Raw genomic sequence first — 144,179 nt, 5'->3', positions numbered from 1 at the left:
AGACAGTCCGTTGCCAAATCCAGTATTTGGCTTATCACAGTATCACTTCGAGTGTACGCGTAAAACCGATTCCCACTGGCCTTCACGGCACCATGACGTCAGGGTGTATTCACACTTTCTGGTCAAGTCAATTCAGGTCATGTTATCCCATCTCACGTGGCTACCCTCAACGGTTTTCAGTCTATAACAAATAACGATGTAGCTAATATTAATTACGGAATCCATGACCTAACAGAAGTACGAAAAAAACAAGGTATGGAGGATGAGAGCATGGCTATGTATCGAGACGAAATGAGGTTGAGGATCACAAGATCAACAATGGATGATGACAAAAGCCGTCAAAACTTTGTTCCTGAGAAACCTTGACGGTGTCGTAACGTAACATTACGGTCGTTGTGAATTCCTCCATTTAAAATGTGTTGTGGAATATTTTGACACGTCATGAGTTGACAGCGAGTATGAATATTAGCCTGTACAAATGCCATTTGATTACCTGATTAGTTACGCCTGGAACAACGTTCCTGTCCAGTTATGTTGGTCACAGTACCCTTACGTAGTACCGATCATACACCCTACGCAGCGATCATAAACTAAAACAAATACAGCAGTGCAGTCAACAATGTGCGATTGGGTGAGCGAGAGTCGAGTGTTGGAGTCCTTGAGCGGAAGTCAGGTGTGCGAGAGACTAGAGGTGGTTGTTCAGTAACGAGGCCGATTAGTGGTGGAATATAAGCGTAACGGTACACAGTATTTGATTTCTGTTGAGTGTTTATAAACGTTGGTTTCCAAAAGGCTGTTTCAATTAATAAAATCCAGTATTTGAGGAAGGACATGCTACCATTGAGTAGTTTTCCTTATATTACACAATAACAGAAGGGCACAACAATGAGTTTCATGAAAAGGAGATATTACTTATTATGCTACATTAATTAAATATAACTTCATCTTCAGTATATGCAAATAATTAAGTTCAGTACGAAACTGGGGGGAGGTTATAAACAATAGAGCACACAATGTATTTTCTCACACAGCATTTCATATTTATTCAGTCGTCTTCTGCAGAAATAGCGTGTTTAACTTGAGAAGTATTTGTATTTGTATTTCTTTATTCGTCCTGTAAATCGTGTTGAGGTACATATTTTGCACAAACGATGTAGGACAAGTCAAGTTGGTACAGTATATACAACATCATACACATTTTTATTTTGAAAAGATAAATAATTAAAAATTATTCAATACATGTTGAATATTGATGAAAAAATTAATATAATGAAATACAATGAATATTTGAGCAGTTACACTAAACTTTACTGGTACTCTAAAAACTCGGAAACAGAATAGAAGCAGTGGTCAAGCAAGTACTTTTTCAGTTTCACTTTAAACTTTTGTAAATTTTGCGTCTGTTTCAAACAGGATGGCACGTGATTGTACAGCATTATGCCAGTATGATAAACTGCTTTCTTACAAATGTTTGCACTTACTGTATTGACATGTAAATAATGCTTCTGCCTAGAATCATGAGGGTAGAAATCACGGGTATACCTGAAGTTATTTCCATCTTTTAAAATACTTCCTTTTCTGAAATTTGTTATTTCATGCATATACGAGGGGTGTTTGAAAAGTCCATGCAAAAATAAAAACTACTTGCATGTTTGGGATAAATCTTTTTTATTTCTCGACATAGTGTCCTTTTAGACTTATACACTTCGTCCAACACTGTTCTAATTTGTTGAACCCTTCAAAATAATATGAATTCTCCAAGTATGCAAAATAGCTATTAATTGCTGCTATCACCTCCTCATTTGAAGAAAATCTTTGTCCCGTCAGCCATTTCTTCAAATTGGGGAACAAATAGTAGTCCGAGGGAGCCAAGTCTGGAGAATAGGGGGGATGTGAAAAGAGTTGGAATCCTATTTCCATTAATTTTGCGACCACAACTGCTGAGGTGTGTGCTGGTGCATTGTCATGATGGAAATGGACTTTTTTGCGGTCCAATCGCTGACTTTTTCTTGCATCTCGGTTTTCAAACTGTTCATTAACGATGAATAACATGCACCTGTAATAGTTTTACCCTTTTCCAGATAGTCGATGAGGACTATCCCTTGCGAATCCCAGAAGGCAGTCGCCATAACCTTTCCAGCAGAAGGAATGGTCTTCGCTGTTTTTGGTGCAGATTCTCCACCAGTAACCCATTTTTTAGATTGTTGTTTGGTCTCAGGAGTATAGTAATGTATCCATGTTTCATCCACAGTGACGAAACGACGCTTGAAGTCCTGCAGATTCTTCATGAACAGTTGCAAACAATCCTTGCAACACTTCACACGATTCCGTTTTTGGTCAAGCGTGAGCAAGTGCAGAACCCAGCTTGCGGATAGCTTTCTCATCTGAAAATTTTTATGCAAAATATTATTCACCCATACATTCGAGATGCCCAAAGGACTAGCAATCTCACGCACGTTAACTGTTCTGTCATCCATCACCATATCAAGGATTTTATCAATGATTTCTGAAGTCATAACCTCCATAGGCCTTCCAGAACGTTCAGCATCACTTGTGCCCATATGGCCACTCTGAAAATTTTGAAACCACTTATAAACTGTTCTGGTCGAAGATACAGAGTCACCGTAATGTTTATCAAGCTTCTCTTTAGTGTCCTGAGGCGTTTTGTCTTTCATAAATTAATGTTTAATCACCACACGAAATTCTTTTTCGTCAATTTTTTGGCGATCACTCGACTTCCTTGATTTACACGAATGCCAAACACAAAGAAATAGTCCAACAGGGCTGAACAGTGATCTCTATACTAAGGAGTATGGAGATCACTGGGGCTGGAACTTGAAGTGCATTCTTTCCAAAGATGCTACTAACTAAACATGACCTCGATACGCGCCAGTGGTGCCATCTCTCGGACTTTGCATGGAATTTTCAAACGCCCTTTGTATAAACAAAGAAGGGGCAGTATACTGAGATTTTTAAATATTGGTCTACAGGAGTCTCTGTACTTAGCATGCTATATTATTCTAACAATCTTTTTCTGTAGCCTAAATGTTTTGTTTGTACCTATGGACTTCCCTCAAAAGATAATGCCACACATCAACAGTGACTGAAAACTGCCATGGTACATTGTGATCGCTGATGCACAGCTTGTATTTTGTGAGGGGATTCTTACTGCATATGTAAGTTTGTTTAACTTTTTATTTACATGATTAAGGTGTGTCTCCCATTTTAGGTTTAGCTGAATATGTATACCTAAAAATTTTGTGTTGCTCACAGATGAAACAGTATTTCCATCAATTTTAAAAATAGGTCTTTCAGAATGTAGTTTCTGTGAATTGTGGAAATTCACTGTTACTGTTTTTTCATTATGTATTATTGGCTTCTTTGTTCTGAACCATTGTGTTAAATTTTGTATTAAACCTGTAACTGTTTTTTGTAGGCTTTCCTCAACACATGATTTGATTAGGATATGTGTGTCATCTGCAAAAAGTACTGTTGTCCCTTTAGTTATTTTTTCTGACAAATCATTAAGATAAAGAATTAAAATAATTGGCCAAGGACTGACCCTTGAGGAACTTCATACGTAATGTTTTTTACATTACTGTAAAAATTACAATTTTTGTTTTTTTAATGTCTTTGTACTTTATTTGAGTGATCTGACTGTCTATTGTCAGTAGCAAGGATATCTGCAATGGATAGAAGGAAATCACCAGCAGTAAAGTATCTGAGTGTCAGTAGTAGCTGGTTTGTTGGTGGAACCGAGTCATTTGTGAAAGAAAGGAAAGATTTACATGAAACAAACTGTGTGACAGTTAAAAAGAAATTCACAAACATAGCTTGCCAGCCACACCTTCCACATGTTACAGTTACGTGGATGCAATAATAAAGATTTCTGTTAGCTAAATGACAAAAACCAATGCTCTAATAACACATAAGCAACTATTATTTTATAATACATTTGGATGTGCTTCTGTGGATAATCTAGTAACTGAGAAACACAACAGCTGTATTCTACAGCTGAGGAAGAAACATCTTTTTTCTTAAAAAGAACAGACTTTACTGTTCATTTAACTGTGTAAAACATACGTTGAGTAAGCATGAATATTTTACATATTTATGGAAATAATGTTTTGTGGGAGACAATTATGTTGCTCTGGAGCATTAGTGGGCCTGTGGTCATAATATTTGCACTAAAAATGGAAAGTTTTTATCCCAGTGGGAGATTATAATGTACAATATTTTCTGCTATGGATGTAATGTGGCTAAATGAAAACATGACATTAGTGTTTTATCAAATTTTTTGTTACATGAAAAATTATACAGAAAAAGGTGTTAATACAAATAGTGTCCAGGACTGGTAAGATTTTTCGATTTTACAAGGTCTATTTGGGCACTGTCTGCTAAGTAAAATGAAGTAGTTCTTCTTAATACTGCACCAATTTGTAACACATGCCAGATAAACAAGACTATCATTGCATTAATTATCATTTTTATGCACCAGTTTATATAAATAACATGACAGCATATCATTCATGAAGTACTGATATCAAATGCATATTATTATAGGTAAACAGTATACGTTGGGAAATACAAAGATAGTCTCACTTGTCAGTTATATATTACAGTTTCTCACTTACAAAACTTTAAAGATGAAGTACAGCTTCCTTCAACAAACGAAATCTACATATAAATTCGGGATTATTGTACTCTTCAAAATAACTGGGTGACATCTATCTTCTTGTTTTTCATTCTAAGAAACAATTTCTTCAAAATCTTGTCATTACTATCATCTCATAACTATTGTTACCATAATTCAAACTTATTCTCCAGATATACTCGCTAACCTGGCCTGAAATCAATATTTAACACAAGTTTAAACTCCAGTTTTGTATTATTCCAGGTTGGTTTCCAACACCTCTCAGAGAATAGAACTTAACTGGCTATTAAGTGGAGTATGTGCAGTGGCTCTCTTGGTGTAAACCAGTAGGTTAGATCCTAACCTCTTTGGAACTAAATCTGGGTTTCACATACTTGCTGGGTTTCCACAGACATGTATGTCCCCATCACCACTTGTCTAAGTCAACTTACATGACGAAAGACCCTGCTTGTACACTGACATGCCGACTTACATGTGAGCTACGAAAGTTAAAATGCATTTAAATTTCGTGCACAATGCCACTTTCCACGAGCTTCAGCAACTGATGTTAGATGGATCTGCTCTCATTCTTTTCAGGATTGTTTAACAGCACAGATCTTTTCTGTTGTTTATGTTTGTGAAAAAGAAGTGTAGTGCCATGTTGGCGATTGCTGCACAAACAAGTTCTCCACATACACCACCATTACTCTACCATGCAAACATAGGGCTTACACTCGTCTCGTGTGAGACGTTCCCTGCGGTGGTCCACCGGGGGCTGAACCGCACAATAACCCTGGGTTCGGTGTGGGGCGGCGGAGGGGTGAAGTGGACTGCGGTAGTCGTCATGGGGTTGTGGACCACTGCGGCTGCGGCGAGGACGGAGCCTCTCTGTCGTTTCTAGATCCCTGGATAACATACAAGTGTAGTGCCAAAACAATGAGCTTAACCTTCAACTATGTAAACATATACTTTGTAAAACGGCAGGATATTCATAAATAGTGTGGTAGGAATATCATTACAGTATAGCTCCGACACAACAGCTGTTATGCGTTAGTGCGGAGGAGTTAAATGGTAGAGTAATGTGTGTATGGAGCAGTGTTGTGTTGTGTAAGAACTGAATTACAGCTGCCAATGTAGTTCTACTTGGCCTACAAACAATTCGTAAACTCAACATCGATTCCTTGGCCATGAACTTGGTCTACAGAGAGCGAATGCGACTGCCTGGAGAATTTGTCGATGCTGTTACACTGCAAAGATCCACGCAAGACTAGCCATACTTCTTATGTGCCTGTGGAACTATGTCACACATATCCATCCTCCAAAGGCTTCACATTGTGGCACATCACTTTGTTATGAGTCTCAGGACCTGGATCACAGCTTTCATGTCGTATTCCTCACCGATGGCAAAAACCACCTCCATACACTGTCATGCCGACTTACATGTGAGCTACGAAAGTTAAAACGCATTTAACTTTATTGCACAATGCCACTTTCCATGAGCTTCAGCAACTGCTGACGGTATGACAGTGTATGGAAAAGTATGCAGACATTGGAAGATTGGTAAACTGAAAGTATACGATCATTTCTCTGAACAGGGTCAGGCCTGTGTAGATTTTTCAAGAGGTATCATCATCCATACCCAACGGAGGCATCAAAACCTTCCTGAACCAGATGCCCAGCTGCTAGCACCAATACTGGCACAGTACCCCGTAGACCATACACCGACATGGACAACCCACTCTGGACACTGTTTTCACTTCCCTGCCCAATTCCACATTACTGACACTCTGCTTCCACCAAGGGGGCTGATACAGCATCCGAGATGACAGCTGCTGTGAACCAGTTCAGAGGAAATAACTATTCGCAAAGTGTGTGTATGGTGCAGTGTCGTGTGGTGTACAGCTGAGTTGTTGCTGTAGTGTTAGGTTCCACACCAGCCACCAGAGGTGCTCTGTTTTCACATACAACAAGTAAATCATGACTGTCCAAGACTTCTGTGCCCAGTCACCTGGAGCGCTGGTTTTTATTCATGTCTGTGCCTTCTCCATGCACAGTGTTTTGTTCCTGTGTTTTTGTGTTCCATATTTTTATCTTTTATGTTCTGTACTGTCACTCTGGGGTCCAAATTAATTAACCTCCTGCTTTTATTGAATAAAAAGTTTTATGTTAAGCATATTCCTTTGGCGTTGGATTAATCAATATTCTTAAGTTGATCAATTCACTCCCTGATCTTGATAGTAGCATTCAGTAACTCCTAATTATAACTTATTTCTAATTGAGTAACACAGCATCGTTTGAAGTGATGACATGGAATAAAAAGTTTATTATTTTGTACATCCTCAGCAACTATAGTTGTATATATCGAAATAGTGAGCAACCAGTTGCATAAAACAAATTTAATTTCTTAACTGGTTTTGGGAGCTTAGTGCCCTACTTCAGAGGATTATACTTATTACTATTTGCAAGTGTCAACAATAAGATACATACAGCACAATGCTCTGCTAAAAATTCAAGAGCTCTTATATTTTTAGGACCAGGTGTTTTTCTGTATGCATCTTATTGTTGACACTAACACATAATGCAATAGTTATAACCTTTTGAGGAAGGGCTCTAAGCGTCTGGAGCTGGTTAAGAAGTTAAATTTCTTTTATGCATCTGGTTCCTGATTATTTCAATATATGGATTGAAAAGTATTCTAGCTGAGAATGTGAGCTTGCTGAGATTCATATTACTGCAGAAAAGTCAAGACAGTAAAGGTACTTTTTATTTCAGCACAATGATGATAATTTTTTGCTTTAGTCATTGAATACAAATATTATGGTGAAATGGAAATTTATTTGTGGCTTTAGAGGTTTAAAGCTATGCTCATTAAAATCCTAAGTATGTGTAACAGTATTCGAACTGGTGCTGTCGCCGAGTAATGACTATTCTGTGTAATAGTACTAAATTTGGTTACAAAATTAAGCACCATATTAGCATGAAATTTGGTTAACATATCAGTAAAACAAACATATACTTACAGCATCTGGGCCTATGAGAACTTTACTGACTCCAAAAATAAAAACAAAACATGATTTTCTATGAATTTTCGGAATTGCAGCTGGATCATGTTGACTTCTTGCCACAATATTTCGGTTGGCTACCATCCAGCCATCTTCAGGCAAGTTCCACCACTTTTACTGGTACAGTACTTAATTTGACGTACAATCTTTGACTATTGTGAAGAACCATCATTCTTCAATGATTTTGCCAATATATATATATTGGCAAAATCATTGAAGAATGATGGTTCTTCACAATAGTCAAAGATTGTACGTCAAATTAAGTACTGTACCAGTAAAAGTGGTGGAACTTGCCTGAAGATGGCTGGATGGTAGCCAACCGAAATATTGTGGCAAGAAGTCAACATGATCCAGCTGCAATTCCGAAAATTCATAGAAAATCATGTTTTGTTTTTATTTTTGGAGTCAGTAAAGTTCTCATAGGCCCAGATGCTGTAAGTATATGTTTGTTTTACTGATATGTTAACCAAATTTCATGCTAATATGGTGCTTAATTTTGTAACCAAATTTAGTACTATTACACAGAATAGTCATTACTCGTGCTCTGTTTTCACATACAACAAGTAAATCATGACTGTCCAAGACTTCTGTGCCCAGTCACCTGGAGCGCTGGTTTTTATTCATGTCTGTGCCTTCTCCATGCACAGTGTTTTGTTCCTGTGTTTTTGTGTTCCATATTTTTATCTTTTATGTTCTGTACTGTCACTCTGGGGTCCAAATTAATTAACCTCCTGCTTTTATTGAATAAAAAGTTTTATGTTAAGCATATTCCTTTGGCGTTGGATTAATCAATATTCTTAAGTTGATCAATTCACTCCCTGATCTTGATAGTAGCATTCAGTAACTCCTAATTATAACTTATTTCTAATTGAGTAACACAGCATCGTTTGAAGTGATGACATGGAATAAAAAGTTTATTATATATATATATATATATATATATATATATATATATATATATATATACCGGTGACCTCTCAGATTCTTGACTAACTCGAAAAATAAAAACAAAGCAGAACTGTTGAGACCACAGAGGCTTTGAAGCCAGCGCCACCACACTGGATGCCCTAGAATGTTAGCCGACTACAGCTTATGACTGCTTCTTGGTCTTAATTTCTGTCATGTACACATAACAGCTGTATTCAGCAGCTTATGCTACAGTGCTTTTGTGAACAGTACTGTGTCAGCAAGACATTTTCAGACTTCTTATTGTCTTAAATGCATATTTGATTCAGTAATCCAAAGCATTTAGCCTTGTTAATGTAACTGAGATTTTTGTTATATATCTCAAATAAACAAGAAAAGAAGTATGTGTATGGCTTGTGACAAAGGCTGCGTTCATAATCCATCATTTTTCTTCATATGGTCTGATGAAACTCGTGTTTGTTCTATGTCCTTTTCCTGAAAATACTGAGAACATATTTTTCCACTTTCGTCGGATTTGTCATTCCTTCTCACGGTAATCACTCAGGGAACTGTCAGAGTTAGAAGGGTAAGGAATCTACAGTCAAGTGACAGAAATAAAATCAGTCCATGGAAGTAACCAGAGCAACCAAAATTCTACTGCTACATCTATAATATGCAAACTAGTGTGAAGTTCATGGTAAAGGGTACATCCCACTGTACCAGTTGTTAGAGCTTTTCCAAATTCCATTCACATATGAAGTGGGTGAAAAATGACTGTTTAAATGCCTCTGGGCATGATGTAATTAATCTAATCTTATCTTTATGAACCCCATGTGAGTGATATGTAGAGGGTTGTAGTATGTTACTAGAGTCATTATTTGAAGCCAGTTATTGAGACTTTGTTCATAGACTCCTCAGGGTAGTTTCTGTCTATCTTCAAGAGTCTGTAAGTTCAGTTCTTCCGACATCTCAAGTCAAACAAACCTATGACCATATGTGCTGCGCTTCCTTTATACACTCCTGGAAATTGAAATAAGAACACCGTGAATTCATTGTCCCAGGAAGGGGAAACTTTATTGACACATTCCTGGGGTCAGATACATCACATGATCACACTGACAGAACCACAGGCACATAGACACAGGCAACAGAGCATGCACAATGTCGACACTAGTACAGTGTATATCCACCTTTCGCAGCAATGCAGGCTGCTATTCTCCCATGGAGACGATCGTAGAGATGCTGGATGTAGTCCTGTGGAACGGCTTGCCATGCCATTTCCACCTGGCGCCTCGGTTGGACCAGCGTTCGTGCTGGACGTGCAGACCGCGTGAGACGACGCTTCATCCAGTCCCAAACATGCTCAATGGGGGACAGATCCGGAGATCTTGCTGGCCAGGGTAGTTGACTTACACCTTCTAGAGCACGTTGGGTGGCACGGGATACATGCGGACGTGCATTGTCCTGTTGGAACAGCAAGTTCCCTTGCCGGTCTAGGAATGGTAGAACGATGGGTTCGATGACGGTTTGGATGTACCGTGCACTATTCAGTGTCCCCTCGACGATCACCAGTGGTGTACGGCCAGTGTAGGAGATCGCTCCCCACACCATGATGCCGGGTGTTGGCCCTGTGTGCCTCGGTCGTATGCAGTCCTGATTGTGGCGCTCACCTGCACGGCGCCAAACACGCATACGACCATCATTGGCACCAAGGCAGAAGCGACTCTCATCGCTGAAGACGACACGTCTCCATTCGTCCCTCCATTCACGCCTGTCGCGACACCACTGGAGGCGGGCTGCACGATGTTGAGGCGTGAGCGGAAGACGGCCTAACGGTGTGCGGGACCGTAGCCCAGCTTCATGGAGACGGTTGAAAATGGTCTTCGCCGATACCCCAGGAGCAACAGTGTCCCTAATTTGCTGGGAAGTGGCGGTGCGGTCCCCTACGGCACTGCGTAGGATCCTACGGTCTTGGCGTGCATCCGTGCGTCGCTGCGGTCCGGTCCCAGGTCGACGGGCACGTGCACCTTCCGCCGACCACTGGCGACAACATCGATGTACTGTGGAGACCTCACGCCCCACGTGTTGAGCAATTCGGCGGTACGTCCACCCGGCCTCCCGCATGCCCACTATACGCCCTCGCTCAAAGTCCGTCAACTGCACATACGGTTCACGTCCACGCTGTCGCGGCATGCTACCAGTGTTAAAGACTGCGAAGGAGCTCCGTATGCCACGGCAAACTGGCTGACACTGACGGCGGCGGTGCACAAATGCTGCGCAGCTAGCGCCATTCGACGGCCAACACCGCGGTTCCTGGTGTGTCCGCTGTGCCGTGCGTGTGATCATTGCTTGTACAGCCCTCTCGCAGTGTCTGGAGCAAGTATGGTGGGTCTGACACACCGGTGTCAATGTGTTCTTTTTTCCATTTCCAGGAGTGTATCTTCAGAAAGCCCTGCCAGTCGTATCTGGTATGGGTCCCACACACTTAAGCAGTCTTCTAGGCTGGGTCGCATGAGTGATTTGTAAGCAATCATTTTTTAAGACTGATTGCATTTCCTTTGTATTCTGCCAATAAACTGAAGTCTGCTACCTGCTTTACATGTCCCAACTACGTGATAAGTATTTTTTTGAGTTTACAGATCCCAACTGTGGCTCAGTAACATTATGCTCATAGTTTACTATATACAACAGGACAATCAACGTCAGGATGAGTGTTCAACAGAGCTGAGCCATTAAGTCAACCCTCCTTCATTGTCGACCTCATCCATGTCTTTGTACGCCAAAATGTTGGTTTCTACCGCAGCAATCCAGGTAGAAGAGCAAATATTTTGTAGAGCATGTGCAAAGTAGTATAGTCATATCTAGGACAAACAGAAAACGCTTGCATAAAAGAATCGCGGTCATTAAGGGCATTTATGTTCGTTTGCTTGTATTGCAGAACATCTCCCATTAGTCTCTTTAAAATCACAAAGCAGTAGAATTTCGCGCCTTTTCTTGAACAAATGCCAGACAGAATAACATATCGAGAAGACTAGAATGGCCGCGACTTTTCTCGTAGATATGTGTTAGCTATCTTTGTGCTTGACAGAAACGTATAAAATATGATGACACGGACATGCGTGCTACATAGGAAAGTACAACTACTCGATAACTCGATTACGTCAAGTGGACTGGCGGAAGAAACGAACGAATAGCGTGCGGGCTGACCGGGTAGGAGGGCGGGGCACGGGTGGCAATGCAGGCGGTCGGCAACGAGGGGGTGCCATAAAACTGTTTCTGATGCTTCGCGGAAATGTGTTCCAAATCGTTGAATTTTGAACAGTGGCGATTGCAGGTTGCTCAGGAATCACTAGATGAAACCAACAACAACACAGAATAACTGAAACTGATAATAATAGGTGACGAAACATGAGCTGACACATAAGACGTAGAAACTAAAGCTCTGTCATCCTAGTGGAAGCATCCAAGATCGCCGAGATTGGAAAAAAGATCCATAAGCGCGGTCAGATGTCAAGGCTATGCTCACAATGGTCTTCAGCATAGTGCACCTCGAGTTCCTGCCCCATGGTGAAACGTACAATAACCTCTAACATCGTTTGCGCGAAGCAATCCGAGAAAGTCCTGATTTGTCACAGAGCAGTTCATGGTTTTTACACCAAGCTCATGCACTTTTTCAGACTTCGTTGCCTGTTCATGACCTTTTGGCCAAAAACAGTTTCCTGGCCTCCATACTCACTCCATGTGACTGTATTGTCCCAAAAACAAAGAAAACATTGAAGGGCAGATTTTTACACGCATAGATGAGATTAAAAAATGCATCGCTGACAGAGCTACGGTAAAAGCGCTGCAATAATTATACAATATGTAATGGGGAATATTTTGAAGACGTTGACATTGATTTAGACTAACACATAAACCCAGCATTAGATCCAGAATTTACCGAAATTATCCCATTGTTTCCATTAATATTGTCCATGATGCCATCAACGCTAGGACCCTGACAATATATTTAGAAGAAATTTTTTTCACCCTAGTTCGACGATATAAAAGAGCTTTCCTCCGTGGTCTCTTAAATTTCTTTCTTGTCAAGGACTTACATTGTAGTTGAGTTGGACCATTTTTCTTTAACAAACACCATCTTCTGTTACTTACAGATGTGTCCCAGATAAATCCCATTTCACTCATTGTCTTGTGTAAAACATCTTTCTGTTAAGAAAAATGGATGTTTTCTTTCATAGCAGTAAGTAATTTACGTAATGTTGACACTGTTTTTTGATTCATGTAAAAGTCCTCCATCGTTTGTCAAAAACGTATATTACATCGTGTTTCCTCCCAAAATTCTTAGTGCTCTTTTTTGCCGACTCCAGTAAACCATATGGTTATTTTCTCGTTTATCCTATTGTGGTAAGGCTAACTTGTATACAAAGTGATTGGGACTACCAATGTTAGCTAACAATTCTTTTTGTATCAAGTTTTTAATATAAGCTTAATGACGTTAGAGACGGCTGAACACTCTTTACTCTGCAGCTGTCTCTTCTTTGTACTGTGCAGCTTTTCTTGTGATGTACTATGCTTATGCATCGCTCCAAATAACAAAATATATCACTTAATATAAGAACAGAACTGACTCACACTGGTAGCCAAAACAACATTAACAGAATCGACGTAAATCACCATACGCTGCACTGCAGAGAACAGGCAACTGATTCTTGGTGTGCCCATGGGACAGTTTCAGGATACTTCCAGGAAAGGCTGCCTCCCCCATGAAAAGCATGAAAAGCGCCGCTCGCTCATGGGTTTACAGCCACACTACCGGGTGAGTTTTTCCACCGTGTACAAACTGTATGGATTGATCAATGAGATGATATGAAACAAAAAAGAGACCATTTATTTAATCATACTTTGTTACAGAGACTGCAGTCTAGCTGCATTACCATGCAGTGACAGTTACAGAATGCGTGGTTGCCTCCTAGAGCAGTGGTCGTCAAACTTTTTTGGTCAAGGGACAAAACTAACAATATGATGTGGCACCTTGGACCGCAGATTTCCAGGTGTTTTTATTAACTGGCAAACCAAGTAAATGGTGTGTTTCGAACCTCAAATAGACTAGCTATAGTAAAGAAGCAAGAAGTTTACCACTGACTTTCTAGCGCTTATCGTTAAAATCGATACCATTCGGACCAGTATGTGTAGAATGTTCTCTGTTTCAGATTGTTGCCACCCTCAATAACCTGTAAATTGTAACACTGTAATTGCCCGACGAAATGTTGCCGCGTTGTCTTTGTGAACAGCTGGTTAATAACAGCAAGTGGACTGCTGTCTACGTTTTGAAAGTCATTTTTCTTCAACTCACTTGACTGAACTACAACAGCCTTAATTTTATTTTATGCTAGATGAGGTACCTGGCATTGGCTAGATTTGTATTTATTCCAATCTTATGTTATTCTGTCTCTTCCTTCCCTCACTCTCTGTCGTCCATTTCGACTTTCCCCTCACTCACCATCTCTTCACCCTTTTATCTGCCCATTTCGCACTCTCCCTGTATGTGTCCATGTCCTCCTCCGCCTTCTCCCTCCACATTACCATCCCCCACCCCAATAAGATGTTGCCTTTGCTTACCCCACAATATTTCTTAACAGATTGAAAATAATATGTGTATCAGTGTGGTTGAAATCGATCCAGGGTTTAGGAGGAGAAGTGGAGGATAAACACACACACGTTTTTAAGAGCTTCTTTTAACAAATATGTAACGCATACGACCGTCTCTATAACCCAGATAGCACAGTAAGCCGGTTTCAAACTTGTTTCCAGATGTAAAGTTCAAGTATATAAGCTTAATCAAAGCTGTTAGTTGGATTCAAGCTTGAAACAAACATCAAAGTTGGCAGAGTTCAAGCTATATTTCAAGCTTGACTTATCAAGTTTGGCTCCAGCTGTCTCTACACATGTGGAATACAGCCTGGTATTTACAGCTTGTTTTAAGCGACATAATTATTAATCTGAATTTATTGAACCTAATTAATTAAATAAATATCAGAATGGAAATGGTGTGAGAAAAAAATTATCAAGACATGTATGTTTAAATTTTTCTATTTTCAAAGTGTTTAAAATTGTTTTATTTTAAAATTTAATTATTCTGAAGCCCCTCCAGCCCCAGCACACAGACCAGAGCAGGATCAAATATCACTGACTTCTGCCGGTATAATGATCCTGTAACAGGTAAAAGAAAATGTTAGCCATACCTAAACATAAAAAATGTAAAAAGTTGAAACTGATCAACCTAAATATAATTTATGCCCCAGATTAGCAAAATAACTTCAAACTCACTGATGTAGTAAGAATCATTAACTAGTGTAAATGTCACTGAGTAACCAGCTGCTTCTGGTGACTTCATTCCAAAGAGTTTAAAAGTAATTTGAAATAACTTTTTGCTTGAAATTTTTAAAGTAAAGATGACATTTGGGTAATTTTGCGATGACTTCATGAAGAAGCCACACATCACTATTTCTAACAGTTTCAGGGCCATTTAATTTATAAAGAAACTACTGTTTAGAAAAATGTAGACGTTTTATTCTATCCACAATTATTTTTTGGTGAGTAAACCTGAATCAAAATGAAATAAAAGATGAAATCGAAATGAATTTAAGAAATTACCAGTTCAGTGGAACTGAAATGTAAAAGAACAAAATAAAGGCGAGATTTTACAAAGTTAAAATAACATTAAGTTTTAATTTATTGGTGCCACGTACTAGAGAGCTAATTTAAAATGACCTCTTTTTGCTGAACAACTTGTAATACGTATTCTTAGCTGGTAATCCATTTCACTTTCATCCAGGCTCAATTTTTCTATGTAAAAGAATATGATATTTCTTTACGTTACGTAATAATATTTAACATTTGTAATATTAGCATACCACTAGAGAAAAATGCACCAACGTACCTGTAATACAGTAATATCCTCTTCAGACCCAGTGTAGCAGTAAGGCAGGAGACGCCACACACTTACCGAACTATTTTCCAGTATAAAACAAACTCCACAACAGTCAACAATCATTAACGCGCGTCACAAAGGTAAAATGGCCGTAAACCTAGCAAAGTCAGTGCAAGGCTTATAAACGCTTGTGGTGCTTCCTGTGGACGTCTATGGAAGCTATGCTGCGTGCGCATCTGCGGTACAGCCTTCCAGGGAAATTACAATTTATTTCAAGATTGGGAAAATTATTTTAATTCAAGCTACATTTTTACAGCTTGATGTAAACTGTGTAACAGGTTGATTTTTCAATCTTGAATTTTCAACTGAATCTAAACTCAATATCCACCTTGAAATAAGCTGTGTAATGGGTTGATTTTTCAATCTTGAATTTTCAACTGAACCTAAACTCAATATCCACCTTGAAATAAGCTTGAGTGCTAGCTGGGAATGCATATTCATGAATCCAACGCACTTTCATTTAAGATTGATACAACAGCAGATTATTGGTACGAGGCACAAGCACCCATTTGTTGTCAGCACTAGAAACAAACTAGAAAACATTTCCATTATTAGCTAAGTCCCCTCCCGCCGCAACGACAAATCTATCTGCCCCTGTACTAAGTGACACCTGTAAAGGTGATAGAACAACTTTAGCGCTCCTACTTGCAATTCTTCCAGTATATTTTGCATTTGGCAAAGGAGACAGGTACAGCTGACAGCTGCAAACCATTTATTCTTTACTGGATTTGGATATATATCATTTACCGTTCTTCAGAAACTGTAAACATTAGCACCTGTTAAAATTAAATAGTACTTTCGGAAACAAACCACTCGCAACTGTTGGATGTATGTGACTCCTTCGCCAAATAACATCACTGTGCAGTTGCTGACAACAATAAGCCATGTTTATGACACTGAAATTCTGCAATACAGGGAAAAAGATTTTTAAATATCCGTCCGCCGGTTTGACAACTATTAGATTATAAGGGATATATTCGTAGGAGACATGTGAGTAATTGTGTCACGTTGTCAACAATTACATTTTAAGTCAGTCTTCACAGGAGTCGAGTGTTGAGACCGACTGGAATAATTGTTGTGGTAGCATGAGTCAATGATGACATGTGCCATTCACAGACTTTCACAGAATGACTGTCACCATGTTTACGAGTGTTGAAAACTGCGTAAAATGCTGCTGATCATATTTCAATAAACTGGAAAAAAGCATACAGTCCATCTGACTAATTCATTCCAGTTTAATTATCTCTGTGAAAAATAAAATTCACATGACTTGCATAATCTTACAATATTAATGTAGATAGGCCGGAGAATATGAAGGGAGAAGGGAAGGAAGGGAATCATTAGTAATTCTGAGCCACTACCAAAAACAAATCTGGGATCAGTGGATCTTGTTCCTGAAATTTATTTTAAAGTATTAAAATATTATATTACATTATTCAAATGGCCACAAAAACTTTATTATAATTGCATTAAGCTCACACTGTCAAAAAATGTAGAAATAAATAAGAAATTTAAAAAATAAGAAAAGGACAGATGCACCGCACATGCAACAGGCTATATAAGAAAGCTACAGGTCTCTTATTGAATCTGGTTTTTATTCATTATAATTGCAAAACAAACGAAAATACAACTATATAATTTTTCATTAATGTGACTTGTGATGTTGAACTTTTTTGACTATGTCGTCTACATCTGCGTCGTTTGGGCTGCATGCAATCCTTATTGCGTCTTCTAAATGACTGGACAACCGATTACGATATTTATCTTTCAAGTCTTCGTTTTTGAAAATGACGCTTCAGAAAGGTAAGTTGAAGGAAATAGTGTTAAATTAACTGGGCGCAGTCTCGTAAATTTTTATAATCGTTAGGCACACATTTCCAAAATTCAGTGTACTGTTGTGTTTCATGATGTTCTATAAACAGAGCTTTAAGCTGTGTGTCATGCTGAAGTTCAATTATTTCATTTAGCAAATTAGTTTTAAGAAATCCAAATTGGCAGAATAATTTGAGATCATCATGTGCAATATGCCAAGGGTTATCTACGAGAATGAAACAGCTTCGAATATTTCTAACATCATAGGGTTAAGATATACTGTGCTTGATGTTAGGGACATATGTGTTAAAGGCATTCTTGAAGCGGCTGTCATGCTACTACCAACATTAAAACTCACAGTTATTTTATATACCATTTTCCAGATAGTGATGCCGATCAGTTTGTAGAGTATTTAGATAAACTTATTCACTGTACAGAAAAATATACCAAACACAAGACAGTAATTCTAGGAGATTTAAATTTTGATGTAAGGCAAAAACACACAAAAATATTAATTTGCTTAACATGCTAACATCCCATAATCTCGTCTGTGCAAATTATAGTCCCACAAGACAACTTTCTTGTCTCGACAATTTTATCACGAATATACATAAAGATTATTTTGAATTGGGACTCCTTAATGTTGACCATCTGACAGATCACAAAGGTATATGGGTAAAACTAACAATTAATGAAACAATGGGGGATTGTGAACCAACCTAGTATGTCAGGTTATTAAATGATAAAAGCATAAATAGCTTCAGGGATAAGCTGAAGGTACTAAACTGGAATAATATAATATATGCTTCCAACAATGTTGAGGCAGCTTGTAGCAGGTTTGTTAGTACTCTATCTGAAATTTTCAATACTTCCTGTCCAATGGTTACCAAATGAAACAAAACTATGGCAAGAAAGCATGGTAGAACTACTCCACATAGGTGGTTCACACCATATTTACAGAAGCTAAGATTAATGGTTTTCATATGCTATGATAGGGTAAAAAATGGTAGTGTTGACAATGCAACGTATGTTAGCCTCAAGAGACACTATAGATCACAAATCAGATTAGCAAAATGTAGAGCAAATGATATCGTCATTAAAAATTCCAATAATAAGTGTAAGGCTGCGTGGAGGGTCATTAAAGCAGAATCAGGTACAGGTAGTCATAGTGTAAAGGTTACAACTGATGTTGATGTCACCCCAGATGAATTTAACCTCTTTTTTTTATCAATGCAGCAAACCCTAATCCCTCATCTCCTCATAAGAAGAGTTCAAAATCAAATTCACAATCTACTTATATAAACCAGTTTTTACAAAACTTTGCTGATACTGTGCCAAGCTGTAATTGGGGACATGTGGAAATAAGTGATGTAATTAAATCAATGGCAAAGTTAAGTGACCCCAGATCAGAAGATATTTGTGGCCTCTCAAATTTTGTGATTAAAAAAAATAATCGACTTGATACCATTCCCTCTCTGCACACTCATAAACTGGATATTTGACAGTGGTATTTTTCCAGACTTTCTAAAGAAGACAGTAGTAATCCCATTACACAAAAAGGGTGATAAAAACTGCATTAATAATTATCGTCCAATTTCTCTGATACCTATTTTTTCAAAAATAATCGAATATTGTATACAAAAGCAAATTAACATGCATTTGTCAAAAAACAATGTACTGACTAAGTCTCAGTATGGTTTTAGTGCCCAGTTATCAACAATTAATGCTGTTGAAAATGTTGTTTCTATTGTGGAATCTTTTGAATCCAAATTATCTGCTGAAGCCACACTAGTGGACTTTAGCAAAGCACTTGATTCTGTAAACCATGCAATACTGCTGGAAAAACTATGGTGTTATGGCATTGTGGATCTGGAACTCTCCCTCATTAAATCATATCTCAATAACAGAAAGCAAACTGTAAGCTACAACGGTCAAAAGTCACAGTTACTGAATGTCACTAGAGGTGTACCCCAAGGATCAGTGCTTGGGCCATTAATGTTTATAATATTTACAAATGACCTACCCAGCAATATGCCATGCAAATATGTGCTTTAAGCAGATGACACAACTTTCATCAATTCAGGGAAGGACATAAATAAACTGAAGGAACAAAGTAAAGATTTTCTCAGATTATCCAATATGTGATTTGAAGCCAATGAGTTAGCTATTAACTATGAAAAGACTGTAAATATATCCTTCAGCTTATCCAATGCTGATATTGAGTACACTTCTACCAAACGTCTTGGCATATACTTAGATACGAAACTAACCTGGCAGTCACATAGACAACATATCTCGAAAGCTTTCACAAGTTATCTATCTACTGAAAAAATTACGCACCTCTGCTTCTGAAAGCTTGCTGATTAATTCCTATTATGCATTCTTTCATTGCCATATTAGCTATGGTATTCTTCTATGGGGTAATTCTCCATGGTCCAGGAAAATTTTTATTTGGCTGAAGAAAGCCATCAGGAGCATCTCTGGGATTACCAAAAATAACATATCATGTAGGTCATACTTCAAAGAATTACAGATAATGACAGTCCCTTCTCTTTTTATATACAGCTGCCTTTTGTACATAAAAGAAAACTTTAACAGTTACAACCTTAGGCAGTCCGTTCATTATCATAACACTCGTCAAACATTTAAGATAGACATACCAACAACTCGACTCAAGAAAACATGAGACAGTTATGAATACATGGGAATAAGGCTTTTCAACACATTACCTGTGCAGGCATATTGTGTCTCTCTTAATACGTTTAAAAGTAAGACTAAAAAATGGCTGAAAGACAAAGCTTTTTACAGTGTTAAAGAATTTTAAAACTCTTCAAAAATAGACCTGACGAACGAAACAACTTGCAACTCTGTTTGTACCTCTTCCTAAGCTTTTATTGTCTCTGTAGTTCTACATTTAACTGTTAAACATGTGGAGAAATCCTTATGTATGAAATGTATTCTTTTATTATGCACATTCTTTAAAATGCACACTTTAGTTATGTGGGATATCTTTATGTATCAAATGTACTCCTTTATTATATATGTTCTTTTAAAATGTATACTTTAGCTTTGTGTGATGCCTCACAATAGTTATATTTCTTAATATGTAAATTGCACATTACTCATGACGACATCGATTGCATGTAAATGCTTAAAGATGGATAAATAAATAAAAATCTGGTTTTTGTTTCTTCCAAATAGGTCTCCAAATATTCTTTCGTGTTTTGGTAAATAGTTTCGGTGATAGTTAAGCCTGTTCGGAGCGTAGCAACAGTTGGAATATTAGACAGATCTTTTACTTTGAGTTCATTTATATATAATTGCAGTTTGGCTTCAAATGCAAATATTTTGTTAGTCATTTGCCCAGTTATCTTGTTTGGTCCTTGTAATTCAAAGGTAACTGTGTTGAATTTTTGTGTAATATCGGTCAAAAAAAGCTGTAAGTATCCACCATTCATCATTATCAAGTTCAGGATAATTTTTGCCTCTTTGTTGTAAGAATAAAATATTTTCTGATTTCAAATTGACAAACTGTTCCAACACTTTTCCTTTGCATAGCTATCTGACAGCAGTATGTAGGAGATCATCACTGTAACAAAGTTGCAATTCCTGCAGAAGTTCTTTAAATTTTCGGCGATTAAGTTCATGGGCACGAATGAAATTTATAACGGTTATTACCGTTTGCATAACATTCTTCACTTTGCTATTTGAAATTTGACATGTCAAACTTTCTTGATGCGGTAAGCAGTGAATGGATAGTAAATTTGGCAAATTCCATTCCTTCTTAATCAGTGCTACCAAACCATTGTTGACGCCCATCATTGACGGATAACCATCTGTACATACTGATATTAATTTGCTCATAGATAAGTCATTTTTTTTACAAATTCTTTAATTGCATTCACAAAATCACATCCTTTTGTGTGACCTTTCATGGTTATAATTGCTAAATAATCTTCCTTTATTACCCCATCATTTGTGCAGTAACACACAAATAATGGAAACTGAGCCATCGAAGCAAAATCTGTACTGGAATCACATGCAAGACTGAAGGATTTGCATAGCTTGACTTTATTAATTACTGCCTCAAACATATATTTTGAAATATATCTTCTATACGACATATACAGGTAGATTCTGAAAGTGTGAGCTTATTTAGTTTAGCTGATGTTTATTTACTGTTGCATCAGTCAAAGCTTTCATATATTTTGCCAGAATATTGCATACTTGGTATGATGCTCTTGTGACAGCCTCACTTTGCCCAACTGCTGCTAACCGAACGTTTTGTTGATGATGAATTGTAGATTTTAGATTAGCAGTTTTTTTCCTTTCTTTCATTTGAATTCAAAGGAAAAGCAACTGTAAATGAGTTGTACTTACTTGTTTAGTGGCAAAATAAATTGTATCTCTTCAGTCCCACAATCGTATCCCTGGATATTAAACAAGTGGCAGTACCTTCTTTGTGTAGACTTATAAAGCAAAACACTTCTTCCCATATATCTTGGAAACTTTTTTTCTCTTCACATATTTTCCTGTTAGTCACTGTTCTTGAGGGACACCAGACATTATTTATTCCATTAATAATTATATCTCCCCCTCCCCAATGAACCATGGACCTTGCCATTGGTAGGGAGGCTTGCGTGCCTTAGTGATACAGATAGACATACCGTAGGTGCAACCACAATGGAGGGGTATCTGTTGAGAGGACAGATAAATGTGTGGTTCCTGAAGAGGGGCAGCAGCCTTTTCAGAAGTTGCAGGGGCAACAATCTAGATGATTGACTGATCTGGCCTTGTAACCAAAATAGCCTTGCTGTGCTGGTACTGATAATGGTTGAAAGCAAGAGGAAACTACAACCGTAATTTTTCCCGAGGGCATACAGCTTTACTGTATGATTAAATGATGATGGCGCCCTCTTGGGTAAAATATTCCAGAGGTAAAATAGTCCCCCATTCGGATCTGTGGGCAGGGACTACTCAAGAGGACATAGTTATCAGGAAAAAGAAAACTGGCGTTCTACAGAATGGAGCGTGGAATGTCAGATCCCTTAATCAGGCAGGTAGGTTAGAAAATTTAAAAAGAGAAATGGATAGGTTAAAGTTAGATATAGTGGGAATTAGTGAAGTTCAGTGGTAGGAGGAGCAAACTTTTGGTCAGGTGAATACAGGGTTATACATAAAAAATCAAATAGGGATAATGCAGGAGTAGGTTTAATAATGAATAAAAAAAATAGGAGTGCGGTAAGCTACTACAAACAGCATAGTCAATGCATTATTGTGGACAAGATAGACATGGAGCCCGTGCCTACTACAGTAGTACAAGTTTATATGCCAACTAGCTCTGCAGATGATGAAGAAATTGATTAAATGTATGATGGGATAAAAGAAATTATTCAGATAGTGAAGGGAGACGAAAACCTAATAGTCATGGGCGACTGGAATTCAATAGTAGGAAAAGGGAGAGAAGGAAGCGTAGTAGCTGAATATGGATTGGGGTTAAGAAATGAAAGAGGATGCTGGCTGGCAGAATTTTGCACAGAGCATAACTTACCTTATTTACTCGAATCTAAGCCGCAATTTTTTCCGGATTTTGTAATCCAAAAAAACCGCCTGTGGCTTAGAATCGAGTGCAAAGCAAGCAGAAGTTCTGAAAAATGTTGGTAGGTGCCGCCATAACTAACTTCTGCCGTCGAATATATGTAGCGCTACACAGGCATGCTTTGCAGGCACAAAGATAAATACTGGCGCCAAAACCTCTGCGTCAGTAAGTAAATTAAAAAGAAAAAAAGTGGAAGACGAGCTTTCTTCCCCGCCCTGAGTTTCGACCAATGCAATTTGCATACATTATCCAACGAAGTAAATACAAATTCCGTATTTTTTATCTTCGAATTTAGCAGCATTTCAATGTACTACGAAAATCCGACTGGCAAGACTGGGATGTTTCTCAATATGGCCAACTCTATGTTCTGAATTTTTTCCTACATGTTAGAAGAGATTGTTGCTAAAAGAAACTTTTATGAATTGTGAATCACATGCAGTATTCTCTTGACCATAAAAGTAATATGAATATAAACATTTTGCCATGTATTGTTTCGTGTTTGTTGCTATCTCATTTAAATCCTGTCTGCCTAATAAAATACGAAACTAGAGTGAGACAAGAGCAAACGCCGAAGAATATAAATATCATGTCACGTTTATATTCGTATTATTCTTATGCCTAATAGTGATACAGTCAGAAATGAAGCACGGCAATTGACTAGATTTTTAAATCTAAGATGACTCTAATTTCTGTGCAGAATGTAATGTACTAAAAAGGCGCCTGCAAAGATTTTCAAACGGAGAAAATTTTTTGCTAAACTCTCGTTCAGAACATCTTCTATCATACGCAGTCCATTATTTGGTTCTTGTTGATCATTATCAAAGAAAGCAGCAGTGTAAGTAACAACAAATAGCAGTCTCTTGCCATTGTTTCGCTAATGAGACGATTCCTTCTTTTTTCTTTTTTTTTTTTTTTTTCCCAAAAGCGGCTGTAGCGCGCACTAAAGCAAGCCATGCGGCGAGCGGCGACAGGCCTTAAACACTCATTATCAGAATGTGACAAACAATGCATGACACAGTACAGTAATGCATTTTCAGCTTAGAGTGACGTAAACACCTATAACAAAGAGAACGGCACTTATCAAATCAAAGAAAAATAAGCAATCAATTCAAACCATACGAAGCACGTGAAAAAGGAAGGGTACCCGTATAAATACGGACGGAGCGCCTGACGCATAGCAATGGCTACCTGGTAAAGCGTAACTGCTAAGCTTACGACTGGAACCAAAGTACTGTAGCTGTATCGTAATTCATTCGACCTAAATTGTGTCTCATATTACAATGGACCAACTTTGTTTCAATTTGGGGGTGCGGCCTAAAGCTTTTCTCTCCCCTCGAATTTCAAGTCTCAAATTTCAGGTGCGGCTTAGTTTCGATAAAGTTTTTTTTCCTTGATTTCGAGTCTCATTTTTCAGGTGCAGCTTAGATTCGAGTAAATACGGTAATCATAGCTAACACTTGGCTCAAGAATCCTGAAAGAAGGTTGTATACCTGGAAGAAGCCTGGAGATCTAGAAGGTATCAGATAGATTATACACTCCTGGAAATTGAAATAAGAACACCATGAATTCATTGTCCCAGGAAGGGGAAACTTTATTGACACATTCCTGGGGTCAGATACATCACATGATCACACTGACAGAACCACAGGCACATAGACACAGGCAACAGAGCATGCACAATGTCGACACTAGTACAGTGTATATCCACCTTTCGCAGCAATTCAGGCTGCTATTCTCCCATGGAGACGATCGTAGAGATGCTGGATGTAGTCCTGTGGAACGGCTTGCCATGCCATTTCCACCTGGCGCCTCAGTTGGACCAGCGTTCGTGCTGGACGTGCAGACCGCGTGAGACGACGCTTCATCCAGTCCCAAACATGCTCAATGGGGGACAGATCCGGAGATCTTGCTGGCCAGGGTAGTTGACTTACACCTTCTAGAGCACGTTGGGTGGCACGGGATACATGCTGACGTGCATTGTCCTGTTGGAACAGCAAGTTCCCTTGCCGGTCTAGGAATGGTAGAACGATGGGTTCGATGACGGTTTGGATGTACCGTGCACTATTCAGTGTCCCCTCGACGATCACCAGTGGTGTACGGCCAGTGTAGGAGATCGCTCCCCACACCATGATGCCGGGTGTTGGCCCTGTGTGCCTCGGTCGTATGCAGTCCTGATTGTGGCGCTCACCTGCACGGCGCCAAACACGCATACGACCATCATTGGCACCAAGGCAGAAGCGACTCTCATCGCTGAAGACGACACGTCTCCATTCGTCCCTCCATTCACGCCTGTCGCGACACCACTGGAGGCGGGCTGCACGATGTTGGGGCATGAGCGGAAGACGGCCTAACGGTGTGCGAGACCGTAGCCCAGCTTCATGGAGACGGTTGCGAATGGTCCTCGCCGATACCCCAGGAGCAACAGTGTCCCTAATTTGCTGGGAAGTGGCGGTGCGGTCCCCTACGGCACTGCGTAGGATCCTACGGTCTTGGCGTGCATCCGTGCGTCGCTGCAGTCCGGTCCCAGGTCGACGGGCACGTGCACCTTCCGCCGACCACTGGCGACAACATCGATGTACTGTGGAGACCTCACGCCCCACGTGTTGAGCAATTCGGCGGTACGTCCACCCGGCCTCCCGCATGCCCACTATACGCCCTCGCTCAAAGTCCGTCAACTGCACATACGGTTCACGTCCACGCTGTCGCGGCATGCTACCAGTGTTAAAGACTGCGATGGAGCTCCGTATGCCACGGCAAACCGGCTGACACTGACGGCGGCGGTGCACAAATGCTGCGCAGCTAGCGCCATTCGACGGCCAACACCGCGGTTCCTGGTGTGTCCGCTGTGCCGTGCGTGTGATCATTGCTTGTACAGCCCTCTCGCAGTGTCCGGAGCAAGTATGGTGGGTCTGACACACCGGTGTCAATGTGTTCTTTTTTCCATTTCCAGGAGTGTATAATGGTAAGACAGAGATTTAAGAACCAGGTTTTAAATTGTAAGACATTTCCAGGGGCAGATGTGGAATCTGACCACAATCTATTTGTTATGTACAGTACAGTAAAACTGAAGAAAGTGCAAAAAGGTGGGAATTTAAGGAGATGGGACCTGGATAAACTGACTAAACCAGAGGTTGTACAGAGTTTCAGGGAGAGCATAGGGGAACAATTGATAGGAGTGGGGGAAAGAAATACAGTAGAAGAAGAATGGGCAGCTTTGAGGGATAAAGTTGTGAAGGCAGCAGAAGATCAAGTAGGTAAAAAGATGAGGGCTAGTAGAAATCCTTGGGTAACAGAAGAAATATTGAATTTAATTGATGAAAGGGGAAAAATAAAAATGTAGTAAATGAAGCAGGCAAAAAGGAATACAAACGTCACAAAAATGAGATCGACAGGAAGTGCAAAACGGTTAAGCAGGGATAGCTAGAGGACAAATGTAAGGATGTAGAGGATTATTTCACTAGGGGTAAGACAGATACTGCCTACAGGAAAATTAAAGAGACCTTTGGAGAAAAGAGAACGATTTGTATGAATATCAAGAGCTGTGATGGAAAACCAGTTCTAAGCAAAGAAAGGAAAGCAGAAAGGTGGAAGGAGTATATAGAGGGCCTATACAAGGGCGATGTACTTGAGGACAGTATTATGGAAATGGAAGCGGAAGAGGATGTAGATCTAGATGAAATGAGAGATTGATACTGCGTGAAGAATTTGACAGTGCACTGAAAGACCTGAGTCGAAACAAGGCCCGGGAATAGACAACGTTCCATTAGAACTACTGACAGCCTTGGGAGAGCCAGTCCTGACAAAACTCTACCATCTGGCGAGCAAAACATATGAGACAGGTGAAATACTCTCAGACTTCAAGAAGAATATAATAATTCCAATCCTAGAGAATGTAGGTGTTGACAGATGTGAAAATTACCGAACTATCAGTTTAATAAGTCACGGCTGCAAAATACTAACGTGAATTCTTTACAGACGAATGGAAAAGCTGGTAGAAGCCGACCTTGGGGAAGATCAGTTTGGATTCCGTAGAAATATTGGAACACGTGAGGCAATACTGACCTTACGACTTATCTTAGCAGATATATTAAGGAAAGGCAAACCTACATTTCTAGCATTTGTAGACTTGGAGAAAGCTTTTGACAATGTTGACTGGAATACTCTCTTTCAAATTCTGAAGGTGGCAGGGGTAAAATACAGGGAGCAAAAGGCTGTTTAAAATTTGTACAGAAACCAGATGGCAGTTATAAGAGTCGAGGGGCATGAAAGGGAAGCAGTGGTTGGGAAGGGAGTGAGACAGGGTTGTAGCCTCTCCCCGATGTTATTCCATCTGTATATTGAGCAAGCAATAAAGGAAACAAAAGACAAATTCGGAGTAGGTATTAAAATCCATGGAGAAGAAATAAAATCTTTGAGGTTCGCCGATGACATTGTAATTCTGTCAGAGACAGCAAAGGACTTGGAAGAGCAGTTGAACAGAATGGACAGTGTCTTGAAAGGAATATATAAGATGAACATCAACAAAAGCAAAACGAGGATAATGAATGTAGTCGAGTTAACTCGGGTGATGCTGAGGGAATTAGATTAGGAAATGAGACACTTAAAGTAGTAAAGGAGTTTTGCTATTTGGGGAGCAAAATAACTGATGATGGTCGAAGTAGAGAGGATATAAAATGTAGACTGGCAATGGCAAGGAAAGCATTTCTTTAGAAGAGAAATTTGTTAACATCGAGTATAGATTTAAGTGTCAGGAAGTTGTTTCTGAGAGTATTTGTATGGAGTGTAGCCATGTATGAAATGAAACATGAACGATAAATAGTTTGGACAAGAAGAGAATAGAAGCTTTCAAAATGTGGTGCTGCAGAAGAATGCTGAAGATTAGATGGGAAGATCACATAACTAATGAGGAGGTATTGAATAGAATTGGGGAGAAGAGGAGTTTGTGGCACAACTTGACTAGAAGAAGGGATCGGTTGGTAAGACATTTCTGAGGCATCAAGGGATCACCAATTTAGTATTGGACGGCAGTGTGGAGGGTAAAAATCGTAAAGGGAGACCAAGAGGTGAATACGCTTAGCAGATTCAGAAGGATGTAGGTTGCAGTAGATACTGGGAGATGAAGAAGCTTGCACAGGGTAGAGTAGCATGGAGAGCTGCATCAAACCAGTCTGAGGACTGAAGACCACAAAAACAACAACAATAATTATATCACCAAATATGAGCACAAATACACTCAATACCCTACGAACGCTCAGGGGAAACGAAACTTAGTTCACGACTGACATACTGACAAGACAAAGCTAACAATGAGGCAAACAATTGGTCTTCGGTACGCAGCGCATTTGATGCATGGCTAATATTATTGGCTAGCATGCCGCTCATGCCTTTAGTGCTGCGGAACACCGCAAGTGGCACGTTAAATGAAAGTGGTGGATGGTTTTCAGTTACCTAATTACTTCCCCAACTTAATCACAATTCTACGCAGTTTCCATAAACAAAACACCACTATGCCAGACAAATAACGAAAACATGATCTGGGCGGCATGCCGCCCGCGGGCCACAGTTTGACGACCACTGTCCTAGAGGGTGGTACTGTTCTTCATACGTTCATACGTCATGTCCTAGTGACCTCTCCTGCCATAGTAATTGGTAATGTTGTGTCTGATTCACTTTTCTTGCTGACTCACCTTGTAGTGGATGTGATACAGTGTTGTACACAATGGTTCTGTATTCGAATCGAGATCTTGCCGAAATGGTGTTTACGTGAGGAAAGGCAAATGGCAATGGGTGGCGAGAAGCAAGGTCGTATCAGGAGACCTATCCTCAGTGACAGCAACCACAGCTTTCAATGTTTGCAACAGTGTTTCACTTTTTGTCTGAGATAGGGTCACTTCACTAAGCAGAATATCATGAAGGACACACCCGAAATATTCAGACACCAGACTTGGAGGAAAATATGATTAACACTGTGGAAGGTGACCACTGTGTCAGTACCAGGCAGTTGGTCTGCCAGTGGAACTCTCTCCATGAGAATTGTTACTACCCGTATCACTTACAGTTTGTACTAGGCTTACTAGCAACAGACTTTCCACATCAGGAGCAGTTTGTCACTGGTTTCTTCACCAGGCAACAACAATTCTGGGATTTGTCTCATCCATCCTATTCACAGATGAGGCCACCTTTATGCGGAATAGTACCTTCAACTTTCATAACAGTCATCTGTAGGATAGCATGCAGAACCACCTTGGTATGGTGACAGTGAAGCATCAGCATCTGTGCAGCCAGAATGTGTGGGCTGAGATAATTGGTGGCCGTATTTTGGGACCAGTCTTCCTTCCATGTCGCCTAACACGCCAGAACTATTGGTGTTTCTTGCAAGTGACTTTGCCTCTCCTGTTGGAAGAAGTGACATTGATGATTCGAAGGGTTATGTGGTTTCTACATGAAGCTGCTCCAGCCCACTTAACCGTTACTGTCCAAACGCATCTCAATCGTGTCTTCCCTGGTCAATGGATCGGACGAGAGGGTCCAGTTGCATGTCCTCCTTGTTCACTGGATCTCAACACGTGATTTTTGGATATGGGGGCCATCTCAAAAGTGTCATGTATCCAAAGCCCATTCCAGTTATGGCGACACTGGAGGAGCATATCCATGCTGCCTTTGACACATGCATCCTCGCTGATGTGAACATGTGAGACAGAACATGCTATGGCATGTACACGCATGCATTGAGGCCTATGTAAACCATTTTGAACACTTGCAGTAACTGTGGCTGCATGGTTCAGCACATATTAGACTGCAGTCTCTGTAAAATATATGAATGAATAAATGATCTCTAACGTAGAAACCATGCATTTCTGCACATAAGTTCATTAGACCTTTTTTTGTTCCATATCCTCTCATCAAACAATACCTAGAGTTTGTACACAATGGAAAAAATGACCCTGTATATGTGCTGATTAACCTTCTGGAATCCGCTTAAATTGTAGTACCGGTAATGTAGTTGCAGTGGTGCCAGTGTGGCTGCAAACAGGCCGCATCATGATTTTATTTATTTATTTATTTATTTATTTATTTTTGTGCTAGGTATGCAATATTTTGTTAATATTTGGTTATAGGAAAGTATAATGATGATTGAAGAATAATCTAATGTAGACAAGATTATATATTGAACAAACATTAATATATTACCTTAAGATTTGAACTAGGTGCAAAAATACATTCAACAATGGGTTTAGTATACAAATGAAGAAAGTACCTCATAAAGAAATAACTGAGATAATGCATATATCTCAGACACTCTAAAGAAAACTTGAAAAGAATATCATTAATCATAAGTAAAAACTAGAATTGATGCTCTTAAATTAAAAATGTGGTACCTAGAGAAAAGTTTCTCATTCACCTTGAACTTAGTTTTTTTGTAAATGACAAAACATAATCTTAGGTGGTCGTTTTCTTTTAAAAAGCACAAAACTGCAAGACATCATCCCGTAGAATATACCCCATTGCATATTCTCTTCTCTGTCTTCAGCTGTTTCATCCCCTTGGCATCTGCTGCAAATCACTGATAGTGTGGTATGTTTTTTACAAGCTTTGTGGAGCATTTCTTGCAGGCAAGGCTTGTTCTGTTATTTTTATGGAACCCATATAAGTAACAAATTCTCCTACAAAGAGCTGAGGTGGCATTGGGAAGCCCCACTGAGGGTTCATTGTACTTAGAATTAGGAAAAGTTTTATATCCTTCGGAAGCCTCCAGTTTGGTGCTCAGTTTCTCAGGTTTGGTTCCATCAACATTTGAGCAGATTCACTGAGATAAAGTCTTCTTCTGTAATTATTTTCTCTGGCAACATTGGTTTTAGTATTAATTTTCAGAGAGCAGAGACCATCCACCCAATTTAAATGACTCTTTAGTGGAAACCAGAAAGAGGAGGAAGCCCACAAGATAAACAGAGGTATGACGTTACCTAAGGTAAGTGGTTCTCCAGGAATGAATAAAAGCAATAGCAAGAGCAAATAAAATAAAATCAACCCTCCCCCTTTTAATATACTGTATCACAATGTTCAGTCCTTAATAAACAAGTTACAAGGATTTGACGTAATATTGGGATCTGACCTAAATGTTGATGTCATCTGTATAACTGAACACTGGCTAGAAAAGCAGCAAATAAGTACTGCAAATATTCCTGGTTTCCTTTAAGACAATCCATTCTGCAGATCTTTTCACAAACAAGGAGGAACAATCATATTTGTAAGGCAGGATTTAAGGTATAGAGCAATCCAAAAACACCCTGTAAGAAAAGGATCTTGAAATAGCAATCAGTGAACTTTCTGTCATGTCACTCTATACAGATCCATCAACAGAAATTTTGAAAGACTTCTTATGTAACCTAGAAATGCTCTTTACTCTAGAACCATCCAAAGATAAGATCATATAGGGTGACTTCAACACTGATTTTTGTAACACTCAAATCACAGAGATAAACTACTGTACATGACAAAGAGTTTCAATCTAATCCCTCTGTAAATACACCAACAAGAATCTCTTTAAACAATGAACCTGCCCTTTTAGAGCAAATGTTCATCCAAGAAACCTACTACCCATATAACACTAAAGTAATAAATATGGGCTACAGTGATCTTGAAGTTCTGAAGGTCACCTATCAAAATAAGTGAGTGTAGAGCCCTCAGTGACAGTGAGATTATACACTTCTGCTAATGCCGAGAAACACAGGATGAAGTGAACAGTGAGCCTGATACAAATAAAAAATTCAATAACTTTCATGGTACATATAAGCATTATTTTGATTTAGTCTTTCCAGTTAAGAAGTATAGATCAAAACAATCTGGTGATAATAGCTAGGTTACAACTGGCATAAAAACCTCCAGTGTGATGAAAAGATTCCTGCACTCATATAAAAAATAGAACCCTGTATCATTAGAAATAAAAAATTATATAAAAATATACAATATCTACCACAAAGTTATTATATATGCAAAAAAAGTGTGTGTGATAGAGAAAGAAAGAAACGTGCAAGGGTCATTGCAGAAGTCATGGCAATTTTTTTTTTTTTTTGTCTTGCAAATGGTAACAAATTAAAAAGTTCTGAAATATGCAAGCAGAAAGTTAGTTCATATGTAAATGTTACATGTAGGGAGACGGATGAACACACACACCACCATAATAAAGATATAGCATGAGAAGAAAGATGTAAAAATGTTCGTTGTCGCAAACTTGTATTACTGTCAGTTGCAACAGTACAGGGCAGGAAGAGAGACCTGTGAAATCTTAAGAGTGCCTCAGAATAGTCTCCCAATGCCCTGGAAGACACCGTATATGTTTGGCCTCACCATGAGTGTATCATTGCATCTCATGCATTACTATTATGATAATGTCTTCATGTGTTCGAAAGCGTGCTCCACCCAATGGCTCTTTCAGATTTGCTCACATCACGTTACTGCGGATTCTTGGGGAGACTCCTGGAATGTGAGTAGTTTGTGATGTACTATTGTGTACTGCTGCAACTGACAATAAAACACATTTGCAACAACAAACTATTTTTGTCTTTTTTCTCATGCTATAACTTTATGGCGATGTGTGTGTTCACCCACCTCCCTACATGTAATTTTTGCATATGAACTAATCTTTCATTTGGATATTTCAGGATTTTTTATTTTGTTACAGCCTTGGGAGAGCCAGTCCTGAAAAAACTCTACCATCTGGTGAGCAAGATGTATGAGACAGGTGAAATACCCACAGACTTCAAGAAGAATATAATAATTGCAATCCCAAAGAAAGCAGGTGTTGACAGATGTGAAAATTACCAAACAATCAGTTTAATTAGCCACAGCTGCAAAATACTAATGCGAATTCTTTACGGACGAATGGAAAAACTAGTAGAAGCCGACCTTGGGGAAGATCAGTTTGGATTCCGTAGAAATATTGGAACACGTGAGGCAATACTGACCTTACGACTTATCTTAGCAGATATATTAAGGAAAGGCAAACCTACATTTCTAGCATTTGTAGACTTGGAGAAAGCTTTTGACAATGTTGACTGGAATACTCTCTTTCAAATTCTGAAGGTGGCAGGGGTAAAATACAGGGAGCAAAAGGCTGTTTAAAATTTGTACAGAAACCAGATGGCAGTTATAAAGAGTCGAGGGGCATGAAAGGGAAGCAGTGGTTGGGAAGGGAGTGAGACAGGGTTGTAGCCTCTCCCCGATGTTATTCCATCTGTATATTGAGCAAGCAATAAAGGAAACAAAAGACAAATTCGGAGTAGGTATTAAAATCCATGGAGAAGAAATAAAATCTTTGAGGTTCGTCGATGACATTGTAATTCTGTCAGAGACAGCAAAGGACTTGGAAGAGCAGTTGAACAGAATAGACAGTGTCTTGAAAGGAAGATATAAGATGAACATCAACAAAAGCAAAACGAGGATAATGGAATGTAGTCGAGTTAACTCAGGTGATGCTGAGGGAATTAGATTAGGAAATGAGACACTTAAAGTAATAAAGGAGTTTTGCTATTTGGGAAGTAAAATAACTGATGATGGTCGAAGTAGAGAGGATATAAAATGTAGACTGGCAATGGCAAGGTTGGTTTGAGGATTAAAGGGACCAAACTACAAAGGTCATCGGTCCCTTGTTTCATAAACACACAGAGCACAGGGAAACCATCCATAAGCATTCGAAGCAGAAGATAAAAATCCCAGGGGAAGAAAATCCCCAAGGTCAATAATAAAGAAACATGGAAAACGGAGCACAGCAACAAAAACAACAAAGAGAAGAAAGGCAGAAGGAATTATAACTGCACAGCAGAGGACTGTGGCTGGCTGATCACGAAAATAATAGGATGAGCCAGCCACTCTGCAACACGTTAAAACCACCAGCCTAAAAGATTAGGGTGGAGTCGAATTACAACACAAAACGAAGTAAAAGATACAGTACACAAGAGGGTCACGCAATAAAATTAGAGGGACCTATAAAAGCCACTTGCTCGAATAAAACTTAAAACACGATCTGCCATAGAGACATCGTCACCCAAAAGAGATGTTAAATCACCCAGGAGATTAAAAGATTGCCTGATGGCGGTTAAAAGAGGACAGTCCAACAATATATGGGCCACCGTCATATTTGCACCACAGCGACAATGAGGGGGGTCCTCTCGACGCAGCAGATGACCATGCGTCAGCCAAGAGTGGCCAATGCGGAGCCTACACAGAACAACAGAATCCCTGCGAGAGGCCCGCATGGAGGAACGCCACACAGTCGTTGTCTCCTTGACCTGCCGCAACTTGTTGGGGGCAGACAGAGTGCGCCATTCGTCTGCCCACATCCCAAGGACCCGACGGCATAACACCGATCGGAGATCAGTTGCCGGGAGGCCGATCTCCAACGGCAGTTTGCGGGTGGCTTCTTTAGCTAACTTGTCAGCGTGTTCGTTTCCCGCTATCCCAACGTGTCCCGGGGTCCATATGAACACCACTGAACGTCCACGCTGTTCAAGACCATGAACAGACTCCTGGATGGCAACAACAATGGGATGGCGTGGGTAGCACTGGTCAAGAGCCTGTAGACTACTGAGAGAGTCACTGCAAATGACAAAAGACTCGCCAGTGCTGGTACGAATATGCTCAAGGGCACGAAAAATGGCTGTTAGCTCTGCGGTGTAAACACTGCAGCCTTCCGGCAAGGAGCGCTGGTCTACATAGTCCGCATGAGCATAAGCGTACCCCACACGGCCATCAACCATCGAGCCATCGGTATAGAGAACCTCCGAGTCATGGAATGCGCCTAGGAGAGCAAGGAATTGGCGGCGCAAGACCGCAGGAGGAACTGAATCTTTTGGCCATCGGGAAAGTTCCAGCCGAAGCTGCGGCCGACGAAGACACCAAGGTGGTGTATGTGGGTGGACCTGAAAAGCAGATGGAAGAGGCAAAGACTCGAGTTCACTAAGGAGTGACCGAACACGGATCCCAATTGTGAGGCCTGATCGCGGTCGCCGGTGTGGGATATGGACTGCCGCATCGGCGAAAAGGAGACGGTAGTTAGGGTGACGGGGAGAACAACGGACGTGGGCAGCATAGTTGGCTAAGAGTTGTTGACGCCGAATGTGGAGCGGAGGAACCCCAGCCTCAGCAAGTAGGCTATTAACAGGACTGGTGCGGAATGCTCCTGTCGCCTGTCGAACCCCACAGTGGTGAACGGGGTGCAGCAGTTGCAACGCTGAGGGCGACGCCGAGCTATACGCCACACTCCCATAATCAAGCCGGGACAGCACAAGGGCTTTGTAGAGCTGCAGCAGCGTGTTACGATCTGCACCCCAAGTTGTGTTGCTCAGGCAGCGGAGGGCATTCAGATGCTGCCAGCACTGACGCTTGAGCTGACGAATATGTGGAAGCCAAGTAAGCCGGGCATCGAACAGCAATCCCAGAAAACGGTAAGTGTCAACAACCCTGAGCATGGCATCCTGAAGATACAGCTCAGGGTGGGGATGGACAGTTCGACGCCGACAAAAGTGCATAACACAAGTCTTCGCAGGGGAAAACTGAAACCCATGGGTGAGGGCCCACGCCTGCGCCTTGCGGATGGCTCCCTGCAACCGACGTTCTGCAACACCAATGGTGGAGGAGCTGAAAAAGATGCAGAAATCGTCAGCATATAACGTGGGTGAGACAGACGACCCTACTGCTGCTGCAAGGCCATTAATGGCCACAAGGAAAAGGGGCACGCTCAATACAGAGCCCTGAGGAACGCCGTTCTCCTGGATATGAAGTGAACTATGGGATGTGCCAATTAAAACGCGGAATGTCCGAACGGATAAAAAATTCTGAATAAAAATGGGGAGAGACCCCCGGAGACCCCACCCGTGCAACGTGGCGAGAATATGGTGCCGCCACGTCGTGTCATATGCTCTGGAGAGATCGAAAAAGACGGAGACGAGGTGTTGGCGCCTGGAAAAAGCAGTGCGGATTGCAGACTCAAGAAAGACCAAAGTATCGGCGGTGGAACGGCCCTGACGGAAGCCGCTCTGGCACGGAGCCAGAAGACCCCGAGACTCGAGCAGCCAACACAGCCGTCGACTCACCATGCGTTCCAGCAGCTTGCACAGAGTATTTGTTAAGCTGATGGGCCGATAACTATCCACAGTAAGCGGGTCCTTACCAGGCTTCAGCACCGGAATGATGGCACTTTCTCGCCACTGCGACGGAAAGACACCATCACCCCATATGCGGTTGAAGATAGCAAGAACACATCGCTGACAGTCCGGGGACAGGTGTTTGAGCATCTGATTGTGGACGCCATCTGGCCCAGAGGCTGTATCGGGGCACTGTGCCAGGGCGCTCTGGAGTTCCCACAAACTAAATGGGGCGTTGTACGCCTCAGGGTGGCGAGAAGCGAAAGAAAGCCGTTTGCCTTCCTCCCGGCGTTTGAGCGCGCGAAACGCAGGCGGGTAATTCCCCGACGCAGAGGCCCGAACATAGTGCTGTGCGAAATGCTCGGCGATTGCATCGGCATCGGTGGATATCGCCCCGTTGATGGTAAGCCCTGGGACACCTGTAGAGTACTGCAATCCAAAGATGCGCCGAATCTTCATCCACACCTGGGAGGGGGAAGTACGGGAACCAATGTTGGAAACGTACCTCTCCCAGCACTCCTGTTTCCGCCGTTTGATAAGCCTCCGTACCTGAGCACGGAGACGTTTGAATAAAATGAGGTTCTCCAAAGACGGGTGCCGCTTATGTCGCTGAAGAGCTCGCCGACGTTCTTTAATGGCGTCAGCGACCTCTGGAGACCACCAAGGCACCGACTTTCGCCGGGGGCACCCTAGCGAACGAGGAATGGTACGTTCCGCAGCGGAAACAATCGCTGCAGTCAGTGTCTCAACCGCCACATCGATGGTACCATGGGGGAGAGATTCAACAGTGGCAGCAGAGGAGAACGTGTCCCAGTTTGCCTTGCTAAATGCCCATCTAGGCGAGCGTGCAAGGGAGCGACGCTGTGGTAGTGAAAGGAAGATCGGAAAATGGTCACTACCACACAAGTCCTCGTGGACTCTCCAGTGGACCGATGGTACAAGCCCTGGGCTGCACAATGACAGATCTATGGCCGAGAACGTGCCATGCGCCACACTGAAATGTGTGGCGGCGCCAGTGTTTAAGAGGCAGAGGTCGAGTTGGGAGATGAGATTCTCGACATCTCTGCCTCGGCCAGTAATCTTCGATCCACCCCACAGGGGATTGTGGGCGTTAAAATCCCCAAGGAGAAGAAAAGGCGTGGGAAGTTGGGCGACAAGTGCAGCCAATTCGGTCAGGGAGACTGTACCACCTGGAGGGAGATAGATACTGCAGACGGTTATGTCCTGGGTAGTCCTTACGCGGACAGCCACAGCTTCCAATGACGTTTGAAGGGGCACAGGAGCACTATATACAGAGGTAAGGACATACACGCAGGCTCCACCTGACACACAATTGTAGGTGCTACGGTTGCAGTAATAACCCCTGTATCCACGGAGGACAGGGGTCCGCATTGCCGGGAACCAGGTTTCCTGGAGAGCAATGCATAAAGGAGGTGTCATGCTTAGAAGCTGACGTAGCTCAGGTAGATGGCTAAAATAACCGCCACAATTCCACTGGAGGATTGTACAGAGCGTGTCCTGTAGGGGCATTCAGGCACTGAAAAGCCAAATTACTTTGCAGGGTCACATGCTGCCACCGACTGAGTGACAGACGTCGCTACAGCCATCGTTTCTGAGGAGACGACGAGATCCAGGTCATCAGGGGACGCAAAGAGCTCGACCTCATCCTCAGAGGATGAGCTGACAGGAAGCGTTGGTGCGGGAACCACTGGGTCCTTACCCTTCTTGGAGAGCTTCCTCTTCTCTCTCTTGTCTTTGGGAGGAGGGTTGGCATGCTGGGAGGGCTTTCCTGATGCAGTATCAGGAACAGAGGAAGAGCGTGAAGCCCTTCGACCAGCAGCTGGTGGCTGCTTCAGCCACTGGCTAGTGTCTTGTGAGACACTAGAGAAGTCCTTGGAAGGGACTCCCCCAAGGGATCCCTTCCGAACAAGTGAGGCCGGAGGAGGATGTTGCGTCTCCAGCTGAGCAGCCGGAGAGAGCTGTCGCTTACCCGGCTGAGGAGCCGGAGAGGGCTGTCGCCGCTCCGGCTGAGAGGTGGGGACTGACGTCCCCGGTTGCTTGGGGCGCACTGCTCCCAAACTGGGTGCTTTGGGAGCAGTGGAAGAGAGAGTGGCCTGTCCCAGCGGTGGGGCAGACGTTACTGGATTTCTCTGTGGGCCAACGGAGAAGGGAGTCTGTGCAGGAGCTGGTGGCGGCAGTGTGACGGTAGCATAACTCCTCAACAGAGGTGTGGGGTTGAGTCGTTCCAGCTTCTTCTTTGCCTCTTGGTAAGTTAAACGGTCCAAGGTCTTAATTTCTTGGATCTTCCGCTCTCGTTGATAGACTGCACAGTCTGGCGAGCAGGGAGAATGATGCTCCCCACAGTTAACGCAGGTGGGAGGCGGAGCACATGGAGCATTAGGATGGGAAGGTTGTCCACAATCACGACACGTGGGGCTGGCAGTGCATCTGGAGGACATATGTCCGAACTTCCAACACTGGAAGCATCGCATAGGGGGCGGGACATAGGGCTTGACATCGCACCGGTAGATCATGACCTTGACCTTCTCAGGCAAGCAGTCACCCTCAAAGGCCAAGATGAAGGCACCGGTAGCGACCCTATTATCCTTGGGCCCCCTAAAGACACGACGGACAAAGTGCACACCTCGTCGTGCCAGGTTCTCCCGTAGCTCGTCATCAGACTGTAGCAGAAGATCTTTATGAACAATAATCCCCTGGACCAAATTTAAGGACTTATGGGGAGTGACAGTAACGGGGATGTCACCAAGCTTCTCACAGGCGAGTAATGCCTGGGACTGTGCAGATGAAGCTGCTTGTATCAGAATGGCCCCGCTCCTCATTTTGGAAAGAGACGCCACGTCCCCGAACTTATCTTCGAGATTGTGCACAAAGAAAAGAGGCTTAGTTCCCAAAAACGAATCCCCATCAGTTCTGCTGCATACAAGGTATCGTGGCGAATACGGCTCCTGTCTGTCTGCAGCCCGACGTTCCTCCCATGGTGTGGCTAGGGAAGGGAACGATTTCGGGTTATACGTCACAGCATTAAAGTCTGTCTTACCACGCTTAGAGACATTGGCGGTCGGGCGACCACCAGATTGAGATTTCACCCGCTTCATTGCGGGGCATCCACCCCGATGCCACCCACTCCGACCAGGGGCGCTCCCCACGGGCGCCACCCAGCCACAGCAAAGGCCACCTGGCAGGATGGCCGTTGCCGGGAGTCCTGATGCCCCAGAGAGACGAGCATCGACTCCTTGGCTTACGTGGGGAGGTGTCAGCTCAGGCATCGGCAGTACGATCCCTGTGTTGTCAGGGGGCTACAACCTAGAGGGTACATGACGACCCCACCACAACGGGCTGGCTACCGTGCTGGATTTTGGGTGCCATGGGTAGTCCATAGTGATCGTGGGTGCAGATGGTGGCGCACTAAGGGCGTTACGTACACAATCCATCAGGTGGGTATGCACAAAATGACGGATGGAAGGTGCAGTGACGACGCCAAGACGATCAAGAGTGCCAAGGCCGTAGGGCACAGAGGACTGATGGTGCTCCACGTAAGGTGTCCTTCCCCAAAAGGCTCGTACTTCTGTGGAATTTGGAAAAATGGAGGTCAAACCCGTATGGGGACCATCACATTAAGGCCGAAACGTTTGAGACTCCTTTTAGTCGCCTCTTACGACAGGCAGGAATACCGCGGGCCTATTCTTACCCCCGAACCCGCAGGGGGAGGCAATGGCAAGGAAAGCATTTCTGAAGAAGAGAAATTTGTTAGCAGCAAGTATAGATTTAAGTGTCAGGAAGTCGTTTCTGAGAGTATTTGTATGGAGTGTAGCCATGTATGGAAGTGAAACATGGGCGATAAATAGTTCAGACAAGAAGAGAATACAAGCTTTCGACATGTGGTGCTATAGAAGATTGCTGGAGATTAGATGGGTAGATCACATAACTAATGAGGAGGTACTGAATAGAATTGGGGAGAAGAGGAGTTTGTGGCACAACTTGACTAGATGAAGGGATCGGTTGGTAGGACATGTTCTGAGGTATCAAGGGATCACCAATTTAGTATTGGAGGGCAGCTTGGAGGGTAAAAATCGTAGAGGGAGACCAAGAGGTGAATACACTAAGCAGATTTAGAAGGATGTAGACTGCAGTACTTACTGGGAGATGAAGCAGCTTGCACAGGACAGAGTAGCATGGAGAGCTGCATCAAACCAGTCTGAGGACTGAAGACCACAACAACAACAACAGCCATTTTTGAGACAAAAAATAGTTGCCATGACTTTTGCAGTGACCCTCATATATCCAAATCAAAAACCAAGACACGGGTCACATTGAACATTATCAGGTCTGAAACAAATGCCATGCCAGTTGTAAAAGTATTAACCTAAATCTGGAAAGTGGACAAGTATCTGAATACACACTGCTTTGAGAATGGAAGATCTCCAAAAGCATCAATGTTTCTCAAACAGGTCACAAAAGATGAGATCATATTGACAATGAGCTCACAAATGCAACTTTCATATGGTATTGATGATATTCTACAGTGCATTACAAAACAAACAGGGAAGTATATTGTTGATACTCTGACATTTGTTATTAATCACTACTTTTCAACCAGTACATTTTCCAATCTTCTGAAGGTCACTAAGGTCACACTGTTGGACAAAAAGGGAGTCACAGACAATATTACAATTATAGGCCTGTAGCACAGCTTAGTGGCTTCTCAAAGGCCTTCAAGAAACTCTTTCACAATAGACTCCTAAAAGTTACAAACAAATTACTATTGAACCATCAGCATGGCTTCCAGAAATCTAGATCTAAGGCTGCAGCTGTCTATAAGTATGTAAATGAAATGCTGAGAGCCACAGACCAAAAAGAAATAGCTATTGGAATATTTCTGGACTTACCTAAGCATTCGACATTATAGATCATGCTCTCATACCACATAAAACAGAAAGTAAGGGTATTAGACGTAACCCAAATGAATTTTATTCTTAAACATGACATACAAACTGGTAACATCATAAGAACAACAACATACTCATTAGGGAAAACTTTCATCAAATATGGTGTGACAGAAGCATCCATATTACGTCCAATCCTCTTCCTTCTGTATATAGATGATCTGAATGACTCTGTTCATCCAAAAGAGAACACTGTTTGCAGATAACATTAGCATTTTGATAACAGGATCAAATAAAAATGGCCTTCAGTCATCAGCAGATAGGAAATTGATGCAACTGTCAGTGAGGTTTAATAGAAATAAGCTCATTATAAACACTGAAAAAATCGTAGCCATGAACTTTCATACATCCTATAAAAAGGAACAAAATGACCACCACTTGAAAATAAACAATGAAAGATTAAAACCAATTATTTGAAATTTTTGGGAATACATCTTCAGGATGATCTCAAATGGAATATTCAGTCTCTGAAAGGCAAACTATCATCTATTTGGTGTAGGCTGTGGATATTGAACTCGAGCTGCAACAGGGAAACAGTAGTGCAGGTATATCATGCACATTTCCAATCAACATTCAGATATGGAATCATATTCTGGAGGAATTCACCATGTAGCCAAACTATATTCAAAACACAAAAATGAGCTATTAGAATCATCTGCAACCAAAAGAGACAAGATTCATGTCATTCTCTTTTCCACACATGTGAAGCAATGTCTTCGTAAGAGAATATAAATTCCCAGTGTGTATAAGAAACCAGCTCTGTACATAACCATGAAACAAAAAATTGCAATAATATTCGTACTCTCATGTCAGAACATCTGCCTACCAGAAAAGTGTCTTACAGAGTGTAACACCATTGTATAAGAACCTTCTGGCAAGCTTGTTCAAATAAAGACCTAAACCTGTTTCTGATGAACCACAATTTTTACTCTGTTAGTGAATTTCTCAGCTAATGACGTGTAACACAGTGTCCTACTTCAATGCAAAAATACTTATCACAGCAAATTCCTCTATCTGAAAAACATAAAATATCAAACATGTATAGTAAACTGTATTTATGTGATCATATGTCTGACCATAATGTTTATAGGAATCATTTGTCAGATGTCAACTACATATGTAGTAAACATTACTAAGACTGAATGTGTAATCATTATTAATTTCTATTGTCTTTATGTATACATGTTTTCAGACATCAGTTATATATGTGGTAAATGTTACTTATATTGAATGTGAAATTGTGTATAATTTCTGTGTTGTCCTTATGTGAAAAATTTGTAATGATTATCTCTGCATTATATTTTGACTTGTCCTGTATCTACACAACATGTCACAAGACCAAATAAAAATAAATAAATTTTCTATGAGCTAATTCTGGCAATACTGAGTTCCCTGAATAAAACCACCATAGGACATCATCTTGTTTTCCTAGCTGTGGTCAGTGTAGAACACATCTGATCCACTGAGTCCACACATCCTTTTGTTCTATTATAATGAAGTACTGTATTAGAGGCTTACATGATTCTGGGTCAATTTCAGCAGTATCGTTCCAAGTCGACAAGAGAATTACAGCTTTTTTTCCTTTCAGTTACAAAAGTTATGAAGGACATGTCATACTGAAAACCAACTAGTGACAATCCTACTTGATGAGTAGGATCATTTACAAATTCTGGAGGTATCTCTTTTCTATTTGTTTTAAGTGTTCCTAGGAATGTCATCCACTTTCAAGCAAATATTTTGCTAGAGAAATACTCGAGTAGTATTTTCTGTAGTCATGTTATGGTTAGACATTTTTATTGGTTCAATCAATCATGTCACTATGTCTATGAGCTTATTCACATAGGAACCCTCAGACTGAAACTTCCTGGCAGATTAAAACTGTGTGCCGGACTTAGAATCGAACTCGGTACTTTTGCCTTTCGCGGGCAAGTGCTCTACCAACTGAGCTACCCAAGCATGACTCACTCCCTGTCCTCACAGCTTTACTTCTGCCAGTACCTCGTCTCCTACCTTCCAAACTTTACAGAAGCTCTCCTGCAAACCTTGCAGAATTAGTACTCTTGAAAGAAAGGATATTGCGGAGACACGGCTTAGCCACAGCCTGGGGGATGTTTCCAGAATGAGATTTTCACTCTGCAGTGGAGTGTGTACTGATATGAAACTTCCTGGCAGATTAAAACTATGTGCCGGACTGAGACCCGAACTCAGGACCTTTGCCTTTCACAGGCAAGTGCTCTACCAACTGAGCTATCCAAGCACGACTCACGCCCCGTCCTCAGTTGGTAGAACACTTGGCCAGCAAAAGGCAAAGGATCCGAGTTCGAGTCCCGGCCCGGCACACAGTTTTAATCTGCCAAGAAGTGTGGTGTCACCGCCAGACACCACACTTGCCAGGTGGTAGCTTTAAATCGGCCGCGGTCCATTGGTACATGTCGGACCCGCGTGTCGCCACTGTCAGTGATCAGACCGAGCGCCACCACACGGCAGGTCTAGAGAGACGGACTAGCACTCGCCCCAGTTGTACGACGACTTTGCTAGCGACTACACTGAGGAAGCCTTTCTCTCATTTGCCGAGAGACAGTTAGAATAGCCTTCAGCAAAGTCCATGGCTACGACCTAGCAAGGCGCCATTAGTTACTTCATGAATCTAAAGAGCCTCACTTGTATCATCAAGAATGCTGTATACAAATGATGGATTAAAGTTAAGTATTATAGCAGCTACGTACTTTTCTTTATAGCATTCATTACGTATCCTGTTTCAGACTTATCTCTAGCCTGCGTCAGTAACGCGTGCCTTTCGGCTACTTCAGTGTGGCGTAGCTGTCTTGTTACGCCACAACAAGAAGTTTCATATCAGTGCACACTCCGCTGCAGAGTGAAAATCTCATTCTGGAAACATCCCCCAGGCTGTGGCTAAGCCATGTTTCCGCAATATCCTATCTTTCAGGAGTGCTAGTTCTGCAAGGTTCGCAGGAGAGCTTCTGTAAAGTTTGGAAGGTAGGAGATGAGGTACTGGCAGATGTAAAGCTGCGAGGACAGGGCGTGAGTCGTGCTTGGGTAGCTCAGTTGGTAGAGCACTTGCCCGCGAAAGGCAAAGGTCCCGAGTTCGAGCCTCGGCCCGGCACACAGTTTTAATCTGCCAGGAAGTTTCATATAAGCGCACACTCCGCTGCAGAGTGAAAATCTCATTCTGGAGTTTAAACTATCATCCTGAGAACTGAAACAGGTTCAGATCATTGGTAAACTAAAGTCAAAATAAGAATCGGATGGTAGTGTTCTACAAAGGATTGGAAAAAAGTAGAGCAGGTATGTTAAGAACAAATATACAAGTAAGATGAAAGTCAATCAACGTACTGGTGCCATGAAGGGCCTTGAACATGCCTATATACAAAATGGGAGCACTGGTGTATATATAACATATATATAAACTGTAATAAAGCCTACAACAGCTGAAGCACAAGTATTAATTAAACCTTATAAAACCACATAGAATGACTGATGACAGCATTTAAATGGACATTATCCATGGACCAAGGTTAGGCAAAAGACATATAAAAGATAACATCATTGCTATGTAAAGGGAGCTAAACAAAGGAAGATAAACTGTTCAAATTTTCTTATTCTTAACAGTAAATATGACCTCAGTGTGGCATTTACCATGAATAATGTCATTAAGCATCTTCTTATATTTAACAAGACAAGTATCTCACATCTGGGAAGCATAAAAATCAGTGCAACGTGTGCCTGAGCTTTTATATAGGACTAACAGAGAGGGCTTTTAAAACTCACTTTCACAAACACTTACTCAACAAAGATGGTGAGAATTTTTATACAGCAACTTTTACAGAACATTTTAAAACTGAAAAATGGACTAACCCCTCTATATGGAAATTTTACATATAGTCAACAAAGGGTTCAAAATGAACCTTCTAGAAGATGTTGAAAGTAATAAACATTCCCACTTTCACTCCAAGAATTTGCTGAGTGATCAGCTCACACTGAAAAACTGTTTTGTGATTGTATAGCTCTTCTGTTAAATGATTTACAGTGACCTACTTCATGTTCAACTATTGTTTTATCTGATTACACATTCGAAGCTGGCTTGCTCACAGATTTTAAAGTAATTTTATTTTATCATTTCTATCCAATAAGTATTAATGTCTTTTATGAAGCACAGATTTTTTTTTTTTACTTTCTGACATTGTTTTCTTGTTACAGCCATGAACTACTACTTATATTTAAAGTGTAACTGTCGCATGCTGACTTGTTAAAACACCTACCAAGGTGTATTAGCTCTCACGCAGTAGCTTTTACTCAGCGTCTAGATAAGCTACAGGCATGTTTCCACATCCCAAGTCAACTTCTAGACATGTGCTATGGTTGGTGGCATCTCTGCTATTGAAGCTCGATTGCAGCTCCCTTACTTGTATTTCCTGCTAACACACATCTAGTGTGCCCAGTGGCCAGCCTCGTCTCCAGGATACTGAACTATTCAATGTATCGTTGCTGTTCCAGTGGCCCAAGGCATCACCATAAACTGATAATAAAATTTGAACAGTTTACCTTCCTTTGTTTACCTCCCTTCATATAGTAATGATGTTATATTTTTGTATGTCTGTTTGCTTAACTTTGGGTCCTTGGTTTATTGTCTTTCTAAATGAGTTTGTTGATAATTTTATGTGACTGAATAGGGTTTAATGCATACTTGTGTCAACTGTTGCAGGCTCTATTACAGTTTATATGTACATTAGTGCTCCCACTTTGTATACAGCCCCGTCCAGTGCCATTCATGTCACCAGTATTTTAGTTGACTTTTGTTGCACATATTATGTACGAAGTGTTTTGACAGCTCACTGTTTCACTGTTTGCCTCTCACCATGCGTATCATACATTTTTAGTGATGTCACACTGTTTTACTGATTCTGTAGCAAAGGTAAATTGTGTCTCTCAAGTTTAGCTATTTTATATTTGTTTTAACAAGCCTGTTTTACTTCTGCTGTTCAATCTTTGTACATTTCTTTTTAACATACTTGCTTTACGTGTATATATTTTTAGCCAATCATTTATAGGGTACTACCGTCTGATTCTTAGTTTGACATCAGCTTACCAATGATTTGAGCCTATTTCACTTCTTCTAAAGATGAGAGTTTAAGTTGTTGAGACTCATAAAGTGAATCAAATAAAAATTCGCTTGTGCAGCTGATGACTGGCTTTTTAGCTTTGTTGAAATATTCTGCAGCTGCTGAACCTACAGCTATGAACAAAATCATGAATTTATTGTTCCTGTAAGCTTGGATAACTTTGGCATGGACACAGTCTGTCAAAGGGCTCAATGATTGTCACATTAGAGATACTAGATACAGAAGATATCGACAGGTCATATGATGACCAGAGCCACAAGCAAACTGTTAATGCAGCAGCATTACATGAAGAAGTGGGTCCCTTGCGAGATAGTGATTGGCAGGCAATGGAAGCTTTCCTACTATGTTTTACACACAACACTGGTTACCCACTACTGTATAACTACAGCTAATAATGCACCAGTTTACATAAAGCTATACTACATAGCAAAGCGTCATCAACGCGTATAATGCACCAGTTTACAGAAAGCCATACTGCATAGCGAAGCATCATCAACCCATTATGGAGGAGTTTAGAGATCAATAATTAGCAGAAGGTATAATAGAGTACAATGATAACCCGTGGGGTACAGATATTGTTATCATTCCAAAAAAGTCATCACTGGTACTAAGAAGTATAGATCCTGTTATGATTACTGCTACCTGAATGTAAAGAACATGATGGGTGCATATCCAATCCCCAATTTTATGGAAACTTTACATAATCTAGGAGAGGGACATTGTTTTTCAACAACAGATCTAAGAAGCGGGTTATACCACAGAACTAGTCCCAGAAGATAGACCAAAACCCGGCTTCACAGTCCATTGGGACATTACCAGTATAAAAGGATGAAGTTCAGCCTGAAAAGCACACCAACCACATTCTAGAAGTTATTGGATGGGATCTTACATGGTTTAAAACCAAAAACTGATGCTTAACAGACTAGTGCCAGTTTGTGCAAATCCAGGTAAACTAAATAAAAGCTTCTAGTTTCTCACTGACATATGACACTACCACTTTTTTTTTACCTAGTTTACTAAACACACAAATCTTTCTACTTGTTTCAGTTGCCTTTTTACTTGGGTAATCATTGTTGCTACAACTGTCTCTTGGTCACTGATACCTGTGTCAATAATAACATCCTCAAAGAGATCAGAGCTATTTGTTGCCATTACTTCTAATATATTTCATCATGAGTGGGGTTCAGAACCATCTGTTCTAACAAGGGAAACTCCTCTTCACACCTCTTCATATTTAGTGTAAAATGGCTCAATGGATAGCCCATCAAAAGGCGAACACAGATCAAGCATGAAAACAGGATGAATGTGTACTAAACTGTGAAAAAAGAAGCAAAATCAAAACAGTGAATGGTTCAAGCTGAAGATGTGCAGAACTGAGTGAATCTGAATAGCCACAGCATAGTGGTTATGTGGTCATGGTGTTCGACTGCAAAGGAGGAGATCCATGTTCAAATCTCCCTTGTGCCTAATTTTTTTAAAACTTTTTTCACAAAATTATGAACTGTCCATCTGGTCATTGATGTGTCTGTTCACTGTATTCAAATTTGTGTTTGTGTCATGGTGTAACGTACATTTTGCAAAAGCATGGTTAAGGAATGGACCTCCGAATGTATGTACTTCTTATTTGTTCTAGACAAATACCACATGTTATTACTCTTGTATTATGTAATGGAAGATTTGACTCTTCAATTCCTTTGTGTAACATAGTTCACACCTGTATATTTATTGTTTTCATTTCAGTGAGAGGTCTACGCAACATCTCACCTGCTCTCACTATTTACTTGCAACAGTAATATATTCTTACCATATGACTCATATTCTATAACCAATGTATAGTATGACAATTGCCAAGGCTACTGAAGAAGAACAGACATGTCAATGACTGGAGAGAAAGAGTGTGTGTGTGTGTGTGTGTGTGTGTGTGTGTGTGTGTGTGTGTGTGTGTGTGTGTGTGTGTGTGTGTTTGGGGGGGGGGGGGGGCACAGTGGAGAGTTGAACACAGATCTCCCACTCTGCAGTCCAGCACCGTGACCACACAACCATGACGTCATGATTCTTGCAACTCGCTCAATGTTGCACACCTTGAGCTTCAATCGTTCACTGTCTATTTTGCTTCTTTTTTCACAGTTCAGTACACCTTCTTCCTGTTTTCATGCTTCGGTTTTTGACAGACTATCCACTGGGCCATTTTACCACTAAATCTGAGGGGGGGGGGGGGGGGGGGAGGGTGCGTTTCACCGTTTCACAGGATGTCTTGGCACACCCACCACTAACAAAACTGTAAATTTTCCAGTTGATTGTTGGGTGAATAAAGTCTCCATCAATGATTACTGAATGACTGGTAAGCTTATGTACAAGCAAACTGAGGTTCTCTCTCACATTTTAGATTACATCAGGAGATGAGTCTGGTGGTTCATAGATTGAACTCCTGTCAATTACTATGAAAAGCGGTCTTTCTAACAAGAAATCACAGATCCAGTCATACAACTGAGATGATACTTTACAAACATGTAATTTTATTAGAAGCTGCTTGGGAGGAACAATGTCAAAAGCCTTCTGTAAATCTATAAATATAGAATCAAGTTGAGATCCCTTATCAATAGCACTCATTACTTCATGTGAATAAAAACCCAGCTGAGTATTTCAAGAATGATAACTGTGAACATAGTTATATACCAGCTACAATTTGATTTTTGCACAGCCTTTTACATAGGCATTACCTCACACCAGCTATCCATCTAAATGAATGATCAGTGCCAATCTGTGGCCAAGAACAGAATTGACCAACTGGTAGCAGAACATCCCTCTGAGCACAATAGGTTTGACTTAAATAACTGCTTCATAATGACTGTGAAACTTCCTGGCGGATTAAAACTATGTGCCAGACCTAGATTCGAACTCGAGACCTTTACCTTTCGCAGGCAAGTGCTCTACCATCTGAGCTACCCACGCACGACTCACGCCCAGTCCTCACAGCTTCACTTCTGCCAGTACCTTGTCTCCTACCTTCCAAACTTCACAGAAGTTCTCTTGCTTGGGTAGCTCAGATGGCTGAGCACTTGCCCACGAAAGGCAAAAAGGTCCCAAGTTTGAGTCTCAGTTTGGAACACAGTCTTAATCTGCCAGGAAGTTTCATTTCAGTGCACACTCTGCTGCAGGGTGAAAATCTCATTCCAGAATCATTCTGATCTGAGCTGCCAGAGTTGGTGGTCATGTGTGTGTGAAGTGTGCCTGCTTGTGTGACTGAATGGTGTGTGTTTCACTTTCTGATGAAGTCTCTGGCCGAAATATTATGTGTAAGTGCCTTTTAATTGTGACCATCTGCAACGTACAAGTGATCAGTTCAAGACATGCAATCAGCCTAATGAACTTAGATGGAAAAAACAACTTGTGTTCTTTGACTCTAAGTGGGCTTTTAATGGGCTGTGCATAAATAATCCACATAGTTGCCCAATACTCAGATATTTTTGTTCATTGTTTCGAAGTCTTTTTAAAGTTTTTTAGATTTATTTAAACATTAAGTATACCAAACACAAACTTGAATTTTAGAAAGTTTTATTTTCCTCTTTGTCCAGAGTCAAACCATTAGTACCTTCATGTAAGTGAAGATGTGTCACAATGTGCACATATACACACAAGAGGAAAAGCATAATTTTTATAAAATAATGGAAAATCTGGGATACAATAAAAACAATATGGAATAGAATAGACCAATAACTCCCACCTCCAATTCTTTAAGGAATCAGTCTGTCATGTATAAAACAGCTAGTTTCAAATGCATCTCAATGTTTATGGTGTCATACCTTCTGAACTGTGTGCCATACAATGACAAAATTTTGCAGCTACATTCAGTGATATACGTGGATACTGTTTGCAAAATGTGTTGCAAATAGCATTAATATTAAAGTAGTAATAAACTGAAACACCATGCCTGATGCTGAAGTGAAAATGTAGTATGTGGTAAACTTTTTTTACTTTCATTATTCCACGGAGGGGAGAGGGGGTTGTATTAGCGATAAAAAGTTTTTAAAAAGTTTGAAATTATGTGCAAAGTTTGCTGTAAGTCAGTAATTGCTCCCATTATCAAATACTGGATAAATACAGTATGCGTAAGTTGTGCACCATGATTTATGGTGCCTGAAGACACATACATACTTTCTAACTTTTATACTTGACTTAACAGTGATAAATCTTTAATGTAAGATAGTAGCTCTTAATGAGAAGATTATAACAATATTTTAAATGTGACCAACAATTATACGACATAACAAAAATCTAATTTTTATTTCCCCTGGAAGCCATTAGATACTCAATTTGCAACTGGCCTGGATGACCGTTATACTATTTAGTAATACAGATTGTTACTCACCACATGGAGAAGGCTCTGAACAGCAGACTGGCGCACTGAAAGAGGACTGTTAGATATTAGAAGCAACTCGATAGAGTTCAAAGACCTTCTCAGACGCCGACAAATGCACACACAACCCAATTCAGACCTCAGTGCATGGAGACAACAGTAGCATGGTTGTGTGTGTGTGTGTGTGTGTGTGTGTGTGTGTGTGTGTGTGATTAACTGCCTACAGCACAACCTCATCCAACAGGAATCATCAACCCTTCAAGGACCTTTTTAAGGGACTGAAGGTATGATAATTGCTTGGGGAGAGGGCAGGACTAATCACATAATCAACTACTCACTTGTTGTTGTCCGTAATGGATGAGGCTGGCCTCCCAGACTGACCAGCACCTTCTGTTGAATCACGACCAGCACTTCAATTTCATGCACCATTCCACAATGGCAGTCTTTATCAGACATGCTGTCCCACACACATTCTTCTTTGTCTGATGGATGTCTACTGGTGTTTGTCCTCGGAAACCAAGAAAAGAATAACAGCATGTTGGCACTGTTTGGTCGCATTTGGTAATAATGTGCCACAGTCCACGTTCCCACATTTAGCACACATATGTCAGAAAGACATGACTTCCACACTAATTCCTTGTCTACATGATGGTGCTTGTATATCCACAACAGAGGCACATTATGTTGCATATAAGCTGTGGCAACACCCTCAAACAGAAACTTTCTAGTTGCACCTTATATTTAAGAACTTCAGAAGGTAAGTTACACATCTTCCCTCATTAAGACCATTGCGTGACAGTAGTGGCACACTGTCAGAGGAGAATAAATGTTCCAGATTTTCCGCAGACACAATTCTGATGTGGTATGGATAACTGACGTGTCACAGTGTGGAAGAAAAATAGCACAGAAATTTGAAACATACTTCAAAGTTGAAGTATGCGGGACAGTATGATTCTTGCAGCTAAAATGTCTAAATTGCACACAGATACACCGTGAAATTCTTGTGATCAAATACTACGTCAGGTCCAGTCATAGTGAAATGGTGCCAACAATTTGACCAGGGCCAGACAGATGTGAGCGAAGCTGATGCAAAAGGTCAGATCTTGTGCTATGCAATTTCCATCTTTTTGGCAAGCTGAAAGAACATCTGGGGTGAAAGAGATTTTCCTATGATGACAGTGTCCACACAGTGCTTCTTGAACTGCTCTGTGATCTAGAAATAAATTTCTATTTTCAACGAACAGATCAACTGCTAGAACATTCTGACCTTGTTTGCAGACTTGGTGACTACGCTGAAAAATAGTGTGATGCATTTGTGTCAGTTTGAAATGTAGTGCAGGATTCAGTAAAAAGGTACTTTTCCTAGCTTAATAATGCGTAATGTGATTTTTAAAGTCCCCTCATCTTCAACAGTCTTCTTTCACTAACCCAGTCTGCTGCTCAAAGCCTCCTCTATGTAGTGAGTAGGAATCTGTCCTATTTCATATTGTTAATACTTTTCATAATTTTGGTTTCCATCTGCTCTGACTATAAACACAATACTTATGTGCAATACACTTTGAATCTCAGCTGTTAGTAAATTATTCTTTATAATCCTTGCTTCAGCTGTTCCTATTGATAAATTGTAGTCTTCTTCTGGCTGAAATACTGACATCATCCAAAACAAGTATACATCCAGTATTTTCTAACCACATCCACATACATCACTATATGTGTACTGGCTATACAGGATGTGGTAAAATTTGCTCTGCAAGGACAACAATGCACATATGAAAATTAAAATCAATGGAAAATTGTGGATGGAATGTAACACTATTGTGAAAAGGGAAGTCGTGACTCACCATATAGTGGAGATCCTGAGTCACAAATAGGCCCAACAAAAAGACTGTCACAAATATAGTTTTTGGCCAGTACAGCCTTCATCAAAATTAGACAACATACACACATACACGCAAATGCAACTCACACACACCTGAGTTTATAATTTTGGTTTCCATCTGCTTTGACCATAAACACAGTAATAATGCGCAATATACTTTGACTCTCAACTGTTAGTCAATTCTTACTCGTAATCCTTGCTTCAGCTGTTCCTGTTGATAAACTGATGGTCTTCTTCTGACCAAAATACTGACATCATCATGAACATTTGTGTGTGTGTGAGTTGTGTTTCTGTGTGTGTTGTCTAATTTTGATGAAGGCCGTACTGCCCAGAAACTATATTTGTGACAGTCTTTTTGTTGGGCCTATTTGTGACTCAGCATCTCCGCTGTATGGTGAGTAACAACTTTCCTTTTCACAATATTGTTATGAAAATTAAAACTTATTTAACTGTGAAGGGTGCACTGAAATAAAGAGCAAATACATTTCACCATTCATTTTTGACAAAATACTGTATATTTTTATTTTGTATGTTCAGTCTGTTGAAAAGTGATCACAATTTCCAACACACACACACACACACACACACACACACACACACACACACACACACACACACACACACACACACACACACACACACAGTGATCTCAACAATGATCACAATACTAGCTGTAGAATCATTTTTCTTCAGGGGTGACTTCTGTGATTCCATAAACATCAGTGAGAAGGCGCCCATAGTTAAGTGGAACTGGTTCCTTTGGTGCAAGGTATGGTCCCTGGTCACCAACATACACATATCTGGCAGCAGTCAAGAATCAATACATTATTAACAACAGCAGTCTGCAGAAAACATGGTAGTGTTTAATGCATAGTTTTACAGTCTTAGAGCTTTGGGCCTAAACTGCAAAATATAAAACACTTTGGTTAACAATATTAAAAATGAATGTTAGCCAATCCATATTAATTTCCATTTTCAAATTATGAAGAAATTTCAGGCACATAAATAAAGATTTTATTGCTTTGGAATACACAATGGTAAGGTTAGTTATTTGTTACTATCCAGGCAATGACATCTACATCTCAATAACTAAACTAATTTACAGGGTAATGGAAAGCCCTGGTGGAACATAAATTATTTTAGAAGTACTGCTGAAAACTCAATGAATAGTAGAGGTGCTGAGTCGTCGTCAAGAAGCCCCATACATGTGTGAAAACACACACACACACACACACACACACACACACACACACACACAAAGGTTACAATGTCCCAGCATTAGAGCTGCAAAAATGTAGCCATACAGGTGTGTGTTGGTGGGTGTACATTAATACTCTGAAAAAGAATTCCTCTAAAAGCTAGCAAAGTTCTCAGTCTTTTTTATGTGCTAAACCATTTATGTTAATATTTCCAGTTTTAAATTAATCAACTGAAACATACGCCCAGTCTTAATGTACCTTAATTCCGCTGCAGCTATTCAGTTAGATATAGCTGCTGTTTCAAGAGTGTGCACTTCTGTCAAATTGCCTGTTGAAGTAATTTGGTATAAATGATGGATAACATCACACATTGTACTGGACATTGATGACAGTTGGGCAACATGTGCATTATCATTGGATTAGATCATGACCAGATCTTGAGTGCTCATTGCAGGTGACACTCTCTTACTGAAGTACATACTGGGCTCTGCATCTATGGCCCAATCAAGAATGTACCTCAAGTACCCAAATTAGGTGAGACCCACCACTGCCACAATCAATCTTCAATTTATTTTATAGGCTTCCTGTTTCAGTGATATTATACATCATCATTAGGCCCTTCAATGATGCATTTCCTGTTGTATTCAATGGCTGCCATTGTCTTCATAAGATGTATTTTGTCATGAATAAAGGTTCAGGTTTGTCTAATTACCTGTTACAACATGTCAAACATAGGTTCATCCATCCTTGTTCAATGTTCAATGTACAGACTGAGTAACAACGATAAGTTACAACCCTGTCTCACTCCCTTCTCAACCTCTGCTTCTCTTTCATGCCCCTCAACTCTTATAATGGTTTATGACAAGTTGTAAATGGCCTTTCGCTCCCTGTATTTTATGCCTGCTACCTTCAGAATTTTAAAGAGAGTATTCCAGTCAACACTGTTAAAAGCTTTCTCTAAGTCTACAAATGTTAAGAATGTAAGTTTGGCTGTCCTTCACTTACATTCTAAGACAAATTGTAGGGTCCATACTGCCTCGTGTGTTCGTACCTTTCTCCAGAATCCAAACTGATCTTCCCCAAGGACAGCTACTACCAGTTTTTCCATTCTTTTGTAAATAATTTGTGTTAGTACTTTGCAACCATAACTTATTAAACTGATTGTTCAGTATTTTTCACACCTGTTGGAAACTGCTTTATTTGGAATTGGAATTATTACGTTCTTCTTGTAGTCTGTCTCACACACCTTGCACACCAGATGGAAGAGTTTTGTCATGGCTGGCTCTCCCAAGGTTATTAGTAGTTCTGACAGAATGTTGTCTACCCAGGGTTCTTGTTTTGAATAGGTCTTTCAGTGCTCTGTCAAATTCTTTTTGCAGTATTGTACCCCCCTCTCATTTTCATCTACGTCTTCTTCCACGTTACTGTAAGTTTATCTCCCTTGTATATACCTTCTATATACTTCTTCCACCTCTCAGCTTTTCCTTCTTTCCTTAAGATTGCTTTTCCATCTGAGCTTTTGATATTCATACAGCTGCTTCTCTTTTCTCCAAACACCTCTTTAATTTTCCTGTAGGCAGTATCTATCTATCCCCTAGTGAAACATGCTTCTACATACTTTCATCTGACCTCTAGCCATCCTGCTTAGCCATTTTGCACTTCCTGTCAATCTCTTATTTTTAGGCATTTGTATTCCCTTTTGCTGCTTCATTCGCTGCATTTTTCATATTTTTTCCTTTCATCGGTTAAATTCAATATCTCTTATGTTATCCAGTGATTTCTACTATCTCTGCATTTCACGAAATCTTTGTCTATCATTTATAAGCCTAACTGAAAATGATTTTGTGTTTCAGCTGTCATCGTTTTTAATGAAAACTGATTGTTAAATGATTTAATACATTTTTATGCATATTTTCCCAGGCAGAGCGAGCATTTTTCTCTGTAAATTCAGTCTGTTTCCAGTCTGGCATCCAATATTTTAAGGTTTGTGTCATATTAAAATTGATATTTATTTCATCACAAATGAAACAAAATGAAAATGTATCAGCATTACACCTCTCTCTATCATCTTGACTTTCCAAGACTGCTTGTAAAAGGTGTTACCAACACGCATTTCGAAATAAAGGTTTGGACACACCCTTGTAAAATTTTACCCAGTAACTTAGAATACTGAACTGGATTTTTCACCCTTATGTTTCACCACTTTAGGTGACTGTTGTGGTGAGGTTATTGTGACAGTCCATTTTAAGTGATGGTTGGCAATTAGTCATAACAATCTGTTGACAATGGCATTCTTGTTGGATTTCTGCGAAATAAGAGTTTCTTTTTTCATATTCTTATATCCTCCACCATCTCTTCTGAACTACACACTTGAAAACACCATTATGAGATGAAAGAGAGGTTTCCCACTGCACATTACATATATAAAATAGCATGATTATAATTAAATAGTTTTCTTTAGATACTTGAAGGAATCAGACATAATTTTTCCTTGCTCCACGTTAGATATCTTATTACAAAAAAGTCCTCCGTTTGTGACAGGATAAAAAATGAAACTAGAAAAACCAACAAATAACTAAAATGTGTATACAGAAAAGTATATCCTGATAGAAACTACAGTCAAGACAGGAAAGATGTACCATGTAACAGGTAACTGCAGGTGCAGACAAAAACAAGTGATGACAAAAATCCTAGCTTCCAGAACCAAATATTCTCACCTAGACCTGCTACTACCCTTTGGCCACTTGACTTCCCATGCAATACCTGAAAATTGCAGTTTCTGTCAACTTCTTCTCTATTTTTGGCAGACAAAGCAGCCTATATATTCTACTAATTGTGTCCACACCTGATGTCCCTGCCAGTTAAAACTACTTCCTTTAAAACACTACATCAGTAACAGAAATATGACCACATGAGATATTTATTAAAGGATACGGTAATCGGAGAACCCAATATGCACTTTGCGAAAGCCTCAGTGGTTGATCACAACCAGTTACAAATATAGGACATGGAGGTGGTGCTGGCTGGACACGTGGATTCAGAGTGACATGTACTGGTGCCTTTGGTGTCACTACATGCACTCGCATCAGTTGTGCTACTAAAGGTTTCGTTGTTCTGAAATAAACACACAGTACGTTGAAAGCTGATTATAATGACATCACACGCTAAAGGGCATATATCAATGTGTAAACAAAACATTTTTAACATACCTGCATGGACAAGGAAAATACAGTGGCATATCACTGCCTGTCACTTTGTTGCCATTATCTTTGACTAGACCAGAACCTGTAGTCTTTAAAACTTTATCTGGAGCTGCACACATAAAACGGTGACCCCTTGGGCATTCGTACTCCACTCCCACAAAGATTTTTACGACAAATTCAGAAAGATCTGCAAATTCATAATATATTATACATCCATATCGAGTTTTAAGATTTTAAAAATATGATGGGAAGCAATAAATAAGTCCTGTTGATTATGTCACATTATTGCTATTTTTCACTACATGAAGCCAGAGAGAAACAGACAATGATAATGTTCTATATACGAGCAAAAGTGAGCATGGTTTCTCAGAAATACCGAAGAAGTCACTCTGAGAACATAACTTTTCAGTTTGAATGGAAATGAACTGGAAATTAACAGTTCTTATTAATTTGGAAACAAGACTCCTGCCCTTCTATGACCTTCTGCAGAGTGTGCAAGAATATCACATAATTTTCAGTGCGATAATTTACCAATTTTTTGAATGATTTTCTGATACCTTCAGCTGCCATTCTCTTTATTTTATGTATGATTGTACAATTTTGGCATAGACCATTTTCAGGTATCTAAAACAGAAGCATTATATGGCTCTGAGCACTATTGGACTTAACATCTGTGGTCATCAGTCCGAAGCATTATACATTGGATACATTAGTGTCACTTGTGATTTTACCATAGGAACACGTCAAATCGCTAGATATACTAGGCACTTTATAACTTACTTTATGGACAGTGCCTTAGTGGTATATTATGCCATATACATTCTTGCTCACTTAACTGCATGTAATTGTCACAACATAAATTAGAGAAGGTTGTTTAAGTATGTTAAACCACTGACATTATACATGAGAGCTTTGCAACAAAGCCTCAAAAGTTACGTACTTCTAAAATAGCAAAATACCTTTTCTAATTTATTTTATGTAAATTACCTGCAGTCATAGGAGCAAGGACATACACAGCTTAATATACCATTAAAGAATTGTCCGTAAAATAAGTTATAGTATGCATAGTATACCTAAGAGATATGAGTTGTTCCTATGTTAAAATACAAGTGACACTAATATATCCAGTGTATAATGCTTCTGTCTTAGGTACTTGAAAATGGCCAAAAGCTGAAGCTGTACAATTGTACATAAAGAGGATGGCTGCTGGAGACATCATGGAACTGAGGAATCATGAAAGCGTTAAAAAATCACATAATGTAACTGTATGCAACTTATAATGGTGACATTGTGTGGTTTTTCACAGTTTGTACAATTTATTGTTCATTTACACACAAAGCAGAAAATGGGGAAAATGAGAAAAAATGCAAAGTTATAACACATTACTGTGTCAAAAACAAATACAATAATTCTTAATGAGAAGGAAGGGGGGAGGGGTAGTGTGAGGGGGGGGGGGGGGTGTTTCTACTGAGGAAAAATTAGAACAACACGTGCTGTTCCAACAAAAGGGATTATGACTGCAGAAACATAAAGCAAAATAATACAGACCTGTGTTATTTTATTCCTTGAGGAAATACTACTGAGTGGTGCATAAATATGCATCTGTATCTATAAACACTGTAAACTTTCGTCGTTACTGAGTATACACTGTGTGAGTGTGATTTGGCTCTCAGTACTTTGTACCATCGCCATGCTTCCATTTTACGAGCATGGTCTTATTCTATGCTACTAAAAATTATGACTCATGTTACATGAAGTACTCTGATTGATGATGCCCTATTGGGTGAAACATGTCATTTTTTTAACCAATCAAGACCATTATGCAACTGTTTTTTATGTTAAGATGCAGTATAGTCACCAAGGATCCACGCTCCTTTTTCTGCTCTCCGTTTTTAATACTTTGTGCTCTACAGTCTATGAGACTATGGTTGCTTATCAGCAACGTCTGCACAGGCGGCTGTTGGAAGGGCATGACATTCACCTTATCCCTTCTAATGTAATACAAATTTGAAAAACCTGTATTTCCCCTGGCCTTCCCAGGGTACCATAAGGACAAAAATATGTAAGTATCACTTCAACTGATGTATAAACTCTATGGTAAACATTCTCTACTACCACCATCAAGTATGGAAGTAATCCCAATTTACTTTGTCTTTCATTTGCACTATACGCTACATAGAATTTATGTTCAGATCACCTATTACAAGAAAAAATTATATTCTAACTAGACAATATTTTAGAAATGCTAAAATAATTTTTCCTTGGGGCCATTCTAATAAAATAAAAGATTAATCAGGGTTGTGAAGCCAACAGTTTGATGAGGTGCTCCTGAAATTAAGCCCACAGATAACACTGAGGCATATGCAGTACAACTGAAGCAGTTCACTTTTTATAACTATAATGAAATGTCTTAACAATATAATCCAAACCAGTGAAGGTAGGAAAAATTTAAATCACCTTTGTTTCCCCCTTTTGATTTGCGTCCACGTAGAAGGTTGCTGGACATATGAGGACTGGAACATGGATGCTTCCCTCTGTATGAGTCACCAACAGCTGGCCAACCACTGTTGCGATCTCTGAAGGAAAAAATTGGAACAGAATTCCTCTGATACTGCTATATTGCTACTTAAAACTACTAAATGTGTAAAATTTCTTTTGCTCTTTTAATGCCTCAGACACACACTTTTTCTCACTTACACTCTTATAATTTACACTGATGCAAAATCTATGCTTCAAGACAACTAGATATATGAGGATAGATCACTACTCACCAAATTAAAAGATGTCAACAACAAAATTATTATTTTTTTATAAGTATTAACAGTAGTAGTAGTAGTAGGAGGAGGAGGAGGAGGAGGATCATTACTTGCTAAATTTTTAGACAAAAAACACAACACACACACACACACACACACACACACACACACACACACGTGCGCGCGCAAAACTGTTCTCATCCAGTAATGCAGCTCAACTTTGACAAACAGAATGATACTCTTTAAAAGAGTTGTATTTCACACAGTTTAAAGTTAGTAAGTTTTTTCCATATAATTGTTAATATTTCCACTGATATATTTTACTTGTGTTATCTTTCAAATTTGTGCACCAGAAAACAAGAAAACAGACATTTGTTACTGTGGTGTCACCGCCAGACACCACACTTGCTAGGTGGTAGCTTAAATCGGCCGCGGTCCATTAGTACATGTCGGACCCGCGTGTCGCCACCGTCAGGATCGCAGACCTAGCGCCACCACAAGGCAGGTCTCGAGCGACGTACGAGAACTCGCCCCAGTTGTACGACGACGTTGCTAGCGCCTATACGGACGAAGCCTTTGCTCTCCTTTGCCGAGAGACAAAATAGCCTTCAGCTAAGTTCATGTCTACGACCTAGCAAGGCACCATTAGCCTTAGATAGCTTGTATCAAAAGAGTCTCACTTGTATCGCCACAATCTCCAGATGTCTCATCAAGAACGATGTATACAAAGGATGGATTAAAAGATAAGTACCAAAGGAGCTGCATACTTTTCTTATTAGAATTCACTACTTATCCTGTTCCAGAATTCACGCCCGTCTGCGTTAGATAGCGTGCATTTCGGCCTCCTCTATCTACAAGGTGTTGGCACATTCACCAACACATCAGTTACATTTTCTTTACTACAGTTATGTCATGTTTGACTATCAAGAAAAAAAAAAAAAAAGGTTTGACAATATTTCAGTACAAAATTCTTGATGCTTTTTTCATGGCAATTTGTTGCCATATTGTCTGTTAGCTTCTGTCTTGAGTTCTTCAGCTGATATTTAACAATTTCCCTGATGTTTCATCAGCAATGGAGGGTGAACTGTTGTAATGCCAGCCACTTCTGCTGGCAAAATGTCAGGAAAATCGTGAAACAATTGTCAGCCATGTAGACAGAAGTCAACAGGCAATACTATTTCAGTCATTTGCATGTCACTATGATTAATGTAGCTCACCTCAAAATGCTGAATGGATATTGCTTAACTATTCCAAATAATTCAGTGTAATCACTAGAGATTGAATGTTTTATAAATCTGTCGTGCTAACCACTAAGATCACTTTCCTTCTTCCCTCACATATTCCTTATGGCATCTTCACATTTGGTAGTTTATCTTTTTAAATATTTTAACATCATTCTAAAGCAACAAATTCAAATGCTTTCAGTTCCTTTCCCAAATTTCCATTTTTCATGTTTATTCCATACAGTGCATGGCTGAAGATGTAGATTTCTAGAAACTTGTTTCTCAGTTCTAAATCAGTATTTGAAATCAGCAGAATTCTTTTGCTGGAAAAATCTTGGTATCTTCCTTTCTTCGACCATCTTATATAATTTTGCCCTCTACCTATCAGAATGTAACTAAAAATATAAATTACTATAATCCATCAAAATCATGATAATAATTTGTATTTTCAATTGATGTTCATTATGGTCATGGTCAAGCCTACTCTACCAATTAAAGTATGTAAGAATTGTTTTCTTTCTTCTACCACTCTCTCTTCTCTATTTTAATAAGTCTACATGCTTTATTCTATTCATCGTCAGTTTAGTATTATCTTTGTTTAGCCTTAACTCAAATTTTGTGCTAAGTAATATGTCCCCCTCATTCAACAGATGCCTTACTTTCAACCAAAAGAGCCATCATATGCAAACCTTAGCACTGGAGCTATTCCTCCTGCATTTTGATTCCTCTTGTGAAATACTTGTTTCACACACTTATGAGCTTATTTTACACACTAGTTACAAAGCAGTGGCAATTACTATACGCCTAACTTAATCCACTTCTTATTATGTCAACTGTCAGATATGGTATACAGCCCTATACAAAGACAGCACCACATGCAGTGCCAGTTTCCAGTGTGGTGCCATGTCGTTATGGTCAGCCACCAGAGAGGACACACCTAACAGGAACCATATTACGCCTCCACCATAAATAATACAAATACTCTGACACATCCACCATAGTTATGCTCTGATGCCACAGAGGGCACTGATAGCTGGGACTACATCCTGCCTCACCTGATGTCAGACAAATACTGAGCACACGAACATCCATCCACCAATCATGGATAAAAGTGAACATACAACTCCATTTGGCCAGCTGTCGCAGTTGCCATCAGTTGCCAGCAGCCACTGGACAATTACCAGTTGCCTTCAGTGCTATTGCATCACCACTGGCTGCAGTCATCGCAAAGTGTTGAAACATCTGCCGAGTATCACAGTGTGCATTATTAACAGAGCCTGAACTTAGTTACTGTCACTGACATAACAGCTGGACTGGAACTACTCTTAGTCAGTAAGTTCATTGCCTGAGTTAAGTTTAGATCAGACATTGTGGTACCAATATTATTTTTGTTGTCGTTCATTTTTTTCCCTGTCACAACACTAACTGCAATGTGTAAGCACACCACCTCAATACAGCAATTACTTCAGAGAGAGAGGGAGGGAGAGGGAGAGAGAGAGAGAGAGAGAGAGAGAGAGAGAGAGAGAGAGAGAGAGAGAGATTGGAGAGTGGGGAGGGGAGATGGTGAGACAGTTGAAAATGTGCTACACTTCGTATGTCGAGAGAGGAGCTCTGACAGCTGGCATCGTAGTTACCAGTATTCAACATGGACGGGCAGCGAGCCAGTAGCGGTCGTCTAGCACTGGGCAACAATGGGGCATTGCCACGGTGACATAAACAAAAGCTCACGATCTGACTGGCTGTCATGGATGTGTGAAGCACGTGCACTAGGACTGCGTCAACTATCAGAGCTCTTCTCTCACCGTATGTACTGTGAACGAATTATGTCCAAGAGATGCAGTGTTTACTGTCTGATTCAACATATGTAAAGTCAAAGCTGACCCCACAAAAAGTGTTGAGAGGAAGCCTAACAGCATCGTGAAGAAAAGTTCATTGTCACAGGAGGCTATCGGGAGTCTTAATTCTTACTGTGCTGGCCCCCCTCAGGTTATATGCCCTTGAAGATCCATGGGGAAGGAGTTCCTCTTAGACCAATTTTGAATAACATTGGTTCTCCAACACACTATGTAGCAATATACCTTGCTACTCTCTTGCCCCCAATAGTAGGTCAGTATGAGCATCACATTAAGAACTTGGTGGATTTCTTATGTCGATTAGAGGGAATGGGTTTGAATGATTCTGACATTCCGGTAAGTTTCAATTTGGTCTCTTTCTTCACCCATGTTCCTCTGTCTGATTCATTACTTTCAATTGAAGTCAGGTTTGGTGTTGAATTTATGAACCTATTTCGACATGTGTTGACTTCCACTTACTTTTTATTCAATGACCAGTGCTATATGTAGAGAGATGGAGTTGCAATGAGAAGCCCATTGTCACCTATTATTGACAATTCATTTAGGGAAGACTTCAAGGAACATGCCTTGGAGTCAGTGGCTTTCAAACCTGCGTGTTTCTTCAGATAAGTAGATGATACTTTTATTTTTTGGTCTCATGGCAATGAGCATTTGAATGAGTTTTTAGAACATCTGAATTCAATCCATCCGAATAACTGTTTCAGGATGGTGGTGGAAAAGAATGACTCACCCCTTCCTTGATGTGTTGGTCTGGAGAAAGGTTGATCGTATGTTGGGAAATGCCATTTATAGAAAGCCTGCTCATGCTGACTTGTTATCTGTAGGCTGAACTTACCACCATCTGGGTCAGCATGAAGGGGTACTTCATACTTGGTTCACAGGACTCACGTCATATCAGAACCTGAGAGTTTCAAAGTTGATTTAGCCCGTCTTGAGGTCACCTTTTATCAGAATGGTTATAGTGAAAGAGAGATCAGACATGTGTTGCACTGTCAGCCAAACATGCACCACGTATTTAATGATAATACCAAGGTGGCACCAAAGTGTATGGCCTTTTTGTCTTAAGCAGAGAGCATTTCCAACAGGAATGTTCGTATTTTGTGGAAATATTATGTGAAACATATTTTTCGATCAACGTCTTAAGATTAGGGTACTTTTAGGTTCCATAAAGGATTATCTTGGTTTGCATACAGTGGGTGTCTACCATATTCCCTGAGGTTGTGGCATATCATACCTTGGTCACATTATCACGACAGTGTACTGAGCATAAAAATCACACATGTTTACAACAGATGAGCAACTCTGCTATTGCAGAACACTATCTTGGCACCAGTCACCGTACAGAATATAACAACATGGAGATTCTGGTATGCACTTCCAGCTATGGGGATAGTGTTATTAAGAAAGCAGTTAAAATGAAATTAGCAAGTGACCTTATAAGTAGAGATGGAAGTTTTTGCCAAAATTCTTCTTGGAATCCTGGTTCTCCCCATTAATTTTCACCATGAGTAGCTTCTGATGCTGGTCATCTTTATCGTGTCAAGTACTTACTGCAATCTACGCCCTTCTGAATCTCCTTAGTGTATTCATCTCTTGGTCTCCCTCTACGATTTTTACCCTCCACACCGCTATCCAATGCTAAATTTGTGATCCCTTGATGCCTCCGGACATGTCCTACCAACCGATCCCTTCTTCTAGTCAAGTTGTGCCACAAACTCCTCTTCTCCCCAATTCTATTCAATACCTCCTCATTAGTTATGTGATCTTCCCATCTAATCTTCAGCATTCTTCTGCAGCACCACATTTTGAAAGCTTCTATTCTCTTCTTGTCCAAACTATTTATCGTTCATGTTTCATTTCATACATGGCTACACTCCATACAAATACTCTCAGAAACAACTTCCTGACACTTAAATCTATACTCGATGTTAACAAATTTCTCTTCTAAAGAAATGCTTTCCTTGCCATTGCCAGTCTACATTTTATATCCTCTCTACTTCGACCATCATCAGTTATTTTGCTCCCCAAATAGCAAAACTCCTTTACTACTTTAAGTGTCTCATTTCCTAATCTAATTCCCTCAGCATCACCCGACTTAATTCGACTACATTCCATTATCCTCATTTTGCTTTTGTTGATGTTCATCTTATATCCTCCTTTCAAGACACTGTCCATTCCATTCAACTGCTCTTCCAAGTCCTTTGCTGTCGCTGGCAGAATTACAATGTCATCGGCGAACCTCAAAGTTTTTATTTCTTCTCCATGAATTTTAATACCTACTCCGAATTTTTCTTTTGTTTCCTTTACTGCTTGCTCAATATACAGATTGAATAACATCAGGGAGAGGCTACAACCGTGTCACACTCCCTTCCTAACCGCTGCTTCCCTTTCATGTCCCTCGACTCTTATAACTGCCATCTGGTTTCTGTACAAATTGTAAATAGCCTTTCGCTCCCTGTATTTTACCCCTGCCACCCTTAGAATTTGAAAGAGAGTATTCCAGTCAACATTGTCAAAAGCTTTCTGTAAGTCTACAAATGTTAGAAATGTAGGTTTGCCTTTCCCTAATCTTTCTTCTAAGATAAGTCGTAAGGTCAGTATTGCCTCACGTGTTCCAATATTTCTACGGAATCCAAACTGATCTTCCCCAAGGTTGGCTTCTACTAGTTTTTCCATTCGTCCGTAAAGAATTCGCGTTAGTATTTTGCAGCTGTGGCTAATTAAACTGATTGTTTGGTAATTTTCACATCTGTCAACACCTGCTTTCTTTGGGATTGCAATTATTATATTCTTCTTGAAGTCTGAGGTTATTTCGCCTGTCTCATACATCTTGCTCACCAGATTGTAAAGTTTTGTCAGGACTGGCTCTCCCGAGGCCATCAGTAGTTCTAATGGAATGTTGTCTACTCCCGGGGCCTTGTTTCGACTCAGGTCTTTCAGTGCTCTGTCAAACTCTTCACGCAGTATTGTATCTCCCATTTCATCTTCATATACATTCTCTTCCATTTCCAGAATATTGTCCTCAAGTACGTCGCCCTTGTATAGACCCTCTATATACTTCTTCCACCTTTCTGCTTTCCCTTCTTTGCTTAGAACTGGGTTTCCATCTGAGCTCTTGATATTCAAGCAAGTGGTTCTCTTTTCTCCAAAGGTCTCTTTAATTTTCCTGTAGGCAATATCTATCTTACCCCTAGTGAGATAAGCCTCTACATCCTTACATTTGTCCTCTATCCATCCCTGCTTAACCATTTTGCACTTCCTGTCGATCTCATTTTTGAGACGTTTGTATTCCTTTTTGCCTGCTTCATTTAATGCATTTTTATATTTTCTCCTTCCATCAATTAAATTCAATATTTCTTCTGTTACCCAAGGATTTCTACTATCCGTCGTCTTTTTACCTACTTGATCCTCTGCTGCCTTCACTACTTTATCCCTCAAAGCTACCCATTCTTCTTCTACTGTATTTCTTTCCCCCATTTGTGACAATTGTTCCCTTATGCTCTCCCTGAAACTCAGTACAACCTCTGGTTTAATCAGTTTGTCCAGATCCCATCTCCTTAAATTCCCACCTTTTTGCAGTGTCTTCAGTTTTAATCTACAGCTCATAACCAATAGATTGTGGTCAGAGTCCACATCTGCCCCTGGAAATGTATTACAATTTAATACCTGGTTCCTAAATCTCTGTCTTACCATTATATAATCTATCTGATACCTTCTAGTATTTCCAGGATTCTCCCACGTGTACAACCTTCTTTTATGATTCTTGAACCAAGTGTTAGCTATGATTAAGTTATGCTCTGGGCAAAATTCTACCCGACGGCTTCCTCTTTCATTTCTTTCCCCAATCCATATTCATCTACTATGTTTCCTTCTCTCCCTTTTCCTACTCTCGAATTCCAGTCACTCATGACTATTAAATTTTCGTCGCCCTTCACTACCTGAATAATTTCTTTTATCTCATCATACATTTCATCAATTTCTTCATCATCTGCAGAGCTAGTTGGCATATAAACTTGTACTATTGTAGTAGGTGTGGGCTTCATGTCTATCTTGGCCACAATAATGCGTTCACTACGCTGTTTGTAGTAGCTTACCCGCACTCCTATTTTTTTATTCATTATTAAACCTACTCCTTCATTACCCCTATTTGATTTTGTATTTATAACCCTGTATTCACCTGACCAAAAGTCTTGTTCCTCCTGCCACCGAACTTCACTAATTCCCACTATATCTAACTTTAACCTATCCATTTCCCTTTTTAAGTTTTCTAACCTACCTGCCCGATTAAGGGACCTGACATTCCACGCTCCGATCCGCAGAACGCCAGTTTTCTTTCTCCTGATAACGACATCCTCTTGAGTAGTCCCCGCCCGGAAATCCGAATGGGGGACTATTTAACCTCCGGAATATTTTACCCAAGAGGACGCCAGCATCATTTAATAATATTTAATCATACAGCAAAGCTGCACGCCCTCGGGAAAAATTACGGCTGTAGTTTCCCCTTGCTTTCAGCCATTCACAGTACCAGCACAGCAAGGCTGTTTTGGTTAGTATTACAAGGCCAGATCAGTCAATCATCCAGACTGTTGCCCCTGCATCAGGAACCACACGTTTGTCTGGCCTACGGTACGGCCATTTGTATCGCTGAGGCACGCAAGCCTCCCAATCAACGGCAAGGTCCATGGTTCGTGGGGAGGGGTTCCATAGGTAATTAATATTATGTAACTAACATGTTTATGTGAAATGCAGTGATCACCAATGTCATCTGTGATTTCAGCTCTCTGGGAAAAGATGTTGCTAAAGAAAATCAAGTAGTGATTGAGGGTGTTGGGAACAGTTTGGACCAGAACCTCCGCTACGAAATTTAGGATGACATCAGGGAGATCGCTGGGAATGCTATTCACATTACTGTGTCATTGGACAAGTCCTGGATGAATTTTTCCGCTGAAGATGTAAAAGCAAAGCATTAGGAGCTGCTCAGCAGAGTGGCATGATCACATCTGAATGTGTCTGATGTGTTGTCCCTCACACAGCATGTCCTGTGTCTGATTATTTCTGGTAAGAGGTTACTTGTAAATCTAATTTCCAAAAGCCTTCAGTGTAACCAGGGCACTACCTGCCCAATCTTTGTGATTTTCAATAATTTCAGTTGACCTTTTTTAGGGTTAATGTTTTTCAAAGATAGAGTTGTCAATTTTACAATCTCCACATACAATTGTTTCCCAATAGGCAGAAAAACAAAAATGGCAACATGGATGAGACAATTGGTAACAATCATAATAAATTTATACTTTTCTATCAAAATGCAATAAGTCTGTTACACAAGAGAGATGACTTCCTCATATCACAACAGAAAACTTCAAGATCTCAAAATATTTCTACAGATGTTGGAGACTTAGCACAAGTAAATGGGAAATGATTGTATGTGGAAATTTTAAAATTGTTTTCATAAAGGATGGTTTTGATGAAGAGCATCTAGAGTTACTGATGTCCATTCTCTTGTTTCGTCCCACTGAAACATCCCAACAAGAATAAGAGCACAGTGCAACAGCGACTGATAATTTATTTATAAATCAAAATATTTCTCATGAAATAGCTGTGAATCCTATAATAGATGGTTTATATAATCATAATGGTCAAATGGCAGCAATATAGATCCCCATCAATCAGGTTTAACTGACAAGGGAACAGTACTATTCCACAGAATCATAAATACTGATTCAAGTACACTATTAAGAGAGTATTTACAGGATGAACAAGGGAAGTTTCCCATGGACACAAGTGCTTATGAAAATCAGTGAAGCTCAACGTATACTAACTACAGAAAGCTGGTTGACACCTGAAATTGATAGCAGTGAAAATTTAAATGTATATCAAAAGGATAGGCAAATGAGAAATGGAGATGGCATATTTGTCACAGCAGACAAACTCAAATCCATCAAGATAGAAATTGAAGCTGTATGTGAGACTTTTTGGGCAAGACTCAGTATCAGGGGTGGGCATAAAATGATAATTAGACCCTTCTATCACCCAGCAAACTCATCTCTTGATGTAACCAAAAACTTCAGAGAAATCTCAGTTCACTTGAATAAAAAATTCTTGGGTTTCCAACTGTCTCAAGTAATTAAAATTACACAGGCTTTCGGCCAAGCATTCCTTGGCCACTGTCAAGGGGTATGACTACCAGTGGGCTGCTGGTACACCCCTTATATACACTACTTGAAGGACTGTAACGTCACTGGTGCCTGCAGCATTGCCCTACGTGGGCAAATGTTGATGCATCATTCAAAACACCTGCTTCAACCGTGTGATCACAGGATCCCACATCACGCTGCACCATCTCTATTTAGGGTTTTATTGGTGATTTTTATTTCAATGCCTTCTTTAATTACACAATCCCAGAAGCCACCTGTGTGAGCCATGATGGATGTTTCGTCAAACTTTATACGGTGTCCATTTTCTAACACGTACTTAGCTAAAGCAGGTTTCTCAGGATAGCACAGGCGATAAAACCTCTCATGCTTCTTGCTGCATTGTTCCAGTGCTTACTGTTTGTCCAATATAAGACTGGCCACATTCACAAAGTATCTTGTAGACCTAAGGCATTCTGAGACCTGTTGCATCTTTAACTTGTCTCAGTAACTGACTGATTTTGGTCAGAGGTCTGAAGATTGATTTGACCTTGTGTTGTTTCAGCAGTCAGCTTATCTTACCTGACACAGAGCCACAGAAAGGCAATACAGCAAGTTTCTTCTCCTGGTCCTCGTCAGTGGCCTTATGAGTCTTGCTTGAAATCACTTCATTTATTTGATTGACATTATAGCCACTGCTCCTGAAGACCTTGTGTAGGTGGTTCAGTTCATGTGGCAGGTCATCAGCATCTGATACCATTCTTGCACAATGCACCAATGTTTGTAAAGCAGTGTGGTTCTGTGCCAGGTGATGAAGGCTGATGGTAAACAAGTAAAGATCAGTGTGGGTGGGCTTTCTGTAGACGCTGTGGCCAAGGCATCCATTTCATTTGCGGCAAGTGAGAACGTAGAGAAGATGGTGGTGCACTGTGTTTCCTTGATGCTCTGAGTATTACAATTATCATTTATCCCTATGTAGGCAAGCATCAACAAAATATTTTCATATCCAGAGGAAAAAAGGTAGTGATTGAAACTTCATAAGAAGGTCCTGTGGCAATGACAACATCTTTATTTTAATTATTGCCACCCAACTCACATATCACACCTGTGACAGTCTCTCCCGTATTTTGTGATAACACAAAATGAACTTCCCCTCTTTGAACTTTTTTTATGTCCTCTGTCAATTCTATCTGATGTGCAGCAATACCCCACAAGAGGTAGGGCAAGCACAGTGTAGGCAGTCTCTTTAGTAGACGTGTTGCATCTTTTAAGCGTTCTGCCAATAAAACAGTCTTTGGTTTGCTTTCCTTACAACATTATCTTTGTGATGGTTCCAATGTAAGTTATCAGTAACTGTAATCCCTAAGTATTTAGTTGAATTCACAGCCTTTAGACTTGAGTGATTTATCGTATAACTGAAATTTTGCAGATTTCTTTTAGTACTCATGTGGATGACTTTTCATTATTCAGAGTCAACTGCAGCTTTTCACACTTTACATATATCTTGTCTAAATTATACTGCAGTTGGTTTTGATCGGTAGACGATTTTTAAAAGATTGTAAATGACAGCATCATCTGCAAACAATCTGTGAGGGCTACTTGGATTTTATCCTTAATCATTTATATAGATTAGGAACAGCAGACAGCCTCCAACACTTCCTTGGAGAACATCAGATATCACTTCTGTCTTACTCAATGACTTTTCATCAGTTTCTATGAACTGTGAACATAATGGCAGAAAATTGTGAATCCAGTTGGACAACTGGGGCGATATTCCATGGGCATGTAATTTAATTAGCAGTCAGTTGTGGTGAATGGTGTCCAGAAATATGGAATCAACTTGAGATCCCCTGTTAATCACACTCATTACTTTGTGTGTGTGAAGAGCTAGTTGTGTTTCAAAAGAATGATATTTGGTGAATTTATGGTGACCTTTTCTCAATAAATAATTTTCTTTGAGATTATTTGTAATGTTTTGTATGTATTTGTACATTTTAGTACCAGCAAACATTTCAGTACTAAAACGTTGAAAATGTTTTCCTTGGATTATGTGGTAAGTTTACAGTGTTCATTTTCCACTATTTGGCACATATTTTCCGCGTTCGACTTATGAAATTCATAACCTAACATTAAACCTTTTCGTGACAGGAACATGCATTTCACCTCATTCAGGAGGAGAAATAAAACATGTATTAAAACAAAGCACACCTGACAATGGACCCACAGGGTCTGAAATGCATCGTGTAGTTAATAAAACACGAAAAAGTTGTGACTGAAGGCGTTGTTTAATTCATACCTCCAATGTTGTAAATACAGTCACATTTTAAGCTGCAAAATATGGATAAAATTAAACTGTCCATTTTGTTCAACTGCTCTTCCAATTCCTTTGCTGTCCCTAACAGAATTATAATGCCATCAGCAAACCTCAAAGTTTTTATTTCTTCTCCCTGGACTTTAATTCCTATTCCAAATTTTTCTTTTCTTTCCTTTACTGCTTGGTCAATATACAGATTGAATAACATCAGGGATAGGCTACAACCCTGTCTCACTCCTTTCTCAACCACTACTACCTTTTCGTGCCCCTCGACTCTTACAACTGCCATCTTGTTTCTATACAAATCGTAAATAGCCTTCTGCTCACTGCATTTTAGCCCTGCCACCTTTAGAATGTGAAACAAAGCATTCCAGTCAACATTGTCAAAAGCTTTCTCTAAGTCTACAAATGCTATAAACACAGGTTTGCTGTTCCTTAAACCATCTTTTATGAGAAGGCATAGGGTCAGTATTGCTTCCTGTTTTTCTACACTTCTCCTTAATCCAAACTGATCTTCCTGGAGGTTGGATTCAACCAGTTTTTCAAATCTTCTGTAAAGAATTCGTGGTAGTATTTTGTAATCATGATTTATTAAACAGATAATTTGGTAATTTTCACATCTGTTAGCACTTGCTTTCTTTGGAATTGGAATTATTATATTCTTCTTGAAGTCTGAAGGTATTTAACCTGCCTCATACATCTTGCTCATCAGATGGAAGAGTTTTGTCATAGTTGGCTCTTCCAAGACTATCAGTAGCTCTAATGGAATGTTGTCTACTCCCAGGGCTTTGTTTTGACTTAAGTCTTTCAGTGCTTTGTCAAACTCTTCATGCAGTATCATACTCCCTTCTCATCATGATCTACATACTCTTCCATTTCCATAATACTGCCCTGAAGTACATCTCCCTTGTATAGACCCTCTATATACTCTGTCCACCTTTCTGCTTTCCCTGCTTTGCTTAGGACTGGTTTTCCATCTTAGCTCTTGATATTCATACAGGTGGTTCTGTTCTCTCTAAAGGTCTCTTTAATTTTCCTGTAGGCACCATCTGTCTTACCCTTAGTGATATATGCTTTCACATCCTTACATTTGTCCTACATCCATTCTTGTTTAGCCATTTTGCATTTCCTGTTGATTTCATTTTTTAGATGAATATATTCCCTTTTGCCTGCTTCATTCATTGCATTTTTATATTTTTTCCTTTCATCGATTAAATTCAATACATCTTGTGTTACCCAAGGGTTTCTGCTAGCCCTCCTCTTTTTATCTAGTTGATCCTCTGCGCGACCATCACTATTTCATCTCTCAAAGCTATCCATTCTTTTTCTATTGTATTCCTTTCCCCTGTTCTTATCAATAATTCCTTAATGCTCCCTCTGAAACTCTCTACAACCTCTGGTTCCAAAATCTGTCTAACCATTATATAATCAATCTGAAACTTCCAGTGTCTCTAGGTCTCTTCCATGTACACAAACTCCTTTCACAATTCTTAAACCAAGTGTTAGCTATGATTAAATTATGCTCCATGTAAAATTCTACCAGTCAGCTTCCTCTTTCATTCCTTCCCACCAGTCCATATACACCTACTACTTTTCCTTCTCTTCCTTCTCCTACTATCTAATTTCAGTCCCCCATGACTATTAAATTTTCATCTCACTTAATTATCTGAATAATTTGCTTTATCTCAACATACATTTCCTCAATCTGCAACTTGCCCACAGAGCTAATTGACATATAAACTTGTACTACTGTGATGGATAAGGGCTTCGTGTCTACCTTGGCTACAATAATGCATTCACTATGCTGTTCATAGTACCTTATCCGCATTCCTATTTTTTTTATTCATTATTAAACCTACTCCTGCTTTACCCCTATTTGATTTTGTACTTACAACCCTGCATTCACCTGACCAGAAGCCCTGTTCCTCCTGCCAACAAACTTCACTAATTCCCACTATATCTCACTTTAGCCTATCTATTTCCCTTTTCAAATTTTCTAACCTACCTGCCTGATTAAGGGATCTGAAATTCCAAGCTCTGATCTGTAGAATACCACTTTTGTTTCTCCTGATAACGATGTCCTCCTGGGTAGTCCCTGCCCGGAGATCCAAGTGGGGGACTATTTTACCTCTGGAATATTTTACCCAAGAGGATGCCATCATCATTTAACCATACAGTAGAGCTGAATTCCCTCGGGAAAAATTACGGCTATAGCTTCCCTTGCTTACAGCTGTTCGCTGTACCAGCACAGCAAGGCTGTTTTGGTTGATGTTACAAGGCCAGATCAGTCAATCAGCCAGATTATTTCCCCTGCAACCATTGAAAAGGCTACTGCCCCCCGTTCAGGAACCACACATTTGTCTACCTCTCAACAGATACCCCTCCGTTGTGGTTGCACCTACAGTAAGGCTATCGGTATTGCTTAGGCATGCAAGCCTCCCCAATAACGGAAAGATCCATGGTTCATGGTTCAGACCCTATCACAAAAGAAAAGCTATTCAGTTGAACCAAAAACTGGGAGGACGAAAAAGACAAATTCCAAGCATGTGAAGGTTGGTTTTACTGGTGGAAAAATTGTCACAGAGTTAGCCAAGTAGCTACTTCATGTGAAAACTTTCCATTGCAGATGTGGAGTTTGTTCACAAATTTGAAAAAAAAAAAAAACAGTCTCAAAAAATTAACTGGCAGCTGATCAATTATACAACATTGACAAGACTGGTCTAAACTAAAAAATACTCCCTCAAAAAACTCTTGCCTGAAAGAATGAAACAGTCACAGACATGAAACTAGCAAAGGACAGGCTGACCACTGCAACAACAGCAACACAAGTGTTGACCATAAATTGCTGTTGTTTGAAATTGGCAAATCTAAGAAACTATAAGCCTTCAAAAACATAAACACATCAGTACTTCTCATTTATTACAAAGCAAAAAAAAGTGCTTAGATTAAATGTAATTCATTTAAAGAGTGGTTTTTTGGTGGATTTGGTCCAGCTTTTAAAAACACTTGAAACCAAGAAACCTACTATCCCATGCAACTGTATTGCTAGACAATGCCCCTAGCCACCCCACTTAGTCTGATTTTCAACGAGGTTACAAAAAAGCTACATTACTGCCCCCCTTCCCTGCCCCCCCCCCCCTGCCCTCAAAGTGACTTCAATAATCCAACTAATGGAGCAGACTTTTACTGAGTGGTTAAAATGACATTGCAGGAGGAATTACGTCAGCCCTTTATTGGAGAAAACACAAGAGGGCTGAGATCTTTTTGGAGCAATGAAAAGCCTTGACATAAAAGACGGAATTCACACAGTTGCTCATGCTTGGGAAGAACTCAAAAAAACCACTCTACAAAAAGCATGGAAGAAAGTTTGTAATACCCTAAACCAAAAGTAAGAACTTCCAGAACTAATGAGTCAGACACTGCTGGTTTAGTTACTGATTTTCAAACTCTTCAGAATTATATCCAGTATGCTGATGTGGAGGAAAGGCTGGAAAGGGTGGCAACATTGGTGCTGTTTGAAGAATCTGAAGATGATCAGATCACCGATTTTGTTTTGCAACAGAAAAGTGTTGGAGATCATCCACTCTGCACCAAAGGATGCATTTGAAACTGACCTCAAATATTTGGAACAACAGCCAACCACTACAGCTATGGACATATTGTGGGCAAAAAAAGTGGCATGATGCAGCAAAAAAAAAAAAAAAAAAAAAAAAATTCACACACACACACATTTTAAAATAGATTTTCAGTGTCTAAAATTTTGTTTTCATTTCTCTTTGTTATGGATTTTTTACTTCGATTTATTACATAATTTTGAGCTCTACTTTCATTCTCCTCTGAATATCCGACCTTTTTAGCATTCCAACCACCACCTGCTCCCAAAAGCGACCATTAATGTAGGTTCTACTGCAGTTTATTTGTTGAATACTATGGAAATGCAGCCAATCTACAAGGAAGATTGGTTGTAAATGACATACATTCCACCCCAGAATGTGGCTCATGTGTGTGGGACCTGTACCAAACAGAACTAACAGTGATACTGAACATACACAGAGGAAAGCAGCACTAATAGTCACAGGTTTGTTTAAGCCATGGGAGAATGTCGTAGAGATGCTGAAGAAACTGAACTGGCATGCTTGAAGGTAGACAAAATCTATCACGAGATGGCTACTTACAAAGTTTCAATAACCAGCTTTAAATTATGACTGTAGGGATCTACTACCGTCCCCTACAAAACACTCCCATAGGAGTGGTGATGACAAGGTTAGATTAATTACACCACACACAAAGGCATTTCATTCTTCCCATGTTCCACACGTGAATGGAATGAGAAAAAAGCCCTAGTAGCTGGTACAATGGGACATATCATCTGCCATGCACTTCACAGTGTTTTGCAGAGTGTAGATGTACGTGCACAAAATGAAATCTTAATTTACACATAGATCCCTTGCAGTGTTCAGACATTCACACAACTTTTCTGTTGGTTTAAACACTGTATCAATACACAGATAGATACCCATACAGAAATTCCAATCACCATCTAAAGCAGACAAGAGGAGTTATCAAAAGATCTGTTACGTTTTATGCTCCCAGGAATAACTAAAATGTTTTCACTTTTTCATTCTATATCTAATATAGAATGGAATCTATATCTAATTTAGATGGAAATAAAAGGAAGGTTCACGAATGGGATTAAAATTCAAGGCAAGAGGATATCAATGATAAGGTTTGCTGATGACATTGCTGTCCTCATTGAAAATGAAGAATAATTACAGGAACCACTGAATGGCATGGACAGTGTAATGAGTACAGAATATGGATTGAGAGTAAATTGAAGAAAGATGAAACTAATGAGAAGTAGCAGAAACAAGATCAGACAGAAACTTTACATCAGAATTGCAGGTCGCGGAGTAGACGAAGATAAGAAATTTTGCCACCTAGGCAGCACGATAACCCAGGATGGATGGAACAAGGAGGACATAAAAAGCAGACTAGCACTGGTAAGAGGTGCATTCCTGGCCAAGAGAAGTCTGCTAATATCAAACACAGCCCTTAATTTGAAGAAGAAATTTCTAAGAAGGTGCATCACTGTATGGTAATTAAAATTCAAAATTTCATTTAACCTTATATTTCAACTGTTTAATCCTGATTACAATGATGCAGCTTGTTTTGCTAGAATCCAGAGCAATTAAAACTTACAGCTAATTGAAGTTATGACATCATCATACAATTAAAAACATTTTGAGCTAATTGGTAGCATAGGAGGACTGTTACCACACATCCAAAAGCAGACAATCCCAACTTTCTGAGAACATAGCTTAAATTATCAGATATAACTTAACTTGCATTATAACATACATTAAAAGTCGAGATCCCCAAAATTTCAATTGCCTATTTCATTTTAATGCACACAAGATTCGGAACTTCGATGATATATTTTTGTTGCTATATTTTTTCTGAATCAGACAACTCCTTTCACTAATTAATTCTGTCATTAACTAAGATTTTGAATAATTTGGGATCATAAAAGATTTATTTCAAATGGAAGCCATACTCATGAATAGGTGGTTTTAGGTGACAAAAGAATAATAATGTTCTATATACTTTTACACTTTACGAAGTTAATCTGATACATTTGTTCATAAACCAAATAATAATGAATTCTTAGAGTCCATACAGAAGAGTAAAATCTAACCTAACTGATTTTCAAAGCATTAAGTAGTTTCAGAAATCGCATCATACTCTTACACCTGTCTTTAAATAGCAAACCTTTCCCAAAAATAGTCAATCTGCGACTGGTGAGTAACTGAGTGTCACATCCATGATGGATCACATTACAATCTGGCAAGCAATGATGTAACATCTCTCTATTAGTTCGTGAGAGTCTGCAGCCAGGAAGTAACTGGAAAACATTTCTGTACCTTAGAGTCTGTGGCCAGCCAGCACACAGACATCAAATCACATATTAAGTTCGTGATAGGTAATCACATGAGTGATATCTATGTACAAAAGGTCCACCACCAGTATTCATATTTGCCACAAATATGTCAATTAATGTAAAGAGTCTACAGCCATGAAAGTTCTTTTATCTGTAGCATCTTGTGGGAAATAATAGACTTGTAACTTCAAAGTGCTAACATTCCAGAAACACTATTTACTGGGCAGTGTTATTATTTCTGGTAGACACACTGCAAACTATATTGTTTGCACCATTAATTTCACATTCCTGTCACTTTATATTACACTGCTGTGAAATTCAACAAGTACCTTGGATCTGATTAATGAGTGGGAGAGTTCTCTTCCGGAGGTGTGTGTGAAGGAAAAGATGTGTGTCTCTTTACCTGTATAAACTGTTATTTGTAAAACCGTAACTGTCCACCAACAATGTTATGGTGCAGATAAAGTGGAATGAACCACTTTTAAAATTCATCTATCATGTGCTGTACATCGTTTGGCACTATCCTTCATAGTATCAGTTTCCAGAATACCTTTTCAGTACATCAAGACACGAGACTTCAAGATACGAAAAACTGCGTGCATCGTCAACTACAGGCAAGGGGAGTGTCGCAACCAGGTGAAATGAATCTGTGAACCACAGTACTTGAAAGATGAGCCTGATCATTTAAGAAATGCCTTCAGAAGAAATGCCTACTCTGAGAAAGAGATAAATAAAGCACTACATCCTATAAGGTATCTACTGAAAAGGAACCAATTAAAGAGAAAATTTTCCTTCCATTGGTAAAAACTGTACCTGACCGCATCGGCAGAGCACTCCAAAAACACAGATTTGATACTATGTTTAAATGAACAAGAAAGGTGTGCGAATATTTGAACATTGCAATGGACCAATGGACCTATGTCTCCTGCTTGCCACAGCAGAAGTATATAAAATTCCGTCAACTTACAGCCAGGTGTACATAGAAAATACAAAAAGAAGCATTAGAACCTGCTTAACAAACAGAAAAGCAATTCTTGCTAGGACCATATGGGTATATCAGCAGTATCAGATCATGCATTGGGATGAGGGAACCACCAAATTTGTTTCTCTGATACTGTGATTTTAGCAAGCTCTAATCAGTACTGCACTATGATGTACACAGAGGTCATATATTGTAAATTCGAAAACCCAAAAACGGCTTTAACAAAGAAAGAATGATTGAAATTCGAAAATTTGTGGGCCTTGTTGCAAAATAAAACAAACAGCAGTAGCTCCTGCCCATTACAAGCTCAATAACTTATGTCAGCATGACTAAGTGATCTTAGGCAGCAGTCTGATGACATCACAATCCAACCATTGCATGGATACATATAAAACGTTCAGCTTGCTCAGTTTGTCTGAGACTGTAACTACTTTCCAAGTCATTAAAGATTGTGACAATGTCTCTAGCACTGGAAGATGAAATGTTAGGCAAAGAATCATGCCTTGAACCACAGTCTAATGGCCATAACATAAAAATCAGCAATTAAAGCATTTCTTCAAAGATAGCACACAACATAGGTATTATCTCATATTATCCATCTTGCAATGGACACAAAAACTGATGATAAAATTTCTTCTAACAGTAATTTCCATAGAAAGTAGTAATATATTATATGAGCTTTCTGTATACTGGGTCAACCAGAACTCTATCAACAAACGTTCAGAGCTTGTACAGGGTTACTTTGTGAGCATTTTGGTGTAAGAAACCCAAAGCATCTGGTGGCTCTTTACAGAATAGTAATGTAGTTTGTTACCACTGTTACCATTGTTTCTGACAAGAAACCTTCACAACAGTGAAAAAGCATGTAATATGTAATCACCAAAATACACAACACAAAAATCAGGATTTGGTTTCACATAGCTATGTATAGCTGATGTGACTGGTGTTGCTGTTGTGACAGCTCAGTATAATGTCACCATATTGCTCTTCCAATGCATTCAGTGAACCCATACTCTTCATAGGAAACATGTCCATAGTACTGCTGTGTATCACTGTTAATGCACAGTTAACACTGATGGAAAGCAAAACCCTAGACAGAAAAAGCAGTATTGAACGCAAACTTGGGTACAATGAGGTAAAGGGAGCATTAATACCTTCAACAGCAGGTGCCGCCAGTGAATGGAAACAAGACACACAGTGCATATCATCGAAATTTGCACTGTCGTGGGCTATTTTCAGTGCAATGCAGTTATTTAGCTAAGTGGGCCAAGGAACCAAACAAAATGAAATAATTCTATAACGAGCCGCCAGAAACCATGGGTCCCTTACAGCAAAATACTCAGAAGATATCCCTGAACAACCTCTGAAAGTTTTTTTGGTGGAATTCCAGTTCACCCTGTATATAATCAATAATCCATATTGGTGGCAATACCTATGATGCTCCAGGCGCACAGTAACATCCCATGGAAGTAGATATGCAGAACCTCCGAGCAGCCCAGCTTGCTGTTGATCCTGCAGACCTAGGTTGTGAGAGTACAAGCTGCTTGGTCCCAAGCATGTCAGGGCCCAAGATGGGAACTGTGGCAACAAACCAGCTGGTGACTCAGTATGTAACATGCCCGGCAGGTATTCTGTTGTTGAAGGCTGCCGTACCAGAGATTTATCTGCAGACATGAATCATTGTATCAATGCATCAGCTTAATTTATGATCACAGTTTTCATTGTTTCACACCAGTGTATCACATATCAAATTTGGAAGGTAAGAAGAAAGAGTGAAAACCATGACGACCCACTTCTTTGTTGACAGCTACAAAGGAACAAAACATTAAATATACAAAACAAAAAATAAATTGACAGAAATATAAGAATATCTCGATTTTTTTTTTTTTAACTGGACCCTCTGTTTTCTTTAGAACAAAGAATAGAATACTACAAGACATTTTTAACAACTTCTGTCAGAGTAAAACCTTGTAATATAAGTATGTTACTTCAGTGTTTAAAATTGTTAAGGGTGATGTGAGAGATTTTCAGTGAAGAGAATTTTTTTTATTATTAAATTAAATCATCTTATAGATAGTTTAAAAATTTGTGTGGGTAACTAGACACACCTGTGAAATATTTACAGAAAAGCATTATTATTTTCCATCAACTGTATATATTAGATTTATTCTTGAATGGTTTTGATTATTTCAACAGTCGTAAACTGGAAGAAAAATGATAACACCCGTTGGTTTACAAATGGATATTTCTCAAAGAAGAAACTGTAATATACACTTTGGTACACATACGTGCCTTCTAAGAGAAATATGCATTTTTAAACCAGCAGATGTTATAATTTTGAGAAATATGTGTTTCTAAACTCACAGATGTTATAATTTTTCTTCCAGTTGATGATGAATGAAGTAAACAAAATTGGTCAAGAATAAATGTAACATATACAGTTTATGGCAAGTAAAAATGCTTTTCTACATTATAAACAATTATTTGGCTAACTGAATATATTTTTGAGAGACTGTGTTTAAGGTGTAGTGTTATTTCGCATATCAAGAAAATGTAAGTTCATTTTTAGCTTACGGTAGTGGCCAATCCAAAGCCATATTTCTACCATATCATTTATCATAAAAAAACTCCAACAGCATTGTTAAAATGTAAGAACATTTATTCCACTCTGTACAAACATGCACCAATGTTATCTTAGCACTGAAATACAAACAACTTCAGCTTCTATATCAACATACTTGGACTCCCACTTAAGAACTAAAGATCTCTATTCCAAAGCGAAAACACTGCCCCGTTTAATTCTCATTCTTGGCGAACCTGACCAGAACTCCTTTCAAGGTACTCGATATATACTTGGATGCACATTGCTACCTACGAATTTTTTCCTGTTTTCCAGCCAAACATGTAATCACTCCTTCATTTACCAGTTACTACTTATCTAATGAACCATCTCCAGCCATTAGTGACATTTTCCGTACACTGCTGTGTATCCCTGTATAATGGTTCTCTAGGTTCTAGGTATGGAGTACAGTAATTTTGCTGATACTTCCTAGTTTCTGGTTAAATTTGTGCATTTCAAATTATATGCTCTCAATTTTGTACATTTAGAAATTCTTGTAAAACCTGCAACTTTTTAGAGTTGGCATTCACTGTTTAAACTTTAGCATGCATTATTCAGTGATAATATTATGGAGTGATAAGCTAATACTTATATGAAAGAGCAGACCTAATAATGAACAATAACATGAAAATGCAGGCAAAGTACTATGAACAGCAAGTGAATGGGTTACCACAGCCAAGGCAAACACAAAGCAATGTCCCATATCAGTAGCAACAGTATGTATGTCTACTTGTGTCACAGAAGAAGATGATGTTAGAAAAATATATACACAGAGATAAAACAAAGTATTCTTCAAACTGAAAGAGATAAAAATTTAATGTTGGGAGACTGGAATTTCATAGATACAACATAAGAGAAGGAAAATTAATAGAAAATGTGGACTTGGGGGGGGGGGGGGGGGGAACAAAATAGGAAGCTGTTCAGTGGAATCTTGAATGGAAAACTATATAATCACTGCAAGCCATGAAGGCTAACCTGTATTTATAGCCCTTGTAGATATTAAAAAAAAATAGAGCTAGGGAAAATATTGAGTGGAATACATTCTTTGTTATCAGGGATAAAATATAGGGAATGAAAGCTTACCTACAATGTATACAGGAATCAGACTGAATTTCTAAGAGTGGAGGGACACGAAAGGAAGCAATAACTGAGAAGAAAGTGAGAAAGGGCTTTAGCCCAACCTCCTTTTTATTCAGTTGAGTAAGCAATAAAAAAAAAAAACTAAAGTGGTACACGAAAAACAAGTTCAGAGAGAAGAAATAAAAGCTTTAAGGATTGCCCTAAGATTGTAATTCTATCAAAGGCAGTAAAAAACTTGGATGATTATTTAAACAGAATGGATAGAGCCTTGAAAAGACATTATCAAGAGAACCATAAATAAAAATGAATCATGGCTAATACAGCATAATCAAAGTACGTCAGGTGATGCTGAGCAAATAAGTTTAGCAACTGAGACACTAAAAACAGCAGAGGAGTTTTGTTACGCAAGCAATAAATTAACTGATGCAAGTATGAGTAATAAATGAATAAAAAAACGAGATTGGCAACAGCAACAAAATATGTTCTGAAAAAGAGAAATACTTTAACACTGAATATAAATTTAAGTGTTAGGAAGTATTTTTCTGGACATTGTTTTAATTAATTTAAATGCCCTTTACTTGCTTTAATCTATATTTAGTTATGTTTGAGGCTTGTTTTGCTTTTTACTTTAAGGTGTCTTCAGTGAATTTAATAGTTCTTCATTAGCCTGGCTGAAATCTTTGTTTTCGCTCAACTGGTCAGAGGTTAGAGGTCACACCACAACTTCACTTATAAAACAGCAACACATTTTCATGTCACAACATTTTGTTTTGTAATTTTCATATTTCATAAGCTAATTGCTATGAAACACCACTACTGATATGGCGATAACTGTGCAACTCTTTTAAGACAGAGGGTGCTCACAGTTCTTTTAACAAAAATCTTCTGCTCTTGCTAGATCAGTAGTGGTATTCCATAGAAATTTTCTAAAGAAATTTTAAAATTACAAAACAAAAAGATTTTGACATGAAAATGTGTCGATGTTTTATAAGTGAAGTGACAGTGTGATATCTACCTTTGACCAGATGAGGAGAAACACAGACTTCAGCCGGATAAACTGTAGCACACCTAGGGCTGGACCACTGTATATTCAGCCACCACACTCACAGATATGCTTTGTGAGCAGGGTATGGCCCCTGCTTCACCGTGGGAGGTTGTTTGTCAACAGAAGATTTGATGGGCTGTTTATCACCAACCCTCCTACAGGCTGCCATAACATCTGGGGGCACAAGTCACACTGATATAGGACACTCAGGTCATAGGAATCTATTTGTGTCTGTGTGGTCACATGTTCCGTGCCTATTATTCCTCTGCTGATGGATACTTAGTTCGCCACTCAGCCCCTTGACAGTGAGTTCCACTCGGTTCCATACCGACCGTCAGCCACCCCGAGTCTATGCTTCGGACCACAATGCCTGCTGCTGCTGCTGCTACCAATCAGACAGTTCCATCTCATGCATTTACCGAGGTCATCAGCCACTGAACCTTTATCAGTTGCGGCTGAAGATCGGATCTGCATCTTGATAGTCCATGAGCACACTGCCACATAGTACATGCCAGTCATCATCCTCAGCACCTCCTGGCTCATCATCATTACTGACAATTACAGACTTCGTCACTGTAGGCACCCACTACACATCTTCAAGCTGGACTTTTCAGTTGTGCTTGAGTGTGGATTGTTGTCCTCTAAAGCTGTCCTGAATTGAGTTCATGATTAATAAACAAAGAGTAGTTGTTTCAACATATAAATTCCATCACTGCCTGTTACACCACTTGACCAAGGTTACACCTCAAATGAAGAATCATTCACTCCACTGAAGATACCTTAATTTAAAAGGTGAAACATATCTGAAATATAAATAAATACAGATTGTAGCAAAAAAATGCATTTGTATTTATAAAATAAATATTTACACACCTGCTGTGGAAGATAGTCACACAAACAAACTTGTCATTCTTTTGGAATGTAGCCATATATGGAAGAGAAATGCGGATGCTAAATGGTACAGACAAGAAGAGAATTGAAGCTTTTGAAATATCCGTTCACCACAGAAGAATGCTGAAATTACATGGATAGATCAAGTAACTAATGAAAAGTTACAGACCTAAACTGGAGAGAAAAAAGCTTTATGGAATGATTTGACTAAAAGACGGAATATGTTGATAAGACATATCTGAGGTATCAAGGAATAATTAACTTAGTAACAGAGAAACACGGGGAGGTGGAGGAGGGGAGGCGGGCAGAGAGACTTTAGTTGAAAACCGAATATAGTAAGCAGGTTCAAATAGGAAAAAATGGTAGTTACGTAGATATGAAAAGATTTGCACACGATAGACCAGTATGGAGAGCTGCACCAAAGCTGTCTTCAGACAGGTGGCACCAACACCAAGACCAAGAACAAGAACAACAACAACATCAACAACAACATATGCAGCAGCAAGAAAAATTGTAGTTTTCATGCATGAAATCGACAAATGGAGGTTGCATACCCAAACATAAAAACTGGAACTGGAATACTTTTACACAACGAATTTGTGTTTCTGGGCAAATAGAAAAATAAATGTCTTCTTATCACTTTTCGGATGCATCTTTTAGGCCAATTAGAATTTTCTCAGCTGATGAACATGCATGTTTTCTTTAGTTTAGATATGAATACAGCAAATAAATTACCTTTATTAGGATCATTATCAGCATCTGAGACTTGTATTACAATCTCGTGTCCGTCACTAGGGCTCTGCTCACGTGGTGGATTTGGATGAGGACTAAGACGGCTGCTGACAATCTCTTCCTGGATCAAATCACTGCCTGCGGACTGACCTGATACAAATCCGGCTGCATGCACAATCAATTTGCCTATACTGGAACAGCTTCTCTAACACTTAGCACACCCAAAATGTGAAAAACAAATTTAATGATTCGAGTGGAAACACAATCGTATCTTATTCTAATCCACTTGATTATTGGTTATAGTTTATTTTTATAAGTTACAGACTGAAATTAAATCACTGATGAATCTTGAAAAGACCACTGACATAAAGAGTAAGTTTCCATTCAAACTAAATTAACATTACCTCTCAAATAACAAATGAAAAGACAATAAACAATGCAATGCATCATAAACCTATCCAAAGAGTTACATTCTAAATCCTTGAGAATTACATATTAGAAGACAATTATCTTAATCATAATCTCCTTCAACTCCAGTTTCCCAAATGTGTGCATATCATTCTGCCATATATCAGTTTCTTCTTTAATCCCCTCTCTATTTCTTTCTTCAAAGACTCCATGCATCATTTTTTCTATCGAAATGTTGCCCTTGCCCCTTTAATATCTGCATACAGGCATTTTATAGCTGTTCTAGCATTTTTCATTTTGATTATGTCACCAATTAACAAAAGGCTACAGAATCAACAAGTATTTTATGGTTAAAGCAATTAATAATAAGAAGAAATTACCTCCAGTCACTGTTGACTGACTGATTTTTCAATATCCAATGAATTTCAAGCAAAAAACTGCATTCCCATACACAAAATTCCCTTTTTTAGTATTATACCTGCTTATGCTTTTCATTTTCTTTCAGTCATCGAATATTTCCAACGTCCAACAATAAAAAAAACCTCAGTACTTACACTTACACTTTTTGTACATAGAGGATTTGACTGATGAAAATGACCATTACACAATGGCTCCAAACAGTGACAAAGAAAACAGATTAACCACTAACAGACAATAATCAACATCAAAACTGATAACAATATTCACATAGTGAGGAGGAACTGTAAGATTTTTTGAGTGTAAGACCTATTTCATTCCTGGAGTACACAGTAATCCATTTAATTTCCTTGGACCACTTTTTTTTTTCGTCCTGTATTTCTTAATTTAAAGCAATATTTAAGAACGTACGTGCAAAAGGCTAGAAACAGATCTTTGAGTTTATCATTTGATTCTTCACTATGATGAATAGAAATGTGAAATGCTTATGTGGTGTTCTTTTCCTCATGCCACCCTGACTCAAGTCCCATTCTGGATTCTACTGTAAATCATTAGTAAATCACCTTTGCTTTAAAGACTCCTCAAGTTCTTTCAGGTTAATGGTCTCCAAGAATTCATTTTCTTTCTTATGAGGCTGTTGCAGGCCTCTTTTACTTCACCTGGTTGAAATGCATGTCAACTACTTTTCTTATGACAAATGAGGAAACACACAGAACCATTACTATCTTTCCCCTTCTCTTCATGTAAAATCAGTTGAAAAACTATCCCTCTAATATTTATAAATACTTTGACACAATATATTAACAAGGTGATACCTCATAGGTCTCTGCTCTTCTGACTGTTTCCATTCTTTGAGATAAGAAAAGCATTTGTCAGACTTGTTAACTGAGAGTACTTTGAAAAGGCGTGGTTTACATACAAAATAAATAACCTGAATGTGTGGTTTACATACAAAATAAATAACCTTAGAAACATTTGTGCAGTCCATCCTCCAATAGTTCTCAATTGCTCTGGATCCATATAATGTCAGAATGAGTGATGTAATTGAAAATGTTTGGAGAAAAATTGTCTAATTTGTGACTTATTTATATTATGAGCACTAAAGTATTATAGAGAAGCTCAACAGACTTATATGGGAGACTTTACAAGAAAGGATTCTAAAAATGCTATTATTCAGATGCTGTGAATATGTTTTTACAGAAAATACCATAGTCATAACACCCCCATTGTTCATTAAAGAGGTCCGTCCAAAAAATTCCAGAACTTTCAAAAATTCACCCACAAAATTTTTCTATGCTTACCTTTTACTGGTTTTGCAAGGTATCCTTGGAAATATTCTCCTCCACAATTGATACACTTCTCCCAATGCTGTTTCCACTTCCAGAACCAGTCTCAATACGGCTCTTGCTGGATTGCACGAAGTGCCATCTGCAAATTTTCTTTTGTCTCATCTATCGTAGCCAATCTTCTTCCTTTCAATGGGGTTCTCATCTTTGGAAATAAAAAAAAAAGGTCTGCAGGGGCCATGTCTGGAGAGTATGGAGGATGAGGCAGCACAGTGCTTTTGTTTTCTGTGCAATAGTCATGCACCACCATGGATGGAGGTGCGGGTGGGTTATTGTGTTGCGCGAGAGCTATGAATTGTCTTGTCACACTTCATGCCATTTCCTTCTCACATTTTCTAGCAGGCGCCGGCGTCGCAACATGACCCAATAATACCATAAATTAACAGTTTGTCCCTGAGGCATGAATTAACGATGAACTAATGCCACAAAGTCAAAGAAAACTATCAGCACAGCTTTGACATTTGACCTGACCTTATGAGTTTTTTTTGTCTTTGAGAACCTTTCCTGATTCACTGTGAAGACTAAACCTTCATCTAAACATCATAACTGTAGATGCATGTCTCATCACTGATTATGATTCTCTTAAGGAACATCTCATTCTCATTTGCATGATTTAAAAGCTCTTCACAGATTGTGAGGTGAAGGTCTTTCTGGTCCTGATTCATGAGCCATGGGTCAACACAATGCATTCCAAAATATTGTATCAAGATTTCATGACAAGATCCAACTGAAATGTTACATTCTTCTGCAATCTCTCGGGCAGTCACTCTTCAATTGGTATGCTCAATTTCGTTGACATTCCTGACATGAGTGTCATTGGTAGACATAGAAGGGCATCCTAAATGAGGGTCATCTTTCGATGAGGTTTTGGGATTGCAGCTGGATCATATTGTTTTACCTCAATATTTTGGCTGGCAACCGTCCAGTGGAAGACACTCACCTGGAGAGGACTGGACAATAGCCAGCTGAAATATTGTGGCAAGGAGTCAACATGATCTGGCTGCAATCCCAAAACTTCATAGAATATTCAGTATGTTGGGAAAACCTCAAGAATCATGAGGGTCATCTTTAACTTCTGTCTGGCCATTTTTAAACCATGTGAACCATTTGTAACACTGAGTACGGCTTCAGCATTCATCGCCATAGGCTTCCTGCATCATTTGGTGTGTCTCTGTAAAGGTTTTCTTGAGTTTCACGCAAAATTTAATGCAGACACTTTTCTCCTCTAACTCTGCCATCTCGAAATTCACAAACTGTGTGACACAATGTTCTACTCAATATGGCACTGAACAATATCTAACAGACATAAAACAATAAAGCTTCTGGTAGTTATACGTTAAACACAGGCTTGTGCAGGGATGCCATCCTCATTTCACTCCAACATACCATTGGCGGGAAATTCCGAATGTTCTGGATTTTTTGAACAGACCTCGTACATAGCATGTGAGAACACCATTAATAAAATTAAGGAGATTCTTGCACATACAGAAAAGTAGAGGATCTCTTCCTAAATGCACTGCACCTGCATCTGCAAATCGGACAGAAAACAGATAACTACTAGTACTAAAACATACACTCCCCATCCATACATAGGTGGGTACATAATTCAATATGTTCAGTCACCTGGAACCTACTTTGATTCCTGATACAAAGAATAATCCCAGTAAACACTCCAATTGCTTTAATGATGACTGATGTTTTTCATTTCCTATACTCTGTAGTTTCCTCTGTACCTCCAACAACGCATTTCTGACATTATTCATGACCTGTGTCCACTTTGAAGTCAATGTTACTGGTAGTTCTGCAGTTGATGTTGCAAGTATTCCCAAATAGCTAATGGCTGAAATTGTTTCCTATTTCTTTACTGATTTCTTCCTAGGGTCTCATCAATTTTCTACTGTTTATCAGAAGTTCAGGGGTGTTTCCATATTCAGTCATTCCATCTGTTATTTCATTATTATTTAATTATTTACAACAGCTATTTTTTATACTTTAGTTTGGTAGCATAGCACCCCAACATTTACTCTATATTGCCATAACTTTAACATAGGTCCTTATTCTTCACTTCTTGTAGCAAGAATGGTTTTGCAGATCTAGTCTTTTTAACATTTCATACATTCTTCTTCCCTTAAAAATTTGAAAACACCTCATTTCATAGTGGAACTTTTTTGTCTATGTAAAGATACATCTTTTGATTTAATTTATTATGATTTTTTCCCCTTCTGACAATACAAAAATTTCTCAGAATTATTCAACACTATACTTAACAATAAGTTTGAGACAGAACTGCTGGCTAGGAGGCAAAATGTGTAGTACTGCCAAAACATACATAGAAAAGTAAATGTGACACACTACCTAGCTTTCGGAACTAATAATGCCTTCCATGCAGAGAAGAGGGAGATATTTGGGGAAGGTTAAAAATGAAGGACAGGTCATCCAGGTTGCAGGATGAGGGGGACTCACCTGTGGAAGGAATCATTAGTTCCAAAATCTGAATAACAATAACACTAAGAATAATAATAACTTTTACTTTTACATGTGTCTGTCAGCAGTACCACACATTTCACCTCCTACTGGCAAGCAATTCTAAATCAAATTTATTAATTTCCTCCATTGAATTTTCCTTTGTATGTTGAACACCGTATTTTCCGTTCTCTGACAGTAAGTAGCTCTTTTTTCCATAATATGTATAATAAAGTGATCTCAAGGGTTTGGCTATTTAAGTTGACAGAGACTCAGTTTTCTTCTGTCAGAAAGTGCCACAGCAATATATGCTCTGTCCTGTATTGCAGATTGTGGAAACCACCCTTACACTGTGAAAAAGCCATTTTTATCCATGCCTTTTTTTTTTAAAAAAAAAAAAAAAACAGGAATGCTAGTGTAGCAAGGTGGCAGGAGAGATACTATGAAGTTTGGAAAGTACAAATGAGGTACTGACAGAATTGAAGCTATGAAGATAGGTCATAGTCAAAGATAGGCCAGAGTCCATGTTTGGGGCACAATCGCAGACACACTTTTTATCTGCCAGGAAGCCTCATGGAAACAAAAATTAAAACACAAGCATCATTTACTTGTGGACAAGAAAATATGCAGAAATTTCTTTGATTCATTCTCATAATAATTTGCCTCTAAGCCAGATTTCATTATCTTTTACTTCTCTGAACATTATTCTTCCATCACAATTGTGATTGTTCCCATCATCTCTGTCTTGCCATTTATGTTCACTAATCATGTATGTCAACACTGTAGGAAAAGATAGATCACTACTTACTGTAAAGAAGACACGTCAAGTTGCAGACAGGTGTGATTAAAAAGACACTCACATGCAGCTTTCGACCACAGCCTTCGTCAGTAGACACACACACACACACACACACACACAAAGAAAGAAATGAGATGTGCTTGCCCCCCCGCCCTTGTGTGTTTGTGTGTGTGTGTGTGTGTGTGTGTGTGTGTGTGTGTGTTTTTCTTTACTGACAAAGGATATAGCTGAAAGCTACATGTAAGTAAATAGCAATCTATCCCATCCCATTGTTTAATCATGTATGCCAGTCATTTGTTTCCCCTTGTCCAAACAATCTCATCTATTCTTTCTGTTTTATGGTGTAACCTTCTCACTTTGATTTTCTTCCTTTCACTTTCATTTCCTATTTTGTTTCCTCATTTTCTTTTTCTGCAAAACTCATAACCTCATACACTTTCACTCCCACAAGAAACAAATTAATTTATCTTCTCAGTGTATCCATGTCTGAATTATCAAAACTATCAGAAAAAAAATCAAGTTAACATATTACAGGCAATTATAATGTCATTTCTAACATCATAATAATATCTTGTTGTAATAAGAGTTTTAGTAGCTAAGAGGAATACTACAGCAGCCAAATTTTATGATAATATGAGTAATTTTCAAATAACTTCCGGGAATTCAGCCAGGTAACACTTTCAGCGACCGCCGATATTTCGGCGGGAGAACACCCCGCCATTTTCAAGGCAAACTGCAACGGACAGGCGGCGTGCATGCAAATTTAATACCTCGGTTCTGCGACAGAAGCAGGAAAGATAACACACACACTGAACACTAGTGCCACCAAAGATGACCAAAGTCAGAGCTATCGATAGTGAGACTATGAATTCACAGGTGAGGCAGCATTGACTCTGTTCCTCTGTTTTTTGACAAGGGAGAGAGCCGGATTCCAAACAGAGTTTAAACAGAAACCTCCATCCCTGTTAACGAGGTTGCTCGCTAGTTTAATCTCAACTGCCTCCTTAATGACACTGTCCCAATAGCTGGACGTGCATGCCAATATCTCGGTGTTATTATATAACATGGGGTGACCAGTATCCAAGCAATGTTCGGCAATAGCAGATCTATTTGGCTGCTGTAATCGTGTGTGCCGTTTATGCTCAGTACATCTGTCCTCCACGGTCCTGATAGTTTGACCAATATATGCCATACCGCAGCTACAGGGAATACGATACACACCTGCCTTACGCAATCCAAGATCATCCTTAACGGAACTCAAAAGTGCTCTAATTTTAGATGGAGGTCGGAAAACACATTTCACATCGTATTTCCGTAAAATACGACCGATCTTATTGGACGTGTTTCCTACGTAAGGCAAAAAGGCAGTAGACTTAGGTGTTGACTCAGAATTATCATCAATCACCCGATGTACAGTTGGTCGATAGCGCAACGCACGTTCAATCTGTCTATCACTATAACCATTTTGACGAAATGTAACTTCAAGATGGGACAGCTCAGCTGGCAAAGTCTCAGCGTCAGAAACGACATGTGCCCTGTGTACCAAGGTACGAAGTACCCCTTCACGCTGAGCCGAATGGTGACAACTATTAGCTTGTAAGTACAAATCGGTGTGAGTACGTTTCCTGTAGACTTCCACCTCCATCGTAAAACGAATGTTCGGGTGGATCGAGTTCAGATGTTCTAGAAAGACATTCAAATTTTCCCTACCGTGAGGCCAAACAACGAAGGTATCGTCAACGTATCTAAAGAAACAGGCGGGTTTTAAAGGCGCCGACTCCAATGCACGTTCCTCGTTAAAACCCGCCTGTTTCTTTAGATACGTTGACGATACCTTCGTTGTTTGGCCTCACGGTAGGGAAAATTTGAATGTCTTTCTAGAACATCTGAACTCGATCCACCCGAACATTCGTTTTACGATGGAGGTGGAAGTCTACAGGAAACGTACTCACACCGATTTGTACTTACAAGCTAATAGTTGTCACCATTCGGCTCAGCGTGAAGGGGTACTTCGTACCTTGGTACACAGGGCACATGTCGTTTCTGACGCTGAGACTTTGCCAGCTGAGCTGTCCCATCTTGAAGTTACATTTCGTCAAAATGGTTATAGTGATAGACAGATTGAACGTGCGTTGCGCTATCGACCAACTGTACATCGGGTGATTGATGATAATTCTGAGTCAACACCTAAGTCTACTGCCTTTTTGCCTTACGTAGGAAACACGTCCAATAAGATCGGTCGTATTTTACGGAAATACGATGTGAAATGTGTTTTCCGACCTCCATCTAAAATTAGAGCACTTTTGAGTTCCGTTAAGGATGATCTTGGATTGCGTAAGGCAGGTGTGTATCGTATTCCCTGTAGCTGCGGTATGGCATATATTGGTCAAACTATCAGGACCGTGGAGGACAGATGTACTGAGCATAAACGGCACACACGATTACAGCAGCCAAATAGATCTGCTATTGCCGAACATTGCTTGGATACTGGTCACCCCATGTTATATAATAACACCGAGATATTGGCATGCACGTCCAGCTATTGGGACAGTGTCATTAAGGAGGCAGTTGAGATTAAACTAGCGAGCAACCTCGTTAACAGGGATGGAGGTTTCTGTTTAAACTCTGTTTGGAATCCGGCTCTCTCCCTTGTCAAAAAACAGAGGAACAGAGTCAATGCTGCCTCACCTGTGAATTCATAGTCTCACTATCGATAGCTCTGACTTTGGTCATCTTTGGTGGCACTAGTGTTCAGTGTGTGTGTTATCTTTCCTGCTTCTGTCGCAGAACCGAGGTATTAAATTTGCATGCACGCCGCCTGTCCGTTGCAGTTTGCCTTGAAAATGGCGGGGTGTTCTCCCGCCGAAATATCGGCGGTCGCTGAAAGTGTTACCTGGCTGAATTCCCGGAAGTTATTTGAAAGTTGTATACGCCAGGAGAAACTCAGGTCTCAATATGAGTAATTGTTCCCTTCTGATTTGGATTTCTTAAATTAGCTTACCTAAGCTGAAAACTTGGGTATTTCCTTGGGGTGTATTAACCGTAAGTTCCTTGCCCTCCACACATTTTGCTGAACTATCTTTCCTTTTGCTGTTAGCACCATTTGAGAACAGTTGTGCAGCCCTGATGACATAAAGATAAATAAATAACTAAATAAATAAATAAATCAAATAAAAGAACATCAAATACTTTCTTACAATATCGTTTAACAAATGTGTGGCATTATTACAAAATTCAATTCTGAAATATGCATTGTGTATCTTTCAGATAGGATGCACACATAACAATGCCAACAAAAAATCACAATATTAAGTTCACCTGTAATTTTGAGTGCTTGGCTGAAATACTGGAAAATGAAAACTCTCTAGTTTGTTGCACCCACACTCTTCTCCCAGCAACCTGTAGAAGTCATAGTTGGCAGTTCGTACAGTGAAAGGATCTTCTCTTGGTCCTTGCTTACGGCCACAATTGCAGGCAGACACATAACGTACTCCACTTGAGTGTTCCATCAGAGGTAACTGTGACGGATCTCTTCTGGAGATAAGAAACACTATTTTAAGAACCTTAACATTTATCATGATCATTCACTTTCTTAAGTGTATCAAATATATATCATTTTGAGAATATCTGCAATGTATTTATCCTCTTCATTTAGTTTTAAAATAAACATTAAATTCATATGGGAGAAAAATTTGTGTGAATATTATACACATGAGTTTCTGAACAAAAATCATGAACTATTAATAAACGCTTGTTGTACAGTATTTTTTTTTTTTTGGAATGAAACAGAAAAACTAGCTTACATCTAACAAATGAAAAAGTGTAAGTTGTATAATAAAAATTTATGGAAATTTATTTGCAGAACAGTTGGCCCATCAAAAATGATTCACAAAAGGAGGTAAAATATAGCAGTTTCCTCAATGACAAGAGAAGGTCACTGATGAATACTGCAAACTGAAGGTGCTGCCAGTGTGATGGAAGTTTGTAGTACATACCTATGTTCCAAGAACAATATCTGCATTACGTTTTAAGATTTGGAAAACTATTGGTCTTACAGTCCTATTGTGGTACCTTCGTATCCCTACAGCAACAGAGTGACTGTCAGATACAGGAAAATCCCACAAATATTCTCAAGCTTTGATAGTCAGTAGTACAAAGAACATCATGAATTGCTGTCATCATTCCTGCATCATTGTTAAGTCATTGCAGGTGTTAGTAGGGGCCTTCAACAGCAATTAAACAGTTAAGCAATCTAAGTTGGCCACAGTCTAATGTGATGGATGCAAATGACACTTTGATGCTATTTCATATTGTCTTCCAAGAAACTGGCCTCTTCTGTCTATCTAGATCTATAAAAGCCCGGGAAGTATAACTACAGCAGTTTACATTACCATTCAGCTTAGCCTGCATTTTATCATACCATCTAATTTTTCCCTTCAGGTTCATTAAACTCAAACTATGACCTCAAATTATTCCATCTTGTCTGACTCCAAGGAATAATCAAACGGATTATCAGAGATGCTGTGTGTGTGTGTGTGTGTGTGTGTGTGTGCACTACTGCTAGGACCAAAATTGCCATATAACACTACTGCACCACATGACTGGCCTGGTGAGACCATGTGATCGATAGCATAGTGTCACATTTTTAAAAAATGCAATGTCTGAAGGACAAAAGAACAGCAGCCAGAATGAATAAGTTATCTAGACAGCAATCGGAGTGCAAAGGGCATGGCACATGAAGGTCGTTGGTTTGAGAGTGGGCTAGAAATGTTATATAGACTCTCAAGGTATTATGTGAGCACACATGGAGAGCTGCTAGGCATGGCAGTGCATTGACAGTGACCATGGTCACACAAGGCCCCACTGGGTGGTGTCCAGAAGTGCCAATGTGGAAGGGGCGACGCAGCCTGCCTCACAGACGAAAGGCGGAGTGGCGTAACCTGGGAGGGAGTTCAGTACAGACAGTGGTCCAGGAGGAATGTCTATGTAGGTCAGGCCTGGGGCCTGGACTTGTAGTATTCACTTTGGCTGTGCTCATGCTCATACTAAGGCATGTACATCCCTCCATTGGATTTTGCAATCAGTAGTAGTGTACTTTCACTCAAGTCATTATCCAATTCTTGCTCAAACATACAATTAAAGATTGTAGTTATTTGAGTCTTGTCTTTGTCCATTTATTTCCTAAGTGAGTTCCATAACTCTTTCAAACATCCAGTTAGCTATCTTGACATTAACTGATGGGTGGACCTTCTCCAGTCTCCAATGACCTTGAGTATCTAGATCGCTCACTGGATGTGACAACACCACAAAGGTGTGTCAGCACCAGCAACTGGACTCATTTGTGCAAGATCATAATTTTAATAAAATTTTCTTTGAGCACCATGCCTTGAAGCCAGCAAATTTGCTTGAATGTCATCATCTTCACAAACACTATGAATTTAAATCAAAATTTTGTACACCACCACCTGGACATGTTTCAGGATGAACCCATAATCAACTGTCAGACTACCTGCAGAATCATAACATGTTGCTTGAAATCTACTCCATTCAAATGGCTTTACCACCTCACAGGAATAGCATCACTTCCTGTTCCAAGATAAATAGCTGCATATGGGGAAAGAAAGACAGTGGAGCACGAGAAACTCTTCCTCTGTATAGGCATGATCAACAGCCACAAGACTAAAATCAGGGAGGAGTTTCCTTAAAACATCGAATGTACTCAGAACCACAGCTGAAAAAGCTAGGCTGCAACTATGGGGTAGCTAGGCTGCAGCTATGGAGGGCTATGACCTGTCTTCCCACTGGCTGGAAGAGTTTATGAAACTTTACATTCTGGTTAAGATGAGAAATGGATGACTTGGAAGTCCCTGTATAAACTAATATCTGGAGATGGCATAGCAGAGGTAACATTGCAGGATGGGGTTCCAATGATAAAGATGATATTCAGTGTGACTGATGAGAAAACCAAGCTATTCATCATATACTTCAATGCTAACTGTGTCCAGCCTTCTAGACAGAAGATGAACTTCATCAAGGAACAGAAAATCCATTATAAAAGGTCAAGTTTTGGGCAAAAGTAATACAGACATAACCGTGTATAATATGTAACATTTACAAGTACTTCTTGGGTGTCATGAAAGAAAAACTTGTGTAATTCTTACTGCAGGAGATGTTAACTAAAATCAGGTGCAGACATACTGCACTTACATGCCAGTCAGCACACTTCAGTATAGAGCAACATATAAACGTTGATAATTTTCCACATTTGCATGTTTGACTGTTAATAGGTATTGGTAAACATTTATTTTAACTTTGTACTGTGCACTCTATGTGCAGCAACTGCAATTTCTAACTTTGGATTTTTAGGGAATTACCTGGACTATCTGTTTACTTATATATTTTTTATTGTTGTGGTGTTCAGTCCTAAGACTGACTTGGTGCACCTCTCCTCCAAGCTAGTATATCCTGTGCAAGTTTCTTCATCTCTGTACAACTACTGAAACCTACATCCATTTGAACATGCTTATTATAGTCAAGCCTTGGTCTCCCCATTCAATTTTTTCTACCAACATTTCCTTCCATTGCCAAAATGATGATTCCTTGGTGTCTCAGGAAGTGTCATGTCCATGTATCCAACTTTTAGTCAAATTGTATGATAAATTTCCTTCCTACCTAATGTGAGTCGGTACTTCTTCATTAGTTATCCAACTTCCCACCTAATCTTCAGCACCAAATTTCAAAAGCTTTTATTCTATTCTCTTCTTGGTTGTACACTTAATCATCCATGTTTCCTCTTTACTCAAGGCTACACTTCAAAAAAACACCTTCAGAAAAAAAACTACCTAATTCAGTTCTCAACCTTCAGATTCACCTTTAACTTACAAAGGGAAGCCTGAGATACCGTCACCCAATTTATCTCATATTTGGCACATTCCGTACAACATAAACTGAAAGACTATAAGATATTTTGGCCCAATACGGTATTTACTCGAATCTAAGCCGCACTCAAATCTAAGCTGCACCTGAAAAATGAGACTCGAAATCAAGGAAAAAAAACTTTATCGAATCTAAGCCGCACCTGAAATTTGAGACTCGAAATTCAAGGGGAGAGAAAAGTTTTAGGCCGCACCTCCAAATCGAAACAAAGTTGGTCCATTGTAATATGGGAGACAATTTAGGTCAAATGAATGACGATACAGCTACAGTAGTTTGGTTCGAGTCGTGAGCTTAGCAGTTAAGCTTTACCAGGTAGCCATTGCTGTGCGTCAGGCGCTCCATCCGTATTTATACAGGTACCCTTCCTTTTTCACGTGCTTCATCTGGTTTGAATTGATTGCTTATTTTTCTTTGATCTGATAAGTGCCGTTCTCTTTGTTATAGGTGTTAACGTCACTCTAAGCTGAAAATGCATTACTGTACTGTGCCATGCGTTGTTTGTTGCATTCTGATAATGAGTGTTTACAACCTGTCGCCGCTCGCGGCATGGCTTGCTTTTGTGCGCGCTACTGCCGCTTACAATTTTTTAAAAAAAGAGAGGAATCTTCTCATTAGCAGAACAATGGCAAAAGACTGCTATTTGTCGTTACTTACACTGCTGCTTTCTTTGATAATGATCAACAAGAACCAAATAATAGACTGTGTATGATAGAAGATGTTCTGTATGAGAGTTTAGCGAAAATTTTTCTCCGTTTGAAGATCTTTGCAGGCACCTCTTTAGTACATTACATTCTGCACAGAAATTAGAGTCATCTTAGATTTAAAAATTTAGTCAATTGTCGTGCTTCATTTCTGACTGTATCACTATTAGGCATAAGAATAATACGAATATAAACATGACATGATATGTATATTCTTCCGCGTTTGCTGTTGTCTCACTCTAGTTTCGCAGTTTATTAGGCAGACAGGATTTAAATGAGATAGCAGTAAACACGAAACAATACATGAAAAAATGTTTATATTCGTATTATTATTATGGTGAAGAGAATACTGTATGTGATTCACAATTCATAAAAGTTCCTATTAGCATCCATCTTTTCTCACAGGTAGGAAAAAATTCAGAACATAGAGTTGGCCATATTGACAAACAGTCTTGCCAGTCAGATTTTGGTAGTACATTGAAATGCTGCTACATTCGAAAATGAACAATACGGAATTGATATTTACTTCTTTGGATACTGTATGAAAATGCAGTGGTCGAAACTCGGGGCGGAGAAAAATGCTGGTCTTCCACCCTTCTTTTAAATTTATTTACTGACGCAGAGGTTTTGGCGCCAGTATTTATCTTTGTGCCTGCAAAGCATGCCTGTGTAGCACTACATACATATAAGTTAGTTGTGGCGGCACTACCAACATTTTTCAGAACTTCCGCTTGCTTTGCACTTGATTCTAAGCCGCAGGCGGTTTTTTGGATTACAAAAACCGGAAAAAAAGTGCAGCTTAGATTTGAGTAAATACGGTAACCCCGATATTTTGGCTCAATACACCCCTGTTTTTATGGAAACCACTGTTAAAGTTCATAATGAGCAATCAACTCAAAATTTATGGAATCAATGGATAATTGGAAACAGCATTTTTATGGGGCCTACAAATGCACATTTTCCTAGAAACTGTGGAAAAAAACTTTGACAACTGTCATTTATGTTCCGACAAGGTAAATTCTGATCTTCGAAAGCACTGGGAGCGTAATGACCGTGCAATCAGCTGGAGAGCAGAGAACCTGTGCTCAATTCATAAATGCATTCCACAGTTTCTTTTCATTTGTATTTTTTTCTGTAACAAAATTGGTAGGAATAGGAGTGTCAATCTGATAGCTCTACAATAGATGTACAATACTGAGCATCCTCAAACTTCAGAACGTGTCCAAGATGGATAATATGTGTGACAATCTCATGCATTGTTGTTAATTATTGGAATGACTTTGTATATTAATAATTGCTTCACAACATGTTTACTCCCTTACGGAGTCCAAGATTCGCAATAAGTCACAATTCTTATAGTCATTATTTTCGAAAAAAATTTAAATCTAGTTAAGATTCTTCTGTTACCAGATATTGAAAAGTTTTCTCAGTTGATGGTGAAGATAACATGAGTTACATGGATACTGTGAGCAGAAGACAGTGGATCAAGTAGTACAGGAAATACAAAAACAATAAAGAGGCACAATGAGAGCCTCCATCATGACAGACATTGCTTTTATTGGGGACAAGCTGCAAGCTGATTGTACTATTGATAAAGTATTTTAGTCGTGTGTAGTAGCAAAGATGTGGTAATATATGTGCAGATGAAAGTGGTGTACATTAACTAATGAGGGGAGGGCCTCAGACAGAGCCAAGTGATTTGGATCATATTTGGCAGTAACTTGTGTAAAATCTAAAATGAAAGACACTTAAGATATTTTGGGTCAATACCCCAGTTTTTGAGAAAACAGGCCCTGAAATTCATGATGCGCAGTTGTCTTAAAATTAAAATTGACAGGATCAATAGACAATTGAAAACTGATCATTTTTCATCATCATTTTTGCTGTACAAAAATTATGCAATTAATGCTTTTCTCATAAGTGCAGAATGCAACTGGAATATTATTTCATATGATATATATGAACAAAACTCACAAAAATAATATATTTTCATCATCAATGTAAGCAAGGAGCTACAGAGCAGCAGTTATTCAATGTAATCCTTTTGCAATATGTATTTGAAATTCTCAATGCAATATACAATTAAAAATTTTCAACATTACTTACAATGAGGCTGCTGTGATGCTAAGAGAATGTATCCCAACTCACTAAGTTCTACTCCCAGAAGTGAAGTCTACTTATACACTTGCTTTAGTAAAACAATGTGAAGAATAAAATCATTCATATTTTCACTGATAAATAAGTGAAGAACAATGGATAAACTAAGGAATAGTAATAACAGATACCACCTTTCTATTCATATAAGCCTGCCTTGTAGCCAGGGATATGATACAGCTATAATTTTTGTGCTGAAAATCTCTTACGTGTCAGTTACTTCTGAATCTGCTGCTTCTGTGTTAAGTTCTCCACCGCCTGCACCTTCCCCACCACCTCTGTGCAGTGGGTTTGTGCAAGGATGGCCTGTCAGGCTTAAAACTTCACACATTTGCCGTCCAGATCTCCAGTGACGTTCACATTCTCTTTCTAACTGGGTTGTGTATTCTTCCACTAGGGGGCCACGTGCTTGGGCCATAAACAATGAGAGAGCATGGCCAAGCTGAACCACAAGAGAAAGAAAAATCATGTGAAGGTAATGAAACACCAAAACATTAATAATCAAACAAATTGTGAGTTTCACATTTGAATAAATAGCTCATGATAAACTGTAAAGTGCAACATTACGAAAAGTAACAGCTGCTATTTCATTTCTGAATATTCTCACCCGTTCTTCATGGTAGTCACGAGTATAATGAGGTGGCAGGTTCTCCTGGTATGCTGCTATAGCCAATGGTAGAACTTTGCCACAACGCCCCTCACTGAAACGTACATCAGTGTCAAGCATTGTGCGCAATGTTGTGAATACTTGTTGTCTTGAAGACTTATCAGGTACAGCATCTGACCCAGGCAAAAACAATGCTATCAATTTGTTTGCTAGTTCAAACCATACACTTGCAGTTGCTACCTGAAAACAATGGAATAATTAGACTCATTAGAAGCAAATATACACAAACTTATTATTCCACTTTATAATGGAGCTATTCATACCAGTTTCTCTTGTCAAAAAAGACTACAAAAATTTTGTTACTAACAGAATCTTTTAGCTATTTTCTTTCTGGAAAATTAAGAAAAATTAAATTCAACTAAATTTTATGTTGATTGTATTTGTATTTCAAAAGAATCCACTGTTATGATGTCACATTTATCTATTAAACAGCATAATTCAGAAATAATGAATGAGACTGGGAACGAAATGGCATCATATCGGCGTATTTTAAACATCAATGGACACAAAATTTCAAACAGTCTAGGAACATTCTTCAACAGACTATAATTCAGATGTGAAGTTATGTAACTGTTGTTAAGTTGAGTAGTTTACAGTTTTTTGTCTTATATCCACTAAAATGTTAGAAATTTAAAAATGTCGGTGTAAGACTAGGAAAGCCACTCATATATTTATTTGGTACAGTGATATGTGATGTATACCACACAACATTTTTATATAGTATTAAAATAAAACCGTGTATGTACTTAGCTGTTATGATAAATCTGTTTACTAGATATGTGTGTAACATTCTGCTGTAACACAAGAAAGACACCAAGCTCTTACCTCAAAGTAACTTGGTAATGCATGTTTTCCAACATTGTCATCAAAACCTTTTCCAAGGGCAAGCTCAATATGCTGATGCAGGAAGCTTTTAAAAGAGTGACGTGAACCTACAATACAGAAACAAATGTCACAAGAAACTCAGTTGTAGTGTGTGCACATATGCATATGTGCACTCCATTTCTTATATCTCAATTAGAGGAAGAAAAATGAAACAATACCAATAGTAAATAGACGAATAATTTAAGCATTAAATACAGCATGGTGATTAGTTAACACATAAGTATAACACTGCTTAGTAATAACAATCTTCTGGTTGCATAAATACAATCTTAATGATGATAATCATAACTGCAAGCTACAAGCGTGATAAATTAAAACTGAAGTTTGTCAGTCATGATGGAAATATTAGTGTTTGAAATAAGGAGTCATGTTTTCTCTGTTTACGTAATATGATAATGGAATCATTTCTTCCTAAAACATGTTAAAAAATGAATAAGTTATAAATTTGAACAACTCTTGCATCCTAATCTCCATACTGATAGTAGAGGAAATATTGGCAGCAGCCTTAATGAGTATGCCATTTCGGTATGTATTTGGTATTTCGAGAGGTTGAGGAGGAGGGGGGGACGACATTGTAAAATTGTATATTTGAAAAAACTTAATGTCTTATGACTACAGTGTCAATGGTCACAATGTAATCAGGCAAATCATATCAATACATGAGCATAACAACTGGTTGGGAGATGAAATTGAATTATCACATATGCTCCATTGTCAGTACAGAAAGTGATCAAATTTTATTCAAGGGCAGGATTGTCAGTAAATACAATCAGTATTCAAAGGAGACTGTCTACAAAACAATCTTAAGACTCAGCTTAATATACTGTTCAAATTTGTGGGACCCACACTAAATAGAATTAACAAACAATACTGAATGATACAAGGAAGGATAGCATGAATGGTCACAGGTTGTTCTGACTGATGAGACAGCATCATGGAAATGCTCAAAAACCTAAACTGGTAGATGCTTGAAGATAAACAGCAACTATCATGGAAATGACTATTTACATAATGTCAAGAACCAGTAATAAGTGGAGAATTTAGGAATACTGTACAGCCTCTTATGGATTGCTCCCACAAGCACAAAATCAAGCTTCATCTAATTACCACACGCGCAGAGTCATTCTTTCTAAACTCCATTCATGGTTGGAATGGGAAGAAACCTTAATATGTGGTACAATGGGAAGTACTCTCAGTCATTGCCTTCATGGTTGTAGACATTGATCTTTACTATTTCTCCATTTTGTTTCTTTACCTCCTTTACATCCATAAGCCAACAAATTATATCTAAACTTCTGACAAAAACAATGCCTTGGCAGTAGCAGGCCATTTTTCCACAGAAATCCTGGAAAGTTCACCTCAGATGACTGCACATCCAATACGCAGCTAGCTATAATATATATTCTACTGTACTGTGTATTTCTTATTTCTCCATAAAAGGCAACATTAGAACACACTGCATATTGGTAATCAATTATCTTCTCAAAGGATGAACATGCTGAACCAGAAGTTGGTGCTAAAGTAAAGCAATAATATTAACACTAAATGTCCTTTTTGTATTGTTTGAACCATCATCCATATTTCCCTCAATTTTCATTTTTCAAATTTTCATTTCAGTATATGACTTTAATTCACTGCCACAATTGCTTAAATGCTTCTAGTCTAATCTTGTCATCATGATCTATTTGGGAGTGTAATGTATGGGTTTGTAGTATTCTTTTAGATTGCCTGGTTCCTGGAACTTTGTAATTAGGCTTTCCTATGATAATAAGTGTCTATCTTCAAAAATCTGCCAATTCAGAATTTTCAGCATTTCCAACCTGTGGCCAATCATGTTGCCCTTCTCTGCATATGTTCAATATCCCTTGTTAGTACTCTTGGGTATGGATCCTACACACTTAAGCGATCTTTCAGGATGGGTTGTACACAATGTACTTTGTAAACTGCCTGCATTTTCCCAGCACCCTGCCAATGAACTGAAGTCTACCACTTTCAGCTATTGTACTAAGGTGACAAAAGTCATAGGATAGTGAGATACACATATACAGGTGGCGGTATTATCATGTACACAAGGTATGATGGGCAGTGGGTTGGTGGAGCAGTCATTTGTACTCAGGTGATTTATTTTAAAAGGTTTCCGACATAATTATGGCCACATGACAGGATTTAACAGGCTTTGAACATAGAATGGTAGTTAGTCTGGCCTCAGCAGCCAAAAACAGCAGTCATGTGTGTTAGAGTTGCAATTGCATGAATGTGCATGCATGTGTTGTCTACTTCAGAACAAGGCTTTTTGGCCAAAAGCTTACTTGTTTGGCAGTGTTTTCGTGTGTCTGTCTGCGACTGAACATTTTCACTACATGGTGAGATCAATCTATCCTTTTCATAATATTGTTTTGAATGGTAGTTGGACTTGGACACATGGGGCATTCCATTTTGCAAACCATTAGAGAATTCAATATTCTGAGATCTACAGTGTCAAGAGTCTGCTGAGAATACCAAATTTCAGGCATTACCACTCACCACGGATAATGCTGTGGTCAGTGGCCTTCGTTTCATAATCAAATGCAGCAGTGTTTGAGCATAGTTGTCACTGCTAACACACAAGCAACACAGCATGCAATAATACAGAAATCACTGTGGGACATACGCCACACATATCTGTTAGGACAGTGCAGTGAAATTTGATGTTAATGGGCTATGACAGCAGACTGATCGAGTGCCTTTCCTAGCAGCACGCTATTGCCAGCAGAGCTTCTCCTGAGCTTGTGGCCATATCAGTTGGATCCTAGACAAATGGAAAACCATGGCCTGGTCCAGATTTCAGTTGGTAACAGCTGACGATATGGTTCAAGTGTGGTGCAGAGCCCACAAGGCCATGGACCCAAGTTGTCAACAAGGCACTGTGCAAGCTGCTGGTGGCTCCACAATGGTGTGGGCTGTGCTTACACTGAATGAACTGGATCCTCTTGTCCAACTGAACTGATCATTGACTGGAAATGGTTATGTTCAACTACTTGGAGACCATTTGCAGCCATTTATGGACTTCAATTTTTATGGATGAAAATGCGCCATGTCACTGGGCCACAATTGTTCATGATTGATTTGAATAACATTCTGGACAATTCAAGTGAATGATTTGGTCACCCAGACTGTCCAACATGAATCCCAGTGAACATTTATGGGATATAATTGAGAGGTCAGTTCATGCACAAAATCCTACAATGACAACACTTTTGCAATTATGGACAGCTGTAGAGGCAGCATGACTCGTTATTTCTGCAGGGGCCTTCCAAAAAATTGTTGAGTCTATGCTACATCGAGCTGCTGCATTGCGCAGGGCAAAAGAAGGTCTGACACAATGTTAGGAGATATTCCACGACTTTTGTCACCTCAGTGTAGTGAGCATATGTTATTTTCCATTTCACATCCTCAAAAATTTTTACACCTATGTTACACCAACTGCAAATCACTTATATTGTAGAGACACGGTACTACATTACTGCTTCTATGAAGTGAACAATTTTATATTCCTGAACATCTGAAGCAAATCCCCAGTTTTTGCACAACTTTTAAATTGTATCAATATTTAACATGATATCTGTGCAGTTTTTTTATCAGTAGTACATCACTGTAGGTAACTGCATCATCTATGAAAAACCTGAGGTTACCATTAATATTATCTCCTGAGTGATACATACATAACATGAAAAGCATGGGTCACAATACATTTTGCTGGTGGCACACTTGAAGTACTTCTGTTGATGGCTCTCCATCCAAGATGTATCCTCACCACCAAAATATACTTAGTCCAGTCACAAATTTCGTTTGCTACTCCTTATGGGCTTACATTTGTTAAAATGCTGGTGTGATACTGAGACAGGTGCTTTTTGTAAATCAAAAAATAGGGTATCCACCAAATTGTCTTGTTTCATGGCTATTGGGATGTCATGTGAAAAGCATGAGGTGAGTTCTACATGTCCTGAGTTCTAGAAATCCACGGCAGTTGGTATGGAGGAGGTCATTCTGTTCAAAGAAGCTAATTAAACTTTTTTAAGAGTTTAAGTTAAGTAAATGGATGATAGTCACTTGATCTGTTCTGTTTTAGCGACTGGATTATCTTTGACAGTCCTGTTGTATAAAATGACAATGAAGAATCAAAAAAAATTTGTTCCACTCAAAAAGAATAATTAGTTTCTCTACTTTAATGTTATATACTGTTTTTCTTTCTATAAATATTAATGTGTGCAATATACTGTCTATTCCAACAATGGTTATGGACCCAGGTATGCTAGCAAAAAATAGCAAGCTGCATTAGTGTCAATTAGCCAATGTAAAACTCATATAGTGGCAAAGATGAAATATTAGCCAATACCAAAAGAGTATTTTCTGCTAGGCATTTTGACAACATAAATTTATGCCAAGATGTGTTCATGAGTTTCATGGGAAATATAATGTGTTCTTTTAACAACATGATGTGTGAAATATACAGAGGTAATAGAGAACAGACACAGCAGTGAGAAACCGAGTGGAGTGCATTATGCTTACTGGGTTGTACTAAATGAAAATGAATCTAACAGATTCTGATTTGTGTCTATAACTGAGTATGGTGAGACTGAATCTGGTGAAGATGCATCAGTTGCCAATAAAAAGGCAAATATATCATGTCAAAGTAAGGCCTAGCAAAAATGCAATGAACAGAAAATGCACAATGTAGTTTGGCAAATCCAAAAACAGTGTAGAAAGATCTTCAAAAATTATTTGCCCCAAATGATAGCAAATTCTGCAGTGATGCAAATAAGATCTAAATAAAATTTGCTGTAAAAGAAGAATTGCGAATCTATGAAACGTTACCTAGGACTGATAAACAAAATTGTAGAAGATCACATGAAAATTAGTGATGAAATTGAAGATGGAGATCTAGCAACAATTGTTCTACATGGAATTCCAGATGAATGAGATGCAGTAATTACAGCTTTGAGTGATTTGTCAGATTATGATTAGAAGCACACTACTATTAAAAGACATCCACTCACTGAAGATATAGATGTCATGAATGTAATGAAGATAAACATTCTGCAATGTCCTTGAAAGCTAATACCAGTAATCAAAGGTACAAAAATGCTATTTACACAACAACAGGACAAAGAATAGGAATAAACAATGAAAGAAGCAACACAATAAGGTAATTTTACTTTTTACAACAGTCACAAAGTCGATCACCTATCCAGAAACTGCCATGAAATGGAATAATTTAAATGAGAGCAAAAGAAGTAACAAGGTGGTGTCAGTAAGAGGGTTTCCTGTGCCAAAGTTACTTTGATTAGTGACAACTGCACAGTGTATTCCAGGACAACTTATCTCACGTTTCCAAATGGAAAATTATTTCCTAGCTGTTGATAAAAATATTTTATTTGAAAACATAACTGTAGCTGATGGCAGAAAAAGAGAAGCCAAGGGTAAAGGTACAATAAGGGTGAAGATAATTAAAAATTAGAAGATAATTAAAAATTAAGGTTTGACTACAGTATTTGTAGATAAAAATACACTACTTGTTCCTGAGATCGACCATGCAATCTTATCAATGAATCAGCTCACTGAAAATGACAGAAAGGTCATTTCTGATAAGAAGGTTTGCAAAATCTATGATGAATTTGGAAGACTACTCAGTAATACTCAACAGGAAGGCTGTTTTATCATATCCAGTTTTGTTTTAGGAATCCTTGACTGTTCCAGTTTCGAGTAGACTGCACCTGATTTTACCATCTCATTTTAGGATGCTCAACATTTATTTTTTCTTGAGGTGTATGTTTGTACACTAATTTAGGTATTCATTCATCTGACATTCACTTAATGTGTTCACGTCTTTTTCTTCTGTATTCCTCTATTTTCTGACCTGTGCCTATGGTGCCCAGTTCATTCTTAATTCCACTAATCTTCATGCACTCTATGAGTTTGTAACCAGCTAGTGGTCTTAGGAGTCTCAAAATGCAAAGCTGTGTGTAGATGATAGAAGATCAATAAGATACTGAGAAATAATAAATTTAACACCAAATCGCTAGACTTGTAGCACGTCAAATTGTACACATCAATAAGAGTACAGTCAACAACATGATAAGACAGGAAGCCGCCCTGAGATTAAACTGCAAAAAAGGCAAAATACTGTGATGATGGTGGGTAAATTGACACACAGATCCTTTCCAAAAACTGTACCACACAATTCAAAGGAATGAAAAGCCATATTAGAACTTGTTCTTAGTGATCTCATGGGACCTACTGATGTTCCAAGGTTGGGAGGCAATGGATATTTAATACCATCATGGATGATGCAAGCAGATACAAAAAAACAGTAAATACTTGAATACTTAAAGAGAATCTGCACTGATGATGGCCTAGAATTCTATTCTCTGAATATGAAGGTCTTCAGCAGGAAGTAACTATGACTTGTACATGCCAGCAACATGTTGTAGCTGAATGCCTGAATAGAACATTAATAGATATAGGTAAGTTCACAGTTGCTATGGAGCAACTTTCCATGAGTTTTTTAAGCTGAACTGATGTTCACTGTGGCATACATAAGAAATCATATTACAAACAACCACAACAATGAAAAGTAACCTTATGAAGCGCAGACAGGTAGAAAGCCTAGTGTATGACATATACGGGTGATAGGATGCAAAGTTTTAATTCACATACCCACGTCATACAGATTTATCGACAAGGGGAGAAAAATGCTTTATTATTGGATAGTATTTCGATAGCTATAGATACAGAATCTGAATGCCAGAAATGAAACAGGTTGTGGAATCTAGGAACTATATTCAAAGAATTTTTGAATGACTAATGCTCAACTGAAAATAGAGAACAGAATGATTTTATTAAATTGAACAATGAAGGAGCAAGACCTAATTATACGATCCAAAACAAATCAATATGCTTGATGTACCATATGGATTTGCCACTGGATGGGCAGTAGTGGCATACCAGATTACCACAAAGAGGCTGGGTACGGGGCTGACTTTGCAGATCCATACATAAGCAGGGCTGCTTTAAAACCTTATGAAACTGGAGTATACAAGCTTTGTACACTCTCCAGGACCTGTCATTAGTATTAGTAGTGTCTTACAGGTCCTTGATTTTAAGCCTGTTTACTATCAAACACAAGGCTCCAGAACCTCATTGATGCCATCACAACCAAAACAACATCCGTAAACTTATTTCCTTCACTATGCACTCTGCTGCAATTACTCATGAAACAAACAAACTGAAACAAAATCGACATATCTCTTTGGATAGAAGATAGTATTCTCAAAAACAGCTTTATACAGACCTGCAGCCTCATCTTGCTTGCTGACAGTAACATTTTTCATTCCCTCGGATAAACGATCAACAGATACTGGATTCTGGCAGAAGCTGATAAGGGATTTTATCATATGGCTCATGAAGTCCTTTGCAGGGTCTGGTTTCGTCCGCACATACACAAATTCTTGATTTGCTGGTATAGCAAAAAGTGAATTGGTGCTGGAATTACAATTACCACTTAATAGAGATGTAATGCTGCTGAAAATTCACAGTAGACCTTAACATGAGAGATACTGGCTAATTTTATGCTGTGGACTAATTCTAAGATATGAATAACATCTGCCATTAGTAATGATTCACAAACATAGTCAAACTAAGTTAATTATTGTCAACTACTACCGTCAGGTAACAATAATCTGTAGGTGGTTAACAAAGTTTTCTTTTGAAAGAAACTGTATATTTTTTCTTTTTGGGAAGAGTTAAAACAAATAAATATTGTACACAACCCTATTCCAACTAAAGAATGGTCATAAAAATTCCATGTTAACAATGAAATAAGGTGATAAGATTTTAGGTGAACTTAAAAACAGAACTATTATAAACTACACACCTCCTACATCAGATCTTGGACACCAAATATTTCCCACATTTATAGATATATATATATGCTGCAAAAGCAATCATCTAGTTTACAAGAGTCTTTGACTTCTAAAATCCAGAGTCTTGATTTCTGCTTTCTCTTTAGAGCACCAGAATGTAAGCACACACCACAGAATTAGAAATACGAGGGTTGTAACTTTAATAGTGGTAACTCTAAGCTGGTCGTAGATTGTGTTCCAAAAATGAACAGCACAGAGACAGAAGTGATGACACTTTCTGCAGGACCTGACCATCATTTTGCAGGACAATGCTCAAGCACGTACAGTGCAAGCTGTTACTGATTTGCTTGACGGATGGGGCTGCTTAAGTGCTATACCACCTACTGCACTCCCCTGACTTAAGCCCTCGTGAGTTCAGCTCTATTTCTAAACTGAAGGAAACACTTCACGGCATTTGCTTCAGAACTACTACAAATTCATCAGGCAATACACCGTGCCACTTGAACTGTCAACACAACTGGGACTGCTAAGAGTATCTTACGACTTCCACTTCGCTGGCAATGGGTTATACACAATGCTGCGGACTACTTTGAAGGTCAGTAAAACTCTGAAACATGCATCTATTTTGTAAGAGCTGTAAATAAATAGTTGCCACTATTAAAGTTCCAACCCTCGTATTAACCATTTCTTCCTTCTTCTTGTTGAGTTCTGTTAATAAATACCACATATTCTATCAGTTGCACAATGATGTATCAAATGAATGACTCTCCTTTCATTTTTGAAAATTATCTTTGTTCCCTGATGTTGATACTAAAATTAGCATTTCAGTATAATATTATTTTTGGTGATGGGCTTTCTAAAAATGTTTGTCATGTTAGACTGTCTACAGGAGAGGTAGTAAACCTAATGTCTGTGGACACCCATGAGGATCTGTATGGTGTTTGCAATTACACCTAGAAATAACAAAACATTGTTCTTAAGCTCGTATTTACTGACAAATTTTTGAACAAATATATTAACATGTTTGATTTCTACTTAGATCAGCTAATTGTTAGTGCTGCTTGTAATGCTCGACGAAGGGAAGTTTTCAAACATTCTAGTCAGTATTTGGAGGGTTTTGTTTGTATACCAGTTCTTCCAATAGTACTCACCAGATAAAATGTTGGAGTATGAAATAAAAGCTGTGTTGGGTTTTTTGAGTCCTAAGGGTTTCAGCTAATCCTGTGAGATATGGATTCTGAGAGGAAAACTCTCTGTATGATGGAGCTCTGTATGATGGAGCCCTGTAATTTCGATAGGCCGGGGACTGGATACAACCTCATAGGTTCACCCCAGTTTGTTGGAATAGACATACGCATGCATTTTTTGGAAATCAATAGATTTTCTGCAAGAGGGAAGGGAAGGTCAGTTGGCTGGTTTAAGAGCTTTAAAAGGCAAGATGGTGAGAAAACCAAAATTCATACATTTTTACCAGTTTTGAAAGTGAGTTGTAATCATGGAGATGTTTGACTGTTTTCTGAAGCACCAGCCAAGGGCTTGTGGTTTAGCAATTTTGTAATTGGCTGATGTAAAGTACAATTAGTATTTCAAGTAAAATAATCCATGATCAATATACAGAAGCATTTCCTTTTTTAACAGCTGCTAACTCATTCTCCTTGTCCCCTTCAACCAGGAATTAGAGTACAGAGGTTATAGTGGCAGAGCTCGCAAATGGAACAATGTTATCTGTTTAAAAAGTACAGCAAAAGTGCTGTGGACAAATTTTATCCTTGGGCAGTGCAAATGATCACTGCTGCTGAGACCTGGAACCAATGTAAAAAGTGTCATAATGCTGAGATGTTGCAAATAAGGACACATAATGTAATCCATTTGATAATCATGAATACAATGATGAACTTTGACAATATCAGAATTTAGCACACCATCATTTGGAATTAGGTTACGAAATATGCTAAAGCACTTCTCAAAAACCTTTGCTTGCTGAAATTAATAGTAGACTGTACTGGACATCACACTCCTTTTAGACATCTGGTGAAAATCTTGTCATTTTATAAATGCAATGTGACTGTGGTGCTAACAAAAGGGGGAAAAATGGCTGTGTATTGTAGTGTCACAAACTCAACTATGACATACTTTTTCCGCAGCAGCCAACCAAATGTACGTACTATGAGTTTTAACAAGAGTTATTATGTTTTAAAATAGTCATATGTTTCTTTTGTAACAACAAAAACTCATGTTGTTTCTTTTTCATCACCAGGACAATATATCATTCCTCCAAAGACAGCTGTGTTGAGTGCCTGCTCACAAGCTACAAATGTGCCAAAAACCATTGCTGTTTGAGGAAGCATTTGAATATTATCTTCAGAAATTGTACTTGTTATAAAAACTTGAATCATTAGTTTCCAATGATAAGGTTATACATGGTTGATTGTTCTTGGAGGTAGAGAAGTTATGCAGTTATTACTGTGAACAAGATGAGTTACAATCAGACTTACTTCAAGGATAATATAACGTATACGTTGACCACAACTTGGCGATACTTACATCTGTGCAGTTAGAGAATATCTGAGAGAAACAGACAGATTCACCAACATTACTAAGGATATTTGCAAGTGAGGAAAGAATTTTATTATGGAGACTTCATGGCGGTTATTATATACATAAATTCTTCACCAATCTGAGGCACATATTTGAGTTAACTGACTGTAGCATATGTTGAAGAATATATTGTGTAAATTGAAGGTGGAGAGGCAGGGAGAAAGGAAAAGAAAGGAAAGGAAAGGAACTACTGATGTCAGCTACATCAGGACTTTGTGCAGAATAAGAAGCGATGAGTGGAAATGTGTGCCGGACCAGGATTCGAACCCGGGATCTCCCACTTACTAGGCAGTTGTGTTAACCACTGCGTCACCTGGACATGGTGTGTATCTCAGTTGCATGGACTATCCGGGTAGGCCTTCCAGCCTTAATTGTGCATCTGCACTGAAGGTGGTGGATTCCTTGTTCATTGATGCAAATCAATTATATGAATGTGTGGTGTCTGTTCTTTCAGACATGTCTCCCTTCTCCACCTTCAATTTACACAACATGTATCACAGCTGCGGATTCTGCAAGGTGTCTGTTCTTTTGGACATGACCAAAAGAAAAGATGCCACACATCCATACAATTTAAGAACTTAAGCAATGGCAAAAGAACAGACACCAAGAATTTAAGCAACAGCATCATCCCTACTTTTCTCCTACTAGCCTCTCTCTCTCTCTCTCTCTCTCTCTCTCTCTCTCTCTCTCTCTCTCTCTCTCTCTCTCTCTCTATCATGTTGGTAAAAGAACACACCTGCAACAACTTTTAAAATTAATTTAGAAGCGAACTTGGATAGATGCAGAGTGAGAGTATATATAATAAAATTATTGAGTTTCCTTGAAGGATGGAGATGATTTTTATGAGGGTTACAAAAACACAATAATTAAATAATGTGTACCACCACAGAATGTATCTCTGTGTGATTAAATTTTCTGCTCTGATGAAAGAGAGTTCACAAGTCTGCACACAAAGTCATTTCTGCTACTCAGAATCTCACATTAAAGGTGACTAGCATCTGTTCATTAAATCATTGTTCCCATTATCATAACAATGTAGTTGTATTTAATGGTGCAGACATGTAGCTCTGTGCAATTGCCCTCTAACCTTTCTTTAAAAATAGTGGACTAGCATTCACTGTCTTTCACATACAAATGTCATTAGTGCCCCTGTAATTATTGGTGAAGTGCTGACAGAAAATTGCCAGTTTTTTGCACGTGATTTCAAACAGAACAGCGATTCAGACAGGTTCAATGGCTTTTGTTTTCATTAAACGATTCTAACTCCTTTTGAACTCTATAATTTCTACATAAAATATTTTTTTGTACCTTCATGATGATCAAAGGAAGGGTTTGTAAACTATTTTGTGAGAGACTTCTGAAATTGGAATTATGAATGTTGGGTCTTGTTTTGTCATTCATATATCATTTCATTCTTGCAATAAGTTGTTGTTTCTGAGTCATTATCTAAAATTATAGAGGGTGAAAATTTCTGACCTTGACGTTCAATTAATGAGAATTTTCTCTCAAAAATTTTGATGGCTTCTTTAAGAGACATCCTGACAATGACTTTGATTTAGTTCACGGCTTATTTTTCAGTAAGGCTGTAGTTTTTGAAGTCAACTGTTTAAAGGACATCACTTTCCACTCATAAGTGTAAATGTTTTAAGTAACTGTCATTTTCAGTGTCCATGTGGGTACAATGACAAAAGAAGTGGGTCAGTAGGGAGATGCATAATCCTTTAGGTTGGTGCATAAGTTCACAACATTTTTGTTTTGCATGTTGGTATTCTGGTTGCTATGGGCTCATCTAATCGACTGTCATTTTTCATTTGTAGTTCACTGTTGCTATTTGAGTTTACATATTGTCATTCACAGGTAGTGAGTGGAGCTGTGGATGGTAGAAAATGGAGTGCCAAGTGGAGAAATAAGAATATTTCAGACATATTCCTTTGTTTGAGTTCAACAGTTTGGTGACAGAAGTAGCGGCAATCAGAAAATTTTGTGCAGCATGTTGGGATAATGCCATTGGAGGGATAATGCCCTTGGACGGAGCACAGCAAGAAAAGGATTTTCATGTTTTAAGGAGGATTGTTTTGACATTAGTGACTGTCCACATTCAGGAAGAGCATTGGGGTTTGATGAAGATTGTTTGAACGCATTAATCCACAATGATCCACGTCAGTGTGCTTGAGAACTGCCAAGTTTGATGAACTGTGATCATTTCACCATCATGCGACATTTGCATGCAAAGAGAAAGGTTCAAAAGTCAGGTGTATGGATACCATATGCTCTAAGCCAAAATCATAAAAACCAGTGCATCTCTGCTTGCTCATCTTCAATTGACTCATGAACAACACTGACCATTCCTATCCTGTATTATTAATGGGGATGACAAATTGTGTCTTTATGCTAATACAAAGAAAAAAAGGAATGGTTGAGTCCCAACAAAGTAGCAACTCCCTGTATAAAGACCTGCGCTTATCCACAAAAGATAATGTTGTGTACCTGGTGGAACAGCGATGCATGGTAAATAATGAATTGTTTCCTGAGTTGTAACCACTGCTGCTGACATTTATTGCCAATGACTGAGATATCTTGCAGACATAGTCCAAGAACAGTGACCAGGAAGACTGCTTGAAGTGATGCTACTCCATGATAATGCCAGCCTACATTCTAGACTCACAAAAAGCACTATACCTGGTGCCTCAGATTTTCACCTTTTCCACTTTCTAGTGAACAACCTCCGAGGGACTTCCTTTCCAAGTGAAAATGCATTCCGACCATGGCTCGATGAGTTCTTTGCTTCGAAACATCATGATTTCTACAGATGCGGAATTGAAAAGTTAGACCTGTTTCAACACATGACTATTATATTTTAAAGGTATAGTGTGTTATTCTACAGAACAACCTTTAACAAATAACACAACTTTCCTAACTTTGAAATTGAACACTAGAGTGTACAACCACAAGCAAACCACCTGGTATGAAGCACTTCTTCTCACACTCTATATTTTAAATACATAGATCAAATAAACATGATGTCACACACCACAACAGCATTATGTTACAAATCACAGCAGATGCCCAGTACCAGTCAGTTTCATTTCTCTGTACAAGACAATACATCAATATATGATTTTAAATCAAATATAAACAGGATTTGTGTTCCTGAGCATATATGACTGAGGACAGGGCCTGCACTTCTAGTATGCTTGGGAGGGTGTCATTAGGAATGTGGAGAGTTGGCCACTCCACACTCCCAAACAATTTGTCAGAACTGCTCTTGATGGTGGTCCAAAAGGTGATCCCTCTATTGCACAACTCATAATTATAAATTTTCTTGCTCATAAATGAGCTCAAGCTACTGAAATTTGTCATTATGGATGAAAACATTTGCATGGTGAAAAACATTCTTGAAGATGATTGATGGGTGAATGTATCTGAAGCTCCAGAACAGCCTGGAATATGTTATGGAGGCTGTCAAGTGGTCATCACAAACAACCTAAGGTACCATAAAGTATGTGCCAGACGAGTCTCTCACCTTTTGACTGTAGATCAGAAGTTGAGACAACTGGAGATCTGTGAGACACTTACAGCAAGATCTGCGAAAGAAGGTCTGATCATCACCTGCAATAAAACATGGATCCACCACCACAGTCCCAAGTTGAAAAAGTGAATTTGGTGTGCCAGAGGAAGGAGAAGGCAGCCCCAGTGTCAGTTGACAAGGTTCTTCAACCACTTTCTTCAATGTGTGAGGCATTTTGCTCATTGGTTCTTTGCATGAGTGTTGCACAAACAATAAAGCTTACTACAGAGAGATATTGAATGGGATAAAGGCTACATATTGCCCCAAAAAATGAGATCAACAGATTTGAGAGGCCATCCTCCTCCACGATAATGCCAGGCCCCATACTGAAGATCTATCGGTCTCAAAACCTAAAGAACTGCACTGGACTCAACATGATCATTGTCCCTATGGCCTGGACATTTTGCTCTCAATTTTCATTTGTGTTGACCATTTACAGAAGTTTTAGGAGGGCAACATTCTACAGATGTCAACTTTGATTCCATACAGAACTATTGTGCACAGCTAATGAACATTATTATAAGAAAGAATAGAAACACAGTAATCAGTCACAAAGCCACTAGTATTCTTGCACATTCATTCTTGCCATCTTCAGTGCAATTGAGCGAGTTACAATCCAATGAACTCTCTGCAGTACTTGTCACCATATGTGTACCAGTAAAGTCATAAGGTGACATGTACTGCTGCAAGTTTGTTGGATTATAACTCACTCAAATGCAGTGAGGCTGGCTGTCTATAGCTGAAATCTGGATTTTAAAAAAGGTATTGAGACTGACTGCTGTGCTCCTATCCTTCCTTATAGTTTGAAGATGACAAGGGTGTGGAGGGACTTATGTGTAACTGGTTCTTGACACAACCAGCTTCAGTCTAATATGCTGGGATTAAAATACCTCCCTTCTCACTGGGAGAATTTACTACTAAAGCAGGAATCTATTTAGAAAAAATACATTACATATGTCTTTTATATTTCAATAATTTTTTAAATAAAATCGTATTTACATTTAATTTACCCTCACATTATGAATGTTTTCATTTCAGAATATGTGAAACAGTAATGCTGTAGTCACTTGGTGTCATATTAATGAGCAGCTGTGACGTGACCTACCTCACATTTGTGATGACACGGCTCTTCCTCAGAATATGGTAGATCTGGTCTTCAAGAGCATGTTCCAGCTTCTTTATACTGAGTTTCGCACTCTTGCTTTGTTCTCCAGCTCCTGCACTGGGCCCCATTCCTGCACCAGCTGTTCCATCCACTTTGAAAATAGATGGGCAAGAGTTGAAAAGAAATAACACACGTGGGGAGCATGGCCGTGCATTGTTAATCCACTCCTTAGGCACACCAGTCACTGATCGTAATATTTCACTCACTGTGCCTTGCATTTTCTGTCTGAGTAAAAAGACATTGTGTAAATTGAACTCCTTGTAAGTCTTACACACAGAAATAAACAATATATTAACTAAATACAAAACCAAATCAGCTGCACGAGAGTTAATATATTCAGACCACAGAATAATTAGTAACCTTTGTAAAACTGTGTAGAAGTAATAAATATCTTTTGAGAATGACAGTTTTACATCCTCCCCATCCCCCTCCAGCCCCTGCTGGAAGTTGGTTAGATATTTGTCGCATGTTCCATGGATCATAATTACGACCCCTCTTGCTATGATACGGAACAAATCAGTTTCACAGTCATAGTTCACCTCCGCAATGGAAAATATGGCAACATGCTGATTGTTTATAGGATTTCTTAAGTATTTTTCCACATACATACATTGTTTTATACCTAACTATCTTCAACAAATCATTATATCCATCTCCTGTGTGTGTGAGTGTGTGTGTGTGTGGGGGGGGGGGGGGGGGTATCCATGTTGCACACACAAGTATGCAAGCACACGCTTACGCACACACATACACCCCCCACCCACCCACACACAGAAATTCTTATATGGAGTAGAATACCAGAATTATTATGTTTTAAGACAAGTGTGTTGTCTTTATTTACGAGATTTACACCTCCTGAGAGTACATCGTATGCCCAGTTATTCATGTGGAACTATCTGGCTTACAGATTATTCATGCACTAAAAAAAAAAGCAGCACAAGCGTCATGCATGCAGGGACTGGCAGTGAAGGTTGCCAGATGCTAGGGGTAGCAGCAGATGCTAAGATAGACCAGCAATGGAAGAAAACTGTGTCGAGCCATGCCTGAGCACATGCAGGCATCAGCAGCTGATGCTGCTGCTACGACCCATCCATTAGACATTGTCTAAACTACATGTTTAAAAAAATATCTCAGTTATTCATATTTTTCGATTATGCATATGTCTTCTCTCCCACATTACCCCGCATAATCAGGAGTACACTGTATATCCTGGTCAGTCAATCTGTCTCTTTGCAAATTCAATGAAGTTTTAACTGCATATTTATTTTTATATTATGAAGAACACAGTCACTTAGAACATCTGTATTTAATTATACAACAAATGTTGTAGGAAAGCTCTTGTAGAATGTTAATATTTTTGGATTAAAGAGACCACTCACTAATAAGCAGACACATTCAGTTGTCAGAGTTATGCTTAAACGAGCTATAATAAAATAAATACTTTTTCAGGGACCCACATCTACTGAGTATGTGACTGGCGACCACAGGGTCCCAAGCTGAGCCTGGTATGGCTCTCAGTTACTTATACCAGGCTCCTCTCTTTTTATCTTTTCTATCTGGACATCCTCAGCCTCCTCTTGTTCTTTCCTGACCCCGATGCCCTTAGGTCTCAAAGGCTTGGGTGTCTTTCATGTTCCTACCTCTACCTCTCAGGGTGGATGGTTAATGACTTGGAAGATGGAAGGGCATAATCTATAATGCCTCAACAACGGAAAGGGCAGATGAACTATCTTTTCACCAAAACAGAAGTTCTACATGGCAACTACAGCAGAGATGGAGATCATTGGTATCGTGCAGTTGCAAGATAATTAAAATTTCAAAAAGAAGGTAGCATCTGTTCTCCAGTGGAGTGGCTGCAAAAGGCATCCATTCTACACGTCAGGAGTGGCTTCATGCTAGCGGCAGCTTCTAAAATGCTTGGCAACAGGCTTTGTAACAAGCTGGCTGTAAAACCACTGTCGTATCTTTATGGAAATGCTGGCCCAAGGATTTGGTACCATGGTTATGGTGTCCCCCAAACACCTGTTGGCAGGGCCCAGTTAGCATGGCAAGTACGTGAGGTTTACGGTCACATGGGCAGTGACAGCTAGACAAGAGAGGCCACACATTCTGTCTCACATCACTGAATGTTGTGACAATGACTGGCCAATGCAAAAAACTAGCTAAGGCACTGGAAAAGAGGCATATCGACATTTCTGCAGTTCAAGAAACAAGGTGGAGTGGGCAAAAGTCATATGAGACTGGTTGTGGTTACAAACTGATATACAACGGAACACACAGAACAACCAAGATGTCAGCATTTTCATATCAGCAAAATTCAGTGGTTCTGTCTCTGACTTGTGGTGTTATGATGATCACCTTATGAAAATTGTCTACATTGCAGACAGACGAAAAGTCCACTTCTTCAGTGCCTATGTCCCAAAACCGGCCTGAATGCAGAAACCGAAGATGTCTTTGGGACAGTACTTTATGAGAAGCTGGCTGAAGTCCTAGCACAAGACTACCTCATCATTACTGAAGACCTAAACGGACATATCAGGCAAAGGAAAGATGATGATGATGCCCATGCTGAACATGGATATGGAGAGAAGAATGATGGTGGACAGCAAATCTCGATTGTCCAGAAACTCATGACCTGGTCACCATGAACACTTGGTTCAAAAAACATGAAACTCACCTAATCACGTACTACAGTGGATCAAATGCAAGTCAGACTGACTATGTCGGTGTAAGATGTCAGTATCTCAAAGTTGTTCCATATGAAACTGTTGCAATGTAACACTGCCAGTCATCTGTAAGCTTGGAATAAAACCACCAAGATCTGGGTACTCTGCCAGAAATGGACCATTAAGAATCACATGGTGGCACTTCAGGGAGAAAGAGGCTGACATTATGACAGAAATTACAGTGGCACCAATTACCACAGCAGAAGATAGTTGGACTAAACTGAAGATCTCTGTTCATGAAGCTGCATGCTTTATTCTCGGAAAAACGAAACCGGGATGATGAAGGGATCGCAAAGACATGTGGCCTTGGAATAATGATGTTAAGGATGCAATACACAAGAAGAAAAAGTCGTACCATGAGTTTATAGCAGACAAAACACTATCCTGTTGGAATACTTTCAAACAAACCCATAGAGAGGCGAAGGTCACTGCAATCGCAAAAACAAATGAGTACTCAGATCTCTACACAAAACTAGATACAAATGAAGGAGAATGCCACATTTATTGACTTTAGTGGCATCAAAAATGAAACGGGTGAGCTCCTGGTCAACAGGAAGAAAGCAAAGGAATGCTGGCGGAACTACTTTGAGAGAATTTATACCAAGGAATTTCCCCATCCACCAACACCAACCATGTCACCTGTTGAAGGACCAATTAAGGAAATTAACAACATCGCTGAAGTTGAGGCTGCTGCAAAGAAGATGAAGAGAGGGAAAGCCACTGGCCTCGATAACTTCCCAGGATAGTTATGGTGTTCTTAACAGTCAAATGTGGCAGGCCGACTAACGGATCTTTTCAACTATATTGCCAAAGAAGCTAGGATAACAATAGACTGGCAGCAGAGCATCTTCATAAGGAAACGAAGTCCTGCTGAGTGTTCTAATTACCACCCAATCAGATTACTGAGCCACACAGTGAAGATCCTTGAACATATTTTTGACAAAAGGACATGTGAAATAGCTCAAATCAGTAGGAACCAAGCTGGAATTGTGAAAAATGGTGGCGCAACTGACACAATGCATGCTACATGAGTGCTTATTGAAAAATATCACAAAAAGAACAAGGTATTGCACCTTGTATTTCGAGACCTTGAGAAGGCTTTCGATAAGGTACCACATGATCTAATTTGGTTAGCACAGTGTTTCGAAGTACCTTGCTGACTGGGCACGGGTATGTCCAAGTGGCAGCAGGGGCATCAAACAACTTTTGCATCACAGTATGAGTCCACCAAGGCTTGGTCTTATCACCATTCTTGTGATGGATACTGTCACTTCAGACCTACACATGTCACTCCCATGAACACTTCTCTGTGCTGAAGATGTCATGTTAGCTGCAGAGAATAAGTTTTATCTCCAACACCAAACACAAGAGTGGAATGACCAACTCGTGTGATATAGTCTGCAACTCAACACAAAGAAAACTGATTAAATGACATCAGATTGATGAGAAATTCGGCACTGATGGAGAAAACCTATCAAGAGAAGAAAAATTTAAGTATCTCAGTTCTACAATCTCCAGCAATGGCCACCTAACAGATGAGGTCAGCACAAGTTCACAGGCAGTCTGGATAAAGCAGTGAACGACATCAGGCATCACCTGTGACCGTTGGGTTAAGGATCGTCTGAAGTCGAAGATCTACTGGACTCTCACCCATCCTGTTGCTCTCAATAGCACCGTGTGTTGGTCAGTTGCGAAAGAGGTAGAACGACGATTAGGGGTCATAGAGACTATGATGATCAGATGGACAGGTGGCATCACTCGGCTGGATCAGTTCTCAAGTGATACTATCAAGGAACATTTTGGGGTCACACCAATCCAGAAGAAGATGCGACAAAGCCATCAGCAGTTGTTTGGATGTGCTGCATGCAAAGCATGATACCGTTGCAAAGGCAGCATACACAGTGGAAGTCAGGGGTAAGAGACCCGAGGGATGACCTAGACAATGATGGGCCAACACTCTGCAAATGACCTGAAGGCTGTAAATTTTCATCCCGACATGCACCACAATCGAACAAAATGGAGACAGCGAATCCACTCAGCACACCCTATTGCCAGGTGGGACAAATGTTAAAGAAGAAGAGCTAGAAAACACACACACACACACACACACACACACACACACACACAGTGCCCCTACATGCAGCTGAATTAAAGGTGCCAATGCTATATTTTGGCAGGCTGACTGGTAGTGTGGGTAGGGGGAGACAGAGATGGAGGGGAAGGGGAATGGGAGCATGAGGGTTAAGGGGAGAGGCAGGAGGAGGGGAGGGGAAGGGGGAGAAGAGGGGGAGGGGAGGAGAGGGGACAGCAAGGGGGAAGAGGGAGAACAGGGGAAGAGGGGTGAGGGAGAGGAAGGATGGAGGATGGGGAGCGGAGAGGGGAGGGGACGGGGGAGAGGGAGATGGAGATTGAGAGGGAGAGGGAGGGGGAGGGGGAGGGAGGAGGGGAGTGGGATGGGGAGTGGGAGGGGGAGGGGGATGGGAGGGGGGAGGGGAGGGGGAGAGAGAGGATGGAGGATGAGGAGGGGAGAGGAGAGGGGAGGGGAGAGGGAGATGGAGAGGGAGGAGGGGAGAGGGAGATGGAGGGGGAGGGGAGGGGGAGGGGGGGTGGGTGGCTAGTGGCTTGGAGAGAAGTGGCTGATTTGCTGACCCGGAATGCAGGAGGGAGGGTGACAGGTATAGGAAATGAAATGTGTTTGTGGCTAGGGCCTCCCTTTGAGTACACCAGTTACCTGGTGTAAGTCTTTTTAGTTGGCACCACTTCGGCAACTTGTGTGTCAATGAGGATAAAATGATAATGAAGACAATGCAACACCCAGTCCCCCTGCAGAAAAAAATCTCCAACCCTGCCAAACCCACTCCCCTCTGGGGCATTTTGTCGCATGGACCACTTAGCTATGGAGACGTATGGTAGGTATCTGGGCTGCTAAGATTGTAGTGGGCAGTGGGAAATGGCACACACTGAAGGGTGATGAGGGGAAGTGAAATGGGAGGTGGTGACAGGATGGATGAAGGGGAAATCACTGGGTGAAGGGTGCAGGTTACCTGAGACTGAGGCGAGGACGGTTACGGGAACAGAGTATGTGATGTAAAGATAACTCCCAACTTCATAGTTCAGAGAAGCTGGTGGGGGAAAGAAGGATCCATATGGCTCTGGTTGTGAAGGAGACACGGACATTGAGCATGCTGTGCCCCCAGATGGTCAACTTTGTTCTTGAGAATGATTTGGCAGTGGCCATTCATCTTGGTGGAAAGCTGGTTGTTAGTCGTACTAACATAAAAAGCTGTGCAGTGTTTGCAACAAAATTGGTATAGGCCATGGTTGCTTTCACAGGTGGCCCAGCCTCTAAAGGGGTAAGATAAGCCTGTGACGGGATCCCCCCCCCCCAAAAAAAAAAAAAAAAAAAAAAAAAGACACCACCACCACCTTCTCTGAGCTACGGAGATGGGAGTTATCCTTACAAGACACATTCCATTCCAGTTATCATTCTGGCCTAAATCTCAGGTAAGGTACTGTCCGCACACCCTCTACTCAACAGTTCACTTTTCTTCCATCCTGTCATCCCCTCCCAACTCACGTTACCATGTTGCCTTCACAAAATGCCGCTTCCCACCAGTTGCTACAGTCCTGCCAATCCATATACCTGACACCCCTCCCTCCTGCTTTTCTGACCAGCAAACCAGCCACTACCCTCCGAGCTGCTAGCCACCCACCTCCAGTCCCTCTCCCTGCCTCCCTCTCCCTCACTACCCACCCCACTGACACTACCGTCACCCCAACCAGTCTACCTGATGAAAAATGAAAAATAGCTTTGACACTTTTAGTTCATCTAGTGCCGTGTGTGTGTGTGTGTGTGTGTGTGTGTGTGTGTGTGTTTTATTCTAGCTCATCAAAGGATAAGTCCAAAAGTTAACAAGTTTTCCTCCTTTGGTGCGTGCCTATTGACAACTCAACACTTCTGCTTTAACCATACTACAAAATTTAAATTCTTCCTCATAGTTTTAACAACATGCTCATAAACTGCAACAACACTGCCTCTGTGAATACTTCTGTCCGTTTCAAGAAATGCAGTAGTATGGCATTATCCAAATTGTGCTCAGAGTGAAGATATTAATTGGAAACTTCATTTTCAATACAAAAAAGAACACTGATGCCGCAAATAGACGTTCACCATTGCACCTTCTCAGACAGTAGCCATGGTGGTCCTAAACTCTGGTATTTTAGAAAGTGACAAGTTAGCAGGATTATTCTTGTAAAATGCTAGCCATCACGACACAGTGAGTACACAAGATGTGACCTTTTGTGACCTGAAAAATAGAGGCCACATTCATATCCAATGGTTGAAAAGTACAATGTCTATATTTCAGCTCGTAAATGAAGCATAGCACAGATTGTGTAAGTCATTCTCATTAGGAAAGTCCAATGCCATATCAGGTGAGGAATAATTAAAATATAATAAATGTTTAGCAAAGGCAGGGACTCACTAACAAGAATACATTTTAAAAATTAAATAGTGATAACCAGATGTGGCATTAAAAATAGCTTTAACATTAGATTAAGGAAAAGCTACCACCCAAATTAATGACAGTTTATATGCTTCTAATATCATGATAGCAATTTTGAGAAATGGTTCAAGTCTCGAATACTTACCTCACAACATCCAAAGCACGAAACAAATGGACATAGCTGATGTCAAATGTGTGAGTTGGGTGATAAACCACAAGAACATGAGACACAGCAAAAAGAAAAAGCAACGCTCTAGCATAATGATATTTCAGTTCAGCCCACACTGAAAGATAACCCTGTTAAAAAAAGAAATAGTTGTTAGGTGCACTTATTACCAAACCATACACACAAAAGGGCTGTGTATTAATTACATACCTTTTGTTCCATATCTCTTGAGAAAGTATCATACATTTTAACCAAAGAATGAACATCAAAGACTCCTCGTAAGTGAAGATATACAACTCTCTGACTCGTGTCATAATAGCCCTCAATATCACACTGTAATATTTTTAAAAAAACACAATGTTCACAGAGTATAAATAATAATAATAAAAATAAATACAAAGATTGATAAGTTATTACTGACAGTAAAAAATTGCAGTAACAAAACTATGACATTTACTGTACAGGTGACTTTTTTATAGCCTTTCTGAGCAGTATGTGTTTATTAAGAATCTATATTATGAAAAGGACAGATTGCTACTCACCATATAGTGGAGATATTGAGTCACCGATAGGCACAATAAAAATACTGCTAAACAAGTACATTTTTGGCCATAAGCCCTTCTTCTAAAGTACTCAGCTTACACACATACATAGATGCAAGCACAACTCACACATATATGACCACTGCCTCTGGCTGCCAAGGCCAGACTGTGAGTAACTGTGCATGATGAGAGAAGCAACATGGGTGCTGGGGGTAAGGAGGAGGCTGAGGTGGGTAGGGGGAAGGATAGCACGGTACCGGTGTGGGTGGTTAAGTGTTGCTTGTGGGGGCATACAGGGATGATGTATGGAGAGGAGAGGTTAGGGCAGCTAGGTGTGGTCAGGACATTAGATGGCTGCCAGAGAGGGGGCGTGGGGGGGGGGGGGGGGGAGGTGCTGGAAAAGATGACAAATAAAATGACTGTGGACTGCGGGTGCATTGATGGAATAGAATGATTTGCAATGCTGGAATGGGAAAAGGGAAGGGAATGATGGGTGAAGGATAATGACTAACAAAGGTTGAGGCCAGGGGGCTTACAGGAATGTAGGATATACGGCAGGGAGATTTCCCGCCTGCAAAGTTCAGAAAAGCTGGTGTTGGTATGAAGGATCCAGATGGCACAGGTTGTGAAGCAGTCCATGAAGTGAAGAATGTTGTGTTGGACAGCATGCCCAGAAGCTGGGTTGTCCAGCTGTTTCTTGGGCACAGTTTGTTGCTAATCATTCATGTGGACAGACAGCTTGTGCCTTGTAATCCCCATGTAAAATGCACCACAGTGGTTGCGGATTAGCTTGTAGATCACATGAATATTTTCGCAGGTAGCTGTGCCTTTGGTTCTTGTAACCAGAATGGAGTGGATGTTGGTGGGAGGATGTATGGAACAATTCTTGTATCTAGGTCTATTACAGGCTTATGAGTCTTCAGGCAAAGGTTTGGGAGCAAGGTTAACAGGGATGGATGGGGATATTCTTTGGTTTCAGTGGGGGCAGAATATCACTGTGAGAGAGGTGGGAAGGGTAGTGGGTGGGACACTCCTCATTTCAGGACACGACAAGAGGTAGTCAAAACCCTGGCAGAGAATGTGATTCAGTTGCTCCTGTCCTCAGTGGTACTGAGTCAAGAGATGGATGCTCTTCTGCGGTTGGACAGTGGGACTTTGGAAGGTGGTGGGGGACTGGAGAGATAAGGCACGGATCTGTTCTGTGCAAATTTGGTAGGGTAATTTCAGTCTGTGGAGGCTTCAGTGACACCAGTGAGACTCTTGGTACACTTTGAGAGGGACTGTTCATCATTACAGTTGCAATGGCCACTTGTGGCCAGGCTGTATGGATGGGACTTCTTGGTATGAAATAGGTCACAGCAGTTGAAATGGATGTGTTGCTAGTAGTTGTTAGATTTGATATGGATGGAGGTACTGATGTGAGGTGGAGGTCAACATCTAGGAAGATGGTCTGTTGGGTTGAGGGGACCAGCTGAAGTGAAAGCAGGAGAAGGTGCTAAAAGTTTTGGAGGAATAAAACACAGTCAAGAACCTTTCATCCAAAAGTTGTAGTCTCACTGAAGTATCAATCCTTTACAAGGGCCCTACCTTTTGCCCCACTCCCAAATTCAATTAAGCTGGACTTGTTAAAGACCTTCTCTCCTTCTCTCAGCCCTTGCTGTGAAAACACTTTTTCGCCATCAACTCTACCAATCAGTTTCAACCCAAAACCAGTGTTGACTCCTCCGTCCAACCATGATCTGCCCCCACCCTAAAATCACCCGCTGTTAACTTCCCAGGATTTCTTAACCATGAACTTTGCCTCACCATCATTCCCCAAATCTCTCATCATGAAAACTAAACTTACATCCACATGAAGAACCACAGTTCACCACTTAAAAACTGATTCTGACCTTATAATTCTACTTGCTGGCAAAGGTTCTACCACTACGGTTCTGAACCGCAAGTATTACCTGGCAAAAGGACTACACCAGCTGTCAGATTTGTCCTGCCACACAGTATCCCTATTCCAGAAATCCAGCAGGATCTCCACTCTCTTCAAATCCTTAGACCTATCCAAGAGTCTCTCCCCAGAGTATACCTCTCTCCTCACCTCTACCACTCTCCACACTCCTACATGCATCCTAATGTTCATAAACCCAACCACCAGGTCATCCCTAGTGGCCACTGAGAGTGTCTCTGCCCTCGTAGACCAACACCTTCATCCTATTACACGTAACCTACCCTCCTATGTAAAAGATACCAACTGTTTCCTCCACCAACTCTTCATGTTCCTCGTCCTTTACCACACAGTGCCCTGCTCATCACTACTGACTCCACCCCCCTTTACACTAACATCTCTAATGTCCATGGCCTTGCCGCTACTGAACACTACCTGGACAACCCAGCTGCTGAGCTTGCCAACACAACATTCTTCATTTCAAGGACTGCTTCACAGCCTGTGCCATCAGGATCCTTCCTACCAACACCAGCTTTTCTGAACTTTGCAGGCAGGAAATCTCCCTGAAGTATATCCTACATTCCTGTAAGCCCCCTGGCCTCAACCTTTGTTAGTCACTGTCCTTCACTCACCATTCCCTTCCCTTTTACCATTCCAGCACTAGCTGTGACTTACCAAATGGGAAAGTGCTGGTAGATAGACACAATAATAAACACACAAACACACACACAAATATCAAGCTTTCGCAACCCACGGTTGCTTCATCAGGAAAGAGGGAAGGAGAGGGAAAGATGAAAGGATGTGGGTTTTAAGAGAGAGGGTAAGGAGTCATTCCAATCCCAGGGGCGGAAAGACTTGCCTTAGGGGGAAAAAGGGACAGGTATACACTCGCACGCGCGTGCGCACACACACACACACACACATATCCATCCGCACATATACAGACACAAGCAGACATATGTAAAGGCAAAGAGTTTGGGCAGAGATGTCAGTCAAGGCGGAAGTACAGAGGCAAAGATGTTGTTGAGTGACAAGTGATGTACGAGGGGCGGCAACTTGAAATTAGCGGAATGGATGAAATAATTGGTGGCAAAGAAGTGTTTCCACTGAAGGGATCAGAAGAAGGAGAGTAGGTCTTTGACAAGTCAAACATGGTTAAATGTGAGTGTAGGGCTGAAAGTGAGGCCTTTGGATAGGACTGAAATTCTGTGGGGTAGAATATTTAGGTGGAAATCTTAACAATAGTGTTCCAGGATTGTTTCAGCTCTGGATGCGGTGGAGTGTTAGTAGGAAGTTTCGGAGGATGCGGCACATCGAAAAGTCAGCCAGGTAGTGTCTTGGTGTTATGAGGGATTGACGATGAGGAACACTGTGGGTAGGAGAGGGGTTGGATAGTAATGGTCTGAGACCACAGTAGGATGTCAGCAGGTTGGATAACTTTTGGAGGTGGTGTCTCGAATGCTCTTCCAGGTGCTGGAGAGCAAGGGATTCTATTTCAGAGATGTGACGTATGTAGTAGGTATTGCACAGTAGCAATATCTTGTGGTGGGAGCGGAGGTGTTTCTGGGATGCCTGTGACATGGAGATGTGATTTTGCAGTACCAGCTTTGTGAGAGGCAGGGGCTGACGGAATCTGAAAAGGTGAGGGTCACTGTGAAAGGAGGGGTGGGATCCAGAGGAATTTTTATTGCTAGGAAGGAGCAGGAAATATGCACTAATACATGAAAATAGGCAAAAATATGTGCAAACAAATATGTAAAAAAATGTACAAAAATGTGGGAAAAAAGGACAGAATGGATGAGGTATGGGAATATGCATGTGTTGGGATATGGGAAGAGAGGGAGGGGCGGGGGGGGGGGGGGGGGGGAGAGGTGATTGGTTAGATAAGAAGTCTGGGGCAAATACGAGGGCTATTCACAGAAAGTAGGGAACGTTTTGGCATAAAAAAAAGGCTAAGTACAAGAAATACATTTTATTATATGCATCTGAAAGAGTGTCTGACACACTACTTTTCCACATAGTCACCAAACACATTGAGGCACTTATCATAGTGGTGGACAAGATTTGAAATACCTTCGTCAGAAAATTCTGCCACCTGAGATATCAGCCAGTGAGTCACACCCACCTGGAGTTCCACGTCATCATCAAAGTGCCGCACTGCAAGCCAGTTCTTCATCTTGGGAAACAAGTGGAAGTCACTTGGTGCAAGATCGGGGCTGTAGGGCTGATGAGGGAAAATTTCACATTTGAATGAATTAAGGAGTTCTTTAGTGGAGTTTGCTATGTGAGGTTGAGCATTGTCGAGCAAAAACAAAATTTTGGATGTCAGCTTTCCTTGGCACTTATTTTGAACTGCTCTTCTAAGGCTGTGCAAAGTTTGACAGTACCGGGCAGAATTTATGGTTGCTCCATGTTCGAGAAAATAAATAAGGAGCACACCTTGCTTATCCCAATACAGTGTTGCCATCAACTTCCTTGCTGACAAGGTTTGCAAACATTTTCTTGGTTTTTGAGGGGACCTTGTGTGCCCCCACACCATGGACTGTAATTTTGTCTCGCAATTGACGTGTTTCACCCAAGTCTTGTCACCGGTTATGATTCAACCCAGTAATGAATCACCATGTTTGTGGCAGGCCTCCAGAAATGGCAACGTTGCCCCCATTCACTGTTCTTTATAGTGCCCTGTAAGCATTTTGGGCACCCATCGTGCACAAAATTTGTGGTAGCCTAGCTTTTGAGTGACAATTTCAAACAACAAAGTCCATGAAACTTGTGGAAAAGAAAGAGAAAGATCCATTATTGTGATGCGACGTTTTTCACGAATCATTTCATTAGCTTGAGCGACAAGATCATCAGTCACAATGCTCGGGCGTCCACTCTTCTCTTCATCATGAACATTGGTTCGGCCATTTTTAAACCAAATGCACCATTTCTGGATGGAACATTCACTCATTACATTGTTTCCATACACTTCACACAGTTTATGATAAATTTCTATAGGTTTTGGGTTTTTAGCCAACAAAAACCGTATCACAGGCTGCACCTCACAACTGGCAGGATTTTCGATTACAGTGTACATTTCAAATTCAAATATTGAAAAAACCAGACATGCTGAGACGTTCCCGCTGTTATGGATGGATGCCGACTGGGCTGCCGAGCATGCACATACCAAAATATACAGGATGGGCGCGTGCCTAGCAGCATCAGACGGAAACGTTCCCTACTTTCTGAATAGCCCCACTGTGACAGTTCCAATTTTGTTTTAATCCCATACCCCAGTGTATTTTTCATAATGAATAGCCAGAATTGAAACCTGCCAAAAGAATTTCACTTCTGCAGCTCGATATTCTGAGAAATTTAAAAACATTTTGCAGCACATAGTGTACCGTCCCTTAGTTCCTATCTCCAATTAGAGTGCTTACATTTTCATCTCAAATTTCTTTTGTATGTTAAAGACATAATCCTTTTTTATCATCCGCCACAACAGCAATCGACACAACAGGTTGGCTACACTATATGACGTGGAAGTTACAACCTCGAAACTAAAGGCTTTTTAATATTTCACTGTGCTTGATGAACCTGAGTGATTTATAGGGCAAAATTTAGTACATAATCAGAAACAATATTCTATTGGGATCAGGAGTACTACTATTATATTTTATGCTAGGAAAACAGGTAAAGATTGTGGAGGAAAATTATCATATGATCACTGCAGTCTACAAAACCATATCAAACTGTTTGCATGATGATCATAAAATATATTGTGATGATGCCTGAAATCACTCTCTAGGTTTACATGTTTGTAATTACAGCAATAACAAGAGTCATAACCATACTAGCACTTGCATCTCAATGGAATAACTATTGCTTTTTATAACATTACAAGCATTATAACATTACATGTGAACACTTACCAAATTATTCTTGTCAACATCAGGATCCTCAAGCAATGACTTGTGAAAAATTTGTTTACCTAATATCTCATCAATTAGACCTGCTTTGCAGCCACGAGCAGAGATTGGGGATTTACCAAAAAATGACACTACAGCAACTTTCTTATCATTCAGTAGTATTTGTCTGAAATAAACACATTGCATCGGTGTAAATAAGAAACAGTCTTTTCTATCAAATGTTTAGTTTCTAATATAAGGTGCTATATAAACATGCAAGCATAACTCTTGGTTGTACTGTATGTCATATGGCAGCTCATACCTATCAGATGTAGATTTATCTTCTCCAGATGGTGCTATCACTATTTATGGCATCCCTAACCTCGACAATGACATATTAATACCATTCCCTTTCTCACTGGTAGTCTGAGATGCCATTGATAAGGAATGAGTGACAATGGAACTTAAAGTAATGAAGCCATGCAATCATTTTCCACACACACACACACACACACACACACACACACACACACACACAGTCTTAAGACAGCCATGTAGGGCTATATCAGGATGAGTTCTGTCAGGAGGGAGAAGAAATAAAATCTTTGAGGTTTCATGATGACATTGTAATTCTGTCAGAGACAGCAAAGGACCTGGAAGAGCAGTTGAACAGAATGTACAGTGTCTTGAAAGGAGGATATAAGATGAACATCAACAAAAGCAAAACGAGGATAATGGAATGTGGTCACATTAAATCAGGTGATGCTGAGGGAATTAGATTAGGAAATGAGACACTTAAAGTAGTAAACAAACTTTGATATTTGGGGAGCAAAATAACTGATGATGGTCCAAGTAGAGAGGATATAAAGTGTAGAATGGCAATGGCAAAGAAAGCGTTTCTAAAGAAGAGAAATTTGTTGGCAGCAAGTATAGATGTAAATGTCAGGAAGTCCTTTCTGAAAGTATTTGTATGGATTATACCCATGTATGGAAGTGAAACATAGATGATAAATAGTTTAGACAAGAAGAGAATAGAAGCTTTCAAAATGTGGTGCTACAGAAGAATGCTGAAGATTATATGGTTAGATCACGTAACTAATGAGGAGGTACTGAACAGAATTGGGGAGAAGAGGAATTTGTGGCATAACTTGATTAGAAGAAGGGATCGGTTGGTAGGACACATTCTGAGGCATCAAGGGATCACCAATTTGGTATTGGAGGGAAGTGTGGAGGGTAAAAATTGTAGCGGGAGACCAAGAGATGAATACACTAAGCAGAGTCAGAAAGATGTAGGTTGCAATAGTTACTCAGAGACGAATAACCTTGCACAGGATAGGGTAGAGCTGCATCAAAGCAGTCTCTGGACTGAAGATCATAACAACAACAACGTGGACCATGAAGGCAGTATCAGGCTAATTACAGCATGCACCAAGGCATTTAAGCAGTCATAACAGTATGAACAAATCCAAACGTGTGATACAACAGGATGTACCATCTGCCATGCATCTCCGAGAAGTTCATAGAGTATGGATGTACATGTAGATTGTATGCTGTTTTGTAACTGCCTGGTGGATTAAAACTCTGTGAATTATATAAAATTGTACTTCATTGTGTTCATTCAAATTCCAGAATTAGTGAATACAACAGGAATCACAACAGGCAACATTCACCTGCAAATGAAAATCTAAATGAAATGTGAAACGTAATTGTATTATTAATGTATTTGAGTATAATATAATGTATATTTCTTTATTTATTCATTTATTTCACCTGTCATGATGATGATAATAAAATAATGATAATAAAATAATGATAATAAATTTATTGTGCACATTACACCCTATTATCTAGAAAACATACATCCACCTTTTTGTGGACAGTAATAAATGTAGGTATTAATTATTTATTCCTGGTGCATAGAAACATAAAAAGTGTTAATTCTTCAAAAATGCTGCTATTACAACTACTTTCTATGTCATCAAACTACAATACAAAAACCGCTTAACCAATTTTACAATTATTACTACTACTTTTAGTGCTACAAATTCTGTTTGGTTTCTGTTCATTTATTAGGGTGCATCTATACTGTTGACATTTGTTTCTGCAGAATGCACCAAGGCATTTAAGCAGTCATAAGAGTAGGAAAAAATCCAAATGCGTGATACAACAGGATGTACCATCTGCCACGAATCTCCGAGAAGTTCACAGAGTTTCTGCAGCCAATGGATATCACTGTGGGGGTCCGGATGGGGGTTTGTTGGGGATGGCCAGCTCGTCCCACGCATCCCCTGATCAGACTACGACTGTGGCTGCCCGGGATACTGCCCACATTGAGGCTGATCCCTCACCTGTGGTAGAGTGGGAGGTCGTCTCGAGGTGTGGCAGGGAGCGAAAGACATTCCGGAGGGCTGAACGGAAGGCCTCTCCAGTTTATCTGACGAACCGGTTTCGGGCTCTGCCTCAGGCTGATACTGATCTTTGGCCGGACATGGCTGCTTGTCCTGTTCCAGAGGTTGCCCCTTAGTCTGCAAGATCTGGGCGGTCGCAGAGGGTGGGCTTACTGGTAGTTGGGAGCTCCAACGTCAGGCACGTAATGGGGCCCCTTAGGGATATGGCAGCAAGAGAGGGGAACAAAACCAATGTGCACTCCGTGTGCATACCGGGGGGAGTCATTCCAGATGTGGAAAGGGTCCTTCCGGATGCCATGAAGGGTACAGGGTGCACCCATCTGCAGGTGGTCGCTCATGTTGGCACCAATGATGAATGCCGCTATGGATCGGAGGAAATCCTCTCTGGCTTCCGGCGGCTATCTGATTTGGTGAAGACTGCGAGTCTCGCTAGCGGGATGAAAGCAGAGCTCCCCATCTGCAGCATCGTCGACAGGACTGACTGCGGACCTTTGGTACAGAGCCAAGTGGAGGGTCTGAATCAGAGGCTGAGACGGTTCTGCGACCGTGTGGGCTACAGATTCCTCGACTTGCGCCATAGGGTGGTGGGGTTTCGGGTTCCGCTGGATAGGTCAGGAGTCCACTACACGCAGCAAGTGGCTACCCGGGTAGCAGGGGTTGTGTGGCATGGACTGGGCGGTTTTTTTTTTAGGTTAGATAGCCTCGGGCAAGTACAGAAAGGGCAACAGCCTCAAAGGGTGCGGGAAAAAGTCAGGACATGTGGGGACCAAGCAGCAATCGGTACTGTAATTGTAAACTGTCGAAGCTGCATTGGTAAAGTACCGGAACTTCAAACGCTGATAGAAAGCACCAAAGCTGAAATCGTTATAGGTACAGAAAGCTGGCTGAAGCCAGAGATAAATTCTGCCGAAATTTTTACAAAGGCACAGACGGTGTTTAGAAAGGATAGATTGCATGCAACCGGTGGTGGCGTGTTTGTCGCTGTTAGTAGTAGTTTATCCTGTAGTGAAGTAGAAGTGGATAGTTCCTGTGAATTATTATGTGTGAAGGTTACACTCAACAACCGAGCTAGGTTAATAATTGGCTCCTTTTACCAACCTCCCGACTCAGCAGCATTAGTGGCAGAACAACTGAGAGAAAATTTGGAATACAATGCACATAAATTTTCTCAGCATGTTATAGTCTTAGGTGGAGATTTCAATTTACCAGATATAGACTGGGACACTCAGATGTTTAGGACGGGTGGTAGGGACAGAGCATCGAGTGACATTATACTAAGTGCACTATCCGAAAATTACCTCGAGCAATTAAACAGAGAACCGACTCATGGAGACAACATCTTGGACCTACTGATAACAAACAGACCCGAACTTTTCGACTCTGTAAGTGCAGAACAGGGAATCAGTGATCATAAGGCCATTGCAGCATCCCTGAATATGGAAGTTAATAGGAATATAAAAAAAGTAATAGAAGGCAGATTTCAGACTACCTAACAGATCAAAACTGACAATGTTGAGTGTTTATGGAAGAAGTTCAAGGCAATCGTAAAATGCGTTTTAGACAGGTATGTGCCGAGTAAAACTGTGAGGGACGGGAAAAACCCACCGTGGTTCAACAACAAAGTTAGGAAACTACTGCGAAAGCAAAGAGAGCTTCACTCCAAGTTTAAATGCAGCCAAAACCTCTCAGACAAACAGAAGCTAAACAATGTCAAAGTTAGCGTAAGGAGGGTTATGCGTGAAGCGTTCAGTGAATTCGAAAGTAAAATTCTATGTACCGACTTGACAGAAAATCCTAGGAAGTTCTGGACTTATGTTAAATCAGTAAGTGGTTCGAAACAGCATATCCAGACACTCCGGGATGATGATGGCATTGAAACAGAGGATGACACGCGTAAAGCTGAAATACTAAACACCTTTTTCCAAAGCTGTTTCACAGAAGAAGACCGCACTCCAGTTCCTTCTCTAAATCCTCGCACAAACGAAAAAATGGCTGACATTGAAATAAGTGTCCAAGGAATAGAAAAGCAACTGGAATCACTCAACAGAGGAAAGTCCACTGGACCTGACGGGATACCAATTCGATTCTACACAGAGTACGCGAAAGAACTTGCCCCCCTTCTAACAGCCGTGTACCGCAAGTCTCTAGAGGAACGGAAGGTTCCAAATGATTGGAAAAGAGCACAGGTAGTCCCAGTATTCAAGAAGGGTTGTCGAGCAGATGCGCAAAACTATAGACCTATATCTCTGATGTCAATCTGTTGTAGAATTTTAGAACATGTTTTTTGCTCGAGTATCATGTCGTTTTTGGAAACCCAGAATCTACTCTGTAGGAATCAATATGGATTCCGGAAACAGCGATCGTGTGAGACCCAACTCACTTTATTTGTTCATGAGACCCAGAAAATATTAGATACAGGCTCCCAGGTAGATGCTATTTTCCTTGACTTCTGGAAGGCGTTCGATACAGTTCCGCACTGTCGCCTGATAAACAAAGTAAGAGCCTACGGAATATCAGACCAGCTGTAAGGCTGGATTGAAGAGTTTTTAGCAAACAGAACACAGCATGTTGTTATCAATGGAGAGACGTCTACAGACGTTAAAGTAACCTCTGGCGTGCCACAGGGGAGTGTTATGGGACCATTGCTTTTCACAATATATATAAATGACCTAGTAGATAGTGTCGGAAGTTCCATGTGGCTTTTCGCGGATGATGCTGTAGTATACAGAGAGGTTGCAACATTAGAAAATTGTAGCGAAATGCAGGAAGATCTGCAGCGGATAGGCACTTGATGCAGGGAGTGGCATCTGACCCTTAACATAGACAAATATAATGTATTGCGAATACATAGAAAGAAGGATCCTTTATTGTATGATTATATGATAGCGGAACAAACACTGGTAGCAGTTACTTCTGTAAAATGTCTGGGAGTATGCGTGCGGAACAATTTGAAGTGGAATGATCATAAAAAATTAATTGTTGGTAAGGCGGGTACCAGGTTGAGATTCATTGGGAGAGTCCTTAGAAAATGTAGTCCATCAACATAGGAGGTGGCTTACAAAACACTCGTTCGACCTTTACTTGAGTATTGTTCATCAGTGTGGGATCCGTACCAGATCAGGTTGACGGAGGAGATGGAGAAGATCCAAAGAAGAGCGGCGCGTTTCGTCACAGGGTTATTTGGTAACCGTGATAGCGTTACGGAGATGTTTAGCAAACTCAAGTGGCAGACTCTGCAAGAGAGGCACTCTGCATTACGGTGTAGCTTGCTCGCCAGGTTTCGAGAGGGTGCGTTTCTGGATGAGGTATCCAATATATTGCTTCCCCCTACTTATACCTCCCAAGGAGATCACGAATGTAAAATTAGAGAGATTAGAGCGTGCACGGAGGCTTTCAGACAGTCGTTCTTCCCGCGAACCATACGCGACTGGAACAGGAAAGGGAGGTAATGACAGTGGCACGTAAAGTGCCCTCCGCCACACACCGTTGGGTGGCTTGCGGAGTATAACTGTAGATACAGATCCAACATCATACCACACTGGCTAACAGCATTGTCTGCTGTATTCCTTGGGCATAAGACAGCAAGTCAGCAGCATTTCTACATTACACACAATTCCATGATTCACTGTAAACTCTTAGAATCCACGCTTCCACAGTCACTTGCACCAACACAGAATAGATTCTTGAAAAAACCATTTCGCTCAGTGGTCACTGACCACAATTCTCTCCATCTGAAGAGTATCTCATCTAGTTGGGATGGCATCATGCTACCATGTGGTTGTACGCCTTGTGATGTCTTCCTTGGCCTTCCTGGGTACTGCAGCTGTAGTATCGTCCAAGATGCAATAGGTTGACTGCTTTGTGATCCTGCACCCTTAACACCTGATGGCTATTACCTGCTGCATCTTCGAAGAACATTCAGTCCAACAACATGTGCTCTGGAGTGCCTACACTGCCACAGATGCAACTATCATTAATTTTTTGCAGGCATGTAGCACACAGACCATGACCAGACAGGTAATGTATCAGTCCACTCAACAACTGAAGAAATGTCATTTTCAATCTCTCCCTATTGTGTCTCAATAGTTCACAAGCGAAGTAATGGTGCTAAACTGTTCACTTTGACCCTGTGCCCATTACACATGTTATACAAATGGAGATGATATCTTAATTACTGACGACGCCTTTGGCATAATTGTTTTATTATTCTCCATTGCATGATGTAATTTTAGAAGTTTACTTCTGATGAAGGTATATTTATATGTACCGAAACCAGGTCAAGAATTTTAATAAAAAAAAATTTTATCCTGCAACTGTTTTTGGCTGTCATCCTTTTTATTGTGAATTATAAAAGATTGGAAAGGAATAACTCAAAAGAAAAATTTTGGTAAGAGAGATTTTTGGGGGAACTTTTAAAACTGGAAGGATTCCAAGGCAAGAGGGAAAAGAAAACTAGCACAAAGTGGTTTGAAGACAACAAAAAGAAACATAGTGACATAATGAAGGAATACTGGAAGAAAAGGAAAGAACAACAAAGGAAACTGAATCGTGGTCCTTAGAAGGCCTTAATCCAAGAATAAGAAGAAGAAGAAAATTACAATACAATTATATATAATAATGAATACATAAAATTTAAGAAATGTCACTCTTTCTAATATTGCACTAAGCTATCCTTATGTTGTGTTCTTGCCAAATGTGAGTAACACTGCCTAACAAAAAGGTGTGGCAGCAATAATAAAGGAAGCAATGTGACCAAGAACTTATCTACTCAGAAGAAGAACGAGAAAAAATAGGCTAAGAGTAGCAGATGAGAATGAAGGAGGAAAACAGACATAGAAATGTGTCAGGAAAATATTAAGTAGGAAAACACTTAAGAAGAGTAGTTTGTTTCACAGTAGTATACCTGAAATGGAAAAGTAGATCAAGAGATATTTAGTGCTATGCAAATGTTGAGCCAAGATGTTGGACACATCCAATCTAGTATTGCAGTTATGAGATGATAAGGGGTATTTGATATGTGATGACAGGTGTTTAAGATGCCAGTGATTAAGAAGCCAATTAAGTACACCGAACACGTGAAAATCACAGAATCCATCCAGTCACATCCAGCCTAACTGATTACAGAAAGGATTGATGTGGTCGAACAACCAAATGTTGTACACATATCTTACAGAAGCACTTGCAGCTGGTTTGAGTCTTTTGGAGTTTTCACTGTGTCTTGTTGAACTATATTACATCAGTTAAGATCTGGCAGAACTTAAGACTGGGCTAAATTTTATTTAATTTGAGGTGCAAATATTTTTCTAAATTTTTGGATTGTGTGTATACAGGAGTGATATTTCCTGCATGCTGCAACAGTATGTTCTTCCCTATTTAGATATTCCTCCAATTTGTAATTAAATACCATACCAGAGGAACAGTTTCATGAAAATGTCCACTAATCAAGTTTTGGCACAATATGAGGATGATTTGTGAGTTCTTAGTGTTTAATTTACGGTCCAGATTGTGATATTAAACAAAGACTGTCATTCCTGCTTGTTACAATAGCAACAACTTTTTAGGGATGGCATTTAGACATAACTGGATGTCACCAACATATAAGTGGTACCAGAGGTTGAAAATACAGCTACAGTTGTAATGTTCTTTTATTATCACACGACCAGTTTCAGGCTCTTATACGACCATCTTCAGGGGCCATAACTTGGTGCTGTGACCCCAGAGTGCAGCAGTGGACATGTATGAGGCACGGTGTGCTACCTACGAGCAGAGGGCATGGACTCCACCCCAGCGCTCAGGGGTCAGAGCACCAAGTTACGACACCTGAAGATGGGCGTATAAGAATCCAAAACCAGTCATGTGATAATAAAAGAACTTTACAGTTGTAGCACTATTTCCAACCTCTTGTATAATGCTCAGTTGCAAATGTTCCTCCAACAGGATCATTTGTATATAAGTGGTAGTTACAAAAATGGAGCACAGATGAAATATCACTGATATACAGCAAGAAATGCAATAGACCCAGGTCTACACTCCAGGACTCTCCAGAGAGTACATGTTTCTATGATGACTTCTCCAGCCTACAAGTGACTCATCAAAACACAGTATTGACTGTCTGAGAAATTAAGCTGTTTCATTTTCATAAGATATACACTACCTCACAAAAATGGGAAGTATCCAAGAGATATGGTTGGATGTCGATGTAATTTTGTACATGTACACACCATCAGCAGGTAGGTACAGGATAAGAGTTACAATTCTCTGTGACAAGTAGAACAACCACTAGAATGTGTTAGTGTTATGAGTGATATATGTTATATACTGGAACACACACACACACACACACACACACACACACACACACACACACACACACACACACAAAAAAAATAAGCCGCCATATTGCATTAGCCATTACTTAAAATGTGTTGTGCACGTCATGAATGTAAATATATGACACAGGACTTTAAAAGCAAACATCCAAATACTAAAGGCATACATTTAGTACTTTATACACTTTTGTTACAGTTACAAATAATTGTCTATAACCTATATTACTTGTATAAGTGTGACTGCAGAAAAAAGGACGTCTCAAAACAAAAAAGAGATATGCATGTGGTTGTTTGTGTTTAGTGTTGTTACCAGATCTGGTGAGATATATAAGGATCATGAGCAGCATCAGATGTTGAGTGATTACTGCCCGGACACATATAGGCCATGTCCTCATGTGAGATACCATTATCAGCACCTAACACAGACTGAAAGAGGCCTCATAGCGAATCTCCATTTGTCCAGCTAGTCAAATCTTGCAATACCCAGATTTGTGGGGCATTTTGATCTGGTCAATGTAGCACTGCATGAGAACATATCTTTGCACTCCCTGTAGCCTGGCAGATTCAGTGGGGAAGAGTGCCATAAAGCCATTATATCCTCTCCTGTGCAACCAGGCCCATAACTGTACATTAGTCATCAAGGACCCAATCGAACACATCTGACCACAACAAGGAAGGATTGCCATATTGTGCACCAAGCACATTGTAACACCCTCACATCTGTGTCTGCTATCCAAAAATAAATAATGGACTCCATACAACATTCTGTGTAATCACACGCTATTGGTCAGAGACAAGTGGCAGCCGGACTAGAGAATTAATATCCTAAGCATAGACTGATGTTAACACTATATCACAAACAGCTGTGGTTGAATGGCATCACACTGTAGTTTGTATGAGTCGCAGCTCTACACTACACTGGATGACCATCGTCAGCGATTATGTTGGTGGCCTGGAAAAAGATCCCATTCTTTCAATGTTTGGAGAGGCACAGAGGTGTTACTCCTGGTGTAACAGTGTGGGGAGTCATTTGATATGACTTCAGATCATGGTTGGTTGTGATTGGGGGAACACTGAAGGCAGAATGATAGTTCACGGACATCCTCCATCCCTACGTATTACTTCTCGTAAGAAATTACTGTAGTTCCATTTTTCAACAGGACACTGCTCATCCAAAAATGGCGCGTGTCTCTATGAAATGTCTGCATGATGTTGAAGTACTCACGTTGCCAGCAAGACTCCCAGATCTATCTTTGATAGAACAGAAGTGGGACTAGATCGGGCATCAACTGCAGCCCATCCAAGACATCAAAAACCACTTACAACAGTTGTGGGCCTGGTTGCCTCAGGAGAGGATACAACGGCTGCATGACACTCTTCCGCACAGAATCAGTGCCTGCATACAAGATAGAGGAGGTGCAAAGTCATACTGGTAGGCGGCATCATAGTGCAAAGCTGTTTGTAAATTTGACTCAGTGTTTTTATCGCTGAAGTGACATTGTATACCCTTACCACCCATGAAGTTTTATTTCGTTTCAGCTTTCCCTTCTGGGCAACTTCACCTTTTTGGTCACATAGTGTGTATCAAAATCAACAGTATCAAAAACCTTGCTGATATCAAGCAGTGTTAAAATGGTCAGTTCACAACTGTCATTGCATGTTTGATATCAAATGTCGCTCTGATTAATTCAGTTGCTATGCTATGGTGTTTTCGAAATGACAACGACTGAATGAAAAGTTAAGGTCTTGAATCTCATTCAAAAATGTATTAAATCTAAGCCTGAACGAAAATGTAATCACAAATTACAATGTTAATCGTTAATTCATTACAAATTTAAATCTGTTAACTGAAGCATACGCACAAAGGTGATTACGTCGTTTCTACTTCCATTCCTAAGCACTGTTATCATATCTACATAACACATGTTCTTGCTTATAGTCCACAAACAATAAATATTATATTTTCTTTACGCTACATCATTTTGGGATAACGAGCTCAATTTTTCAAAACCATTGTATTTAATCCGGAACATGAAATGTCCTGTCTGGTAACTTGTTTTAGAACGAAATTTGTTTCAATATGTTATGAAATAAATTCGGAGTCCTGTACTTACTCTTCAGGGGGCGTATATGGTAAATAAAACTTTGCAGTCCCCATTTTTCACAGCTTAATGTTCGTTACACAGAACCTATTTGTTTCTTCTAAACCATGCATGAATTAGAACAATTCATAATGAAAATCAATGTTGTGCAACGTCTACACTTATACATATGCTTTTTTCCAGAATAACGTAACACTTGCAAACTTTTAGACAATTGTCTTGCTATGCCACACGCTTCTGCTACACATGTAAACATAAACATACAGTATACACATTACACATACATCTTTGCCTTGCTGAAAGTGAAAGACTTTGAAGTTTCAATGATCTTATACTAGGCAAAGGTATTGTATATCAGAGTTCAGAGATGTGGTCGAGATCGAAAGAGTTGTTTGGTGTTGTGAGTGTTGTGTTATTTTTGCCGGGAATTAGAGGTATGGCTGGAACGAACGCTTCTAGTGCATATTCTGCCGTTTTTGTCACAACACCAAATGAAGAGGTAGCGAAGAAACTGGCTCACGGACTTGTCAACAAAAGAATGGCAGCATGTGTGAACATTATTCCTAAAATAACCTCTGTGTATATGTGGGAGGGTAAAGTGAATGAAGACACTGAAGTATTAATGATGATCAAAACGAAAACATCAAGAGTGGAAGACCTAACAAGCTTCGTTAAGGAGAACCATCCGTATGACGTGTGTGAAGTAATAGCGTTACCCATTGAAAAGGGTAACGCTCCCTACTTGGACTGGATAAATGACACTGTGACCGAAAAATAAATGTAATGTCATGTCACCTAATATCATTGGTATTCTTCCTCATTCTGGCAGTTGTGATGATCTACTGAAACAGTGGGAAATGTTGCATTTCATATTGTAACCAATTCTTGATTCGTTGTTACAGTACAGAACAAGTCACATTTTCTTGTATTCCTTATAGTGTTTTGCATATTCTTATTAATAACTATTGTAGCTACCTTTGCTGGAAGTAAAATATATTTAATAAGTGATCTCATGAATGGTTAATGTTTCAACTGCTAAACTCGAGTATTGCCATCACTGTTCTAGTTTTGTAATTGTGTTTGACACCATTTTAAACCTGTGAGACATTATTTGAGTGTATATTGTCATGTAGTAGTCACCCTCCACATTAAGACCTGTCAACGGATTAACAGACGCTATTGAAAGCACTAACTGTTATTGTAAGACATTTAAAGAATGGGTTGAGAATCCTGCATGTGTATACAAAACAAATTCTGAAGTTCGAGTGGACCTTCCCACTGATGATGAGAATTATGTCAGATTTTTAACAACATAGTGACATATAACAAAGGTTATTTACCATGAGTATCGATCACCTAGGGGTGGTGTCGACCTCATTGTTAACAAGTTAACGGAAAATTTTAAAATCTCACTTCCCAAAAGTTTGGTTGACGAGTTGTGCACATTCACAGCTGTCGTAAAGATAACTGTTTGAGTAATGACAATTAAGGCAAAGTTACATCATAATTAAGTTAGTTAATACCTATTGTAAGCTATCAATTGAAGGTTTCACATTTTTTGCGTATTTTCTGAAAAAAAAAGAAAACATTTCACAGGCGGGAATTTTGGAATAGGATTTGTTTACGTTGTGATATACTGTAAGTTACGTTATTATTTTAATAAAGTAAAGTTTACGTTCTTAGTGTATTCTTATACACTAACCATTTGATTCTCTAGTAAGTAGCTGAAAGCAAAATTTCCGAAATGAGTGAAAAGTTTATATAGTGTAGGCTCAGTTCTTTGTTTACCTTTGCTTCGTCACGTAAACAACATAGGTTAAATCGTTTTTGTTTCTCCAGAAGTTCTGAATTAGTATCCGAACTTTGGGCCTAAACTTTCTAAGAAATTTGATTTATTAATTTAGTAGTCTAGGAAGTTATTCTAGTTTTAACTTAGACTAAAGCTAAAATTTGTTTGCCACGAGTGAGAAGTGTATGACTTGCCATAGGATTGATAGTTGTGGGGTGTGGTTTGAGGGTTGTTGCAGTTTCTTTCATGTGGGTGACTGTAGTGACGTGGGCATTGGCGAAATAAACAACGCTCACTGGTTGTGTAGGATTTGTTGTAGAGATAGGAAGATAGTGGAACAGGAGGAGAAGATTGCTGCCCTTCAGGCAGAACTAGATAAAGCAAAACAATATCTGGAAAGGTTAAGGGGGGTGAAGGGAAAAGAGAGGTGGGAAGTGACAACATGTCAAAGAAGAAATAGGAATAGGATGTTCATAGACAGTGTGGTTGTGAATGTGGAAAACATGTTTGATATGTTGTCACTGTTGGAAACTGATGAGCCACAAATAGGTGTAGGAGGAGACAGGACACAACAAATTTTCAAAAAGTGTTTGTGAAGTATGAAGTCAGAAAATGCCGTGGAGAAGAAGACAGTTTTGTTTGTGTAGTTCACATGGTAGAGGTGTTGGCCAACTATTGCAGGATGAACTAGGGTCAGGTTACGAGGTCACAAGTTTTTTTTAAACCTAGTGAATGCCTGGGTCTGGTGATAGAGAATGTAGGTTCACTTTGTAAAGACTTCACAAAGGAAGACACTGTGGTAATAGTCGGAGGGATGGGCAACAGCATAAATAGGAACCCTAATTATTCAGTTGAGAGTAACCTGGTAAAGATAGCTTCAACTACGAGACTTGGACTTGTGTCTGTTATTAGGCGCCATGGCCGGACTCATTTAAACTATTCTATTAGGAGAGTTAATTTAGAGGTGGAACGGCTGCTTGGCTCAGATATGGGGTCTCATATCAGTGTGGTTCCTGTTGACTCTATCAGCAGGTGGGACTATACTAGGCATGGCCTTAACCTCAACAGGAAAGTAAAGAGAAAACTGTCTGGGCAAATAGATAATAACTTGGGGGGGGGGGGGGGGGGAGGTGCCACTGTCACAAGTGTGATTTTTTTTGTAAAGGTTATGGAGAGCAGAAACAAGAGATGTTCAGAGACAGGCTGAAAATGACATTCACATTGATAAAACAGGCAGCCAGAAAGCAAATTTTTAATGCACACTAATTCATGCAAACAGCCTTTGACTGAAACTAGAGATATGCAAAAATTGGCAGGAACAT

General features: G+C 39.7%; 2 protein-coding genes and 1 non-coding gene across 5 annotated transcripts; 2 read left to right on the top strand and 1 right to left on the bottom strand.

Moving 5' to 3' along the window:
• Positions 1-44,159: 44,159 nt before the first annotated feature.
• Positions 44,160-44,234, top strand: Trnas-cga (transfer RNA serine (anticodon CGA)). Its single transcript has one exon. It is a non-coding gene; the product is annotated as a tRNA-Ser (tRNA).
• Positions 44,235-52,978: 8,744 nt separating this feature from the next.
• LOC126235909 (nonsense-mediated mRNA decay factor SMG8) lies at positions 52,979-141,353 on the bottom strand. 3 transcript variants are annotated; one of them, XM_049944860.1, is made up of 17 exons: positions 141,081-141,353; positions 130,254-130,416; positions 124,069-124,191; positions 123,838-123,989; positions 116,402-116,686; positions 108,560-108,750; positions 101,170-101,276; positions 100,285-100,524; positions 99,887-100,119; positions 93,205-93,420; positions 92,888-93,009; positions 84,457-84,618; positions 79,518-79,749; positions 59,346-59,464; positions 56,895-57,075; positions 56,620-56,799; positions 52,979-53,286 (listed from the first exon to the last, which is right to left on the bottom strand). In XM_049944860.1, the coding sequence occupies exons 1-17, from the start codon at positions 141,122-141,124 to the stop codon at positions 53,166-53,168; spliced, it is 2,871 nt and encodes a 956-aa protein (XP_049800817.1). In that variant the 5' UTR covers positions 141,125-141,353; the 3' UTR covers positions 52,979-53,165. The 3 variants fall into 3 exon arrangements, with proteins under 3 accessions (XP_049800817.1, XP_049800819.1, XP_049800818.1); XM_049944862.1 differs by having other exon boundaries at positions 84,457-84,603; XM_049944861.1 differs by having other exon boundaries at positions 93,205-93,417.
• An 82-nt stretch (positions 141,354-141,435) lies between these two features.
• Positions 141,436-141,846, top strand: LOC126234926 (protein CutA homolog). Its single transcript, XM_049943665.1, has one exon. It carries the CDS (start codon positions 141,436-141,438, stop codon positions 141,844-141,846), a length of 411 nt encoding a protein of 136 aa, XP_049799622.1.
• The last annotated feature ends 2,333 nt before the right edge of the window (positions 141,847-144,179 follow it).

This window comes from Schistocerca nitens, chromosome 2, assembly GCF_023898315.1.
Source record: "Schistocerca nitens isolate TAMUIC-IGC-003100 chromosome 2, iqSchNite1.1, whole genome shotgun sequence".
NCBI classification, from domain to species: Eukaryota; Metazoa; Arthropoda; class Insecta; order Orthoptera; family Acrididae; genus Schistocerca; species Schistocerca nitens.
The sequence above is the reverse complement of the archived record's forward strand: the minus strand, read 5'-3'. Positions and strand labels throughout refer to the sequence as shown.

Coding starts and splice junctions, on each gene's coding strand:
- LOC126235909 (XM_049944860.1), bottom strand. CDS start 141,124: ATGGGGACTGCAAAGTTTTATTTACCATATACGCCCCCTGAAGA. Junction 93,010..93,204: donor CCAAGCACTCAAAATTACAG/GTGAACTTAATA, acceptor TTATGTCATCAG/GGCTGCACAACTGTTCTCAA. Junction 53,287..56,619: donor TATTGGGTTCTCCGATTACC/GTATCCTTTAAT, acceptor GACTGCTGCCAG/ATATGTGTATGTTGGTGACC.
- LOC126234926 (XM_049943665.1), top strand. CDS start 141,436: ATGTGGTCGAGATCGAAAGAGTTGTTTGGTGTTGTGAGTGTTGTGTTA.